Source organism: Paroedura picta, chromosome 3 (assembly GCF_049243985.1).
Source record: "Paroedura picta isolate Pp20150507F chromosome 3, Ppicta_v3.0, whole genome shotgun sequence".
In the NCBI taxonomy this organism is placed as follows: domain Eukaryota; kingdom Metazoa; phylum Chordata; class Lepidosauria; order Squamata; family Gekkonidae; genus Paroedura; species Paroedura picta.
The window spans coordinates 127,600,698-127,716,447 of record NC_135371.1 but is presented as its reverse complement, the minus strand read 5'-3'; the positions used below and the strand labels follow the sequence as shown (position 1 = coordinate 127,716,447).

Genomic DNA, 115,750 nt, shown 5'->3' with positions numbered 1-115,750 from the left:
ATCTGTAGGTTCTCATGCTTCATGTAGAAAGATATAATTGAAGATGTTCTGATTTGAAAGGCACAGCAGTCTGTTGTAGTATCCACATTTGGGTTCTTGCCCCCCAATAATCTAGACCAGTGATCCCCAACCTTTTTATCACTAGGGACCGGTCAACGCTTGACAATTTTACTGAGGCCCAGTGGGGGGGTAGTCTTTTGCCGAGGGACGTTGCCACTGCCGCCTGAGCCCCTGCTCCACTTGCTTTCCTGCCGGTGCCCCTGAATTCCCACCGCCCACTGGGAGGCACTGCCAGCAGCAGCTGCGCAGTGCCACGCCAAGGGGGAGCCCCAGCCATGGTGGCCGCTGAAGAGCACCAAAGGTGAGCTGGCGGTAGAGTGGCAGAGCAGCCCCCGAGGCCGCAGCTGGGGAGGAGGACGAGGAGGAGCTGCGGCCCGGTACTAACTGATCCATGGACCGGGACCGGTCTCTGGACCGGGGGTTGGGGACCACTGATCTAAACCACTGTTGATTCTTGGTTTAGAACCCAAGTTTGTAGCCCTGAAAGAAATGGCATTTTGTTAGCGTGTCCTGTTTGGGCATCACAATAAACTTTAACAAGACTAAAGCAGGAAGTCCAGTCTCAGCTTTGCACGCAAGGGAGGACAAGGAAGTATGTTTTTGAGCCTGAGAATTAATCCAGACTCATCGTCATCACAAACAAGCTGAAATTTCTTCATCAGTCTTGTAATACTTGGAAGTGTTCTGTTGAAATCAAGTGGTTTTATGAAAGAGCAGCAGAGAAGAATCTGGATGAACACTCTACCAGATCCATCTTGAATCTCCTCTTCTGTCTTTCATTTGAAAGTCATTTGATAAAATATAAAATGTAAGAAATGGCATAGAAACATAATACAATCATGAACAAAATGTCTGTCGATACTATCCAAATGTGTCAAAGAAACAAGTCTGTGGACATTTTCTAACTAGTGTTTGTAATATTAGGAAAAGCCTGTGCTTACTACAAGTCCCTTTTTTCACTACTCACATTTAGGGAATCTCATCTCCAATGGGGTCTATCTAGGAGCAAGGATTTGTGCCGCCATTTACTTGTTATATGAGAAATTTTTAATTCATGTCTGTTTAGTGAATAGGGATGCCATCTCCGAGTTGGGAAACACCTGAAGATTTTGGGGGTGGAGCCTGAGGGGGAGGGGTTTGAGGAGGGAAATGACTTCAATGGACTATAATGCCATACAGTCCGCCTTCCAAAGCAGCCATTTTGTCCAGGTGAACTGATCTCTATGGCCTTGGAGATCAGACATAATCTCAGGAGATCTACTGCATTTTAGAAAGGCATAAAAAACAAACAAACTCCAAACAAAGCATTCACCCTTAAATCTGTAAGACTGTCTTTGGAAGCATGGAGTCTCAAAGGCAGGGAGTAGGCATAAAGAATGCTTCATCAACACGGTGCCTTTTCTGGAGGAGATATCACCAAGAAGATGCTCTCAAATAATCTTTAAACCGCTCCTGCGGAGCAGTATAAATAAAAGAGTAAGGGCTAAAGGGGAGGAGAAAGGGCGGGCCCTGTCCATGATAAAAACTCAGAGGACCGAGTTTCGCGGCTCCTGATTGGACCCTCTGAGTGTCACCTCAGGGCCACGTGGCCAATAGGGAGCCGCGCTTTGCGCAGCTCCCCATTGGCCGGTTGGCCCGGCCTCACTCTAAGGAAGAAGCCTTCCCCGCTGGTAAGTCCTCTGGCTGGGTTCCCCTCACCCTCGGGAAAGGAGCAGGCACGCCATGTCAAAGATGCGGCATCCCTGCTCCTTTCACGCTCCTGGTCCCTTCCTGCTGGGGGAAAGGAGCAGGGACTCCACATCGAAGACGCGGCGGCCCTGTTCCTTTCCTGCCCCAGGTCCCTTCATGCTGGGGAAAGGAGCAGGGATGACATGTCGAAGACGTGGCGGCCCTGCTCCTTTCCCAATGGCCATGTGACTGCCTTGGCCGGGGGGGGGGGGCTGTGGTAAAGGAGCGGGCCCGCTGCACCAATGACGCGGAGGCCCTGCTCCTTTCCCATCCCACCCGGAGCCTCCAGCCGCGGGACCACCAGGCCCCGGGAAGCCTTCGCCCCATGAAGGCTTCCCCGGGGAGGGGGCCTAGCACCCATTTTATTTCTTAATAAAATGGGCTTTCCCCCTAGTTATATATATTTTGGGTGTGGGCAATCTATGACTTTCCAGATGTCCAGGGCTTTCCATCCCTATGCTGGCAGGGACTCATGGTAATTGTAGTTCATGGACATCTAGACAGCCACAGTTTGCCCCCCCCCACATATATATATATGTGTGTGTGTGTGTGTGTGTGTGTTTTCTGGAAAAGCTGTCTACTACCAGTGAAGAGAATAATGGTGCATTTAATTGGCCATATTCTCCTCTCCCTTGTCTTCTTTCAACATTATCTTTGTCCAATAATGCTTCACATTATTGTAAGGCACGTTATTGGTGACTATTGTGTGCACTTCATGATATAGCCACAAGGGGGCGAGCAAGCCTTTTCCTTACAGCCCCACCGCCCCACACTGGGATGCTGGCAGAAAGGACAACCTATTTACAGGAATAAGTCTTGCAAATCTTTCCAGCTGTCAGATTGGGGAAAGGAGCATGGAGCCTGTAAGACTGGGCCATCAGCCAGGAATTCCATCAGTCCCTGGAACAAAGAAAAAAATTAAAAGGCAAAGATCGGCAGCTGAAGCAGATTTGTTTTATTGAATTTAGGAAGTTCCACAAATAGTACACAAGGGACACTCATAGCTCATTCATAAAGCAGATGCTATTTACACACTTCCTTTTGGTGGGATGCCACTGCCTTCAGAGGCATCAGTGTGGAACATAACTTGGATCAATGTTATAGTAGCTAATCAGTGCAGGAGAAGATCTCCAGAGGTCAAATAAATATTGCCCACTTCATCAAATATCTATCCCCTTGGGGGGTGGGGGCAGGGGGAGTTCTGAATCACAGGGGCAAAGGTGATGAGTGATAATGGGGGGGGCTTGGAAGATCGGGCAGTAGAGAAGGAGTAAGAGGAAACCGGCGGCGGTGGTGAGTGGGGATGGGGGGTGCTTGGAAGATGGGAGGGCTTGGAAGATGGGGCTTTGAAAGGGGAGAAAGGGCAAGGGGAAGGGACGGAGGAGGGATTTCTCCCCACCCCGGCTTACCTGATCCAGGTATCCCGGGCTTCTTGAGTTGGTTTCTTCGGGAGCAGCTGCGCGTGCGGGTGGGCGGCACATTCCTTGGAGCTTCTGGCGGCCCCAGGGACAGCCCCACTGCCCGTGTAGCTTGCTCCGGGCTTCTGGCGGGCCAGTGGTCCCTGGGCCTGGCAGAAGCCCCCGGCCGCTGGCGCAGCCTGCTCCGGGCTTCTGGCGGGCCCAGCTGCCCTGACAGCGCTGCCCGGGCAGCTGTGAAGGGCTTTCTCCCCCTCCCCCCCCCCGGCTAAAGGTGTTCGCTCGTGCAGCTGGGAACGTCTCTCTCCCCCCTCCCCCCCTGCCCTCTCACCTCTCGGGCTGACAGGAGCAGGCTCCTGATTGGCCCCTGCGAGTTTTTATCCCGATTCGCCCCACCCCTTTCTCCTCCCACATTGCCTGTAGCCTTTTATTCTTACTGCTCCCACGGAGCGGTTTACAGATGTGGACTTTGTATCAACAACAATGTGTTCCTGGGAGCCTGAAGTGTTCTCCCAGCTAATGGGAGATGTAATTAAAAAGAGCTTTGGTGACAAATGATGGCACACATCACCCTGGAGGATGAAAAAGTGGACGAGCCTCTGGTAGTATAGGTATTGTTATTAGGCCCTGTTATTTATGTACTTATTTTCAAATATCCATGCTGCCATTCCCTAAGGGCTCAGAGTGACTTACAGCATACTATATAGTCAAACAGTGATTAAAACATTTTAAGCATTTAAACTACTCTGGTTTACATTTAAAATCAACTGGAGCCGATAAGGAGGGAGTAGCGGGGTGCTTGCTGTTAACTACTGAGGAAGTGTGCAAATGTTATCCTTTGTGTTTCACGGGGCCTATGGTTGAGCCAAACACCAGCTCACTGCTGGTGTTTGGCTCATCTGAAACAGCTCTGTCTTACAGGCCCTGAATAATATTTTAAATCCTCCAGGGCCCTGATCGCACCCGGGAGTGTGTTCCACTACTAGGGCCAAGAAAGCCCTGGGCCTAGGGATCCTGAGCAGGTTTTGTATGCTCAACTGTAGATTTCTTTGGAGGGCGGGGCAGGCGGTCCTGCAGGTACAAAAGTCCCAGACTGTTTAGGACCTTAAAGATAAGAACCAGAACTCTAAACCTGATTTGGTCTTCAATCTGGAGCCGGTGCAGCTGGGAGAGCACTGGTTAAATATGCAGTCTTCACCTAGTTCCTGTAAGGACCAGGGCCAGTTGCGTCCTGGACCACTTGAAGTTTCTGGGTAACTCTGTGCAGAGTGAATTGCAGTAATCTAATCTGGAAGTGACTGTTGCATGGATCACAGTGACCAGGTCAGGCACTGACAGTAAGATCTCCTGAGTGATTAAGAAGAACAGGTTTCCAGCTGTAGCTGGTGGGAGAATTTGGGGGGGGGGAGTTTGCAGGGCAATCTTTTTTGCAATGCACAGTCACTCCACGACACTCCTGATGCAAAACCAGAACAGGCATCATTATATCGGTATGGCACTCTAAGATTCACCCCAAACTCTACAGTTTAATGACACTTCCTGTTTTGGTAGTGACGTTGCCCATCAGCAGAATGTCGATGTACCCAACCTGGATAGCCCAGGTAAACCCGATCCTGTCAGATCTCAGAAGCTAAGCAGGGGTGGCCCTGGCTAGCACTTGGAAGGGTGACTTCCAGGGAATATCAGGGTTGTGCTGCAGGGACAGGCAATGACAGACTACCTCTCAACATCTCTTGCTTGGCAGCCAGGCAATCTTAGGATTTCCTGGCTAAATGATATGGTATCAAAGAACCCTCGTCATTTCCCCCTTGCTGGCCTGCCAAGCAATGGCAGGGAATGGGGGACCAGGATGGTCTAGAATGGGAGGCCTGCCCTTTCAATGTGGGTAGAGTCTGCTCCATGGGATTGTGTCTTTGTAAGGTGGCACATGCTGTTTTCCCCTCCCCCCAGTAATGTATGTATTTATGAAGGAGTCAATTGTAGTAAAGTGCTCTGAACTTTGAGAAGATACACTGTATTTTCCTGTTACCTCTGTTACAACTCTCTATTTCATTGCAACAATGTTTATGGCTACAGGTTTATAATACAGAGGAGTATTCTCATAAAGGTGTGGAAGTAAGCAGCCATTCAAAACCTGTTTGCTCCAGAGACTATTTGCTAGACAATGTGCAATGTAAAAACTTATGTCCCTGTTCTCAGTAGCTGGTGGTTGTGGAGAACTCTTCATATGGGGAGCGAGATTCAAGTCCAGGAGGACTTTAAAGACCAACAAGATTTTCAAATCTCCGTTTGTCAGAGATCTCCTCTACTGCAGACCAACAGGACTGCCCACCTGTAAGGTCTTCACATGTGGATACAGTTCAAACAACTGTCATAAGGACACTGCCATTTGCTACAGCAGGAAGATGACAATGCTTGCATGAATGGCTAACATCATTGGTCATCCTGAGCTGAAACTAGGATTTTAAGAATTGACCTCCTACACCAATACAGCTGCAAAATAGGCTGTCATGTAGACGCAGTTCTGAGCTTTGTTGCTGCGCCCACCCTTTTAAGTCACCTTGTCTGAGTTGGCATCCAACCACCCTCCCATAAAATGACATCCAGACTTTTGGTCCAGTGCCCCCTCCCCCTTTTCGCCGTCGGGGTGCGTGGAGAGGACAGCCGCGGAAGGCACTAATAGGGTTGCCACTTCTGGGTTGGGAAACACCTCGAGATTGGACGGCGAATTCTGGATAAGTGAGCAATGAATGAATGGGAAAGTAAAAACCGGATCTACATGGATCCTCCGTTTTTAAAAAGAGAACTCCACCAAATCCAGCCTCAAATCACAAGGGGAAGCCAGGACTACGGACGGGACACAAAAACCAATATCCAATACTTCGTGGTGCAGCAGCAGCACAACAACATGGATCCTCTTGGGTCTTCTGCGCCCACCTCATATGGGGGGGGGGGTTGCTCTAGCCGCAGAACCCCCCTCTATGGTCCTTTTGGCGTCGCAAGTTCCGTTTCCCCCTGCTTTGAAAGCTGCACGGAGGAAGTCGCTCCTGGAGTTTTCCGCCTTGCTGCGAAGGGCGCGTGCGCAATGGGATAAGGCTGCTTGTGGGGACGGGGCTGCGGCGCCTCCTCCTTGTCGCGGTAAGGTCTGTGGTCGTTCGTGTCGTTTCTTGAGCTTCAGGCTGGAAGGCACGCGCTAATGCAGGCGTGCGCTTCTGGAAGTAGGAGCGGCTGGGAGAAACTTCCGCCGGCTTCTGTGCTTCTCCCCCCGGCTAGGGATCCCCTCTGGCTTTCCCTCTTTCGGCCTCAGACCCCTGCTTGCCCCCAGGGAACGCTGTGCAGCAGTTGACTGCTGTGGAATGCCGACTCTGGCTAGCTGGAGGCCGTTAGAGCAAGGCCTTTTGGGTGTCTGGGGAACGGGGCATGGAATGGGATGTTGGAGAACAGCTCCTCTGTGGAAGTTCTTCAGCAGGAGTAGTCTACCTTGCCGTGAAGTTAGGTTTACTTAGCAGTAATTGCCTGTTTAGTTGGCTTACTTTGCTTTCGGTGTGCATAGGTTAGTGGCCTTAGGTGCTGGCTTGCTTAAAAGGTCCAGGAGTCTGGGGGGTAGGTGGGAAGCTGAAGCCAGATTTGGCTCTGTAGGGCAAATCTTCAGGAAAGAACTGTGAAAGGAATATAGGGTAGGCAGAAGAAAAGCATGTTGTGGTGGAAGTGGGTCTTTTTTAGGGTTGCCATCTCCTGTTTGGGAAATGGGATGGGACTTGGAGAGTGTAGGGCTTGGGGTGGGGGAGAAGAGGAGGGTGTGATGCCAGCCCACCCTCCAAAGCAGTTGTTTTCTCTAGGGGGACTGATCTTTGTAGTCTGGAGCTGAATTGTAATTCTGGAAAATTTCTAGCCCCCACCTGGAGGTTGGCAACCCTAAGTCGGAGAGAATTCATGGAAATTAAGTTGGGAGGAGTGAATGGGGCAAAACTGCTCTTTTGACCTGTTCTTTATCTTGCTCACTGAGGAAAGTTCTCTCTGACTCTGTGTAAAATGTTCTCAGGTTGCAAGAAGGTACATGGTTGGAAAGAATGGAAGCAGACCTAAGAGAAATGTCAGGTCATCTATATGTTTTTAAACTATATGGGAGTAACCATTTCACCTGTATTGAAGCATGTTCCTATGCATTGAGAGAATGCTTCATTGGTAAAGCAGAGAGATACTCTGGATGGAAAACACGTAACGGCAACAGTTTCCGTCCACAGGTTCATCTTGTAGCTCACATGGTGAAAAAGTGCTTGGAGAGTTGGGTGAGAAGGCCTTCAGTGAGGAAAAGGATTTAATTACAATGAGCTCTTTTTAGCATTGCAGCAGTCATACTAAGTGAAGCTTCTTCACTTAGCAGAGAAGTTCTCTACTTTAATGGTAGACATCGGTCCTCCAAAAGTGGCCCCAGAAACACTGCTTTTGTTGCTGTGTATAAAACCTGTGGGTTGAGAAGGGGTTGCTGAGTAGCTAACTCTCTTAGCAGGATTAGTCAAACTGCGGCAGGGGCATTTGCTGGCAGGGGCTCATGGGAATTGTAGCCCTTGGACATCTGGAGGGCCGCAGTTTGACTACCCCTGCTCTAGTGTAGTAGCAGCTAGCTGGACCTTTCCCTAGATTAGTAAACTTTATAGATAGATTAGTAAACTTCAGTAGACAGTGAACATTTCACCAGAGTTTAATGGTCATATATGACACTGCATACTGATCTGTTGTGGTTTATTAACCACAGAACTCCCTTGCTGTAATCTCCATTCTTGTCTGATATGATACTATCATTCCTGAGTTTCTAACTTTTGACCTACTGAAAAACATGACACTTTTATTTTGTAACTTCAGAAAATATAAGATTTTTGTCCTCGTTATTAATGATACAATATTAATATTTGTAGATCTCCATTCCCAGCCTGCCGTCTCATAGTGGCTATCAACAATAAAATATGCAATATTTTAAGATTATTCGTATTTGGTAAGGTCTGCCAGGGAGGTGCAGATCTCTGACTTCTCAGTTCTTTTTGCTCAGTTTAGCCCTTTGGAAACTCTTAGAATCATAGAGTTGGAAGGAACCTCCAGGGTCATCTCGGCCAACCCCCTGCACAACGTAGGATCTTCATACTGAAAATCAAAACTCTGCTTCAGACATATTTATTTTTAATGCAGTGACAGATGTTTGTAGCAATTGCTGGTGGTATGGTACAAAAAAGGATCAGAAAAGATATGATTTTTATTCCATTTCTCCCGAAAAGTGTTCCATATGCATACAGAGAACTTGTTGATTGGGTCATACTAAACTATGAACCTGACATGTCTATTGTTCAATAATCATGCAGATGAGAAATAAGTACAATTGAGTGCACTTGAACACTGCCTCATGATTTATAGATCCCTCTTAATTTTCTTGTTTTAACAAATGACAGCTAAGTTTAGCAAACTCATTAGCAACACAAGGAGATATTGTGAATATGATGTAGTTGTCTCCCAGTGCTTAATAGAGAAGAGCTAGAAGAATGCTTAGAGCACACCTCTAAGCAGAGTTACAGTCATCTAAGTTCAGTGACTTCACTGGGCTTGGAAGGATGTAACTCTGTTTTGGACGGCCTAGTTAGTCAAATACTAGGGTTGGGTCAATGTATAAAGATTATTTGATATTGCCAGCTTCTTGTAGGGCTCCGAACTTCTTTTTCCTTGTCAATGAAAACACTTGTCCTCTAAGAGAGATAAGGCTAACAAAAATCTTCACTGCCTCAGGCAGGAAAATTGGGGGGGGGGGAGTTGCCAGTGAAAGTGTGAATGACTTGATACCAATGTTTCAAATTTGAACATAGGAAAACAAGAACTAATATAAGCTGTTTGCAAGGGTTGTTTCAGTGCTGGGATGAGGAGCGCCCTAGAGGTAACCTGAGTCTTTGTCCCACAGGCTTAGATCTGCTTGAGCTGGGCACTCTTTGACTTCACAGGTAGCCTATCAGTTGTGGCTACCTTTGTTTATGGAGTGCTAAATTAATTGGCCACCTTGGCACAGGGAGCCCTTGTGTGCAGTCTTGGAACTCTTCTGTAAAGGTAGCCGACATCCATCTCTCAGCCATTCCTCCTTAACCAAAAGCATTGCCCAGCTTCTGCAGGAGATGCAGCACTTAGGATAATTGTGGCTCTAAGGTATTGTGTGAGGCTGAGTTCCCCAGTTAATCAGAAACAGCCTTGAGTGACTAGTTTTAAAGTATAGCAAAGGTTTTCTCAACCCCATGAAACCTGGGGTTTCTTCACAGCCCTGGAAGGGTTTCCCAAATGGGTGGGAGATAGATACAATTTGTTAACTGTTTATTGGATGATGTCAACCCCCCCCCCCCATAGCCAGTGATGGGCCTGGAGGGGGTGAGAAGGGGAGGAGCCCCAGGTAGACATGTTTACAGCTATGCTTCTCCATCATATTCTGCGTGATCACACTACTGCTGGGGTTTCCTAGAGCGGGGGTCATCAACTCCTGGTCCACAGCCCAGTACCGGGCCATGAGGGCCTCGGTACTGGGCCGCCAGCAGCCGCACCTTCCTCTCCCCCTCCCCCCGCTGCGAGAAGCTTGTCAGGCCCCGAGCGAAGCATCCCTCTTGGCTGAAGCTTTGCAGCCTTTCCATTTGGATGGTATTTCCCCCACCCCTGGGCACCCCTGCATTTGCAGTAAGGGAAAGATCTAATTCTATATGGTGCAGTCAGTCCTAATGCAGGCACCTGGTAAAGCTTCACACCCTCAGAGGAGGGCTGTCACAGAATGTGTGCATGATTTGTTGGTACAAGCTTTCTCCCACCCACTCAGAAGGTGATTTAATCTCGTTCGTGTATATTTCAGGTATTTTGGCTTTAGTGAAGGGCCTTTGAAATTTTAATTTAAAAAATGGGCCTCTTACTAGACTTAGGGAGTACTGGCTTTATATGTAGTGTGGTCTTCTGTTCATCACAGTGGCCGTTCTCATTTGTTACTTCACAGGTAAATGCAGGTGGAAGAGCAGTGCTTTATGTAGCCTTGTTGTACATCTGGTTTGCTTTAGATAGAAAATGTCAAGGCAATTGTAGCCTGTTTTTCCCAATGAGACTCTAGTAGTTGGTGCAGAATGCAGCAGCTCAGTTATTATCAAGAACTAGGCAGATCATGCATATTACTGCCCATCGGTTATTGAGTTCAGTTCAAAGAACAATGTTTCATTTCATGGCCTATGTCCATCCTATCTGGGTGTCAGGCTCTCTGCCTATGCTCCACCACACAGCTTCACTCATCTGAGCAGGGCCTTCTACAGGTGCCACCCTCCAAAATTGCCAGGTCAATATTATTATTATTATTATTATTATTATTATTATTATTATTATTATTATTATTATTATTATTATATTTATTTCCTGCCACTCCCGAGTTGGCTCGTGGTGGGTTACAATTCATAAACCCCCTGCTAACCCCCCCAGTTAAAACATAATCCCCAACATGGTGGAAAACCCCTCCCCACCTGCTATTAGAGGGGGGGAAGGAGGTAAGATGAATACTCATACCTGGAGGAGGAGCGTAGATCTACCTCGCCAATCCCAGCCTCAACCATAAATCTGGCAGAAGAATTGCTCATATGTGTGTTATGCCCCCTTCCTTCTGGAATGGTCTGCCTGATGAGACCAGGAAGGCTGCCACATTCCTAGCATTTAGCAAACAATGTGGGACTGAATTATTCAAGAGGGTATTTTTAGGAAGGTGATTAAAGAATACTTTAATAAAGGGAAGACGCCTGGGGGACTACTGCTGTGCATATTGTGCATTATCAGTTGCTGTATGCCTAATTTCTGTGTAATTTCTGCATTGTGTAATCTGGGTGTTAATGCTTGTCCATTGTATCAAATTGTTCCAGATTTTGGTTTGTTTTTAATTTTCACATCTTAATCCCATTACGTTGCTTATTGGATATCCCATCCTATTGACTACATTGGCTTACACTAATGCATCTTGACTATAAATAGCATAAGCAAATAAATGATCTGTTGGATGATGCAGTTAATAAACAATGTAATGTGACAAGAGCTCTAGTCTAAGGAAGAGCTGAGCTGAGGCTTTTCACTCCCCAGGGGAATCCTACAGTGGCTTGTTAACACCATTCTTTTCCTCGCCCCCCAATGGATACCCAGTGAGGTAGGTGGGACCGAGAGTTCTGAGAGAACTGTTATGTGAGAACTGCATGTAGAGGAGTGGCGAATCTCCAGATTAGAGTCCGCTGCTCTTAACCACTACACCACACAAAGCATAAGTATTGAACATGACATGTTAAACAACATAGAACATGGTGTTCCTGGACCAATCTGTTCCGATATAGTTCTACTTTTTAAAAATGCCCTGATGAACATTTTTTTACATAGTTTTCAGAATGCTTGGAGCCTTCCTGATTTCTTGGATCATTCCATAGGATGGGGGCCCCTACATGGTAGACACATGCAAGGGCAGTTGTTGATCTTGTCCTTTGATAGGGTGGCAACTGCAGAAAGCCCTGCTCAAAGTCATGGCAGGACATGGGTGAAGAGCCAGTCAAGCAGGTATGCAGACATGAAGAACTTTGTATGTGATAGCAAATCCCTTGATTTGAGTTTGGGAACTGATGGGCAGCCAGAGAAGTGCCAGCAGAATGGGTGTGATATGCATGCTCTGCTTAGTTACCAGTAACACTGATTTCTGCACCAGCTGGAGTTTCTTGAGATAATTTTGAAAGGAGACATATGTAGAGTACATCATGGTAGTCTAGTCTCAGCATCACCATGACATGAATCCAGATGGCTGGCTCAGCTGAGCCAAAGAAGTACGGCATCTTCCAAACTGCAGTGTGTTGGAAAAAAAGCTTTTTCTTTTTTGCAGCTGCATTAACTTGTTTCTGAAGCATTAATGCTGGGTGTGGTATAACTCCTTGGCTCTTAACCAGATCTACAAGAGTCAGCTGAACACCATCAAAAATGGGAAGCACAATGCTGTTTAAAATCTTATGTTCAGATCTACCTCCCCCCCCCACCCCGTGGTCCCATGTTGCAGCTCCATTCTTCCCATTCTAAGGCATGCCTGCAGTGATTCAGGCTATTTCAGCGGCTGCCCAGTGCCTCTGCAGCAGTCTCCTGAAGTCAGAGGCGGGTAGTCCTATCCTCTAGCTTTCTGGCAAGGCTGGAAAACAAGCCACTATCTGTGCAAAGATGAGGTACCCTGCCGGTTGGCTCATCAGTTGTTTCTAGTTTGGTTTTTAGTTAATGTCACTTACATCGTGTCCTGCAATGTCTGGGAGAAAGGCACATGTATGAATCTTTAAAATAATTTCTTGGCTATTCAAAATAAGCCGAGTGTGTTTGTCTGCTTGCTTGTTGCAGAAGAGCAATCAAGTGTTGTTGTCTTCATGATCCTTTCCTGAAACCAGTTTCATGTGAACTCATTTTCCAGCTACCATCACTGAGACTAAAGTGGAGTAGCAGCTGGACCCCTGTCTGTTATGCCTGCAAGGAGGTTCACCCCGGCAACTTCTCCTTCTGTCTTTCACTTCTACCGTTTTGCAATGTAAACTGCTTATGTAAATGTTTGCAGTGCAAAGTGGTATCTCAGTAAATATGGCCTTTCTTCTGTTCCACCAGGGGGGTGGAAGTATATCAAACGTTCTTGTCTGAGAAGGAGTGCTGTGACGGCATTCCAGGAATTCTTGATCATAATAAGTTACATAACGAAGCTAGCTGCACAACAAGACAGCCATCTGCAAAGAGGTGCAGTGCTTTGGAATCCAGCTTTCGAGAGGCTGAAAGAACATCTCTATAAAAAGATTCTAGCTGCATGTTCTGTAAAGTCCGTTGTGCACATCGAGCTGCTCCTGAATACAAACGTGGGATTTCTAAGGCTAAAGCGGTGGAGGCTGGGAATGGCTATAAAAGCTGTTTCACAGTTCTTGACAGGCTGCTGTACCTCAGCAGGGGAACTTTTAAGCAGAGTTTCTCAGGAATCAAGGCCCTGATATTAGACCTGAAATAAGAATACTGTATGTAACTCATCACTGTTAAAGCATTATTAAAGTTAAATCTGACTTGGAAGATCACAAATTTCAAGATGATGGTTTTGTAATCTGAACAGGAGTAGGATAGATGTTTTCCCATCCTTCCATCTGAAATATTCCCACTCCTGTTTTCATAAAATGTGTATATTGTTGCTAGTCGAATTGTGACTATGGAGCTATAGTTAGGTTTTTTTTAGAAGCCTTTTTAGTCCCATATCTAGTTATTTGTGAAAAAGTCTCAAGGGGTATGTGGGGGGGGGGGAGAAGAAAAGTGATTAGTTAATGCAATACGGTTAGGGAACAAAAACTGAAATACATTCACCCAGCTGCCTGCATGTCAAATGAAAACCAAAGCTAAAACTTCAGCAGCCAAAAACTTCAGCATTCAGATCAGCATCTCTATTCTTTTTTCTTTCTTTCTTTTTAATCTGCTCTTTTTGAGATGGCCATTATCTGACAGTGGAAAATGTGTGGGTGACATAACTGTAAATAAACCTCTGAAGGAAAAGTTTGTAAATAATGTGGGCAAATGTTCCAGAAAAGAGTTCCCAGGTAAAACTTTAATGTTTTAAGAGAACACTGAAATCACCTTGCATGAATTGTATTTTCCCTTATTTAATAGTGTAGTTCAATTACTCTTTTAGCTATTGGTAAAAAAAATTTGACTCAGAGAGCATGTCAGATTAGCGTAGTGTATTTACCTTTTGCCAGACCTGCTTGAATGAGATCCCAGTGGACTATTGTGATTCAAAATTTTCTGGGAAACTCACCTCAAAACCAGAAGAGTCCTACTAAAATGAAGGCTGTCTTGACCAGGAAGTGTGTGAGGTGCTTTTCCCCGCATTTATTTCATGGCTTGCCAGTTGTCCTTCAGTTGCCAGTCTGTGGCCATATTTAAACACTTGCTGAATGCCTGTGGAATGGAGCAGCTGTGATATAATTTGAGAATATGACAAGGATTGGAGAACAGTGTAAAACTAGACAGTTCTTTATAAACACTAGCACACTCATGTATCATTTTTTTTCTGCTCCAGAAAGGGCTAGGAACATGTTCTTGGTATGTTAAACTATATTCATGTTTCTCTGGAGGGGCTCACTTGCTTTAAGGTATCTGTGTGTCCCAAAACAGTGAAGCTCAGGCTTGTATACCTCTTGTTCTATTATGTCAGCCACATGGTTTGCCTGCAGAAAGTCTGACGGAGCTTGAGGGAGAAGAGGAGGAAGAAGAACTGGTTCTTATATGCCACTTTTCTCTACCCAAAGGAGTTTCAGAGTGGCTCTTACAGTTGGCTTCCCTTTCCTCTCCCTACAACAGACACCCTGTGAGGGAGGTGAGGCTGAGAGAGCCCTGATATTACTGTTCAATCAGAACAGCTTTATCAGTGCTGTGGTGGGCCCAAGGCTGCAGAGCCTTGGCTACTGAGATGAGTTTTTAAACCAAACAGCTGAGGTAGAAAGCAGTCTCTCTATGCATTTTGCATCGGCCATTCTGGTATATCTCCTGGGAATGGGTGTGGTTTTAATGAACTCACAGCATTTTTGCTTGTTGATAACAGTGTTGGATGTATATATGCATTTTTCAGAGTCATGCACAAAGAAAATCCTTTCTTGCAAGTGAGCTTTGTATGAGTTTCTTTATATTACCAAAGAATTGGGCATTTTTTGTAATATGTTAATTTGTGTTAACTACTAGTGGTGAGATATGTATACATTCTGGCTTTGGAGATTCACATTGTCTGGTGTTTTATTTCCCACTTGGGCATGGGAAGGGACTACATGGCCCCTGTTTTGTTTTGTTTTTTCCTTTAGAGAGCTGCCCATCTTCATAGATATGGCTGACTAGGGGCAAAGCCCGTTGTCTCCAAGAATACAACGGGCACTAGAGCTTGGCAGTGGGAAGAGGAAGGGGAAGAGTTGTCCAGTCTGTAAGGGCATGGGGTTGTCATGTGTGTTGTGTGGGAGGTTGTGGTGGCATGGTGGCAAATGAAGCCATGGGTGTGGAGATATGGGTGTCAAGAACCTGTGGTGTGGAATGTTTGTTGATTGTGGGAGAGGACTGACCTTTGGGAATTGTGGCATAGTGGTTACAGATGAGCTTTCTAGAGCCATGTCCTCAGATATGTGAAGGGAAAATCAGACTGGAGACTCTTCTTAGGGGAAGATTACATGGCAACCAATTCCCCCCCAGTTCTGCGTCATTTCCCTTCTTGTGTGAATTAGGCCACATTCACCGAAATGCCCCTCTGCCCTAATACACATAGGGTAGTCACAGTACATAGGTGTCCACCCTGTTCCTTCTGTCTCCCATATTTTCACTGTTGGTAAAATGTTATGTGCCCACATGCTTCTTTCATGGTTGCTCCTTAGAAGAACGGATTTTTGTACCCTATTGCTTACTACTCAAAGGAGTCTCAAAGCGGTTTACAAACACCTTTTCCATTTGTCTCTCCACAATAGTCAACCTGTGAGGTATGTAGGGTTGTGAGAGATCTGAGAGAACTGGGAATGGGCCGCAGTGACCCAGCAGGCCTCAGGTGTCTCAAAGCATTTTCCAATCGTCTTCCCCTTCTCTCCCCATAGCAGACTCCCCATGAGGGAGGTGGGGTAGCGAGCCTCACAGGGAAGCTGGCAACCCTAAGAGGAAGACTGTCTGTGCACAGCAGTCTTGACCTTAGTAAGGTTTTTAATACTGTTTTTTTAATTTGCCAGGCCAAGGTTATTTGCCAGTTACTATTTCAGTTACGATGTGTCTCCAGACATTTACTTGTTCTGTATTTAGTTTCAGGCTGTAAATATTTATTTAGATCTTCCTGCACTTTCCAGACTCACAGGACTGATGCTGGTCTGCCTGTCTGCACCCCAGAATACAAACAGTTGCTGATAAGGGCTGGCCATAACCCATAGGCCAGGAGGGACACTCCTGCACCACTCCCTACCAACTGCAGGCAAAAATGGCTCATTTAAAGGCTGGACTCTGAGGCATTGTACGATTTTGAAGTCCCACCTCCAAACCTCCAGGAATATTTCCAACCCAGGGGTAGCCAACCTACAGGTGTGGCCTGGAGAGCTCCTGGAATTACAGCTCACCTGCAGAGTATAAAGATCAGCTCCCCAGGCAGAAAGGGCTACTTTGGACAGGGTTGTGGTAGAGAAGAAACATTTAAGGCTTCCCACACAGGTTGTTGTTGAATTGAAAGACTTGAGGCCTACTGCACAGGGTTGTTGTGCAGATGAAACAGGAGACAAAAGAGCCAGCTTCCTCTGCAGAATAATGCTGTGCAGTGGCCTCAAATCTGCAGAGAGTTGCAAAGAAGAAAGACACATGGCTTGGCTGTGTCTAACATCCAGGCAGAGCAGTATTTTAAGTGAGAAGGGGCTTTTCTGTGGCCTCCCTGTCAGGCAACTGTTTGGCAGAAGGGGAAAGTCCCCCCCCCCTCAAAAGGAAGGCCCTCAGGCTCCCGTGCATTGCTCTTGGAAAGGCCTCCTCCCCTCAGTCAGGGCCTGTCACAGGCTCCTTTGCAGCAGGCCTGAGGGGGGGAGGGGGAGCACTCTGCAGCCTCCTGCCAGCTCTGTCAGGGTTCTGAGGCAATTTGCAGTTGGACATGGCAGTTAGGACAGCCTTGGGGCAAAAAGGGCTGGTGCAGCCTGTCCAAGCCTCTGTTCTCATCCCCCTCGGCAGCCTTAGTGACCTCCTCTCCCTTTGGTGGTCAGGAGCAGACTGGCAGCCAGACTGGGCTGAGTGAATGGAATTTTGGTCTGTCCTGGTGAGGGGCCAATAGGAAGGCACTTTGTGCGCCTCCCCATTGGCTGCATGGCCCTGGATGGACACTCGGAGGGCCCAATCAGGAGCCGCTTCGCGGCTCCTGATTGGGCCCTCTGAGTTTTTATCCTGGACAGGGCCCGCCCTAACTCCTCCCCAGGTGGCCTTACTCTTTTATTTAATAGGACCCAGTCCTATTTAAAGATGTAGGCCTATCCAGACTAAAGTCCTGACACCCAGCAATAAGATGTGCACAAATCCTGCAATCACAGTATTTCCATCTAGGGATGAATTCAATTCAACTGGATAGCCACAACCTGGTAATCACCGATGAAAGGCCCATGAGATTTGAGTTGCCATGCATGGAAGTATAGAAGATGGCTAATAGAATACAAACGAACTTTGGCAGTTGTTCAGGCCTAATGTTCAAATGGAGCAAAACACCAGGTTCTGAATGTGATTGTGGCGCAGCCTGCCAAAGTATTTTACATCTCACAGGAATGTGAGCATCAAGCTTTCCAGGGAGATGTGGCAGAGCTCTTTGTACTCTCCCCTGCTGCGATTGCATGGGTTGAAAACTTTGTTATTAGTATTTAGGGGGATTACCCAATGTGTCTGCATAACCGGTGTACTCACTTGGCTACATATATTATATGCTTCCTGTGTGTTACTCTGCCATATGATAAATAAATAAACCCTTTATGTACTTACAACTCTGGTAGTATGGGAAGTAGCTCTCGTGATGGGAAATCTAACTTGGCCCTAAAATAAGGTGACCAGATGTTAACATTGGTAAAGCGGGATACCATTGACCAGGGGGGGGGGGTTTCTTGATTTAAAATTTGGTCTTTATGGAGCAACAAAAAGTTTCATAGAATGCATAGAATGCAAAAATAGTATTATAATATATATATTTTTAATTTCAAGATAAGTACAATTTGCCAGGTGCCCCTAGATGTCCCTCCAAAAGTGGGACAATCTGGTCACTTTACCCTAAAATACAAAGGTACAAAAAGGTACTCCACAGGGTCTGAGCTGAGAGAGGGAAGCTAGCCTTGATTTAGTTGTTCCTGTATCTTTACCAGATGTGTCAGTCTTTTAAGCTATATGGAAACTTAAAAAAAAAAAGAAAACAAATGGTCACAGTTCGGGCCTGATTTAACATTTGTGCAGTGCATGCATTATGACTTTGTAACTTCATAGAAGCCCTGTGAGAAGCATCCTCTTCACTGTACTGTACTACCTTACCTTATTGTATCACTTTGAAGTACAACACCTTGCACATTGTCCACTAGAGGAATTAGAGTGTGATATGGAGATGTGATGCTGTTCTTATTACTTCTACTTTAAATTTGACTCTAATGTCTGTAGCAGGCTTTTGCAACCAGGGTTTCCTCACAGCCCTGGAACATACATACATACATACACACACACAGACATGATTTTTAATATATAGTTAAACATTTATCTGGTGATATGACCATATATGGCAGGGGTTCTCAACCTTCCTAATGCCGCAGCACTTTAATACAGTTCCTCATATTGTGGTAACCCCCAACCATAAAATTATGCAAGTGTTCTTACACAGGAATTAAACCGAAACTGACCATTGGCACGAAGATCCATGGTTCATGATTGTATATACATTTGTTTTTTTTCTGGAGTTTCTCAGTTCAGTTCTGCCTCTTGTCCCACCATGCTGACCTCGCTCTTTTCTGCTGCTCCAGACAGATGAACGCTCTATCTTGATCTACCCCACTAGGCTGTTGTGTGGATACCCCCGCCCCCCACAGCCAAGCTGCTTACGTGGCCGCGACCCCTGTGAAAGGGTTGTTCGACTCCCAAAGGGCTCCTGATCCGCAGGTTGAAAAACACTGATATATGGTGATATTGATCTGTCCTCCCAAAATGGCTAATGATGGGCCTGGAGGGGGTGGGAAGGGGAGGGGACCCAAGTGAGCATGTTCACAGCTCTGATTCCCAACCATATTCTGCATGATTACACCCCTTCTGGGGTTTCTTGAAGCCTGAAGAACATTTCAGGGGTTTGTCAATGGTTAAAAAGTTGAGAAAGGCTGGTCTATAGTAAAGTTGTGTGCCTATCTCAGTAACGCATTTTTTTTTATTGTCAGCTATGTCATTTTTAGTTAAGAGTTTCAGAATCTCTTTTGAGTCATAGCTTATATTTAATGCTGAGGTCAAAGGGAAATGTAGATTGATATCTGTCCTATATGTAGCTTTGGGAAGATGTGTTGCATAATCAAAATGTACGGAAAACAATGGCTAATGCAATATCTTAATGAGATTAATTTTCTGTGGCTTGATTCATGTGATTAGAGTACCAATTTTGTAAGCCACATAGTTGTGGCTAAGTGAACTGAGAGGAAAACAAAGAACTTTCATGGAGATAATATTTTGGATAGCCAGTCAGCCACATTAAAGTATTATTCCTGTAGGTGGATCAAAAAGTTCCATGGATACCCCACATGTTGTCTCTCTGCTCCAAGGTTTTTGCAATAGTACAACTGGCTACACGAGTGGACGGGTGCTCAAGACTCATTGCCTAACTTTCTTAATCTTAGACAATAAAATCAAAGTGCTTTGGTGAAGAAAGAATTCATTACTTACCTTTAAACTTTTATCTGTGCTCCTGCCTTTATTTTCTTTTTGTTAACCTTCAGCTGAAAATTCCTGAGCACTGTTAATGTGAGCAGGAAATTCTTGTCTACCCTGTTTCCTCAACTAGATTAACCACACTGATATACAAGAAGTTACAGCAATGGTTAGTAGTAATATCAAGAAAAGGACTCTAGGACCTGTTATGCACGGAGCAGGTAACCTGGGGTGGGGGCAGCAGGGCAGCCCCGATTGTTCATGATGCTGCCACCATCCCAGCCCGGACCCTGCACAGCGCCCCAGAAGGCCCGCGGTATGCAAATGTGGGAATTCCCACATTCCCCGCGATACCGTGGGCGCCATCTGTGTTCCTGCCAGGCCCAGCCCCCCCCCCCGGTCTACAATGTCCCTGTCAGCTTCACAGAGCTGCAGAGCTGAATGGGGCGTTCTCCCAACCCCAAGGTGATGGGAGAGCGGCATGCCTCTCTCCTGTCAGCGTGCGGTGGGGGCCCATGCCCCCCCTCCCACTGCCGCAGCGCAGCACACCAGTCTCTTCCAGCCCAGAGTAGTGTGCACTCAAGCGCTACACCAGGGCAAGTTCGCATATGCCAGAGGATTCCCTCCCCCATGTGTATGCAAGATGTGGTGGGGCATGCCACCCTGGCGTGGGATCCCCAACCCTTTGGCTCATGGGGGCTGGATTAGACTGCCCAGTACCTATAGAGGGCCACATCTTAAACCAAAATCTAACAAAGTTATTAATCTGTTTATTTAAACCAAAAATAAACATTCAAAGGTAAATGGAGAAATGTTAACTTTCATGCAATCCATTTTGGAACAGTATTTTAATGTGGAATGCTTTTATTTAGCTACACATGCTTACCTAGTCACTGGTTTTTGTGGCTGTTTTGTGATCCAGGGCATTGATGTCCAAGTCAAGATTTGTGACAGACACTCTTAAAATGTCATGTAAATATTCATCTGTAAGCCTTGTCCTACATTTATAGATTTCATAATTTTCATCTTGGAAAAGGTTTGTTCACAGATGTATGTCGTCTGCAAAAGCAGACCTGACATCTCCTAACCCATTTGCACAGCAACTTTACCTTCCTTATGCACGTAGCTTCAACATGGTAATTCATGGAGAGGGGGAGTTAAAAAGCTGAATGCTATGGCTGCCTGAGTTTTGCTGGCTAGCAAAGCACCTAGAATGGCCAAAATGCTATTATGGAGTATAAGAACAAGAGGGGGCTGACAGAAGGAACCATGGAAACCAAAACAATTTTGCTATTGTCTTTTTTGCAAGAAAGGGACAGGATGAACAGCAGGAGATGGTGCCTCTTGAGGCAGGAAGAACAGGATGGGTCTGGGGGGAAATGCCCTGAGGGTGATAGCAGTAAACAAGCTGGTTGAAGGGCCGCACATAATGAGGCCAGGGGCCACATGTGGCCAGCAGGCCTCAGGTTGGGGACTCCTGCTCTGGGGGGTTAACATTAAGGACTGGCTTTACTTTAACTTTCCTCTGCGGCTCTTCCATTTAAAAGCAAAATGTTCTGAGTCCTAGCAGCATGCCAGTGAACTGTTATTAAAAGGCCTCTTCCATTTCTGTATCCCGTTTGTTGCTGTGGTCACCTCATAGGAAAAGGAGCATTAATGATCCAGAGCTGAAAAATGGTCTCACTTCCAACCCCAACATCATTTTTGCTTTGGGGGAAATTATGTGTAGTGAAATGTGAACTTAATGCAAATAATTTAATGGGAAATTGTGTAATGCTTCAGATAATTGGCAGGCTATTTTATTTTTTCTTCCTGCTTGGGGCATTTTAGTAAGAAGCATCTTTTATACAGCAGGCAAGCTTCAAATTTTGCTTCTGTTTGAGTTTGGAATACACTTTGAACTTCCAGTTTCAGGTTCCCCTTTGTCGCTACAAACAGCTTGAAGTTCATCTTTGCATTGGTCTGTTTACTGTTACCTATTAAAACTGCAAGGTGTAGTTCATTCAGGGATAATGGGGGGGGGGAGAGAGAACATCATCATCAAACACAAATAATTGGCTTCTGCTGAATCAGACCATTGGTCCATTAAGGTCAGTCTTGTCTTTTCCAGGCAATTTCAACCAGGGCTTCATGGCACCCTGGGGTTTCTTGATGGCCCTGGAAGGGTTTCCTGAATGGGTGGAAGTCAATTAACTATTTTTTAGATTTGTTAAACATTTATTGGGGCATGGTTGTATCTTCTTGCCCCCCTCCCAAAATGGCCAATGATGGTCTTGGAGGGGGTGGGAAGGGGAGGGGCCCTAGGTGGGCATGTACACAGCTATACTTCCCAATCATATTCTGCACAATCACACCACTTCTGAGGTTTCTCAAAGCCTGAAGAATGTTTCAGTTGTGTCTCAACGGTAAAAAAAAAACTTGAGAAAGGCTGGTCTATTCAGACTGGCAGTAGCTCCAGGGTTTCAGACAGAGGTTTCTCAGATTAGCTACTGCTTAATCCCCTTAACTGGAGATGCCAGGGATTGAATCTGGGACCCTCTGCATGCCAAGCAGCCACCCTACCACTGAGTCATAGCCCTTCTCCACTGTGGCATAAAGGACTGAGCCTCCTCATGCTTCTCTTTAGCCGGCTTGGCTCTGCGGAATCTTCTTCCATCTTATCAGGGCTGCAATGGTTTTCATGCTGCGGAGCAAGAAGTTACCCCAGTGTTTTCCATAGAATGTTCGTGGTTTTTCTCCTTGTCAGTAAACTCTAGATCTGAATACAGCAGAGTCAAGACTTTGAGGAAATGCAATCATTACAACTGCTGTCCAGACAATAAAGATCATTCCTCTAGAGAAAAGTGGCTGCTTTGGAGAGTAGACTCCTGGCATTATACCATGCTGAGATCCCCCCCTTCACCCTAAAATCTCCCCAGTATTTCCCTACTCAGAGTGGGCAATTCTACTTTGTAGTTCAAGCAGGCATTGCAATGGGGATGTTTCTCTTTGTCTTCGAAGGCTGTTTATGTTGTTTTTTCTATTATCCTGCCGCTTCCAGCACAGCTGGTCCGTGGTGGCTTACAACAGCATAAAAATAAAAATTAGAATAAAATAAAAACCAATCAAAGCCTTAAAAATTCCCTTAAATCATCCCTAACCAACCGCCCTTATCCCAATACCAGCCAGCCACAACTGTCCTTTAAGTCCAGACAGATATAACAGGTAGGCCTCAATTTCAGGTGACAACAGTAGAGCTTGCCCTAAGGGTGCCAGAGGAGAAGCAAGATCTTCCGTTACTCAACCTCAACCAAACCCCTGGCAGAAGAGCTCCATCTTGCAGGTTCTGTGGAACTGTAAAAGCTCTGTCAGGGCCCTCAGCTCTTCCGGGAGTTCATTCCGCCAAGCAGGGGCCAAGGCCCTGACCCTGGTTGAGGCCAAGCAAATCCTACGAGGTCAGGGTCCTACAAGTTATTTGTACCCGCAGAGTGCAAGGCCCTGCAGGCAGCATAGGGGATTAAACAGTCCCTCTAATACATTGGGCCCAGACCGCAAATGGCCTTCAAGGTTAGAACCAGAACCTTGAATTTGATCTGGTATTCAACTGTGCCAGCTGGATATTGGGCCCTCTGGGTTTTTTGAGGACCCTAGCAGATGCATTTTGCACCAGCTGGAGTTTCTAGGGCAAGGGTAGGCCTGCATAGAGCGAATTACAGAAATCTAGTCTGGAGATGACGGTTGCATGGATCACAGTGGCAAGGTGGTCATGAGACGGGTAGGGTGCTAGTAGCCGTGCTTGGCACAGTTGGAAAAACAGTGGAAGAAAAAACACTGTGGCATAGCTGGGAAAACCAACCAAAAATTCAAAGGTGCATATACAAGTTGTCGTCTTTTTTATTCCAATATGTGACACGGTTCCAGCATTGAATACCTTGTTTCACATTTGCTTTTTCATGACATATTACATCTGAAAGGATATGAAATATAAAAAATGTACAGAAAATCCAAAGTCAGTTTAACATCTAGAACAGGGGTAGTCAAGCTGCAGCCCTCCAGATGTCCATGGACTACAATTCCCATGACCCCCTGCCAACAATTGGTGGCAGGGGCTGATGGGAATTGTAGTCCATGGACATCTGGAGGGCCACAGTTTGACTACCTCTGATCTAGAAGAACAACTCCCCATGCATTTAATACCTTCCAAATGCTTACCAGCACACACAAAAATTGTAGCTCTCAAGTGGTATGGTAACCGGCATTGCGGTTTATGCAGCCTAGACTTGGGTGAGTTGGGGTATGTATGTATATATAGCATGTCTTAGAATACTACTAGTGTACTTCGTACACTGGCAAGTGATTGGCCTGACTTGTAGTATCGACTCTGTCCTTGAGACTATATTATGTACTAACACCTGAACATTTCTATCTTTCTGTTACTAAAGTTTTTATCCATTGTGATTGTAAACAAGAGAGTGACTGGCCTAAATTATTCCAGTGAGCTTTATGGCAGACTGGGGATTTAAACCTGGGCGTCTCAGATCACATTAGAGCATGAAAACCACCAGGCTGGCTCTCAGTGATGGGTTTCTACTAGGGCTGAGTGCTTCAGATGCCAAAGCGCCCAACCCTAGTTTCTACATTGGCTATTTGCCCTAAGTGTGATGGCCATAGGAAGCCCACCGATCCCCGCCGGCTCCCGCACTCCATCATAGTACACTCATGTAGCTCCCAGGATTTCCCATTGTTTTGATGGCCTTTCTCAAACCTGCTTTGCTCTGAATTGAGAAAGATAGCTGCAGACCTGGGTGACTGTCATTTGGGTGGAAAATTTCAGATTTTCCTGTTCTTGCCCACGCACCAGCCGTTTGTGCCATGGTAACAATTTCTTCCCCCTACTGTGGATGGTTTTTCATCTGCAATTTAATAGCATTATATCAGCTTCCAGCTAAGTCCCCAGTCTCTTTCCTTGTGCATTGAAGGAGGGGTGGGGAAGCATATTTCTACAACAGGTGGACTAGAGGCTTTGTTTTCAAAAATGAAAGCTTCGGAATTCAGAGAACCTGATGAATGTTTGGATACCACAGTATAGTGATATAATGCTCTTAAACAGCCAATGGGGGAAAAACCCTACCAGTGAAACCTGCCTTGTGCTGATCCTGAAGTCGTTGGGCCTGTTCTTGTATGGAAAACAGCAGTCTGTCTCTGTGTGTGTCCACTATCTTCCACCTTTCTGTATATCATTCCCCACAATTCCAGTGGTGTTCTCTACCTCATTCCCTTTCAAATTCTTCAAACAGTAATGAAATGTGCAATTGGACTATGCTGCTTGTCAAGATCTTCTTTAAGTTAAGATCCCCCCCCCCGGATGAAATAAATGTCCTCTTGATTCAGAGCTTATAGAGTCATAAATGTGTCTGGTTTAGGTTTAACAATATCTGTGTGGCCTTACCGTAGCCAAACAATCTCGTAGCTCATTGCCTGAAGACAGCAGTGCCTCACCCACCCTATTTGGCCAAGTGGATATGTTTTCATTTGATTCCATAGATTGCTTCCTTAGATCTGCTATAGTCCTTTATATATGGCATTCATTTTTTCCTGTGTAATGTGCTCTGGATTATAAAGCTGTACTACACAAAATCATTTCCTTGTGTAAGAAAGCAGACTGTATTCAAAGTACTTCCCATGTATCTTAACCACTCATGCATGCATAGGGATGGGGGGGGGGGGGGGGAGTTAGATCTGAGGAACTCTATACTCTGCATATGCACAGAGAACCTCTACTAGTATCCAAACCTCTAGTTAAAAAGAAGCTGAATGCAATTTGATGGTGGCAGGAAACATAGGCACAAATTGGGGGAATGTCCTCTTAGAGAAAACCCCTGCTATAAAAGGACTGGATCCTGATGTTATACCTTAGGCATTTACATTGATTTATTATGTCTGTACGTTGGTGGAATCTTCGGTGTTCACAACTAGAAAAGTCATACAATTTAAGATTTGTTTAATTGCAGTAGCCTAAACCTAAGATCTCTTGGCAGTATGTAGGGATGGGCATGGACTAGTTCATAAGCCAAAATTTATTATGAATTTGACCTGGTTTGAAGCCCCAAACTGACTTTTGTCTGGTTTGACTGATTGGGGCCATTTTAACCTAACAGCAACCATGCTGTTAGGTTTAAATGGCTATGAGCCCTTAAATACATTGGTTCCCCCACCCACCCCCACCCCCTTGGAAGCAGAAGAAGTGAAATGGACGTGCAATACCCCTCCCTTTTCTCCTGGCTGTGGTGAGCTGTTGCTGAGAAAAGGGGGGAACCCAACTCACTGGAGTTTGGGTGGGGGCCTTTTGGCTAACTTTGGTTCATGACAGCCAAATTAGCTTTTTTTTTTTTTTTTTTTAAGGTTAGTGTCCATCCCTAGCTGTAGGGCTGTGTGACAAATTTATGGTAGGTTAGCTATGGCATTGCCAGATCACCCCTGGCCACCAGCAGGGCTGGGGGAGTAGGGTTGCCAGATCAAGGCTGGGAAACACCCGAAAATCAAGGGATAGAGCCTGGGGAGGACAAGAACCTCAGTAGGGTACAATGCCATAGAATCCCCCCTCCAAAGTAGCCATTGTCTCTGAAGAACTGAAATCTAAAGATTAGCTGTAATTCTGGGGGGACCTCCTGGTCCCACCTGGAAGCTAGCATCTGTAGTTAGTTATGCAAACATTTACACTTTTCATATAGGGAACTGCATGACTCAACTGCATTAGTTTGCTTGGCAATTAAGTCCAATAGGCCATGTTAATGTGAGTGGCCAGCAAGTGCTGTGATTTCATACTTCTTTGTTCCACTGAACTAGCTCTGGAAATATGGGGCATACAAAGGGGTTCTCTAGGGCTTCCATTATGAACCTCCTGTGGCACAGAAGGGTAAGGCAGCAGACATGCAGTCTGAAAGCTCTGCCCATGAGGCTGGGAGTTCAATCCCAGCAGCTGGCTTGAGGTTGACTCAGCCTTCCATCCTTCCGAGGTCAGTAAAATGAGCACCCAGCTTGCTGGGGGGTAAACGGTAATGACTGGGGAAGGCACTGGCAAACCACCCCATATTGAGTCTGCCATGAAAACGCTAGAAGGCATCACCCCAAGGGCCAGACATGATTGGTGCTTGCACAGGGGATACCTTTACCTTTAAGGGTTATTTATTTTGTTCCAGCTGCAATCAAACAATAGGTGTCCATGGTGTCCATTTTCTTATCAGGAAACAGGGAATGTTCTGTTTTGTTTACTGGTTGAAGTGTTTGGGAAACTCAGGTTCAAATATTCACTCTGCTAGGGAAGGTTGCTGCATGACCTTGGGCCACTCGCATGTTCTCCTCTCACCTACCTCACAGGGCTATTGTGAGCAGCTGTGAAAACACTGTCTTTGACAGGGCAAGAAGCTGTACAGCCTCCAGATGAATTTAAGACAGTTGAGGTAAAAAGAAATGTAGGCTGTCACAGACTGTGGACCTAAGAGCACAAATTAGGGACTGTGAATATATATATAGCTTTGTTTTGTGCTACTAGAGAGATTGATTCTGTATCCCCCACCCCCCACCCCATGGTCATTTGATTAATCACCCAGGCTATAGGGGATACAGCACAGAGTTCATTAATGCACATTTTCTATATATCTGAAGGGCAGATATTATACAGAGCCCATTAGGGCTTTCCTGCCTGGCTACTAGAGTGGAAAGAACGGTATTGCATCCACTCTCCCCCCCCCCCCCCCCGTCTCTGTGCAAGATTACATAATGAGCAGTTCATATTAATTCAGTACCCTTTGCTCCTCTGCAGTCTCTTACTGGCCAAATGCTTTCCTGTCCTGTGAACTTTGCCTGTGATCCTGGAAACACTGCGGAATAAAAAACATACATTAATGCCTTTTTCTCCATAGGATTTTATTGAGGCTGATTTCAGATGGAGATTTGTCTCTGTTTTAGCTTCCAAAATAAGAGTACTTGATGGGGGTGGGGGTGGGGGTAGTCATCCTCATTCCAAGTTTTGTTTTTGTTTTGTCTTGGTTCACTCTTTTTCATATCTGATTTACTTTGGTCTTGTTGGAAAGATTACATAGTTCAACTGCATTAGCATGTCATGTGGAAGGAACAGTACATATTTTCCTTCTGTAACACTGCCACCAAAAGTGAAGCCATTTTGCTCTTATTTCTTTAATAATATATTAGAATCATAGAGTTGGAAGGGGCCAATAATAAACAACAGACTGGGGCCCCAGTAAGTATGAAAACCTTGTATCTGTTCAATCACCAATCTGGAGCCAATACATAGAATCATAGAGTTGGAAGGGGCCATACAGGCCATCTAGTCCAACCCCCTGCTCAACGCAGGATTAGCCCTAATCATCCTAAAGCATCCAAGAAAAGTGTGGATCCAACTTTTGCTTGAAGACTGCCAGTGAGGGGGAGCTCACCACCTCCTTAGGCAGCTTATTCCAGTGCTGAACTACTCTGACTGTGAAAATTTTTTTCCTGATATCTAGCCTGTACTTGTAGTTTAAACCCAGCGGTCCCCAACCTTCTTGTAGTTGGGGACCGCCTCCGAGGGTGGGAGAGAGCTGGCGGCCCGGCCACAGCAGCTGCACGTAAATGTGCACGTGCAGTTGCCGCACATGCACGTCTTTGCCACTAGGTGGCGCTAACAGCCGCACATGCACGTTTTCGCCAGCAGGGGGCGCAAACACGCATGCACGGCGGCTCCGCGCGTGCGTGTTTGCGTCGCTGGCGTGCCAGCGGCCACGTCTGCCTCTTCCCCCCCCTCTCGCTGCAGGGGGAGGGGAAGGCAGGTGAGGCCGCTGGCGGCCCAGCCCGGTACCGGGCTGCGGACCGGGGGTTGGAGACCTCTGGTTTAAACCCATTACTACATGTCCTTTCCTCTGCAGCCAACAGAAACAGCATCCTGCCCTCCTCCAAGTGACAACCTTTCAAATACTTAAAGAGGGCTATCATGTCCCATCTCAACCTCCTTTTCTCCAGGCTGAACATTCCCAAGTCCCTCAACCTATCTTCATAGGGCTTAGTCCCTTGGCCCCAGATCATCTTTGTCGCTCTCCTCTGTACTCTTTCAATCCTATCTACGTCCTTGAAGTGAGGCCTCCAGAACTGCACACAGTACTCCAGGTGTGGTCTGACCAGTGCTGTATACAGTGGGACCATGACATCTTGTGATTTTGATGTAATACCCCTGTTGATGCAGCCCAAAATGGCATGTGCCTTTTTTACCGCTGCATCACACTGCCTGCTCATGTTTAGTTTACAATCCACAAGCACCCCAAGGTCACGTTCACACACAGTGTTACCTAGAAGCGTATCCCCCATCCAGTAGGCATGCTTTTCATTTTTATGACCCAGATGCAGAACTTTACACTTATCTTTATTAAATTGCATCTTGTTCTCATTTGCCCATTTTTTCCATTGTGTTCAGATCTCGTTGAACTCTGTTTCTATCTTCTGGAGTATTTGCCAGTCCTCCCAATTTGGTGTCACCTGCAAACTTGATGAGTAGTCCCTCCACCCCCTCATCTAGATCATTAATAAATATGTTAAGAAGTACCGGGCCGAGGACCGAGCCCTGAGGTACCCCGCTACTCACCTCTCTCCAGTCTGATGAAACACCATTGCCAACAACTCTTTGAGTGTGGTTCTCTAACCAATTCCCTATCCACCTAACTATCTGAAAATCCAGATTGCAGTCCTTCAATTTATCCATCAGACCATCATGGGAACCTTATCAAAAGCTTTACTAAAATCCAAGTAAATGACATCAACCAAATTTCCATGATCCAGCAAACCTGTTACTTGGTCAAAAAAGGAAACCAGGTTGGTCTGACAGGACCTGTTGGAGACAAATCCATGCTGACTTCCTTGAATCACCAAATAGTCCTCCAGAAGTTTGCAGATCGCTCCCTTTAATATCTGCTCCATTATCTTCCCCACGACAGAGGTCAAACTCACTGGTCTGTAATTTCCCGGGTCGTCCTTCCTCCCTTTTTTGAAGATCGGAATAACGTTTGCTCTCTTCCAGTCCTCTGGGACATCTCCAGTCCTTAAAGAGGTCCCGAAGATGATGGACAAGGGTTCTGCAAGTTCTCCGGAAAGTTCTTTGAACACTCTCAGGTGCATTTCATCCGGCCCAGGGGATTTGAACTCATCCAGTGCAGCTAAATGCTTCTTGACAACCTCTCTGTCCATGTCAACCTGCCACCCAGACCCTATCCCTTGGCTACTGCCATCTCTAGATGTGCCTAAACCCTTTGACCTGTGGGAAAAAACAGATGTAAAATAGGCGCTGAACCTTTCTGCTTTCTCTGCATCCTCCGTTAGAGTTTGTCCATCTGCATCCAAGAGTGGGCCTATTGCCTCCTTTACTGTACGTTTGCTCCTCACATAACTGAAAAATCTTTTCTTGTTACAGTGGGCTTCCCTGGCCAATCTTAGCTCACTTTCAGCTTTGGCCTTTCTGATGATTGATCTACAGTGCCTAGTAACCTGTAGGTACTCTTCTTTAGAGCTCTGTCCTTCCCTCCATTTCCTGAACATTTTCCTTTTCTTTCTTAGTTCCTCTTGAAGTTCTCTGTTCATCCAAATAGGCTTCTTAGAGCTCCTGCAGTGTTCTCGTCTTATCTATTTCCATTTTAATATTTGGTTCCCCTGAGTGTTTTACTTTTTGGGTTTTTTAAATTCATGATTCTAGCTCCTTTTTCTTGCAGATATATAAGGGGAAAAGTGTGAGCACTTTCTCTTCCAGTGGCATGGAAAAGAATGGGAAACTGAAGCTGCAGTATTGGTGGCAATGTGAGGGCTTCACAGGTTTCTGTCTTGGATCATGGAGGAGTGGCAAAGACTGGTTCAGCAGTGGCACTGCTGGCTGGCTGCTGATATTGGTCAATTTCCTTATGTATACACTTTTAAAAAGCTATAATCCTTTTCTCATCCTATTTATTTAACATAAAAAGACTGAACAGAGGCAACACTACTACAATATCATTCAGCATAATGACCAAAGAGAGACAGAGCTGGCCTTTTACATTGACCTGAGTGGAACAAGCAATCTTATTTATTTTGAGGTAGTGTGGTTAGAAGTGAGAAAAATTATTGGGAGACAGGAATCAATGGACACATATTTTTAGAAGAGGAAATTAAGTAGTAGAGCTCTAGAACTGGGGAATTAAGGGGTAAATAATTGAAGGTGGGATTATTTAGAAGTTGGAGAAGCTGGATGAATTTGTTTTAGTTGCTTGCCACACAGGGACAGGTTATGCAGTTCCCCCACTGCCTCTGTGGCTGGTGATACAGCACAGCTTCTACAAGCAAGGTTTCCTTCTAGTTTCCCTGCCTTAATCCCCTAGTGGTTATTCCCCTCCACCCATGTCACACTGTAGGGTTACTAAATTTAAGGTAGGATCTGGAGCTCTTCCAGAGTTACAACTGATCTTCGAACTAGACCCTTGGAGAAAATGGCAGCTTCTGTGAACAGCCTCTTATGGCATCACATCCGTGTTGACCTCCCTCACCAAACTCTGGCCTTCTCGGGAAACCCCCCCCCCCCAAAGAATTTCCTAAACTGGAGCTGGCTGCGTTAGCCACCAGGGCTTTTTCCAGTTTTGTTTTTAAAATTGGCAATTGATTTCATTACATTATTAACATTTTTTTGTGGGTCGGGTACTCTGACTTTTCAGGTTCTATTTTTAAACAACTTGATGTCTGCATGCTGGCATTGTACCAGCATTTGTTCCATCTGCCCCATTTCCTGCTGTTTGTACCTCACGCACCGGTGGGCAAAATGCAGGGATGCTAAAAGGTCTCCCACTACAGAGGCAGGCCTGGAATCCCTGCTATAATGATAGTCAGCTGCTGATTTCAAAAAAGTGCCTCGGTGGTAGATGGAAGAAATGGCCACTGTGGGGAAAATGGCCGCCACCCCGAAATAATCTCATATCACTTAACTCTAAACAAGTGTATTGTTTATGTATTTAGTTCTTATCTTACAAGTGATACGATACGATAACATTTATTGTATGTAGCCAAAGGCCACTACAAAACACAATTAAAACAATATGGCACAAATATAAATAAATAAAACAATATTTCTCCAATATTGTGAACCTAAAAATGTAAACATGGACAACTAAGTTACAATAAAAGGGATAAAATGGTGTATCAAGGTGGAGGCTCCTGTAAAAATGCATTAGCTCGAATCTTCCTGGCAGCCAGAGCAAAAAGTGCCACCCTATAGGAAATATAGGGGTCGACATCTGATAATAGATAGGTGACTTTGTCAAAATCAGAAATAGGGTATGAGCTTGGTAATAGCTTGGTAAGGAATTTGCCCCTGGGTTCGGAGTACAGGGGATAAGCCAAAACATAGTGGGGCAGGTCCTCCACAGATGGATTTCTACATATGCACAGGCGTTGGGCTGTGGGTATTCGGAGATATCGCCCAGAGAGCATGGCTGATGGCATCATTTCAAACCGCAAAGATGTTAGGGCCATTCTAAGATTACGTGTTATGTTTACTAAATATGATGCTCTAGAATGGTATTTTTAAATTGTTTTATACCATGGGGCTGCTTGTGATAGCTGAATTGAAGAGTGGTCAATCAGTGAGTCAGCTTTGAACACCCAATCACGTAAATCAGAAATATTGGCTGATGTATGCAGTAAGTCATCTGGTATGGTTAGCGTGAAAGAATAGAGCTAAAAAAATCAGACAGAGTCCTGTCTTTGCTCAATAAGAGCTTAAAACTTTGATGGCTTAAAGAATCTAATTTGGTTGTGATGTCTTTCTTCCAAGATTTCAGAATAGCTAAGTGGGCACGGGCTTTGAGTGAGGGAAAACCAAGTTCTGCCCTCATCAGGGCTGCAGGGGACCCTTTTGGAAGAGCCAGGATACGTCTGAAGAAAAAGTTCTGAATGGGCTCCAAGCTATTGATTATTTCTTCTTTCCAGCCCCAGATGTTAATGCCATATAGTAGGTGAGGAATGACCTTGGCTGCAAAGAGCTTTAGAGCTGGGTCAACTAGAAACCCTCCCCTGGTGTAATAAAATCTCAGAATGGCTCCAATGATTTTTAGTCCCGAGGCCTTTATAGTTGCAAAGTGGGCATTCCAGTTTAGGGTCTCACTGTAAGTGATTCCAAGATATTTAAATGTACTACACTGTTCTATAGGAATATTGTTTATACTCCAGATAAATTTTTTAGGTCTTTTCCTAAAAACCATAACTTTTGTTTTTGTGTAGTTGATGGAAAGGGACTCTTCCTTACAATAAGTACCCAAGTTGTTAAGTAGCTTTTTCAGACCAACTCTTGTAAGGGAAACCAGGACCATGTCATCTGCATAAAGCAGGATAGAGACCTTTTGCTGTCCAACCGAAGTGGGTACGAATTCTGGGCCCGATAGTCTTTGAACTATATCGTTGATGTAAATATTGAAAAGCAGAGGGGCTAGTACACACCCCTGCTTTACCCCTTTCCTTACTCCAATTTCTTTAGTTAGAGAGCCTGAAGCACCTACCCTAATTTTTGTATGGGTGCCTGAGTGCAGTTCATGCAGCAGAAACAGTAGGTGTTTATCAATGTTAGTTTCCCTCAGCTGTGACCAGAGTCTGTCTCTGTCAATGGAGTCAAAAGCTGTGGCTAAATCAATGAAAGCTGCGTATAGGGCTCTCGTAGGGCCTTCTATACTGGAGTAGGCTAAGTAATGGAGGGTTTGACATTGGTCAATGGTAGAATGGCCTCTTCTAAATCCTACTTGGTGTGGGTGTAAGATATGGTTGTCAGCAGCCCAGTCCTCTGGTTTATGTAAGAGGAATTTTCCATAGAGTTTAGATGCAATATTTAGTAAACTAATGGGGCGGTAGTTTTGTGGGTCGATCTTGTTGCCTTTTTTGTGGATAGGAACCACTATGCTCATCTTCCAGCCATTGGGGAAAATGCCTGATTCATTTATCTGGGTGAAGACCCTAGCTAAGACTGGGGCCCACCAGTTAGGGAACGCTTTAAATAAATCAGGTGGAATCAGATCTTCTCCAGGTGATTTATTGGAAGCTAAGGATGTAATAAGGCCTCTGACTTCAGCCTCTGTGACTGTGGGCCAAGCTGGTAAATTTAGAGAGTCAATGGAAATAGCCTGGGTATTTGGTTCTGTACATCGTGGGGGAGGTGGCCAGGCTCCAAAAGTTTTCGAAAAGTGTGTAAACCAAGTGTTTCCAGATATTTGGGCTTCAACCTGTTGGGGTGATTTTGCAAGCCTGAAAGAAACAAGGTTCCAGAATTGAGACTCATTTTTCTCCTTTACTGCCAGATTTAGTTTGTTCCACTTATGTTTAGCATAGTCAGCTTTCTTGCTTTTGAGGAGACTCTTATATTGGGATCTTAATCTGATGAGCTCTAACATTCTGTTATCCTCTCTACTGCGACGGCTCAGCCTCATACATTTGACTAGCTTTTTCCTGAAGTTTTTGCATTCTTGGTCAAACCAGCCATTATTGGGACAGGATAACAGCTTTAGAGGTTTATTGTTGATAAGCAGAGGTTTGATCAAGCTAATAATTTTGTCATAGTGTCCTATGGCGTCATGGCCAGGCTGTAAAAGGCTGAATGCAGGGATTTAAGGTCATCACTAGTCAGAGCTTGAGCTATGTTGTTTTGTACCTGCCCTGACCATTTCAGCCTCCTATAGCCAGGAAATGTACCTTCAGCGAGTTCAGGAATTGGAGGTAAAAGAATGTTGCTATTATATTTAAGTAAGAGCTGTAGAGGGCAGTGATCACTTAAAGGAGTGTTACCTAGTGGGAACCATCAAGGACTTGTAGAGCACATCATTTCCCCCTCCCTCACTATTTTCTTTTTCCCTTTCCCAAAAGCCTGTGGGATTTATTATTGATTGATGATAGATGATTGATGGATGGATGGATAATCTGGCATACATGTAACATCAGTTGAACAATCTTGATCACCAAACTTGTTTATTACCCTCTCTCACTAGAGAGAAGGAGACAGCATTTAGAATGATCGGATATTAAATTGGAATGTAAATTAGTTTAGAATTTTAATATTAATTATTATATATTATGTCATTTTCTTATATGATGGGGGTTGCCCACTCTGAAACTTTTGGGTAGTGCAGATTATTAATTAAAAATTTGTAATTATTTAGCTAGGAAATCTTAAGATTGTCTGGTTGCTGGGCAGGAGACGTTTGGAGGTGGCTTGCCATGTCACGACCCTGGCGTTCCTTGGAGGTCACCCGGGTGCTTGCCATGGTGGAACCTCCTTAGCTTCTGAGATCTGAGCCTGTTGGAAAGTCTCTGAAGCCTAATTTGAATGAATGAGAAAGCTCTGTGGTTTCAAGAGGGAGGTGGTTTGATGCTCTGTAATGTTTCATTTTTCTCCCTCTGGAATCAATCCCTTCCTTCTACTTCCCTGTTATTCATTGAGTTAACTGTCATTTTTCTTCTTCCTTGTCTCTCGTTATTACTGTTTGTTATACTGAAATGAAGATAATGAAGCCTCCTAAGCTTTTAGCCAGGATGTTGTTTAATTTGCTCTATAAATGGTTATTAAACATTATTTCTTGAAAATGTGTGCTCTATAGAAATGTCTCAAGGCTGGATTAATTCAAAGACTCTGTTATTTATCTCCAAGTAAGTGGAATATCCTGCACCTGGGGAGTGCTGAGGTATTACCATGACAGGAGGGTTTCTTGTTCCTCACTAACAAAGCCCTCATAACTTCGCTCCTTTTCCTGCTTTTTTTCTCCCACCCAGAAGCCTTTATCTCTTCCTTTGCAACTTTCCTTCTGTCCCCCTAATAGCCTCTATCAGGAGTTCTATGATACAGTTGTGCAGTGTTGGTTGCTAGGCCATGCCTACTTGCATAGTAGGGAACACTCAAAGACTTCTGGGGGGGAGGGGTTGACACATCACTATCTCCTGTACCCAGTTTGGCATAGTGGTTAGGAGTGCGGACTTCTAATTTGGTGAGCAGGGTTTGATTTTGCACTCCCCCACATGCAGCTAGCTGGGTGACCTTGGGTAAGATAATGGAGCAGATATTAAAGTGAGCAATCTGCAAACATCTGGAGGACAATTTGGTGATCCAAGGAAGTCAGCATGGATTTGTCTCCAACAGGTCCTGTCAGACCAACCTAGTTTCCTTTTTTGACCAAGTGACAGGTTTGCTGGATCGTGGAAATTCGGTTGATGTCATTTACTTGGATTTTAGTAAAGCTTTTGATAAGGTTCCCCATGATGGTCTGGTGGATAAATTGAAGGACTGCAATCTGGATTTTCAGATAGTTAGGTGGATAGGAAATTGGTTAGAGAACCGCACTCAAAGAGTTGTTGTCAATGGTGTTTCATCAGTCTGGAGGGAGGTGAGTAGCGGGGTACCTCAGGGCTCGGTGCCTGGTCCAGTACTTTTTAACATATTTATTAATGATCTAGATGAGGGGGTGGAAGGACTACTCATCAAGTTTGCAGGTGACACCAAATTAGGAGGACTGGCAAATATTCCAGATGATAGAGAGTTCAACGAGATCTGAACACAATGGAAAATTGGGCAAATGAGAACAAGATGCAGTTTAATAAAGATAAGTGTAAAGTTCTGCATCTGGGTCAGAAAAATGATAAGCATGCCTACTGGATGGGGGATACGCTTCTAGGTAACACTGTGTGTGAACGAGACCTTGGGGTACTTGTGGATTGTAAACTAAACATGAGCAGGCAGTGTGATGCAGCGGTAAAAAAGGCAAATGCCATTTTGTGCTGTATCAACAGGGGCATCACATCAAAATCACAAGATGTCATAGTCCCATTGTATATGGCACTGGTCAGACCACACCTGGAGTACTGTGTGCAGTTCCGGAGGCCTCACTTCAAGAAGGACATAGATAAAATTGAAAGGGTACAGAGGAGAGTGACGAGGATGATCTGGGTCCAAGGGACCAAGCCCTATGAAGATAGGTTGAGGGACTTGGGAATGTTCAGCCTGGAGAAAAGGAGGTTGAGAGGGGACATGATAGCCCTCTTTAAGTATTTGAAAGGTTGTCATTTGGAGGAGGGCAGGATGCTGTTCCCATTGGCTGCAGAGGAAAGGACACGCAGTAATGGGTATAAACTACAAGTACAATGATATAGGCTAGATATCAGGAAAAAAAATTTCACAGTCAGAGTAGTTCCGCAGTGGAATAGGCTGCCTAATGAGGTGGTGAGCTCCCCCTCACTGGCAGTCTTTAAGCAAAGGTTGGATACACACTTTTCTTGGATGCTTTAGGATGCTTAGGGCTGATCCTGCGTTGAGCAGGGGGTTGGACTAGATGGCCTGTATGGCCCCTTCCAACTCTATGATTCTATGATTCATATCTACTCCCCCTTCCCGGCCTCATTATTCTCATTCACCAACTTACCTTTTATCTGTCTCTTAGTTTTAGCTATAAAGCTAACGGTAAATTGAACCTGGGTCTCTCAACCCCTATTTTGAAACTCTAACCACTACACCACACTGGCTTTTGTGAGGTGGATGCTGTTGAGGAATACTTGCGTCCAGGCCTTTGTGTCATGCAAGTCAGTGGTATCAAGTCACCCAGCTGCTGTTGTCCAGCTTGGCCCCAGTGAGTCTCCCTTCAAAAATCAAACTGCCCCAGAAAGGATCATGCCCATCTCTCCCTATCATTTACTCGCAGAAACCAAGCCTAGAATGAAGGCTGTAATTTCTTAAAACTTCCAATATGTGTATGTTCCATTTCTGTTTTTTTCTGCAACTCTGTGATGCTTTTCAGCTTTGTTGAAATATCTGCCTTGCCCATTGACAGCTCCAGCCCCTGGATTTTCAGATCTGGCTGACTTCACTATTAAAATATACAAGCAGGGCCCCACAAAGATATGCAGGAGGCATCTCATTTGCCCTTCCCCACTATTTCCTCTTCTTCTTAAAACTCCCATGACCTTTCACCTGCTTCCTCCTCTTCCCTCCCAGTAGCCAATCAACATTTATCAGCCTCCTTGTCTTCAACTTTTCTTCTCTCCCCCCACAGCAGCCTTCCTCTACCTTGGACAAGTCTGGCCCAGTTGTGTGGTGCTGACTACTGGGCCAGGCCCACTTGCATGACAATGAACCCTCGGGGGGAGGCACATCACTTTCCCCTGTATCCCCTTCCCAAAATTATTTCATTTTAACTTCCCCCCCCTGGCAATTCCCATATCCTCTGCCCTTTCCCTGCTCCATTCTTTCCTTTGCATCTGGTCACCATTCCATCTCTTACCTGCCTTCTTGTCTTCAACTATATTGTTCTCATTTATACCACATTGTTCTCCACAGTGGGGCCAAGGCACTTTATGTCATTCTCTTCTAGGTATGCCAGTGCTGGATTGGAAAATAAGATGTTGAGGCGGAGGAAGGATGGGATTTGGAGAGGAAGGTGAGATTTAGTAGGATATGGTACCATAGAGCCCATCATCCAAAGTAGCCATTTTCTCCAGGGGTAATGATCTCTGCTGTCTGAGTATCAGTTGTAGTCCCAGGATATCTCCAGCTACCACCTGGAAATTTATCCTCCCATCAACCTTGTGAAAGTATATGCCTGGCCCTACAACATGGCAGATTTGAACCTAGGTCTCCCAGACCCTACTCTGAAGCCCTAAGTGCTACACTCCACTGGCTTTCATAGAGTGGTGGCTGCTGAACAGTAACAGGGGGCCCAGTGGTAGTTGCCAGGCCTGATTCAATGAGTCCTTCCTCAAAACAGCCCTGGAGAGGGCCCTGCCCCCCTCCCCTAACATTTACTGACAAAAACAGCCTAGAAGATTGTGGTTTCCTAGCAACTATCACAGAGTGCTTCTGGTTTTTTTTTAAGCTACATATGTTCTTTTGACCATTTGAGCTTTTTAAAGTATTATTTTTCAAGTTTCAGATTTTTCTGCAAACTTGGAACATTTTTCAGGTTTGTAGAAAAATCCGTCAGTTCACGGGTCCAATCACAATTAGAATCCTTTTAGATTAGGATGTGTAGATACAGCATTACTGAGCATAGGGTTGCCAGATATGGGCTGGCTATCTCCATTAGCTTTTGAGTGAGGGGCTTGGCATCACACAGTGTCACATGACCATTGCCATGACAACACTTTTTCCTGGAAAATTCTCCCACTGCATTCTAGCACCAGTGTGTGTGTGTGTGTGGGGGGGTCCTTCCACTTTTCCAGGAAACCTGGTTCCCCAACTGAGCAATGGCTGTACTTAATTTGTACACAGTGCAGTGGCAAGCCTGAATATGATCTCAAGCCTCTCTCTCCACTCTCTGTTCTTCCTCCTCCCTCCTGCTCTCTGGAACCACCTGCAGAAGAGTTCTGGCCCACAGTTCTGAAGCACTGCCTTAGCATATGAAAGAACTGGAAGTGACAAAGCTTGCCCTTCCTCCTTGGAAATAAATTGGCTGGTGTAACTGTCTTGCATAATGTCTCTTTTCTAGTGAACGATGCAGACCTGCCTGACCACATGTGAAAACTCAACATATGGGAAATGCCTGCCTACACGTATGCTTCACTTTGATCTTTTGTTTGCCATTACAGCAATGTTACAACAGGGGACTGGGGGTGGGTGGGAACATTACTTTCTTTGTCCTAAAACAATGTTAGAAAACATTAAAACGGAAAGGGGTTGGAGAAAGAATCACAGTCATGGAAATTTTTTTGAATGAACGTACTGGATTTTTTTTTAAGTGAGTAGACTTCCTTGGGCAGTGATTTCTTCAATATTTAAAGAGCTGCCTGGAATAAACGGAACATTTATCTAAGTAATGACCTAAATTCCACTTGCTGTAAATTTCATTAGATGGTGGTTTTGTTTGCCTGCCAGGAATTTGACCAAGGCCGTGTACCGCTTTTAGTAGTCCCTTCGTCAGCAGAATTCAAATAGTGAGTGTAGCTGGCAGAGCTGCATAGCCACTTCTGGACTGATCTTTCCTAAAACCCCTCCCTCTATAAATGTGCTTACCAATGCACCATGCAGAGTTGATGAAGATGCACTCTCTTTTCTTCTTACACTGAAGAAGACAGGGTAGATGTACATTATTATTCAGTGCAAAACGCAGAAGTTTTGGACAATGCCATCTATGGCAAATGCACACCTAACATATCTGAAAATAAGAACGTATGGTCTGAATGAAGTGTGCCTCTAGGTACACATTCAAGACATTAGCTCTGTTCCACCAATTCCCAGTCATTCCTAATGTTTTGTTTGCTTCCTGGCGGCACACATTGAGCTAATATTTGTGCTAAAATAGTCCAGTGTGACTTGAGGATCTCTTTTATGAATGCAAACTAATTAAAAAGCTTCTCTGTTGCTATGCTTAATTATGATAATTAAATTTTACAGTTTGCATCTTTTCACGTTGCAGTCATTGTTACTTACCGTTATTTTGTGGCTACCAACAAATGTTCTTTTGATACCAGTAGTATCAAAACTTTCTGCCTGTGCGACTGTGTTGAATACAAGAGGCATTTTCATGGTTAATATAAAGATGGGGGGGGGGGGGGGAGCTACAGCCTTGCCACTGCCAGAATTGTTAAAGAGAGAAAGAGAGCATTATTGTTACTCGGCTTCCACTTCTTGGCACAAAAGGAGCTACAGATGCTTCTATACATTCCCATCTCCCTTAAGCTCTCCAAGACCAGCTGCATATCAAAGGTGAGAGACAAGAAAATGAGAAAGGCAAGTTCTTCTACAGCAACAGTAGACAGGGGGTCTTCTCCTCCTGGCTCAGTGCCTTTCACTAGATGAGCACAAACTAGAGAGGGGTAGCTGAAGGGTAGCTGTGTTAGTCTGTTCCAGCAAAAACTATATAAATAAAATTCTCAAAATGTCGCCAGCCCCTCTTGGACTATTTCAAGAAATGTAAATTGGGGGTAGATGAGAAACTTGCTGAAAGCAAGGTGTTGAATGAGGAGAATTCAACCCGTATTAGGGATGTGCGCTTCAGCTAGGCCACCTTGGCAATCACCAAAGCCTGAGGCGGTGCTTAGGAGGCCAGCGCCACAGCCACCTACGCGCCACCCTCGGGCTTTGGTGATCACTGAGGTGGCTGAGCCGAGCCAATGCACACATCCCTAACCCATATTGTGAGGATAGCTAAGTTTCTGTTAGAAGTCTCTAGAGAAAATTTTTTGTATATGAATCAAGTAGTGATCAAATAATTTAGAGATGTAGTTTGCTGGGGGGTAAACGGTAATGACTGGGGAAGGCACTGGCAAACCACCCCGTATTGAGTCTGCCATGAAAACGCTAGAGGGCGTCACCCCAAGAGTCAGACATGACCCAGTGCTTGCACAGGGGATACTTTTACCTTTTACCTTACTTTGTATATATTATCTCTTTATGTATATTCCACTGTTTTACTACTGAATCTAGTAATTATGCTGATAAAGGTAATCTGATCTGATCTGACTTCTGTTTTGTTTGCTTGCTTTCCTGCCATCCATAGCATGCTCATTTACTTTCATAAGCCAAGGTAATGCCCAGATGTTTAAAATGTATTTATTATATATGTATTATATCCATTAGACAATTATTTGCATAAAGATGTATTTATTTACTTTGGGGCTGCAAGCACTTGGAACCATCACTTCAAACCATGCTTTTAGCTGGGGCTACACGTGTTTATGTAGACCGAGACCCAATACTAATTAGTACTGGCAATCCATAATTTAGTCTAATGTATTCATTTGTATAATTTTAATTTATAGTTAATTTAATGTTTTGCATAAATATTATGCATAACATTTAAAGAGTTATCATTTTATGATTTTTTTTAAAGAACCTATTTGGCCCTCTGCCAGTGAAGACAATGGCTCAGACTTTGTGAAACCTTAGTTTATTTAAATTAACTATAACTATGGTTATGGCTCGCTTCAACCATTACTTCAAACCATGCTTTTAGTTGGTGTAGTTGTTCAAATATAGACTATCCCATTAACTATGGTTTGTTAAGATTTGTCAGACATGGTTGGTTTATTAACTGCAGATTGATATTATGCAAAACTGGTTTATTTTAAATTATGGTTAGCAGGTAAAACTAGGATTCTGCTCACAATCACACAGATTGTAGTTTGCCATGACAATTTCTGAATTAGTTGTTTTTTTCTGTATCTTGACTGGGCATTGCTAAGGAACAACCCATGTTCAAACAAGGGATGAGCCAGGATTGTCTGTGTTTTGTATAGTATGCAAAGCCATAATTAAGACTAACTGTGCTTAATACTTGATACTTAAGTTGATACTTAAGTTCCTGATTTGACAGACTAGTTAACCACAGTGGAGTGGCCTACATTCTTACTGTAAACTGTGGTTTTGTGCCTTTGTCTTAACTATGTTTTTTTTTTATGACACATTAACACAAATAGTCTGGGTCATTCCCTGGTGTGCTCTCACTGTAATGTAGGCTACTATCTGATAGTCCAACTCATTACACAATTTTTTCTAAGTGTGCTATCATTCTAGTATCACCCTTCATGAACACTACCAGCTTTGACGTGAGTAGAAGCATTGAAAAGCAGTAACCCTGACTTCTGCCACATCCTGAGGATCTGATGGTTTATAGTTTTGTACTGATAAGAAAGATTGCTAGGGCATGAATTGGTCAGGTTATTAACATGCTCCTCAAAAATCTAGGGAAGGGGGAAGTCAGATTTCCACTTAAAATACATCACACATAGATTTTGAGTCTTTTGATACTCACTTGTAATATGCAAGCCCAGAAAGTATAAAGCATAAGATACTGGGTGCTTGAGTCTGAAAAACCTCACTTTTCCATTGTTAAAAAATATTAACTTTCTATTCCTCATATACTTAAAGGATATTCAGACTGTGCATGGGTAGCACATTATGAAATCATGGAAGCCTAGGTGTGTGAAACTGCTGAATTAAGATTTCCAGTGTTCAGGCATTCAGCCTTCAGTGCCCTTTAGTGCTTCTCCCTCTGAGGTCAGGACATCCTGGTGGGTGTTTCCCACCTCTCTTTGAGGGAGGCAGGACTAAAAACGAACTTCCTGTCTCCTGGTGGGAAGCACCCTCCTCCAATCTTCCTCCTGCTTCAGGAGAGAAAGCAGTGAGCCTAGGTATCTCTCTCTCTTTTCTCCTTATCTCTTATCTAAGAACCTATATTTCCTCTCTCTTTCCTCCCTCTTATTCTATGCCTTTGTCCTTGCCTGAGTCCCTCCCTTTTTTTCTCTTAGTTTGCTCTCTGATTGAGAGTGGTGGGGAAAAGATGTGTGATCTGTCTGTGCGCTTTTCTGCTTGCATTGCCATTTTAGATGCTTTGCTGCTGTGGCACAGTGGTGGAGGGAAGGCAGAAAGACAATGGATTCTCCTTGGAGGAGGGGCAGAGGATGTCTGTTGTCCTGGAAGGTCCAGTAGAGCCCTAGCAGGAGCAAAAGAAACTAGATAACTCCATTTTTACATGAGCTATATAAGTCATAGAATTTAGTGGCTCTTGCTTTTTTTGTTTTGTTTTTCAGGAAATGCCGGATAAACAGGTCCCTGCTAATAATTTAAGGGCAGTTAGGCTGAAAATTTAAGGGGAACATTACAATGGTTTTTCCTTGTGACGGTTCTGTTTTAGTCTATTTAAATTAGTTAGGATTTAGTTCTTTTGTTTTCTTTTTTGTTCATTAAACCTCCTGAATTTATGAAAAAATAGACATGGAAAACTTTGTATTAGTTTCTTGCATGCAACCCACTGCAGTGATCACATGACTCACGAGAGATTCTTTAGGAGAGCAGTGTGGAATAAGAGTGCTGGACTAAGATTAAGTCAAAGTGCCATTCATCTCTGGCTAAGGATGCTAGTCCCTAGATGGAACCTGGGAATCTCTGGAATTATAGCTCATATCCAGATTATAGACATCAGTTTCCCCAGATAAAATGAATGCTTTGGAGTGGATTCTATGGCATTGTACTCCAATGAGGTCCCTGTCCTCCCAAGGCCCCATCCCCAAATCTGCAGGAGTTCTAGCTCTGGCAAACCTATCCTCCCTTCTCCTGCTGGTGGATAAGGGGACTTGGCCAACTGTAGAGCAGGGGGGACCGAGCAACCCTATCCTTGGAGAAGGGTAATTCTTTACAAGTGGTGGCAGTCTTCAGTTGGAAAGAAAGAAGTTATGGGTGTTAAGAGAATCAGTTCATGGTAAAAAGATCAAAAGGTCCCTATATGACCATCTCCTTAATTAGGATCCTGTGTGGCAACTCCATTCTTCTCATCAGCTTCTTTGTGTTCTCTTCCACAAAGAGGCTGTATCTGTGGCATCCAGCTTCATAGTTTACACAGTGGTGCTCAGGAATAGACTTCCAGTGGAACAGAATGATTTTATTCCAAAGAGACTTCTGTTGTTATTATCACCATCAAGTGCAGTGGTTCTCAACCTTCCTAATGCCACGACCCTTTAATACAGTTCCTCATGTTGTGCAATTATGCAAGTGTTCTTTCACAGAAATTAAACCAAAACAGACCAATGGCGTGAAGATCCATTGTTCACGATTGTATATAAATTGGTTTGCCCCCCAGGATTTCTCAGTTCACTTCTGCCTCTTGTCCCACCATGACGATCTCGCTCTTTTCAGCTGCTCCAGACAGACGAATGCTATATCTCGATCTATCCTGTAAGGCTGTTGTGTGGATGGCACACACCCCTCCCCGACCAAGCTGCTTGCCCTTCCATGACCCCTGTGAAAGGGTTGTTCGATCCCCAAAGGGGTCCCAACCCCCAGGTTGAAAATCACTGATCTAGTGGATTTGGACTGAGGCTGTTTTATTAACAATGATGATGATGGGTTTTTTTTGTAATTGGCATTATAATACCATAGCTTTGTAAGCCATCTGTGCCCCACCAGATGGGGGAAAGCGGAAAACCAATAAATGGTTTAACAAAAGAAAAAAATCATGTAGATGAAATCTTCAGGTTCATGGTGGAAGATTATCCATTTCCTTACTGACATTAATTTATTATCATAGAACGTGTTCCAGTCATAAAAATACAGATGGGTTGGATCAGACCAATAGTTCATCCAGTCCAGCCTCCTACATCATGCAGCGGACAATCAGATGCCCCAGAAGGCCTACCACCAGCCCATGGATGTTACCTGAAATGGATCCCTCAAAGGTGTCGGGAACCCGCTTGCTAACTGAAAAAACAGGGTGCCCCTTTGAAGAAAACGTCACGCCAGGCCTGGTGAACGATACAACAGGAACAAGCTTTATTTCAGCAACGTGGAGTCCGCTGGTGTGGAGTAAGAGCTTCCACCGAACTCCAGGTGGAAGCTCCCTTTTATACAAAACCCACCTCCTTAGGCTGTATTGCCCCACCCAGTACTTGCGGAGGGAACATGCTGATACAATCATGACTCATGCACATATGCGAGGTTTTCCGGGGTTCCTGATGGCCCATTTTCCTGGAACAAAGGGCCATCTCCGGGCCCTTGTCAAAAGGTGGAGGGGGACATTGAGGTTCTTTAGCGGCCATTGCCACCTCAACGATCGGGTGGGGCGCCCAGCTGCCGGCTTGCCTATGATCACCATGCCCTACCTCCGTGATCGCGGGCGCCTCTGATGGCGGGGTTCGGTCCCGTTCCCAAGCCACCAAGGACCGAACCACGACATTCTGCCCCCCCAAAGGTCCATTCTCCAACCCCCCGGGACGGCCAGGATACCGCTTGTGGAAACGTTCAGTGAGTCGGGGCGCAAGGACGTCCGCTGCCCAGACCCATTCCCGGTCCCCCAAAGCGAAGTCCTTCCATTCCACGAGGTACTGCAACTTCCCCCTGTGGAGTCTAGAGTCCAGGATATCCGCCACCTCGTGGTGCTCCCCCCCCGGCAGGACCTCGGGCGCTGGCGGGGAAAACACGGGGTGCCAAACGTCACCGTCCGGAGTTTTTTTTAGAAGGCTCACGTGAAAGACGGGATGGATGTGCCGGAGGTTCTTGGGGAGCTTGAGCTTGACCGAAACTTCGTTGATCGGGGCCAAGACCTCGAAAGGCCCCAAAAACCGAGGGCCTAGCTTCTTGCTGGGCAAATTCAACCGTAGGTTCCGGGTGGAAAGGTAAACTCGATCCCCCGGTCGGATCTCCTCAGCTGGTCGTCTCTTCCGGTCGGCGTCCTCTTTCTGCGCTGCCTTGACTTTGTGGAGCTGCTCCTGCAGCGACTTCCAGCAGCTCCCGGCACGCTTCCCCCACTCGCGAAGGTCGGCCGATTCCCGGGCGGGGACCTCTCCAAGCTCCGGGAAGTGTCTCAGGTCTGTCCCGTAGACGATGGCAAAAGGCGACATCTCCGTGCTGCTGTGGTCTGCGTTGTTGTACGCGAACTCGGCCAGGGGGAGCAGGGGCACCCAGGTGTCTTGATGATAGGAACCGAAACACCGCAAGTACTGCTCCAGTACTTGATTAACCCGCTCGGTCTGCCCGTCCGTCTGGGGGTGGTAAGCGGAGCTCAGCCCTTGCTCGATGTCTAACAGGCGCAGGAAAGCTTGCCAAAACCGGGACACGAATTGTGAGCCCCGATCGGAAATCACCTTGTCCGGCAGCCCGTGCAGTCGGAACACGTGATCCAGGAACATCCGAGCCAACTGTGAAGCACTGGGGACACTGGCGCAAGGAATGAAATGGGCCTGTTTGGAAAATAGATCTACCACCACCCAGATCACCGTTTTCCCCTTGCTGGGAGGCAAGTCTGTTATAAAGTCCATGGAGATCACTGACCACGGCCGGGTCGGGACCTCGAGCGGGTGCAGCAGACCTTTCGGCTTGCCAACCCCCGGCTTGCAGGTCAGGCAGACAGGACAACCACTGACGTAAGCTTTTGTGTCCCGCCGCAGACTGGGCCACCAAAACCGCCGCCGGGCCAACTTCCAGGATTTTACGAAACCGAAGTGCCCGGCGGTCTTAGCATCGTGGCAGAGGCTGAGGGCTTCCCGTCGTAGCCCTTCCGGGACGTAGACAGCCTCCCCCCTCCGCCAGAGACCGGAGTCCAAAATCAAAGAGTCCCGGAGCTCAGCCAGCTCCTCGTCTGTCCCGTAGGCTGCCACTAGGCGGTCTCGGAGCGGGGCGGTCGCCGGGTCGGGCTCCCATTCCTCCCTGGCCCGACGCCTAGTGACGACCCCCCGTCCCAGCTGCTCCTCACCAAACACGGACCTGGTGCAGGGAGCGTACCCCTCCCCATAATGCGGCAGACGGGAGAGGGCGTCCGCGAGGAAATTCTCTTTGCCGGGGATGTGACCAAGCTTGAAATTGTACCGCGAAAAGAACTCCGCCCACCTCATCTGCTTGGCGTTCAGGGATCGCGGTTGCCGGAGCGCCTCCAGATTCTTGTGATCTGTCCAGACCTCGAACGGCTCCTCTGTTTCCTCCAGCCAATGCCGCCATTCGGTGAGGGCGAACTTAATCGCAAACGCCTCCTTCTCCCAGGTAGACCAGTTCCGCTCCGTTTCGGCGAATTTTCGTGAGAGGTAGGCCGCCGGCCTCAGCTGTCCCGCCTTGTCTCGCTGCAGGAGAACCGCCCCGGCTGCTGCGTCGCTGGCGTCGACTTGCACCACCATCGGCTGGGTTGGGTCGACGTGCAGTAGCGTGGGCTCAGACGCGAAAGCTTGCTTGAGGGCCAGGAACGCTGCCTCCGATTTCTCATTCCAGCCGAGCGCTGCGCTGGGCCGCGTGGCGCGAGGACCTCTCCCCTTGGTACCTAGCAAGTCCGTGAGGGGAGCCACTACGGAGGAGTATCTGGGGATGAAGCCTCTAAAAAAGTTAGCAAACCCCAGGAAGCTTTGTAGCTGTTTCCGGGTGCGGGGCCTTTCCCAGGCCAGCACCGCCTGCACCTTCTCGGGGTCCATAGCTATGCCCTGGGCTGAGATGCGGTAGCCCAAATAGTCCAGGGAGGGACGGTGGAATTCGCACTTAGCCAGCTTCACGTATAGGTGGTTTGCCAGCAGGCGCTTTAACACCTCCCTCACCAGGGTCACGTGCTCTTGGGGATCTTGGCTGTAGATCAGGACGTCATCCAAATAAACCACCACCCCCTGAAACAGAAGGTCCTGCAACACCTCATTAATTAGACTCATGAAAACCCCAGGTGCCCCGCTTAAACCGAACGGCATCACTTTAAATTCGAATTGTCCCAATTGACAGTTAAACGCTGTTTTCCACTCATCCCCCTCCCGGATGCGTACCCGGTAGTACGCCTCCCTTAGGTCCAGCTTAGTGAACAGAGTCCCTTTGCCCAGCCGGGCCAGCAAATCCGGGATCAGCGGGAGGGGGTAAGCGTTCCCCGCTGCGATGGCGTTGAGGCCCCGGTAGTCCTGGCACAGCCGTCGGGACCCATCCTTTTTCCGGACGAACAAGACTGGAGCTCCCATGGGACTGGAAGCGGGCCGGATGAAACCTCGGGCCAGATTTTTACCCAAAAACTCCCGGAGGTCCTTGAGCTCACCCTCACTCATCTTGTAGATGCGCCCTTTGGGTAGTACCGCCCCCTCTGGGATGTTGATAGCGCAGTCCGTGCGGCGGTGTGGGGGTAGCTCGTCCGCTTCCCGCTCGCTGAAAACGGCTGCGAGGTCTCGGTACTCTGGCGGGACCTCGGGCTCTGGTTTCTCCTGCTGCGCCGCCGCCGCTCCCCTGGGACGCGCCGCCGTCCTCTTGTGGCTGGAATTCTCGTGGGGGACCCGATGCCGTGCACCCACCGTCAAGTCGAACTTCAGGGTCCCCGCCCGCCAGTCCACCACGGGGTTGTGTTCCTTCAGCCAATCCAGGCCCAACACCGCCCGATATCCCGCTACGGGGACCTGGATCAGCCACCGCAGCTCTTGGTGGTCCCCTATGTGGATGGCGATAGGACCCACCTCCTCCCCGAAAGGTCCCCCCTGAATCGGGCTGCCGTCCATCTGGACGAAAACCAGGGGAACCTTCCGAATGCGCTTCGGTAGCCCCAAAGCCCGGGCTATCTGGGGGTGGACCATGCTGTGGTCGCATCCAGAGTCCAAAAGAGCCTCCCCCACCCAACTTAGTCCGTTCTCCGGGTTCCGGAGCTCTAAAATTACCACGTTCGGAGGTCGCGCCTCATGCTGCAGGGGTTTTCCCTCGCACCGCGGGACCTGCTGCCCGGCGCCGTCTACAGCAGGTCCTGGCCGTTTCCCGTCGCCTGGGCGCTTCCCGGTTCGTTGCGGAGGTCCTCCGCCCGGCGTGCCTGCTGGGGGCGTGTCGCACCTCCCCCCTGGGAGAGCCCGCGGTCCTCCCCCCTTGCCGTTGGCACGCTGCTGCGAAATGTCCTGACCCCCCGCATTTCAGGCACAGACCTTCCCGGCGTCTCCTTTCCCGCTCGGGGTTCGGGGGTCGTTTGGGGCGAGAGTTGTCGGGGCCCGGTCTCGGCGCCTCGGCTGACCCGCCTTTGGCCTCCCGGGGGGGTGCGGCGGCCCAACCCAGGCTGGCTTCCAGCTTGGCGACCACAAAACACCACCCCTCCAGTGTAGACAGATCTTCTTCCGTCCCCTTGATCACGGCCCATTCCCTGAGCTTCGGGTTAAGGCCCTCCCGGAAGTACTCGATTTGGGTCTCCTCGTTCCAGGAGAACACCTTGCCTGCTTCCCTCCGGAAAATGTCTATATAGTCCATAACCCCCCTAGTACCCTGTCGAAGTCCCTTGATCCGACTCTTTGCCTTGTCCTCAGCCTGGGGGTCCTGGAATCGTCGGCGGAGCGCGACCACGAAGTCCTGCAGGTCCCGAGTTGCCGGGTCGCCGCGCTCGGCCAACCCTAGGTACCACTGACCCGCCTTGCCCTGGAGACACGAGGCCACCCCCCAGACCAAGTCCTCGGAGTCCTCATACCGGTCTCCATACCTCCGGGCATGCGTCAGCGCGTGGAGGAGGAACTGCGGGAGGTCGTCCGGCGTCCCGTCGAAACGCGCCTTAAGCTCTGGGGGGGAACGTTTTGGAGAGTAGTCCGACCCCCTCCGGATCCGGGATTCTCGGCGTCCGCCGTCTCGTCCTGCTCCGCTCCACCGGCTACCAACTTGCCCAACGACGCCGTGCCGCTCCCTGCCTTGCACGTCGCTCCTGCGTTGGTCCGGCTCTCGCCGCCCCGTCGGCTCACCCGCTCCCCCGAGATCCTCTGCTATCTCGCCTCTCCGCTGGCCGTCTCGCCTACTCGGGACTGAAAACTGCTCCGGGTCGGGGTCCGGGGCCCGCTCACCAGTACCGGGCTCGTCCTCGTCGCTGGAGACGTCCTCACTCGACGCGATCCCCTCCGCCGTTGTATTACCAGTCCCCCCGGGCCCGGCCCGAGCTTGCTCACGGGCTTCAGCTGCCTGCAAGCGCCTGGCCAAGTCCGCCATGGCCCGCCGCAGGTCCTCTAGGGATTCCTCAGGTCCTACCGGGCGAAGCGCCTGCCTCAGCTGGGTGTCCCAGGTTGGGGCCAACCCCCCAGACCTCGGCGCGCTCCCCGCCGTGCTTGGGAAACCCATGGCCCGGCGCCTTCCCTTGGCCGCCGCTGCCGAGGGTCTCGGGGTCCCGGACAGCTGCTCCTGGCCCCCCGATTTTCGGAGGAAATCTCCCGGGGACATTAAACTCATGTTCCCGGGGTTCGTGGGGGTCGAGACCGCCCCGTTGCTTGAAAACGCCATCTCTGGATCCGTCCCGATAAGCGCTCGGATGCGATGCCGACCCTGGAGTTCGGTGGGAAGCTCTTACGATGTCGGGAACCCGCTTGCTAACTGAAAAAACAGGGTGCCCCTTTGAAGAAAACGTCACGCCAGGCCTGGTGAACGATACAACAGGAACAAGCTTTATTTCAGCAACGTGGAGTCCGCTGGTGTGGAGTAAGAGCTTCCACCGAACTCCAGGTGGAAGCTCCCTTTTATACAAAACCCACCTCCTTAGGCTGTATTGCCCCACCCAGTACTTGCGGAGGGAACATGCTGATACAATCATGACTCATGCACATATGCGAGGTTTTCCGGGGTTCCTGATGGCCCATTTTCCTGGAACAAAGGGCCATCTCCGGGCCCTTGTCAAAAGGTGGAGGGGGACATTGAGGTTCTTTAGCGGCCATTGCCACCTCAACGATCGGGTGGGGCGCCCAGCTGCCGGCTTGCCTATGATCACCATGCCCTACCTCCGTGATCGCGGGCGCCTCTGATGGCGGGGTTCGGTCCCGTTCCCAAGCCACCAAGGACCGAACCACGACAAAAGGGAATGATGGGGAATGATGAATATTGCAAGAGGCTGGGTAACATCGCGTGCTACATATCTGCCTATTCATTTTAATTCTTCCTATCTGCCTAGACTCTCAGAATTGTACCCATAATACTCTCCTCTTTTTTTTGTACAACAGTCCTGTGAGGTACATGTTGGATAACTGACTTGCCCAAGACCGCTCAGTTGGTGGGGAATCTGAACTCAGGCATCATTAATCCTAGTCGAACACACTAACCACCACATAATATGACAACAAAACCATGGCATGTACAATGAAAATGTAGTCATGAGATCTGGGGTGAGGGAATAAGCTTGCTAGTGAGGATACTGCAGAACTGTAACATTTTTAGAAATGCTGTCTGTTCCACCTACATGGACAAAAAGGCAGGCAGAACAGCAAGGTCTCAAACTCTCAATGCCTGGATGATGCAGTGATACTAGGAGTGGTGGTTTAGATGCGTAAGACAGTGGGTAACGCTTTGGGATGCAACAAACTTGTACATTAGCGAGAGTTGTAACAGAAAAGTGATTTTGAGCAAGTAATATCAATAATCTTTTAAACTGATTTCTGGGAGAAAGCTGTCAGGTTCTGAAAAGCGTCTCATCTGAGAAAGCTCCTACCATTCCTTAGATGGTGTAGATATCTCAGGACCTTCATGCAGGTTATACAATAATTATGACAACAATAATACAAAAAGAAATAACCTTTTAAAGAGTTTGCTCTTGCCTCTGTTTCACAGGGGGTGGCCCTCCTCCACTGGTACAAGTACATTTCCTTAAGAACAGAGGACAACATGAGATAGATTTGGCTGTGACTCTGAAGCCAGTTGGATGTCGGCCGCCTGACCATGAGCAAGATTACAGCTCTCCATTTAAACACATCTTGACTTCCTCCTACACTACTGCTGAACAAGTTCACTCTATATCTCTGTCCTGCTGGGACTGAATGGTGTTGAAGCCTGATACAAACTCTGTAGATGTGCCCTCCTACTTAATACCTGTATTAGAAGAAAATTATCCAGCTTCAAATTTAGCATTCCCCCTCACTCCCAAAAACAATCAGTGAGGCATAGTTGGACCAGATTCACCTTTCTGCTCAGGCATGAAGCTCACTTCTCTGATGTCATCTGCTGCTTCCCTTGTTCCTATGACATATGGATGAGAGTCCTGGAATGGAATGCTTTAGAAGCTGTGCAGGGTTGGGGGGAGGTATAGAATGAGTGCGCCAAACTTGCTGCACTCACATGCTCACCCTGAGTCATTATTTCCATGAGTCAGGATTGGATCTCAGGCTTGTGCCGGTGCTGATCGATGTCTCTATCAGGCAATGGCACAGTGACATTGGAAGCTGAAGTCTGCATGCTGGTGACTGAATTCATTTGGCTGTGTTTTTAACTTTTCACTGCAAATTGAGAAAAAAATGGAAAGAGTAAAGAGAATGACAAAGCAATCCTGGGCCCTCTCCTTAGACTTCTTTCCCAATGCTAAAATAAATGCCCCTTAGGGATCAAGGGGGCATGCTTTGGACTGTTTTCAGTTAAGACTTATGCACAAAATTGAAAGGCTAGTGTAGTTTGGGATCTGCCTTGTGGAACTCCACCTTGCCCTCCATGTTATTCATTTACTATATGAAACCTTTAAGATAACTCATTTGTAGTTTCAGAATAGGTTGTCATCAGTATGCAGATGGCCCTTGGCCCAATGCAGCATAATAAATCTTGCATTGTTATAAAACAAATGTTCAAGAGAAATATTTTCCATCAGTTCCACTTCAGCTGGCTCTTAAGCGAAATAGCTGCAAGGTAAATTGTAGGGAGCAATGAGGCTTTATGAAAAAGGGTTGACTCTTATATTTTATGATTGTATCATTAAGAGATTTGATTGGCAATTAAAGTCATAGGAAACAGAAACAATGGAGATTGTCTAATACTAGTTTGTACCTGCTGTGGCTGTATAAAATGTGTTTCAGTGAAGAACTGGTATCTAAGGAAATGATGAATGAAGTCATATCCAATTGTCGCTATAACTAGCCAAAGAATGTTTATTAATATCATTCTTAAAATTACTATGCTTATCTAGAAGGTTCTTTAATTAATATACCGATTACTGTATGGAGAATATTATTCTGAGGAATATTTTATACTTTTAAAAATATTTTATATTAATACATAAAGCCAGTTTTGCATAAGAAGTCATATTATTTAAATTTTACTGATTGGTGAATGTATAAATCTTTTGTTTGACCCAGTTATGTTATGGCTAAGTGGGCACAGCACTCCTGAGCCATGCCTGCTGCTCACCACACAGGTACGCTGCCACCTCCAGTTGCCTCCCTTAGGGAATAGTTATGTGGCAGCCAAGGGGGGAGGAGGGCAAGGTGTCCTAACAGTATTGTCAGGTGCTGCCTCAGCATCCTGGCCTGATGTTGCTCCATGGTGGGGGTGTCTTGATGAAGCGGACAGGACCAATGGGAGCCATGGGTCAATGATGGAGAGCCAAACATCTGTCTCTGCTAGGAGGCAGAGTGAGAAGGCCTGGAGAAGCCACTCTCTTCCCCTTCCAGACCCCCCTTAAAGATACCTGCTCCTCTTCCAAGCCCCTGCCGTCTGGCAGTGTGGAGAGGGGGTCATACCTAGTCAGCACTGCTGATACCTCTCGGTAACATGACTGTAACACTGCACAAGAATGTGCATGTATTGATGTCCCTTTCTCTCCACTGTGGTCAGACACATTTGACTGTTAGCGTTTGGATATGCTTTTAAGCGGAGCTACAGAAATCATTCCAGTGCTTCAGAGTGAACATTTCCATCAGGGTAGTATGCCCCAGGGATGACTCACATTGTGTAGCTATCTGCTACAAGGCACGATGGCAGATGGTGCCAGAGCTGCTCCTTGCAGTGGCAAGAGCAACACTCACATGCTCCGTCACCAAGTCATAGAGCAGAACCTTCTCAAACTTGATCCAGTTTGGATGCCAATGATTGTTCCCGTTACCAGATGTTCCAGCGACCATGCCACCCTCACAAAATGGGTGCAAAAGCAGCTTTCCCACAGTGCTGGATCAGGTGCATACAGGATGGTGCTCCCTCCTGCCCTTAGGGTTGATGTTTGAAGTGCACCACATCCACCAGCATTCTATGTGTGAGTGGCTGGGTGGCACAGCAGTGAAGGAGATGCCATGGCCAGTGGTACTGGGAGCACATTAGGGCCCTCTATCTTTTGAACAGCATCAGCCTTGATTGGTTTTGCCTGGACAAAGCAGCCTTCCAGGCCATACTCACTGCCCATGCCATTCCTTGCAAAAAATATTGTCTTGTAGAAAATACTGTGCTGAGGTTCCTCACCACTAGATACTTTCAGGGGGTTGTCACAGAGATACCTGAGGTGTCAAAGTCCTCTGCTAGCTAATGCCTGCATGACTTTCTGGATGTCATGCTGGCACAACTGTAGAAGCATGTACACTTCCCCACCAAGGAAGGCAGCCTTGTGACCATCAGGAGAGGGCTTTCATCATTCCGGGGCTTCCCCAGTGTGGTGGGGGCCATGGATAGCTCTTACAGTCCCCGGGGAGGAGTCACTGGTCTACCGTAATCGTTGCCACTTCTTCAGCCTGAGTGTTCAGGCATTCTGTGACCACCAAGGCATCTTCATGGACCTCATGGTCAAATTCTTGGGCAGCATGCATGACATCCAGACCTTTGTAGTATCCAGCCTCAATTATCTCTTGGCCACCATGCAGGAGCGCAAGGATGGCTCCTGAGTTAGTAGGGTTGACATAGCTGGGAGGCCATATAGCGGGTAGGCATACAGCAGAGAACAGGACTCGGATGGCTCATATGCCATTCCATCCATGTGACTGAGGGTATACCCTGGTTCCATTTTGCTAACATCACACCCTTAAGATCCCTGCTGCCATATTTGCTAACACTGTATCCTCCCTATCCCAGTGCTCACCTAGTGTGCCAGGTTCCCTTTCTGTGTTGTTCCTGTCCTTGAGTCATGTGTGCGTTTGCTCTTAAGTCCCTTTGGCAGGGAGCTGCCCTGTGCCACATGACCTATGCCTGAAGTCGTGGAGTGACCTCCCAGAACCATTTGTAGGACAGGGTGGTATGTCATTGGGTTCCAGGGATGGGCAGAGACGGTGTGGGGTGTGTGCCAACTGGGTGTCCACTTGGTCAATATCCTGGGCTGCTTGGCTTCCCCAAGGGCATGGCTGCAGCTAAGTAGGGAGGAGTGAACAGAGATTTGTCACACCAATGTGCTATGCCACCTTTTTTGCTAGTGCAATATTATACCTGTTCTTGGGGGGGAGGGGTTACCACACTAAAGTGCTTAGGGAGCTGACTTACCGCCTATATCATGCAGCCATAGGGCAGCTGTGCCACTGTGAGCATGCTGTTTGTGCCCTCTGCCATTATAAATGCCCCTTACACCTGCGTATCTCTGAGTTATGCCAACATAGAGGTCATTTGGCTCCGCCCTCCTCAGGGTTGTTGTGTGATTGTAACATCTGTGAAGGTGGTGTAGTAGTTGGAATGTTACACGAGCAATCTGAAGACCCAGGTTCAAATCCTCACTCTATCATGGAAACCTGCTGGTTGACCTTGGGCTAGTCACACATACTCAGTTTTATCTACCTCACAAAATTCTTGTAAAGATAAAATGGGGGAGAGAATGATACAAGCTGCTTTGTGTTCCCATATGGGAGAAAGGCAGATGAAGTAAATGAATAAAATAAATTAACCAGAGAACGCAGCAGAGTCTAAAAGGGATACATCTACCAGTGTTCTTCAGGCATTCCATGTTCCCATATAATTAAAGAACACCTCTCTGTTATTTCAAATGTCCTATTTGAAATTCAAATTATTTCATGAAAATGCAGTCATGTTAAGCAGCTTGCAACATGGTATTAACAAAGATTCTCATTAGCTACTCATTTCATTTAAGCGAGAGGCAGCTTCTGAAAACTGTCATTTTCCAAATCAGCAGTTTTTACACTGGTGTCATAAATAGCACTCTACTGCATCATACTGCAGAATATACATCTGTCTATACAGCAAATTGTGTGGGTTCTTGTTCGATGGGTGCCTTAGGGCTGACAATCCTATCCTCTTTCAGTGTCTTCCTCAGGGCAAATGTTTATCTTTGAAAAGGATCTGCTTTGGATTCTTGAAATTATTACCATATTTGCCGGGATATAAGACGACTGGGCGTATAAGACGACCCCCCAACATTTCCACTCAAAATATAGAGTTTGTTACATTACATTACAGTACTATGGGCCACTATGGGCAGCTATGTCTATCCCAACTGAAGTGCACTCGGCGTATAGGACGACCCCCCCACTTGGAGGCATGTTTTTCAGGGGGGGAAAGTAGTCTTATACGCCAGCAAATACTGTATATATAATACATATGATGAAATTCAAGGTGGGATTCAATTAGCTATTATGGCAGGCAGGGGAATTTGCCACTTGGTCATTTATTCCTTTATTTAATTTAAATATTTTTATTCCATTCTTCTAGCTAACAATGGAGACTAGAGGAACATAATACTGAAAACAAACATGAAACAGCTAGGGAGGCCAACTCCAGTTAGGAGAGGAAATGGTGCTCAGGTTTTGATGCCACTCTAGGTCTTCTCTTTCTCCTAGTTTCTATGATATTGCCCTCTGAAGCAGCCACTTCCTTCAAAGGCATTATCTCTGTAGCGTAGAGCAGTGGTCCCCAACCTTTTTATCACTGGGGACCGGTCAATGCTTGACAATTTTACTGAGGCCCGGGAGGGTAGTCTTTTGCCGAGGGACGTCACTGCTCCCGTCTGAGCCCCTGCTCCACTTGCTTTCTGACCGGTGCCCCTGACATCCCACCACCCTCTGGGGGGCGCTGCCAGCAGCAGCTGCGCAGTGCCATGCAGAGGGGGAGCCCCAGCCTTGGCGGCCGCTGGAGAACACCAAAGGTGAGCTGGCAGCAGAGTGGCAGGGCAGCCCCCAAGGCAGCAGCCAGGGAGGAGGAGCTGCGGCCCAGTACTGACTGATCTACGGACCGGTACCGGTCCCCGGACCGGGGGTTGGGGACCACTGGTGTAGAGATCAGTTGTAATTCTAGAATTTGAGGTCCCACCTTGAACAGCTACATTGAAAGTCAACTGAAAACTGCATCCCTGTCTGTCAAAGAAAGATCATAGCTGGCTGACATTCCAGTTACCACCTGGGTATCTATGAACACTGGACAACCATCTCAAAACTAAACCCCAATTCTAGTAGGGTTCCTATCTACTGTACCTTTAACAACACCTTGATCTGCAGACATTAGAAGATGATAATACTTAGCACACATCCATATCACAAGAGGGTTAATCTGCTGATCAATCTGCTACTAAGGATACAGGAACAAACTTCCCCCCTTCCAGGTCAGTTGGCAAGCCTACTTTTTTGTATCTGTTACCTATTATACCAATCTTGCTGGAGAAGAACTTATACTATAGTGAAACCTAAATGAAGCTACTTTGCCTATAATGAATGCCACAACTTGTGTCTGAAGAATATTGACTATGCCATTTGAAAAGTGTATAAACCAACCTTTGATTTCCTGTTTTGAAAGTAAAGCAGTGGCAAACAGCTCAAGTTTTGTTCATTTGGTTATCTGCTTATAAAACTTCACATAAAAGCACAGGGACATTTTGCATTGTTTTCTCATGAGTATCTAAGCATGTATAGAGTTTTCAAACACCATTCCTTGGGACTCTGGAATTCATCAAAAGCCTACCAGGAGGTCTTGAATTGTAAGTTTGGTTAACCAGACATCCCAGGTGAAAGACAGCTTGTTTATCATGCTGGACCTTACCCTGCAATACAGCTGCTGGGGTGTTTGGGGTATTTTGTGGTTCTCTCTCTCAAGTGACATGCAATAGTGAAGGTTTCATAAGTCCGGCCATTGTTGTTTGCAGACTTAGTACATCCCAGAGCAGAGATTCCACGGCAGATCATTAGAAGCCTAAAATCCCAAATATAGACATGTGCCACTAAGGGTGCAGAAAGTGCAAAGAAATTCTATGTTCTCTAGAATAACCATTGCATACTGACCAAAACAAGGTCAAGCAGCTCGTGTATGAAATGAGCTCAGGCATATTCCCTCTGATGACATTTAAATAAATCCACATCAGGAAGTGTTGCCCCTCTAGGCTGCTTAATCCCCATAAGACATTATAGAGGAAGTGAGTTGTTAAACAAGCAAGTGACATTTGGATAAGTATCTGGAATGAGCAATCCTACCAGATGTTTTCTTACCTGACTGGAAGATGTATGCTTTTGCCACTGCAATGACTGGTGAATTCATGAAGAGTTTGAGTGAAGATGTCACAGCATTCCAGCGCTGGAAGAAACAATTGACCCATGCCAGCTGAAATGCAATGCTTATCTTCTAACATGAGATGTGGACAAGATGCAGGAAGATGCCAACCATCCATCTCTATCATGGTAGCTTGCACTCAGCCTTTTCATCCCCCATAACAGCAGTAGGGGGGGGGGGTGGAAAGAGGAAGCAGACCTCTCTGCAACTCACCTACTGGGGCTAGGGATACCTCCCCAGCATTGCAGCTAGCTGAGGTTCTGGGGGAGCAGCTGAGCTGTTTAGTGCCCTCCATGACTGGCTATCACAGGAAATGCTTATGCACAGGCTACTGTCAATCTCACCCATTTCCTGGGTGGCACCTTGAGAATGTTTTGCTCAAGTGAGCTAATCTGTCACAGCAGAAAATGCTGGAGAGAAAGTTGTCAGCTTTGTGCTGGGAAATGTATGGAGATCTGAGGGCAGAGCCTGGGGAGGACAGGGAGCTTAGCAGTGTATAATACTATAAAGTCCATCCTTGATAATAGCCATTTTCTCCATAGAAAATTACCCTTGCAGCATGGAAATTTGTTGTTGCACCAGGAGATTTCCAGGCCTCACTTGGAGGCTGGGAAGCCCAAGCCCAACACATATGACTTGCAAGGCCGTGATGTGATGGGATGTGTACATGATAACCAGAACCTTAAACTGAAAGCATGTGGAGTGTGTTTAGCAAGATCCACTGAGTCAAAATAGGGAATCATCTTCTAGGCTACACGGGGAGGGAAGGAAACAGTCTTGCCGCTGCACTGACTGGCTTCTCCAGCAATAATGCTGAGTCCAGCATAACTCTTAGGCTCTTAACCAAGTCAGCAAGATCAGCTGGACCAGAATCTGCACAAGTCTGTAATTATCAGTTTTTGTGCCTCGTTTTTTATACAACACGACAACTACTAGTTTATATAAGTTAATAAATAAATATTTCCCAGTTCAATGCAAAGCAGAATTTAAGGAACTCTGGCAATGTTAATTGGTTTTACAGAGAGTTTATAGCTGTATAATCAGGATCACCTCCAAAATGCAAAAGCATTTGGTCTCCGTTTATTTATAAATTTAACATTCTGTATATTTATTTATAAGAATCCTGTGCTTTTCAGAATGGAGATGGTTTGCTCTGAACTAATGTACTGCGTAGCATCTGCCGTTCGTGACGCTGTGCTAGAAAGCTCACTAATTCAGGCCCCTATATTGCTGGGCTTCCAAGTCTGTGGAGGCGGAAATGGCAGGAGGCAAGAAACATATCCAAGAGACCTCCTAGTGACATTTGTACCTCTACAGCTAGACAAAAGGACCAGAAACAGTGCATTGCATAACGTCTATTTTTAAGCTCTTGCTTTATTTGATTCGGGGGGGGGGGGGGGGGGTCGAACAAGAACATGCAGTTCCAAAACAGGCTTAATCTTTAGAAAGCAATTTAATTTGGTGATGTGGTGGGAGGCGGAGATACCGAAGTTTGCCATTCAGAGTAGGACTCCTTGGGAGCAATAGGAAAAAAAACTAGATAGCTGTGGCTACTACCCTGAAAAATCTCAGCGCGCCGAAGCCTATCATGGAAAAGGACACTACCCAATGATAAATTTTCCTAGCACCGCCAGGTTGAACGGGCAACTTGCCTCAGCGAATGCCGACTGATTCAAAGTCGTCATTTCTTAATAAGCATCCACCACATCGATTTTCTGGAGTTCCCCAAATGTGTCTGTTTTCTACCGTGATGTTTTAGGAGTAGTAAAAGTTTATGGCATTAGTTATGGGCTACCACAATCATAAAAAAATCCATCCACGTAAATATTAAAAAAGAAAAACAGACATATAATGTCGTGCGAAGTTGAGAACCTAATAACTGCTGTTTCCCATGGCCTTATTTCTTCGGCACTTCCTTGTGAAAGAAGAATTCCAACGGGGCGGGGGTGGGATTTCATCTCACGGCCGCCCGTGTGCTTCTATCCATTGTTCTGTCCTCTCGCCTCGTCGCCAACGCAACAGCACGCGACGACGCCAGGTTTTTGGTTTTTAAAGAAGAACGTATAACCGCATTCCAGAAAGCCAATATCATCATCATAACGGATGAGAAGGTTTTAAAAAGCACGCACACCCCCGGCCTCCAGCTGGCGCAGGCACCCAAACGCCGAGCGAACCGATCGGAACCGAGCATGCGCAGAGCCGCCAAGGCACCCACCTTCCTCCCGAGCGAAGGGGCGGGCGGGAGGAATTGGCCGTTCTCTTAGTGCGCAGGCGCGCTAGTTGGCCGGCGGCCAGGCGCCTCCTCTGGCCCGTCAAGCTTCACAGCGGGCCGGCTGCTGCCGCTACTGGCATTGCGCTGCTCCCCGGAACCGGGAGGGGCAGCAGCAGCAGCTGCAACATCAGCACCGCCACCAAAAGCGGCAGGAGGGCTGACCGGGGAGCCGAAATGAGGTTAGCTCTCGGTCGGCCTCAACCATAGAAGGTAAGTGAACGGCGCCCCCTCCCCGTCTCCGCAGCCGCCTCTTCGGCTCCTCCAGCTGCCGGCTCGGGCGCTTTTCGTTCCTCGGGGTCCCCCCCCCCCCGGTGCTGCCTCCCTTGGACGGGTCTCCTGCCTCCTTCCTGCCGCTTTCTCTTCGCTGCGCTCGCGATGATGTGCCTCCGCTTCCTTCGGGTTTTCCACAATTGAAATGGGGGGGGGGGGGGGGGAGGATGTTGGCCGTGCCTGCGGTTTCATGGCTTTTGCCTCGGACTCCCGAGGTTCCCCCCCCCCTCTTTTCTTCTCCCCCCCCCCCCCCCGGTCTAGTTTTGCTACGTTTCCTCCAGTGCGCCTAATACTTTGTGGCCCTGACCGGGTTCCTCGCTTTCCTCTAAATTCTTTAGGCTTTGTCCAGGGTTTCATGTCGGATAGGAAGTCCAGGTGTGTGCCTTGTTCTCCCGTTCTGTGTTTGCATGTTGCGCCACTGCTGCCTCATAGAGGTGAGCATTTCCCCGTCCCGTGTCCTAAGCCTGTTTTGTTTATGCCCCCTTCCCTATCTCCACCTTCTGTTGTGGCACCTTCCCCCAGACTGTTATGAGTCTTTCAACGCATCCCCTCTTGCTCTGAATCAGTACATGCTTCCCCCTCTGACTTCCAGTCTTCATCCCCCCCTCCCCATTTAATCATTCCATATTCTGCCATAGACCCCTTTGGTCATTTTCTACTGCTTTCCTGAATTGCCCACCTCTTTTTTCTTTCCACTGAGTTTATGATCAGATCCTCCGGCTTTAAAAAATTGCCTTTAATTTTGCTTCCCCCTTTTGTTTTCCTGTCTACATCCCCACCATCCATTTTTTTCCTGATCTGCTGTCTAAAAGTGATGAACATGACATCTTCAACATATCACATCATTTGTGAATGGTTCTGCCTGTCATGTCTGCTTTTGGGGCCGTATCTTGCTGGGAAATTCTTGCAAAAGCACTTGCAATTAGGCAGCAGCTATGTCTACAGCATGTGAATACTTGTGAGCCAGTATGTAAAATAAGTATATCCTATATCATTGTTAATACACTATTTCTACTGGCTCTGATTTGTAAAAAATTGCAAAGTCCCTTTAAAAATTCGTTTTGCATGCATGAATTGGGGTAGGAAAAGAGAACAGCTGCTCATTGAAGTGCTTGCTTGATCTTAATTTGAGTTTGTCCTGCTTGGCTGCCTCAAAAAGCCTCTTTCCAGCCACTTAAGCATAATCATTTGGTGACTTGCTTGCAGATTGTTGTGTTTTTGTCATAGAGGGCTTTGTTTTTTCTCTCAGCATTGCTTGCCTTTAGAAACTCAGAACTAAAACAGACCTGGGAAGAGAATGTTAACTTTCATTAGCATTCCTAGGCTAATTGGAGAAACAGTTCACTTGTTTGGTATGAAGAAAGAACTCTCTTTCCTGCCCCCTCTCCCACCCCAAATTTGGTCCTCATCATCTGTCCTGTGAGTAGGTGTTACTAAACATTTCTGTGTTAGTTATATATACAAGGCCAGTGCAGGTGGGTACTAAAAATAAGTTTTCAGTATCTCTTTTGGGAGTCACATTTAGTGAATATTTAAACCCCATAAGGGTGTTCCTACTAAGTGTCTGTGAGACAGTCATTATCTCAGGGAAATTAAGCTTTTCATCCATCTTTCCACATTTCTGTACTGACTTAAGAAAATTAAACATAAAACAAAACAACCTAGAACCATTCACTATATTTCTTAGCACTTCTGCTGTGCTTACAGAGCTGAGAACTATTGTAAGTGATTTTAAAAGGTGCCTATATTTTTTCACTGATTGCTACTAGCTTTCAAATCTCAGAGGTGGAGGGAGTTAAAAGGTAAAGGTATCCCCTGTGCAAGCACCGAGTCATGTCTGACCCTTGGGGTGACGCCCTCTAGCGTTTTCATGGCAGACTCAATACGGGGTGGTTTGCCAGTGCCTTCCCCAGTCATGACCGTTTACCCCCCAGCAAGCTGGGTACTCATTTTACCGACCTCGGAAGGATGGAAGGCTGAGTCAACCTTGAGCCGGCTGCTGGGATTGAACTCCCAGCCTTATGGGCAAAGCTTTCAGACAGCTGCCTTACCACTCTGCGCCACAAGAGGCTCTTGTGTGGAGGGAGTTAGAAAGTAACAATTAGTTCATTTTGCATTCAGGTAACTAAATAGACGACTTTCTTCAGGGACTTGGTAAGAGGCCACTTTAGGTGTCTATGGCTAAGCCAGAATTTTTATATTTAATTCTGCTTTTGAACTCTGGCACTGAAAGTAGCTAGAATAATATAGAATATATCCTGTACTGGATAAACTGATATATTTTATTAATTTTTAAACTAAATTAATTTATATACCGTCCTCCCCGAAGGCTCAGGGCGATTTACATGAAACTGAAACAATACAGTTAACTCAATTTGTAGTAATGTGGTAACAACTGTAGCAATAACAACATATAATGCTGATAATAAACATTGTATAACCAGTAGAATACTAAAACATTGATTAACTCGTACTGAGGCCCAGTGGTTTGGTCAGATTTCTAATGATTGTCGGAGGGAGGCTTGGAGGGCCAGTGGGAAGTGGTGGTTCAGATTGACCTCAACCAAATGCCTGGTAGAGGAGCTCCCTTTTGCAGGCCCCGCAGAACTGTTCAAGTTAAGTCAGGGCCCTGACCTCCGCTGGGAGCTCATTCTACCAAGTGGGGGCCAGAATGGAGAAAGCTCTGGCCTTGGTTGAGATCAAGCGGGCTTCCTTTTAATAAGCTTTAAATTTCTAACTGATCTCTCTTGATCTCAGTTCAGGAATTGCCTGCTGTGTTTTCCTGTTAAGGTTAAAGAGTCTGTAGATATGGTGTGGATGTCATATGTAAATATTGGTCTTGGTTGGAAATACAACTTTAACCATGAATATAGTAGTATTAAAATCTAAGACTTGGAAACTAAAAATTCTCCCAGCAGTACCTGTTCAGCACTTTTCAAATGCCTAAATGGTCATTGTTTTTTATAAGAAGAAAAATTAATGCTCCTTATTAGAATTATTATGTTGGCTGCATTACATTGTCCTGGACAGTGGTTATAAGAAATTGTTTATTTTATTTTATTGAAATGTATCGCCAAGTAACTGTTGTGTTGAATAGGTTTTGTTGACTGAAATGATTCAGCCTACCAAATAAATGACATGTCATAAGTGAATTCTCCTGCATGTAGCATTTGTATGCCTATTAATCAGTTGTCTGAAAGAAACTGAAATAAAACAAAGAAACTTCACTTTCAGAAGATGAGATCTAAGCTTTTAATACTAATGCATATTATTTGGGGGATTACAGGCTCCATATTACTGAGCCTTTCTAATAAATCAGTATGTGTATTCAATCGTATTTATATAACCATGAGGACTAGTCTTAAAAACCAATTATTGTAATGTAGTCCTATGTGCAGCACAAATATTACCTTGGCAACTTCATGCTGGTGATGCTGATTTTGCCGACAGTCGTGTAGTCCAGTGTGCTGCTATTCATTCACTTTCTAAGTGAATGGTTATAAACTGAACCAGTAGATTGTGTAGAAATACTACTCATGTTAGGGTATTATAGTAAATGTAAATATAATTGATCAAATTTAGTCATACTGAATGTAGCTATGGCATATTTTAAATATACAATGCTGGAGAAAGATGAAGAAAAAATATTCTGATTGTGGCACTGGTTTTATAAATTATTGATTAAAATCTGTGAAATCAGTTTGTTAGATGTTTTTAACACGTGGGATTTTAGTGATGGTATTGGTAAATGGCACGCAAAATCTCCATAGTTAATATTCATTGTGCATGACTTGATTCTGTCCCTTTTTCAGATCTGTGAAGCCCTAATATTTGCAACCATGGTGCAGAAATACCAGTCTCCTGTGAGGGTGTATAAGCACCCCTTTGAGTTAATTATGGCTGTAAGTATCAGTTTTCTAATCTCATATTTATTGTATTAATTGTTTGGACAATTTCAAGGGTACCATCTTCCATATTGTCCGGCCACTTAAGATCTATCATTCTGTGGCTCTATCTTCAGAGGTGAGGTGGGTGGCAACCAGAGTTTAGTTTCTTGTTTACCAGTACACCATAGGCACACAGGCAGTTTCTCAACATCAGAGTTTGTAATGCAGTTCCAGGGTCAGGCATCAAAATACATTTCCAAGGCTCAGGCACAGGTTAGACAGCACTAACAGCTTAAGACCACAGAGAAATTCAAGAACAATATTATAATGATACAGTTCAAGGTCAGAAACAAAGAAGCCATCCCAGAGTTCCAACAGCAAGGCCAATAGAGCAGAGAAGTTGTTTCTGCAAAGTCACTCCCTTCTCTTCTGCTGAGGGGCCAGTGTGCTAGGTCCTGGCTGAGGATCTATGTCTGACCCATGAAGACCACCTCGTTTTCCAGCATCTGTGCCATTAGTTGTGGGTTCTGATGGCTACCTCTTTCCCAGAAGAGTCTTCTGCTGGACTTGGCTGACCCACAACAACAGGGTTCTCTCAGTAGAGGCATCTTGCTTATGGAATGCTCTTCCCCAACAGGCTCACCTGATGGCCTGTGTAGGTTTTTTCTAGGTGCCAGGTTGAAGTGTTTCCAATCACTGAGGCTTTCAATAAAGAAATTGATTATTTAATATTGTTTTAGTTTGGAAAGTTATTTCAAGTCATCAGTGATCTATTTTTATGCTGTGCTGAATTTTAATGCTGTATTTTAATCACTTTTAGTTTGTAAATTGTTTCTTTTTACTTGTAAAAGTGACTGTCATGCACTATATCTACTTTGTTGTGGTCCTATAACTGTTTCAGTTCTCTTTAACTAATGTCTGTAGGCAATCAGAGTAACAGGATCTGTGTCAAATAATGTGTGTTTTTTCACAAGATTTTTGAAAGCCAAGCTGATCTAGAACAGCATATTCTTGCTGTCTGTCTTTACAAAGCAGTAAGGAAGTTCACTTCAGAAGCTCTACTGTAGTTCTGTGTAGTTAACAAGCCATGTTTTGTTACTGGTCTGCAAACTGTGTTTGGCATAAAGCTTGAACATATTTCTGATGTGCCACCTCTGGAAGCCACTGTATCTGGAATGCTATGCTGATGAAAATGAAACCAGACAAGCATCTATAATCCATGGTTTGTCTGTGGTTTGGAGCCTGAAACTATGGTTTTGTTTCTAAACTATGGCTAGCATACATAATTGTTTGGCATGATATCAAAATTAAGCCACTGTAGAGACCTGATCTGGGGACATTGCCATGCTGGCCTCATTTTCTGTATCTATAGTGTAAGATAAGCAGCATGGAAAGAAAGTGAGGATAATGTATATTTTCACACAAATGATTTTGTTACTAAACTTAAGCAATAACACTGACAGATTTGTTGAAGGAGGCACAGCAAGCCTGAAGGTGTTGACACTTGTAAAGATTATAAAGATCTGCTATACAAATCAGTTTCCATTGACGAAGGTAGAGTTTTATTAGGCCAGAAAGTTTTAATATATTAAAGTACATAGTTTGAATCACATCTTTCTCCATTCAGTGATAAGATGAATGTAATCACCACTTAATTTTATGTGACAAATCTGATTTTTTAGCTTTGTTATATAGGCATCTTTACTGGAGATGAGTTGTATTTTATCACTGTGCTAAGCTGAGGCTGGTACATTCCAAAGCCCCTGCTTAGCTGAGCCGAGTGGTAAATACAACCCATTGTCTGATAGCACATGGATTGGATTGAACAAGAGACAGAAAAATTGGGTTTTGGATCAGGGAAAAAGAAGGAACTCAGCGGCATGAGGCAAATGGCACGTAAAGAAGATTATAGTAATTTTCTTTTGTACTGGTGGGAAGTTACTTGTGGATGTTAAGCAGAAGCCAGCAAGAGTATCTCCACTCTCCCCCAGTTCCAAGTTACACAATACAGTTTTGTTGGCGCCGCTTCTTGAGAAATCTGAGCAAGCTTATTAAGGACAAATTGTGCTGATGAGTGTATGAGGGATAGAAATATACTCCAATGAATTCTCTATTATTAAAAAAGCAAGTTTCAGGCTGTGTAAATGTCATCATTTACTAGTGTGTGGGTGACAATATCATTAGAAGAAAAACAGCTGGTTATTTGTACCCCACTTTTCATTACCTGATGGAGTCTCAAAACACGATTAGCTTCCCTTCCTCTCTCCACAACAGACACTCTGAGGTACATGGGGCTGAGAGAGTTTTGAGAGAACTGTGACTGGCCCAGGGCATCCAGCTGGCTGCATGTGGAGGAGGAGTGGAGAACCAAACCTGGTCCTCCAGGTTAGAGGCTGGCGCTCTTAATCACTACACCAAGCTGGCTCAGGCACAGGTTAGACAGCGCTCACCGTTTCAAGTCCACAGGGAAATCTAACAACAAGAAGTTGTAGAATCAATTATGCACGCTGAAAGAATAGTGCAGCCAGCTGAGGAAACTCAGCCCATGGTTGTCTCTAAGGCTAGGCACCAGGAAAGAAAAGCTTGGCTGTTTACTCTGCAGAGTTGGCCTGTGGATTCCTGGAGAATTTTGACTGCCTGCCATCTTAAGTTTAACTAAAAGCACATGAAATGTATGTCCTTGCTTACCTGTATACACAATTATTTTTCAAAGTAGTTCATATCCTGCAAGGTGAACAAAAAACCTCCTCCTAAATTTAAAGGGCATATTTCCTTAAAATGGTAGTGCTGCTTTGCCAGGGAAGATGCAGAAAGTGTTTAAGCACTGCTAGTATACAACATTATCTAGGGATGATCTAGGGGTAAACTACAGTTTCAAGGGCTATTATATTAGGGGCATCTAAGGGGGGAAAGTTGATTGCTTTCAGACTAAACTGGTCTTTTGCCAGTTGCTTTTATTTATATTTCAGTGTTGCTTCCTTAAATTCAGAGAGATACATGGAAAGAGCAACAGTAAAATGATGGCAGAATCTACAGAACTTAAGTCACTTTAGTCATATTGGGGTAAGGAACAGTTAGCTATAAAGACAGTACTTTCCCCCATTGGATAATGAGAAGATCTAGTTCCACCCTCACTTAACTGTAATATTCTTTTCCCTACATTTCTGCTTTGCTGGTCCCACAAGGAGCTCAGGGCATCATGCATGACTCTCCCTTCCCCATTTTATTCTCACAACCACCCTGTTAGTTAGGCCGATTGTGTGTAATTGGTCTGAGGTCCTCCACTAAGTTTCCATGGAAGTGTGAAGATGTGAACCAGAATCTGCTCTAGGACTTTGTCATCAGTATGCCCCACTTGTACAAAGTTATATGTAACATTTGACATTTATCTGAGCATGTTATAGCTCCTTATTTTGAGGTATTAACGGTCAGCATTGTCATTCAAATAATCTTATGATATGAAATACACAGAAGATTTGTACTTTTTAGAAAAAACTATTGTTTTTCTGAGTCTTCTCTATGTATTCTGGGCTCTCTTCCTTCCTTAACTGATCCGACTATCAGATTTGAAGGGTTATCTCAGGATAAGTGATTGCATAAAAATAATAACCCTAGGAAAGCTTGGCGAACACAGGAGTTTCTGTTTTTCTATTAATAGACAAAGAAATAGGGAAAGAGTGTTATGCACAGTATGCTAGGAATTATGGGAGAGGCTGATGAATGCAGTGTTGGATTAAGGATTATGTGGGTTTGAAACATATTGCAAAAGTTTCTGCAGCTGGATAATGTGAATAAAATTTGTGCTCACATGTAGCACTAATATTTCAGGATATCATTCCATTTCCTCATTTCAGACAATCAAAGAAGAGCTAAAAATGAATGCTCGAAGAACAATAAAAAATCTTGGGTAGCTGAAGTAGGAACAAGACTCCACGTGTATTCTAATTTATGTAACAGTTCTCAAGCTTCCTTAATGTAAAAGGTTTTTTGGAATGCAGCTTGTGACTTAATTAGTAGCAGGCAGAGATGTTATCATGCATGTACCTGACATACACCTTACATAACTACAAAGAGTAACTTTATTTACTTTGTGGCCACTTGCACTCCACAAAATTGTGAAACCTACAGAAACATGAAATTTGTTTGGACCACAATAGAAGAATAAGCAATGGATTTCCAGTTGGAATTTTTCCCTCATGAAGTAATGTATTCTCCATTTGTTAAAAAAATTTAAATGACATATTTTGGGTTCAGTTCAAGAACCTTGGTTGCTCTGCCAACCTTCCCCCCTTATGCTTTTGAATCTGCATATAACATGTGTTGTTAATTTTGAGAAGCTTGTTTTTTGTTGTTCAACTTGTCTAGTATTGAACTGAATTTGGCATTGACAGACTTAATCTGTGAGCATTTGTGATAGTGTTTCAAAGTCTGTAGTCTGCAGGCTCTACTTCTTAATGTATCAGATTTTCTGCCAGCTATTGATGGAGTTCAGCAGACCCTTGCAGTCTCAGTTGAAAGCCACATTGGATCCAGCATTATTACTGGAGAAGCAAACTAATGCAACTCCAAAATAAGGGTTTCTACCAACTCAGCCCAGCCCAAAAGAAGAAGAGTTGGTTCTTATATGCCGCTTTTCTCTACCTGAAGGAGGCTCAAAGAGGCTTAGAGTCTCCTTCCTTTTCCTCTCCCCACAACAGACACCCTGTGAGGTGGGTGAGGCTGAGAGAGCCCTGATATCACTGCTCGGTCAGAACAGTTTTATCAGTGCCATGGTCAGCCCAAGGTCACCCAGCTGGGGGAGTGCAGAATTGAACCCGGCATGCCAGATTAGAAGTCTGCACTCCTAACTGCTACACCAAAGATAGACCTATTACTATTATTATTAGATTTATTTATTACTTTTGCACTCTCCTCCTTCACCCGCATCAACAGGCTCTTTAATTCTTCTTCTGCAGGTGCTAACCTGCAAATGTGCAATATCAACAACTGCCCTTACATGTGTTTCCTCTGTTGTGGCTCCCACCTTGTGGAGTGGTCTCCCTAAGGAGGTCAAAAAAGCTCCCACTCCTCTGGCTTCCCATAAACTGCAAAACTGAACTATTCCAGAGGCCTTTTCTATGCAGTCAATAGGGTTGGGTGGTACAAAATGGTATTATGAACTTGTTTGCATAAATTATTACCAACTGTGATCTATATTGCTACGTATAGCTTATCATAAGTAGGACTCTATTTATAAAATTTCTGTACCTCTTAATGCGTCATCTGAATATTTAAGTTACACTTCAGTTCTCTCTGGTGGTTCTAGACTTTGGTTATTGAAAGTCCCATTCTGTTGATTGTTCTGACTCACTATGTGTAATCTGCCTGGCATCCCTGGGACACAGGTGGGCTATCAACAATATCAATGAAGTAGGAGTTTAAGCAAGGTTTAAAAAGAGCAAGGCAGGGTGGAGTCATGAGAGAGGATACTAATATTTACACTGCAATGTCCATACATTTCTTTAGTAGAAAGATTTTGACTCTCAGCAGCCCACACAATGTGCCATGCATTAGGTTAGGTGTGTGCAGCACCTTAAGTGGGCTTATTTTTGTAACCGACACTCAATCATTTTCTTCTACGCTACTAGTATGTAGCCACTGGAACCTCCTGTAGGTTTAGGGCCCCACAGGGTAAAGGTTGTGTTTCACAGACACAAGTCCTTTTCTATTCAGGAGGGATTTTTAACCTTAGCCATGAAAAACTAAATGTTTTCAGTTGTGGGCACATACTAAAAGTGAGTAGGCTAGGAACAAGCATATGCTTAACCGGGACCTTACATCCAAATTTTGTTTCTACTTTTACTGCTTGTAAAAAGCAGAATGCAGCCACTTGGGTCCTTACCAGGACCCACTAGAGAGCAAAGGTGACTAGGATATCCTTGAAGGAACTCTGGTCTCTCACCAGGCTCCCCTTGGTCATTGTTTGGATTGTGACTCCAAGACCTGAAACTGCATTAGGCCATTCTGATCTGCATTGCGATGGAAACAGTCAATGATTGTACTAATGTGATGCATGCTGGGAAGGTAGCCGTAGAGTTTGTTCTCCCAGATGTATTGTCTCCAGATTAGTGATTGAACAGATACAAGGTTTTCACACTTACTGGGGCCCCAGACCTTTGTTTATTATTTATTTATTTATTATATTTCTATACTGCTCTCCCAGTGAAGCCAGCTCAGGGCGGTGTACAACATTTAAATATAAAAAAACAGTAGAATTTAAACGGATTAATTAGATTAAAATTAAACTAATTGAGCACTGGGTATACCATACACCTGTCACTGTCTCCTGGCCCGGTGCAACCTCCAATGAGCAAGGCAAGGCCTGAGTTGTTGCAGGTACCACTAGAGAGTTTCAGGAGGAGGGATGTGTCTGGTCAAGTACAGCCCTCCTCTCTTTCCCTTATCACTGGCATATTGATTTTTGTCATGTTTCTCTCCCCTCTTCCCAGAATCTGGAGATCAATAATCAGTGTAGCCCAGCTTTTGACCATTCAAGGGAGGGGAGGTGTGTATGTGTGCAGATTCCTTGCAGCTACGTTGCCTTTGTTTAAATCTTAAGCCAGTGTTGCCGCCATTGGATGATGCATAGTTGGAAGTTCCTGATCTTGCCCACCTATGCAATATTTAAGTCTTTGCTTTAAGGCAAAAAACCCAAAATGGGATAACTAAAGCAGGCTAATTGCTTAAACTTTTCTGTGAAAGAGGTGACAATACCCAGTGATGCCATAAGCAAATAAAGTATCCTTATTTACTTGGTATTGAAATTGCATATAAATCTGCTTGATAGCTAGCTAATGGCAATTGCATTTTGTTATCCTGGCAGCCTGGAAGAAGCCGCTGAAACAAAAGCATGCAAAAAGTATTTTATATAGTTGTTTTGCATATTTTTATGCTGACTCTCCATATAAACTGCCTGAGGCAGCTTAAAAAACATAATAAAAACAAAACAAGGGATTATTTTTTTAAAGGCATTAAAATCCAGTTCTTGACTGGTACTGGGCAGCTCGTCATCGGATGTGTCCAGCTGGCCCCAATCCTCAGTCAGATCCTTGGTGGTCATATCTTTACCCTCTTATAGCCCTGAGGTTGACACATCAGGCCTAAGTCCACCTTCCACAGGTGACATGAGTCATAGCATGCCCTCTGCTGGCATGTCTTGACATGCAGGTATGACAGTTTAGCCATAAATCTGAATTTAAATCAGGTGCACTTTTTCTTGCTATATGTTCACATTTAAGTTGGATGTTGGTTAAGATCCACTCTTCTGAAACACATTGAATTCTTTCATGAAAAGATGAGACCCAAGGTAGTGGGAAGAACAGAGTATGTTCATGGTAGATTTTGCTTTTGAGGCTGAAGGGTACCCTACCGTATGTAAAATCCCCAGTGGAAAACAAGATCTTGAGTTTTTATTTCTCATTAAACTGTAAATGTGCTATGCTAATGAAACATAGTGAGAGTTAAATCACACCCTGTGACTTTTCCTCGGGGGAAGGAGAGGTGAATTCCAGAAACTGGAGGAGCTTGCATTGAATTGCATCATGACAGTTCAAGGAATACTAACTTTCTATAACACCTTGCATTCTGTCAAGAAGAGGGATACAATTGGGATGCTGCAGAAGGCTTGAAATTTGGTTTTCCATTTTTATGAGAACTAGACCCAATCTAATTGTGTCTGGGAAATCATGCTTTTGTGTGGTTGCTACTTTGACAATTGGGTCCCTGCCATGACCTTCCTAGCGACATTCATTTAAAGAATTGGCTGCTTTATGGGGAACGGCTTCTGCTCCCCCCCCCCCAGTATCTTAGACTGTGTCCTTTGGGATAAAGATCAGTCTGTTAGATAGATCTGATACTTTACTGATTTGGACACTAGACAAGTTGTAAGTCTACCACAAGACAACTGCTGTGTTTTTCCTAACCTCTAGGTCTTGTCTCATACCCATAAGAAAAGTATTCCATTGTGACTAGTAGAGAACAAAACATTGGTGCTGTAGCATCCAATAGGGGCTACTGACAAACGTAGCCAAGTACACATGTATGAGAGAGACCTCTGCACTCTTACAGAGGAAGATAGTTATTGGATAATGTGAGCATCCCAGAGCTTTTGATAGTGTGTGTATCCCAGAACTGTTTTTCTTGCTATATATGGCCTTGGGGGTGGAATATATAAAATGCCTTGTCTGGAATTGTCTTGTGAATGCTGGCATCTTATGTTTCTATTTTTCTACTCTATAGTATCTTACTTTGTTAAACTGAAAGATTCACTGCAATAGTCTGCTTTTTGAAATTGGAGCTATTGGTGGGTTAGCAACATAATAAAGTGTTATGATTTTAGACACAAGTACAGGCTGGTAAATGGCACACTGGAGTCGACAAAAGAGCTAAGTAATTGTGCTTGGGGACAGCCATTAGCATAAGGAATAAGCTTTGGATGCTTTTATTAGGCTCAGGGGAAGGTACTTGGCAAACACTTGCGTAGCTCTCTGATGGAATGATAATTAGTCTTGCTCTTAAAATCTTCCATTGTCAATAGTTCTGTTGATAGACAATTGAGATGCAAAAACCAGCATTTTTTAATGGCACAGGTTTTATTTTAACAGATTTATGATTGGAACAAACAACTAGATGTTAATACAATCAGTTTAACTTAAGCATGTGAAAATGCTATCTGGAGAGCCTGTTAATGAAACTTTAAAGTATATTTTTCATATTTTTTCTTTGCAGGCTTATGAAAGAAGGTTTCCCACATGTCCCCTCATTCCGATGTTTGTAGCTAGTGATACTGTCAATGAGTTCAGGAGTGACGATGGAGCCGTACACGTGATTGAAAGACGCTGTAAATTGGACATCGATGCACCACGACTGCTGAAAAAGGTGAGTTAAAGGCCTAAATGTTGAGCTAAAGGCCTAAATGTTTATTTGCAAAGAGGCTGCTGATTGAACCCAATCTGTGTTTTTTCTCAGATTGCAGGGGTGGATTATGTTTACTTTATCCAGAAAAACTCCTTGAACAGAAGAGAACGCACTTTACACATAGAGGCCTACAATGAAACCTTCTCGAACAGAGTTGTGATTAACGAACACTGCAGTTACACAGTGAGTAAGGCGGAAGAATTCAACTGTTGAAAGTGTTGAGACAGAATTGTATTTAGATTTTAATATCCTAATCAGAGGTCTAATTTTGGGGTATTCCTAGATTAACTGTACAATTGCACTTCTGGGTATCTGACGCTCTTCAGCTGCTTAACAAACAGTGTTGCTTGGGACATAATCCCACAGAGTATCAAATCATCTGTTGCATATAGCAATCCATGTTCAGGCAGTTCCAGTATATTGGCTAAAGTCTGTTTGAACAATACTTGTGGCGCAGAGTGGTAAGGCAGCCGTCTGAAAGCTTTGCCCATAAGGCTGGGAGTTCAATCCCAGCAGCCGGCTCAAGGTTGACTCAGCCTTCCATCCTTCCGAGGTCGGTAAAATGAGTACCCAGCTTGATGGGGGGTAAACGGTCATGACTGGGGAAGGCACTGGCAAACCACCCCGTATTGAGTCTGCCATGAAAACGCTAGAGGGCGTCACCCCAAGGGTCAGACATGACTCGGTGCTTGCACAGGGGATACCTTTACCTTTACCTTTAATTTTATTTTTTTCTGTGGACTAAGGCATCACATATATTACATTATTACAGTCCCTACTGTATAGAACATTAGTAGCAAGACTATGGAAGAAGAAGAGTTGGTTCTTCCGCTTTTTTCTACTCGAAGGGGTCTCAAAGTGGCTTACCGTTGCCTTCCCTTTCATCTCCCCACAACAGACATCCTGTGAGGTGGGTGAGGCTGAGAGAGCCCAGATATCACTGCTTGGTCAGAACAGTTTTGTTAGTGCTGTGGTGAGCCCAAGGTCACCCAGCTTGGCTGCATGTGGGAGAGTGCAGAATCGAACCCGGCTCACCAGATTAGAAGTCCGCAGTACTAACCACTACTCCAAACTGACTCTCTTCTCTCTGGAAGTGAAGAGTCAATAAATTCTTGTGCCAGTGCCTGCTAAATCTGCAGGCATTTGCTGTTTCTTGATTTCTTCTTTAAGAAAAGTTTGAAGACTAAAAAAAAAACCCTAAACTGTTTTGTAATGTATGAAAACTTTCACCTATTGAAGCTGATCCTGGGAAAATTAAATATGTCAAAGATGTGTCAATTACCTTGTTGGTTTCTTATATCTGCCCAGTAAACCTTGGGATTTGTTGTTGAACTTGAAGAAATATCATAGCAATATTCTGTTGAGACTGATATGGCCATTGGTCCAATAAAAAACTCCCATTCCTTCTTGGCTGCTTTGCCTCAAGGTGATCTTTCTTAACGAGTTATATATCAGTGTTTAATTGGTTCAATCTATAAGGAGCCCTTTATTTGTAAAGATGGCATTTAGTGGGTTGGGGAAAAAGGTCATATGATTGTCTTTGAGGTATTGACGAAAAGTGAAGTTGCTTTATGGTGGCAACTGCGTAGGGAGCCATATCTAGGATGTCATATCCTTAAATGAGAGATTACCAGGGAACCAGATTTTTAAAAACCTGTTCTTTTTATTTATTTGGATCTTTCTTTTCCTTTTGTGACATGTAAAATTTCCAGAAATTTTGAAGGCATGGAAAAAAACTTATTTTTAAAGGAAAAAATGGAAATGTTGAGGAAAAATTGACATATGCAATATGGTCCTATCAAACCTAAACTTATTAAGCAGCTTTAACAACATAAAATTCATTATTTATAATGTACAAGATATAAAATGGTAATATTTAATATATTTGTAGAATTTAAAAGTTGTAAATGTCTTGATTTTCCTCAAGGAAAATTGCAAATATGTCCAGTACTAGGGAGAAAACTCTTACACCCTATACTACCTTACCAAGCAGTACATCATAAGCAGTGTGAAAGATGGAACAGCTGCAACCACCAGACTAGTGGGGAGTGTGAAAGGGGTTGACCAGGGTCCTGGAAATTAAGGGAAAGCCCTCTCAGATGAGGAGAACAGCCATCAGGAACCAAAGCAAGCATTGAGAAACCCCTGAAACATTTTTCAAGCTTTGAGAAGCCCCAGAAGTAGTATGATTGTACAAAATATGGTTGGGAAGCATAGCTGTGTACACATCCACCCATGGCGTCTTCTCCTTCCCATCCCTTCCAGGCCCATTATTGTCCATTTAAGGGGGCCGACGTGGCATATATGGTCATATCACCCAATAAATATTTAATTTTTTAAAAAATGTATTAAAATTAATTAATTTCCATTCTTTATAAATAAATTCAGGAAACTCCTCTAGAGCCATCAAGAAACCCTGGTTGAGAAAGCCTGTCCTAAGATACCTGAAGCAAGTTCCTCTCACACCAAACAAAGGGAATACTCCCAACTAGACTGCCCTTTTAACTGGGCAGGGATCTTTCTTCTCTCCCTGGAAAATGTTTCCCCTTTCCTTTGGCCTGATGTGGAAGTTTCAAACCACTACCCAAATCCCTACCAAATATCTTTCCCAGTTCTCCCAACAGTGTAGAACTGCTTTCAGCTTATGCTGTATCCAGACAGATTAATTAAGACTGTTTTCTCTGACTGAAATCTCTGCAAAGTTGTTGTTTTATAGCTAAGGATCAGAAAGATTTCAGGTTTCTGTCAGAATACTCTATCCTCAGCATAGGTCTCATATCACTTTTCTCACAGATGTTGCTGGCCAATCAGAACTTAGAGCAGCCTATCACTCAAGCTCTCTACTTCAGTGAAGAATTATTCCTTTACTTCTCGTATTCTAGAACTTCAAAGCTTGCCGTTAAAGTGCTGTCTGTGACAGACTTCTTTGGAGCCTAGACTCTATGGAAGAGGTGACAAATTCATTTGGTACAAGGTCCAGATCTGACATAAATGTCACTTTGTTGGGCTGGACCACGTGTAGCATAAAATGTAATGCCAGGCTATCAGAGGTAAACTTTATAAAGATGATGCTTTGGGATGCCAAATAGCAATTGCAGGCTTGATTGGCTTGTGTGATATATGGAGGAAGAATAAGCATGACGATATCAGCACTGTTAATGAGACTGAAAATCTAGATCTCAGTTCAGTCCAGAAAGATGCAAAGAATAAATGGACGTAAATCAGATTTTAGAAACTACAGCATTAAAACTACCGTGGGGGAACATTTAACCTTCCTAAGAAAGAGTAGCTGTTATCTTACAAAGGAATTTCAAAGAGAGATTAAAAAGAGAGACTGCTTAATCGTAACTTAAAATGAAGCTCAAGACAATGCATTCTCCCAGACTGAATTGAGATCTATGTTTCCTGTCTCATTACCAATATAAGGTATTGTCATTTTGCATCTGAAATCTCCAAGATATAAAGACAGATGGACTCACGTCTTGCTTTATTTGAAGAAATGAACAACAACGCACAAAAGTTCATGCCCTGCTACAAATGTTGGGGGTTCATGGGATGAAGGCAGACAATTAGGTAGGGAGGGGAGAGGGAAATATGTTAAATTGGAACATAAATACGTAGCCATCTATTTTGAGCCATTAAACAATGGAATCCAGAGCAAGTGTTTTACTATCTAATCAGGATCTCCTGAGCTAGGCACATAAAAATCAAATCTAAAAAAAAAAATTCAGAATAAGTCAAAATATCTTCTGTTTAATTCCCCTTGTCCCAAGACATATCTTTTCTGTGCTCCCTTCCTTTCTTTTGACATCTCTGTTTGTATGGGATCATGTCTCAAAGTAAACAGCAGAGCAAGGCAATCCTTCCTCTCCCCCCCCCCCCAAGACGTGTATATACACACAAAAGCTTATGTCTTTGTTCTTAAAGTTGACACTGGACCCTCTTTCCCTCCCCCTTCCTTCCCATCTCAGTCAGGAAGTGATGGAAGGAGACCTCAGCCAGTGGAGGGAAGGAGGTTTGGCTTCGTATCTCTCCACACACAGGGAAATGGGGAAGGAAGCAGGAGATCATGGTAAAACCTTGGTACATTGAGAGTAGCTATTGTTGTGCTGCAAGGAATGCCAAGTCACTTATGCTTGGCTAAAAGGCAAGAGAACTGTACACTGATAAATGGGTGCTCTGTAAAACATGCCTTTGAAGCTCTTGAAATTATAGTGAGACACTTATTCTTGAACAGTCCACACCAAATGCCTTGGGTAGCCACTGAGGTTTGTTTTTCATGTTGTTGCTCTTAAGACTTGCTGGCTTACTGTGAAAGGGAAGCCTTTTCCACGCTGTAGTTTGATAAGAGCACTAAGGGAGATGTTTCCTCCTCCAGCTGACATTGTATGCTGTACTTTTAGCTGTTGTTATTTATCAGTTTTTTATGTCATGTGCTTGCCTTCTTTTTGCTTCTCCCCAACTCCCCAGGTGCACCCAGACAACGACGACTGGACCTGTTTTGAGCAATCTGCAAGCCTAGATATCAAATCTTTCTTTGGCTTTGAAAGCACAGTGGAAAAGATTGCAATGAAGCAATACACCAGCAATATTAAAAAGGTGGGCTTATACATTTTGGGTTCTTAAATTGTATGTCTCTGACTTGCTAGTTCAGTTCTTAGCAAGTCACTGTTGTTACTTCTGGGTGGTATTTTGTAATTGCTCTTATTCTCTGTTAGTGGCATACATTTGTCTAGACAATAAGGGTTGTTGGAACAGAAATGCCTCAGAGTGCACAATTCAACATTAAACATTAACTGATGTGTTTGCCAGGGCCAGTAATAGGTCACAGGGTATAAGACTCATGTTTGAGTGCAAGTGAAGGTGGTCCAGTTATGCTTGCTCTTGGGCACATCTTGGTGGTGGGATTGCCACTTAAGTCTCCCCCAGGATAATGAATGTCCAATGGGAGGTATGATCTGACCAGCAACATAGGGATTACATACAGGCACCATGTCATCTGCTTGAGTCAAGCTGTACCGAAATGAATACCAAATAAAGTCAGGGAGGAGATTCTGCTTCTTTGTGGAGGAGAGGGGCTTGCAGCGTGCCTTCTCAGAATCAGGGGGCTACATTGATTGTTCCCTACATTAGTGGCCATTCAGTGCTGGGGAAGAGAAAAATAAGGGCTGGTAATCCACTATGGCATTCTTCTAAGAGTCGTCCTGGTTTTCTAGAATTACAAGCTAATAGTACAATTTCCTAGAACTGCTTATACATTGACTAAATAACTGCCTTGTTTTTAAAGGGCAAAGAAATAATAGAGTACTACTTGAAGCAGCTAAATGAAGAAGGAATAAAGTTTATTCCTCGTTGGACTCCAACTGTCAAATTTATGTCTGAGCATGGTGTACCTCATGTAGGAAGGCCACTGTCTTCTCCAGTCAGCATACCTGATGCTAAGGAGGGGCTCATCACAAAGGATATTGGTGCTTGCAACAGTGCATCAGATCTGACAGCAGGAACACCGGATGGTGCGTGGTTTGATCTTTCTGTTGTTGTTTTTTTCCTTTTGTTGGATTGGAAAACGAAGTGGAAAGGGTTAAACACAATCTTCCTAGGACTTTAAATCAGGGGTAGTCAACCTGTGGTCCTCCAGATGTCCATGTACTACAATCCCCATGAGCCCCTGCCGGCAAACGCTGGCAGGGGCTCATGGGAATTGTAGTACATGGACATCTGGAGGACCACAGGTTGACTACCCTTGCTTTAAATCACATAATTGCCACCCCCTGCTGCATTAAAGAGGAAAAAAGAACCCTATTAGGAGGCGAGAGATTTCCCATGTTTCATCCTCTGTCTTCTAAAGACGCAAGCAGGAAGTCTCTCTGCATAGCAATAAACTGGTGTTTGTGGAACCACCCACCTTATTTTAAGTAGCATAAGCTAAAGTATATAGGGCAATGTTGATCTTTATTATCAGTTTGAAAAAAACAGAACATTGGTAACTCTTGAATCTCTTATTGATTGAGGACTTGAGTGATTAAAGGGAGGAATAGCTGGCATTGTTGGTATCATATGGAGGTCCCAAATATTAGAACTGATAGAAGTAAAAGGATCAGTAAAGCTGTCTTCATAAAAATCAGATACACCAAGGGGCCCAGCTATACATTTCCACAGGACCATTCAGTTGGACGGACACCTGGGATTTTGTGCTTGGGACTCATTTCTCAAGCATGCACAGACCTGATTAAGATCAGTGTCATGATACTTGACCCCGGCATTTCATATTTCTACGAGTTTACCATAGCACAAGTCCTTTACACTGGAGGTTTGTTAACCACCTCACTACGCACACCCTCCACTTTAGGAATGTGAGGCAAAGTGGATTTATCCCCCCTGGTTTTTGTTTGTTTGTTTGTTTTGTTTTATTTTTACACCAGAGATCACAGCAGATTCCCTGGATCCTATAAAGTTCGCTGTGGATTGTATGTGTTGATGAGAACGCAGGAGCCAAGTGTAAAAAATACAGATTTATTAGCCTTGTGGGAAGGCATTAAATGTCACACTAATTCAGCATTTTATTCAGCTTTCAAATGTGCTTGGTGCAAGCTGCATGGTGAAGAAAAGAAGGTAGAGTCTTCTATCACAGCAAAATAGTGCTGCCCCCCCAGCCCTGTGTTTGTGACCCTGAACTGCCCTGGAGGAAACCAAAAAGTACAGTATCAGTACACATGGACCTCTCAGTAGGGTTTACAGAACACCTGGTGCCATTTCAGACTTGGAAAGCAACATGAGATAGGTTTGAAGCCCTTTTCATAAACCGCTATTCTTATCTGCATCTGAATTGAGTTCTCAGTGGTGAACTCATGAGCATATGTCAATTGTGCATGTGAATTGTGGAATCCTGGAGGAAAACAATGTGTAACTAGACCTGAAGTCTTGAAAAGGGCATTTGTCTTTGCAAATTTATTTATTATGTTTATATATACCGCCCTCCCTTGGGCTCAGGACAGTTTGTGGGAACTTTCATGAACAGTACGTATAACAGATATCTTAATTGAATGTATAGCATTCTTAACAATAGGAACCTGAGTCAAAAAGATAGAACAGTTACATTATAACAATTCAGTAAATAAAACAATTTGAGACTGTTTTACTGCTCAGTTCTGTTCTTTTCCGTGGATGCAGTTGATGATGGGAAGGACCTCTAGGCTCTGGTAGGTGGATTTGTTCACTTGTCTCAATCCAAAGCCTAGAGGAAGAGCTCAGGTTTGCAGGCCCTGCAGAATTGTTTTAGCTCCGGCAAGGCCGTGATGTCGTCCAGGAGCTCGTTTCACCAGGTGGGGGACAGGACTGAGAAAGCCCTGGCTCTGGTCAACAAGCTTCTCTGGGACCGGGATCACCCATTTGTTGATGTTTCCAGAGCGTAGTGCTCTCTGGGGGGCATGGGCAGAGAGGCGGTTTCTCAGATCCTCAGGGCCCAGACCGCTTATGGCCTTGAAGGTGGTTACCAGAACCTTAAGCCTGATCTGATAGTCAACTGGTAGCCAGTGTAGCTGTTGGAATGCAGGCCAGATGTGGGGCCTCCCGTAAGAACCCTGGCAAATGACAAGTACTCCAAGTTCAAGTACCTGCACAGAAACCTCTTTGTCCGTTGACCTTGCAATCAGTGCCTCTAACAGCCTTGTGTAAATACCATTGCAGACAAGCTAGATGCTGATTACATCAAGAGGTATCTAGGCGATCTGACACCGCTTCAGGAAAGCTGCCTCATCAGGCTTCGACAGTGGCTCCAGGAAACGCACAAAGGCAAAGTAAGAATTCACTCTTCTGCTTGGCTTCCTGTCTATCAGGAAAGTGCACAGAATTCAAGATGATCTGGCAGAATTTCAGGAATCCATCCTGAGGGACAACAATTTCTACATAAATTAGCCTTGAACTAGTTTGAACCCAATACCTTTAGTTTTTGTGTACTAAGAGTACTTAATCTTTCAGTCTAGTTTCCAATGTGCGTAGACTGCATGTTTTCAGACTTAAATAAAACAAAGCTTTGACTTGGCAGCCAAGAGATGCTTTGGTATGCTTAAGGTTATAGTTCTTATTATACCCCATTCTTAGTATGTCCCCTTAGGGGATTTACTATGTGTCACCAAGACTTTTTACAAATGAGGCCTTGGCCATGACCATTATTTTAGGATTTGTCTCACTGTGCAGGGTCTCTGACATGATGGTAGAACACATATTTGGACAGGTGACTGATAATTTATAAAATGCTGGTGCAGACTGATATGATTAGTTTAAAAGCCATCAGAAGCCATACAAATATGCTGTATATGTAGCTTTTTCACAGATACAAAGGTTTTCTCCCTATTTACTGTAACACGTTGCTTATAAAGCATAAAATGTCTGTGGACTTAAGATTCTTCCCCTTCGTTCTGTGTCTGCAAAGGATTGGCCTTTCTGAATGCCTTTGTTTCTTGATGCATTTCTGTAAGGCAGGTCACCTTTTTTCATTTAGATCAGAGAGCTTCAGTCTGACTTAAGTACAACTTTAGATGGTCATGTAAAAAGTTTTTTGGGAACACGTATGGCGTACAGGTACATAGCAAGGAGAAGACCGGTTTCCAAAGTCTAATGGTTACTGTTGAGCTGCTTTGGCTGAAACGGAATCTATAACTTTAAAAGTTGGAATATTCTGTTTTCAGAGTATTTTGGATCATGTTACCTGAAAATGAGCAATTCAGTGAATGCTGGCAAGTTTTACACCACAAAATCACTCTTTTCTCCTGTTGAAACTCTTAGATATTACTGTTCTTGAATTGTGTCCTTTCTCTTTCTAGTCTGATACCTTTCTGTCATTCAGTTGTAAGCCTTTTGACTTTCTACTGCCCCATACTTTAGAAAAGTCCCATGTCTTATTTTTATTGATGACATTGTTCAGATCAAGAACAGTAATGGGAAAACCTATAGATAATAATCATGATCAAAGATATTGTGGAAATGATCTTTGCTACCTTTTCCTTCTTCCTGCAGCTCACCCAAAAGCTTATATTCAAACAGTATGGGATACACCAGGGGGAGGGGGATGAAGGGGGAGTTTGGTAGAAATTGCCCTTTGTTGTTGCATGTGCTCCTGTTCTGTTCATTCAAAGGTCTGTTTCTCTTTGAGCTCTTTTGTGGGTAATCTTATTTAGCTGATTACCAGCATAGCCCACTTGTTATACCACTAAAGGAAATTTTAAAAATGATAAAAATATCTAAGGTAATTTTTGGGCACAGGGGAGTCATACCAGCTAATCAGTATTTTCCAGAACTCCTCCAAAGTATTCTCTAATATGGCTGCATTGTTTAGTTGATCGATTAGCTAAGATTAATTGTTTAAATAGTACTTGATTTTTAAAATGCCCCCCCATGAACTGATTTTGATGCAAGCAGGTGCAACAACTGTGATTTGCAAGGACCTTCTTAAAAGAGGCATTTTCAGATTTGGGGGAGTGCTCTCTGCAGTAGATGGGTATAAGTCAAAGGAAAAGATAATTCTTTGTGTTAGAATGTTCTGTATAAAAATTATGCAGAACTGTTAATCAATTAATTGTTTAGGCAGTTACCCCAAAAGCCTAGTTTTGTTACACAGTGCAAAGTGAAAGTGAATTGCAAATACTGTCCCACGGCTAGAACCTGACTGTCCATTATTTTTATAGATTCCCAAGGATGAACACATTTTAAGGTTCTTGCGTGCTAGAGACTTCAACATTGACAAAGCCAGAGAAATTCTATGCCAGTCTTTAACATGGCGCAAACAGCATCAGGTGGACTATATTCTAGACACTTGGAACCCTCCTCAAGTGCTGGAAGATTATTATGCAGGAGGCTGGCACCACCATGACAAAGGTATGGTAACAGATTTCTCGAGTGACTTTTATCGGGAATTTGGAAACTTTACAGATGAGAGGATGTATTGTCGGCTCAAATATAATAGGTCACTGTGGCATATAGAGTAGAGCTGAAAAATGCTAAAGTCATAGGAAACTGATTTAACCTTGCTGGGCATGGACATTAACAAAAATGTAAGATACCAGTATATATTGCAAGGCACCACATTTGGGTGTTCAACAAATAGAAGAGTTCTTTTTTATACCTCAATTTTCAGTTCTCAGAGTGACTTATAAATCTCAAAGTGACTTAACAAACACCTTCCTTTCCTCTCCCCACTACAGACACCCTATAAGGTAGGTGGGGCTGAGAGAGCTCTGGAAGAACTGCTCAATGGGAACAGCTCTGACAGAACTGACTAGCCCAAGGTCACCCAGCTGGCTGCATGTGGAAGGGTAGGGAATCAAACCTGGTTCTACAGATTAGAGGCTACTGCTTATAGCCACTATACCAAACTGGCAGGAGAATGGTCATGTGCCTCAAGAGAATGTCCTCTTGACTCCAGGTTCAGACCCAAGGGCATCATTTATGGGACTATGTAAAGTCCATAGTCTTAACATGGTGGATAATGTTTCATTTCTTAACTGTTTATAGGAAGTTATATTCTGGTGTCTTTTCCTTAAAAATTCACAAAAGTGGTTGTAGGAAGCATAGTGCATGAGATCCTATGAGACATTTGATATGTTCCTCACCATATATGGAAATGTAACTTCCATTCTGCCTCTTCTGAGAAGAAGAGCTTTTTCCGTTGAAGGTTTAACATATCAGTGCTGACTGAGACCATTGCATCATAGGTGGGGCTTCCAAAGGACAGGGGAGTTGCTGCAGTCAGACCAACATTTGCATCTTTCAAAACCTTCCTATTTCCCCTTATTTATTTGGAAATGGAGATTTTAAAAGAGAAATGCAATACCAGCTACTTGGAGGCCATGTTTATGCAACCAGTTAATATATATATGTTATATGACAGTATCCCAGCCTTAGTCTCTCAATCTATCCTAGTGTGTCTGAAAAATACTGCAATAGCCAACTGAGTACTATGAAAAAAATTAATGCTATGAATTCATATCCTATAGCAAGAGGAGTCAAGGTTCTAGGAGTTTGCAGATTTATTATTTCTGAGCCTAGGCTCAGTGTGATCAATTTTTACTTTGTTTAAATAAGTACACGTGCATCTCCTAGAAGAATGCTGTTTAAGAACATGATTGCATATGTACAAAAAGCTTTTAATGTTTACTCGTAAGAAATCATGGATGGTATTTGAAAATGTCAGGAGTGTAGGCTTAGATGTTTAAAATGATACTGAACTGAATCGAAGGACGTTGAAAATCCAAGCTGTCTCCTTGGGGGCCCAGTTTTAGACTTGTTATACAAGTAATTTTACTGAGGCCCGGGGGGGGGGTAGGCTTTGGCTGAGGGACGTTACCGACGCCTGAGCCCCTGCTCCACTTGCTTTCCCACCGGCTGTTGAGGAGGCGCTGCCAGCAGCAGCTGCGCAGTGCCACACCGAGGGGTAGCCCCAGTCATGGCAGCCGCTGGAGAGCTCCAAAGCTGAGCTGGCGGTAGAGTGGCAGGGCAGCCGCCGAGGCAGCAGCTGGGGAGGAAGGCGAGGAGGAGCTGCTTTTATTAAGTTGCTACTGCTTTTGTCATTCAGATGGGCGTCCACTGTATGTTCTAAGACTTGGCCAGATGGATACCAAAGGTTTGGTGCGAGCTCTTGGAGAGGAAGCCTTGCTTCGTTACGTAAGTGCTTTAGGTGTAGTTTCTGTATGTTGGTCAGCGCATGTGATGTCCCCAGTTAATTCACTGCCACACTAGAACTGTGTCAATTCTCAGCAGTCTGAGTTAATTCTGAGCATATGTCCACGGTGATTCTTCATGGGTACTCTTGAAAGAATATTTCAGCCATCAACAAGCAAGTAATTCAGTATACAAAATCCTTCTGGGTTATACTGTTCTTCCAGAAAGCGAATCACTTGCATTGAGTACCACTTCCAGGTATTGGTATTTTTTGATGCCATCAGCATAATGGTGAAAGTGCATGTGACATGCTTTGCTGGCACCGTAGAGTAGGATTAGAAAATACTGTCAAAATTCTATCATTGACTTTTGACAGTGTAACGCCGTGCAGGAAAAGGACTCCAGCTATATTTGTAGCAATTGTGTGAACATTGTTCAAAGGTCTTGTGGCCATCAAAGCTAGCTTCTTGAGACATCACTGGAGTATGCCGCTGTACTCAAATGTCATATGTAATGACAGGAATAACAGGAGAAAAATAAATGCAGGGACATGCTAAACACACTTATGTAAAACATTAAGAATTCCTTGAGTACTGCCTTTTGAGTTTAAAAGTAGAGCTGGAAAACCTGTCTGTAATCTGAAGCATTTTCCATATCAGGGATATTGAAGGTTCTTAGACAAGCAGTGATGGTGAAGGCATTGTGGTTAAAGTGTTTCAAAATCAGAGCATGGACTAGATGTGAATTAGAAATTGTCAACCATTTAGAGCTGAATTGCAGATTATGGAAGTTGCTGCATTTCCCATATCTTAGCCTTGGCCATTCCATGGCAGCCTGGCCTGAACAACCTCTTTTTAAATGCAGGTCCTGTCTATAAATGAAGAAGGATTGAGGAGGTGTGAAGAAAATACAAAAGTATTTGGAAGGCCTATAAGGTAAAGGAGAACAGTTATTTCTTGGAATGGAATGAGTGGTAATGTGCAAAAGATGATGACATTCCATATTGATCATGGTGGCCTTTCTGGCCGATGTTACATTAACAGGATGCATTAGTCATAACATGTTGTCCAGTGCTCATCTTGTTATGACTCATAAGGCTCTGGCAGATTTCCTTTGGAATCCTTGAAAATGAAAACTGTCAAGAGATGGTTCTTTTGTCAGATACCTCAGGAGGACAGGCTGGCAGGGCTCTGGAGGGATGGTAGTCAAGGGAAGGCCAAAGAAACTGAAATCTACATTTCAGCCATTCTTGTGGGGGGGGGGGGAAGTAGGCAGAATGAAGAGACTTTCACCAACTTACTTGTTCTGTTGCATTCTGCACAAGTGATCAGTTTATTAGAACAAACTTGAAAGGGTTGAATGAAAGATCTGAAGGGCATGAGAACACATTGATTTAGAAGATTTATAGATCCTCTCCTTGATATTTGAGTCAAGATACTAAATGAAATGAGCCTTGACTTTCTGAGGTTAGTTTTGTGTGCCTTGTGAATAAACTTGGATGGCAGCATTGTCTTTGACCACCCTGTCCAGTCTGAATTCAAAGTGACAACTTTGAGCCTGACCTCAGTGCAAAGCGTTCGCACTGGATTGGCTGAAAATCTCTTCCTCAGCCTCCACGAACAAGAAAGAGTTTGGATCTCACTGGCCATTTCCTGCCCATCCCATAGTAAACTTCAACTCTTCCCTCATGCTTCACTGGGGGGTCCTCTGTCCATCAGGAACAGAACTTGTGGGGGCACTTTGGGTTGCAGCAGGAGTGGGTTGCAGCAGGAGTGGGGATGCAGAAGTTGGCACTCTGCTGATAAAAATTCTCCTTTCTGCTGTAATTTTTAGCAGGATTCAAGCCACAGAATTAAGACTGTTTCTGAACTAACTTCTTTCCCTTTCTTTATGATGCTGTCCTCATTTGATGAAGAACCAGGGTCAAGTGTTCATCATTGTACTGTTAAATTACAAAGAAATGTTCTGTAGCTTCAGGGCAATGGAGTAGTGAACTCTGAAATAAAGAGTAATGCAATAACTCTGTACATATTTGAACAGATGGCTATACATTTTTGTCATGTTGTTCCCACTATTTCTTGGTTTTGTTTTTCTTTTGTTGTGGTATCTGCTTGCTGATTGAGCCTTGAGAATAAACCTACAGTGTTCAGTGGCACAAATTCAACTTGGGCATGAAATTGGGGTCACTGGGTGGGCAGATAGTTTTGAGTTCCTGCATTGCCCAGGGGGTTGGACTAGATAACCCCGGAGATCCCTTCCAACTCTATGATTCTGCAAAATGCTTCAGCATATTTGATTTCAGGAAGGAAATTTGACACATAACTTCCATTACTTACCATCCCTTTCTTTTGGGGAAAATAGCTCTTGGACCTGTTTAGTAGACCTGGAGGGCTTGAATATGCGGCATTTATGGAGACCTGGTGTTAAGGCCTTGCTAAGGATCATTGAAGTGGTTGAAGCTAATTATCCGGAAACACTGGGGCGGCTTCTCATTCTGCGTGCTCCCAGGGTCTTTCCAGTCCTTTGGACACTGGTACGTTCAGTTCTGCTTCCTTGGGATCTGTACTTTGTGCGGGGGGGGGGGGCAGTTGCCTATGCTTAGAAATAGAACATTTCTACTTGATAGCTTTTCTTTCTATAGAGTCTTTTGTTTTTGTAATCAAAACAAGAAGTCTAAATAGGAAACCAATATTTGTGTCATTTGGAAGAACAGCAAATATATGGAAGCAGGTTGAGAAGTTGGCCTTTGTAGTAACTCCATTTTTATCTACAGGTTAGTCCATTCATTGATGAAAACACTCGAAAAAAATTCCTAATTTATGCAGGCAATGATTATCAGGGTCCTGGTGGCCTGCTGGATTATATCGACAAAGAAATCATTCCAGATTTCCTTGGTGGAGAATGCATGGTAGGTACACAGTTTGTCTAACAAAATTATGTCTGCTATTAGATATTAAGCCCGCTGTGGCCAAAATACAGCGGGCCCTAGCATGGTGGGTGGGTGGAGGGATGGGGCGAAGGAAGGAGGAAAAGGGAAAGACAGAGAGAAAGACAGAAAGAAAGGGAGGAAGATAGAGACAGAAGAAGAGGGAGAGAAACAGGTAGCCAGAAAGAGGCAGATGAAAGAGAGGGAGGAAGGAAGGAAGGAAGGAAGGGAAAAACAAAGGGAATGCTGGGAGGAAGGGAAGGATAAAGGGAATGCTGGGAGGAAGGGAAGGATAAAGGGAATGCTGGGAGGAAGGGAGGAACAGAGTAAGGTAGGTGGCCTGAAAAGGGGACTTTGTGGCCTTCTGCCAGGCCCAGGGACAGGCTCTGCTGCCCCAGGGCCCGGCAGAAGGCTCCGGACGGGGGCGGCGGGCTCTGCGGCCTAGTGCCAGGCCCAGGGGCAGGCTCAGCTGCCCCAGAGCCCGGCAGAAGGCTCGGGAAGGCGGCGGCAGGCTTTGCGGCCTACTGCCGGGCCCAGGGGCTGGCGAGGCTGCCCCAGGCCCCGGCAGAAGGCTCAGGATGGCGAGCCTGCCCCAGGGCCCAGCAGAAGACTCCCTGGGCGAGGGGAAGCCGGCCGGAGGACTTACTGCTGGGGAAGGTTTCTTCCTCTGAGCGGCGACTTCCCAGCTGGCCCAAGCAAGGCTCCCCATTGGTTGCTTGGCCCTCAAGTGACACTTGGAGGGCCCAATCGGGAGCCGCTCCGAGTTTTTATCCCGGACATAGCCCGCTCTATCTCCTCCCCTTTAGCCCTTACTCCTTTATATAATCCTCTCCGCAGGAGCGGTTAAAGATAAGCGCCTAAACTACATTTGAGCTTTCATGTTCAGGCTTACTTTAATCCAGACAGTATCTGTAGTAGAACACAGATAAATTCCTGGGGTGTTTCTTAAGAATGGATATGTCCTTGAACAATATAAACAGATACAGCATATTTACCTGAGTGCAATTACATCTACAGCAGTTGATTGACTTGCCAAGAGTTGCTTACTTGTATTGCATTTAAATACTAGAAAGTTTGTACAATGGCTGTAATTTATTTATTTATTTATTTATTTATTTATCATACTTTTATACCGCCCTCCCCGGAGGCTGAGAAGACTCTTTCCTTTAAATCTCACTTTAGCTCAATAAATAGTCTTTGGCAAGATCTTGTGTCCTAATCCCTTCTTTCTGCAATAAGGGAATGATGGCGACTTACCTTACAGGGTTGTCTGAAAAGTTATATAAATGCATAGTGTCCAGATGCTCTTGAGAATCTCAGCAGTCCCTAGCACTCATGCTTTATTTTATTATATGTATTTATAATTATATTTGTATACAGCTGCTCACAAAAATCTCGCAGCAGTTTACAGGAGTCAATAAAACATAATAAAATGTCCAACAATACCCAACAATACCTTTAAAAATATAACAATATAACATCAACACAAAAACAAGGTGAACAATAGAACATCAACCTTCCCTTTCTGTTTACCTCCCTCATTTCACATTGAGTGCTTACTGATAGTAATGTTGTTGCCGCTGTTGTTGTTGTTGACTATATAATTGCTGTGTGCCTCCCCGCACCATTGCATAGATTCATTCCATCTCTGATACCTTTTAGCTTGATAACATGGACTAATACCTTCTAGAAAATTCCTGGTGGGTTTGTGTATGCAGGATATAGCTGTTTAAATAGACTTTCAGATGGGAATTGTTCTCTGTATAAACAACTACAAAATCATTTTTCCACAAGAACATAAATTTCCTCACTTTTATCTGAAGTGGTGACATATTTTTTTTCCTGTTCTTACAAGTGAGTGTGTGCTCCTCAGCAATAAATTAAGCCTTACTTCCATTCAGGGAAGAGTGTCTTTAGTATAACTTTTCCAGCTCATTCTACCGGAGGTGTTTCTGTCAGTTGTTGTACTGACTCATTTTTTCCTCAATTACATTTTAAAGTGTGAAGTTCCAGAGGGTGGGCTGGTTCCCAAATCTCTTTACCGGACAGCAGAAGAACTAGAAAATGAAGATCTAAAGCTGTGGACAGAAACCATTTATCAGTCTGCAAGCGTCTTCAAAGGAGCTCCCCATGAGGTAGGTTTTCTTGTTGTTCCTTCTTAGCAGTAGCTATCGGAAGAGGAAGGACTTGACATAGGCTGGTTTAGTCTAGATTTTATATCTGGATCTCTCAAAGCCAGTGCAGATCAGAGGGGGCTCATTCTTGGAATATACCTGTTTAAGAAACTACATGTGAGGGAAGGATGTTTGCAAGTTCATAGCTCTTACCTCAATGATCAGAAAGTTTTGTGAATTTCTGGCTCATAGCGAAGGAGGCAGAAAGGTAAAATCCTACACAATTCCCAGGTTTACTTCTTAATAAGATAGGCCTTGGAGTCAGCTGCTCATACCCTTGTAAGGGGTCAACTTACCTGAGCCATGAACTTAGTTTCTTAATGTAGAAACAGTCCCTTTTGACAGTTTTGACTCACGGGATTCCTTTTCCGGCTTCTTAGTCTATATAACGGAGAACAACAAGCTGATGACAGCAGACCCGTCAAATGAATTTATTTCAGAACTTGAACCAGAGCCAAAATGAGCCCCAGGATGTACAACTCATTTTTGACTACAAATATCTTCATCAGTGATTCTTGAGTTAAACTGTTAACAAAACACCAAACTTGTGTTGCTCTCCATTCCATGTTTCTAACAATATCACATTGACCACATTGGTTCATCGCTGATTGGCTCATCATCAGCTTGTCGTTCTTCTCCTTTGGTTCTTCAGCTAATGGGTCTTTTAGTGCTTGGATTTTCTGTAGTCCATGCATCATTTGTCTGCAGTTAAAGTTTCTAAAAGTGAAAAGCTCTGACCTGCCTGGCCATGTGAGCTTGATCTTGCCAGATCTTGGGAGCTCAGCAGAGTGGCCCTGGTTAATACTTACATGGGAGACCACTGAGGAAGGTCTACACAGAGGCAGGCAATGACAAACCTACTTTCTCATCTTTTGCATTGAAAATTCCCTTGAGGGAGACACCGTAAGTCATCTGCAGCTTAACAGTCCTGTCTGCCACAAAAAGTGAAAAGTGATATGATATGCACGATAAATATGATGTATGAGAATTGTTTTGTGTTTTAGGGCTAACTTGACTGTATGTATTACTTAAATAATGTGATGCCTTTCATAAAACTGATGAAGTTGGATGCAGAAATAATTAACTTGCTGTTGCATTAGTTTATGAGCCACTACTGTAGTGAATAAAGACAATGATGGAGGAGTCCTTAAAAGTGAAATCTGACAGTGCACTGCAGTAGTGGTGCTCCTCTACTAATGAATTTCTGCCTCAGCTAAGTGTCTATTGTTATCTGTTTCTCCCTAGATTTTCATTCAGATTGTGGAAGCTTCCTCTGTGATCACCTGGGATTTTGATGTCTGTAAAGGTGACATTGTCTTTAACATTTATCACTCCAAGAGAGCACCGCAGCCTCCTAAAAAGGAGTCCCTGGGGGCCCACAGCATTACCTCTCCTGGTGGCAACAATGTTCAGCTGATAGACAAAGCCTGGCACCTAGGGCGGGACTACAGTATGGTGGAGTCTCCACTTACCTGTAAGGAGGGGGAGAGCGTCCAGGTGAGTGAGACTCTCTGCACCTAGTCCATGGTTCACCTAGTCCGGTCACCCTCTGAAAGGAGGACATGCCAGACAGTACAGATCCCTCTCTCAGGTAGTACACTATTCTCAAACTGACTTTCTGTGATCCTTTCCTATATTCAAATGTATATGTCGCCCTTCCCCATAGGCTCAAGGTGGCTCACCAGTTCAAAGGAAACTGGTAAATTTTATGGAATCTGGGGTGGTAATCTGTTTCATGAGCTTCCTAATCTAACATGTGCCATTTCAGTGCCTCTGGCAGGAAGGCTCTGTTAGGGCAGTGTTTCTTGCCATTTAAGCCCCCCCCAACACTTATCTGCTGCTCCTCTTATGTTGCCTTCTCTCCATTCCCCAGTGCAATTCTAACCGTCTGCTCCAAAGTAAGTGCTCAGTCTGCTGTTGCATATGATAATCTGTCACAGGGAGGTGTAATTTGATTTTCTTGTTGGGAAAGGAATAGAACAGGGCATCTGACATTTTCCTGAAAGCCTAATTTGAGGGCCTATCATATGTAGTTCTTACTGGTTTAATCCTTGTCACTCAAGCTAGTGTGCTACGGGAAAACCCCCAATATCATACTCATGGCAGGGGTGTCTGTAGGGCAAGTAATCAGAGACCAGATTTTCAGGAAAGGAAGGCAGACCTGAGGGTCACCAGCCAGTCTCTTTTGGAGGTATATGGATATCTGTCCATGTGGGGAGCTATTACTCCAGTCCCACAGCAGCCAAGTTGAATCTTTTTAATAGTTTCTCCCCTTTTGTTAGTGTTGCCACGTTAGACACTTTTGGAGGTGATTGCCTCTCTATTCTGTGCCACAGAAAGGAGCCTTCAGCAAGTTCTCTTTCTGCCGTTGCTTGCAGGGGTCTCATGTGACGAGGTGGCCTGGCTTCTACATTCTCCAGTGGAAGTTCCACAGCATGCCCGCCTGTGCTACAACCAGCTTGCCACGTGTGGATGATGTTCTGGCATCTCTCCAAGTCTCATCTCATAAGTGCAAAGTTATGTACTACACAGAAGTAATCGGGTCAGAAGATTTCAGGTAACATTATCTGTGGTCCCTTAGTATCTGAACAGGGCAAAGTTTTGTAAAAGGAAGCCATTCCCCCCCCCCTTTTTTTTTTTTTGTTAAAAAGCAAAGCCATGAAGGCCTTGCCTATAGCAGTAAAGAATCCAGATGGAGTCTGTCACTTTAACTACTGGCGGATTTCCTTAGGGTCTGTAGTTGGGGGAAAAAAACCTGACTCTTCAGTGTTTGAAGCATATGGCTATAATTGTTACTCTAGATAGCACCTTTCTGTTGCAGATCTGTTTGGTGTCAGTAACACATTTGTTCCACACACGGGTAATGCACTATCATTATGCTTTTGCAGCTGGATTTTCCCATGCAAAACAGGATAATCTTCTAAAGTGCAGTGAGAGTGGATTATTCAATGTGTGTGGAATATATGTGTCACATCCCTGCATCCTGCTTCCCTTCATCTTCACTGTAAAAGCCTTTCACGTTGCTTGCCATTGCTCCATCCCACCCACAAAATACCTTTATTTCACAAGGATTCTGATTTGTTTCCGGAATTGTAAATAGAAAAGCATAGTCTTGGATCCTTACTTTGAATTCCACATTGAGCACATGTTCATCGTATAGAACTTATAGAAAGATTTTCATGCAGAATTGTATGTTTTGCCTACGTAAGACCGGGTGCATGGTTAGGAGACCTCTGAATTAAAAAAAAAATCCCAACTTTGTAGGTTCAGTAAGCAGTTAACTTGGCAAAAAAATGGGGTACCTGAAAATAACAGCTAAATAGGGATCATAGTAATTGGTATTATGGAACCAGGGTTTGAGAAAGAGAAGTAATCGTGAAAGAAGGACTGGGAGCTAAGTGGGCTATGGAGAAGCCCTGTTCATTCAAAACTAGATTAGTCCTGCTTTTAATTTTTTGATCAGCTGTGAATTATGCTTTTTCTTTCTTTCTTTTTTTTTTTTTGCTATCATAAAAGCTAGAATAGTGTTTCAGAGGCTCCAGATTGTCAGGAACTGGGGCTGTATCATGTATGCCTGTATACTTGGAATGGTCGTTGTACAGAATACCCCATTCCAGACTATATAAGAAGCTGGTTGTTAGTACCCTTGCCCTCTTGACTTGAGGAAAAGAGAACATTTAGGCCAGGGGTAGTCAAACTGCGGCCCTCCAGATGTCCATGGACTACAATTCCCAGGAGCCCCCCTGCCAGCATTCGCACATGAATCATGAATTTAGGCACATGAATCATGCAGGTACCTTGCTCTTGCCTCAGAATATTGCACTGAAGCCTCTGTTTCCTCCAGCCTCTTGCCAAAAGACTTGTATGCACCTCAGCTGCTCTGGAGGTTCCCCTTCAGCACTGCAGTCAAGCTCATCAGTGTGTTTTGGAGAAGTCAGTTGGTTTAATCAGATTCAGTCTTGGACCATAAATGGCAGTGTCATTTATGAAAATGTCTTGCTGTAGAGAATCAGAAAGCAGATGTGCTCAGCCTGAGAATTCGTTAACATTGTAAATGATCTCTTGAATCTAGGGGTGAGCCGGAGATTTGAGGTGAGGGAAATAATCACTTTTCCCAACTGTGGGTATCTGGCCATGTAAAGGGTATCTTGGTCAGGGTACCAAGCACTGAGAAGGTCAGTAGCCCTGCCAGGAATTTGCATGGCATTTCGCCTTCGCATCAGGTATCGGTAAAGTGAGAAAGAAGACCTCCTTCACTGAGTGCTCTGTGGGGTGGGAGACAAGAGAGTAGCCTTGTGCTTGCATGAAATAAGAGACGTTTCACGTTCAGTTCACTACATAAAGAATTTGGGGAAGAGGACATCTTTTTGTGCTGGGCATCAAGGGAAGGAGCTGACAGATGGTTGTTGTTCACTGTAATGTGTGAGCCCTCAGAGAGAAGCTAAAACAAGTAGCATGCTAAAGGTGCACAAAATTGCTCTCATCCTTAACATGTCTCCATGTGTGTGTGTCTGTCTGTGTCTCTCTTTTGCTGCAGAGGGTCCATGAGCAGCCTTGAATCAAGCCACAGTGGATTTTCTCAGCTTAGTGCTGCTACAACCTCTTCCAGCCAGTCCCACTCCAGCTCCATGATTTCCAGGTAGTGCCACAGCCAGCAAAAGGTCGGAGCATGAGATGGCTGGACCCGCGTCTGTGGAGGCCAACCACAATGCAGCATAATCATCATTGACAAATTGCAAAAAAAAAAAACCCAAAACAAAACAAAAAAGTACACGCGTGGAAGGCCTTTTTATAAATAGTAAAGTAGCTGTTTGCATTTAAATGTAATGATTTTGTTTGAACTAGACCTGAAAAGCCAGTGTGTCTAAACTTAACCCTGTAGCCATAATACTTTCTAAACATTCTTGCACAAACTTAAAATGCAAGGGGTTTTTTGGAATGAGAGAAACAAATAATCAATGTATTGGTGGTTGAGAATTTAATTTTAAAAACTAACACCCTCCAAAAAATCCTGTAGTGTTTTAGAAACCCTAACCTTAACGGTAAGGCTACTGCTCGTGATCTTGCGGCGTTTCCAAAAAAGCGTTTTCTCCTTTCCTCCTGCTGCGAGTTCCCCTCCTGTATTAACTGCCTGCTGCTAAGGCCTGGAGGCAAGAGTGGCAGGATGCTTGACATTTCAGAAAGGGCCAGCTGGTGACTGGCTGAACTTTTTACCTAGCTTTGTTCCATGCGCATACTGCCCTCTGCTGAGGAAGAGGAGCAGGTTCACGCAAGAAGCCATTTTGACACTGTTACTTTTCACTTGATCACAACATTAAGGGCATAATCCAGCTTTGGGCATTGAAAGATTTTTTTCCCCAGCCATGAATTTACATTTCTGAGCATTGATGACGGGGTAGAAGAGGACAGAGCAGGCTCTCCTCAAATCAGCATAAAGGCTGGCCCTACATTGGGTTCTCAGGTTCATTTTTTGCTCTTGCTCGTTCTCTCTTGGAGACGAACATCACCACACCACACTAGAATCCTTTTTCACCCTCAGCATGCGTTCAGCTGAGGATCTCCTTTCTGCCAGGACTTGGTTTAGAGTAGTGTGTGGCTGCAACAGTTCTTCTTTTCCTACTCTGTCTAACGTCCCAACGCTGAGCAAAAATAGGCACCAGCATCTTAGCACAGCCTTTCTTTTTTAGCTTGCAATGATCGTTCCACTCCCTTCTCCCACCCTGCCCCCACTCCCTGTAGTGGAAGCTTAAATTCCCGAGCTCAGTGCTCTTTAAGCCCCAGCAGGTAAGGCCATTAATATTTTATGTGAAACTTCAGCTTGAAAGTTGGCCCGTGTTCAAAAGAGCTCAAGAGCCAAGCTGCTCAGTGGGTTGAAATGCAAAGGAGTTCCCAAAATGTGCAATAACTGCTGCAATGGTTCCACCCTGCCCCCACCCTCACCCCAGGGCAATCAGATCTGCTTCAAGTGAAGGACCATTCTGGCTGGGCCCAGAAACTCTGCTTGGGCAGCTTGTAAAAAATAATGGTTTATTTTCCTTTTCTAAAAAAGTAAGGGAACAGTGAAATGCAACTCGTAAATCTCTTACTGAGAGGGTTAAGAGGATTTGAATAGGAACAGAGTATTAAAAGGCCAATACTGGTTTTAAAAATCTCTTCCTTTTGAAACAGGCAAGTAACAATTGACTTTTCCTAAGTATGCAGCCAAGGTGAGACTTACAATACAGCAAACTGTAGGTGGGGGGTGGGGGGGTGGGATCTAGATAATTCTTATAGCCATGCACATACGATGTTGTTTCTCCTACTGTTGTTTAGGTAGTTAGATCACAGCTACCTCCAGTAACACTTTTGATCTTTGGTATGCAGGCACGAACGTGGTTCTTGCCTCAAAGAAACGTAGGGTCATGGGCAGCTGCCTTGTTGTTAAGTATCATTGGTGCCCCACTGCAAAATGGCACATCTTCTTTCCTCTTGTAAGGGCTCTGTCTTGAAAGATGGTCCCTTCTTTCTTTCTCTCTTTCTCTCAGATGGCGATTTTGCTGACAGCTGTAAAGAAACTGCTTCATTCAACGGTCCACATCTGCCCAGAGATGTCTGGCTTTGTAGAACTTTTTTTTCTCTTTGAGTTGCAGCCAGTTCTCCTGTCTGAAGATCCCTTTAAGCTTGCTCAGAAGTGTCCTTCGGGGCTACTGTTCCTCTAGAAGTCTCATGCATCTTTCAGAGCTCAAAGCACAAACACTTGAGGGGCTCCATACATCACAAAAGCAAGACTTGACTTTTTCTTTTCATTTTAGCAACGTGCCATGGCAATTATGACCTGACTAACCCTCTGCTCTTCTCCTTAGTCTTTTTTAGTTCCCACTGTGCTTTCCCTTTCCCGCCAGAACTGACAGTTCTGCTGGCCCTTCTCTCCTTGAACTTAATTTAGCAAGTTTGTCCCTGCCAAACTTTCTCTGTATTCATGAACTTCATATCAGTTTCTGTAAATGTTTTGTAAACATATTACCTCAATCTTGGTAATAAGATAACAGTCTTTAAAAGATTTTTTTATTTGTATCAATAATAAATGTGAACTGTTTTTTGGGGGGGAAGTCTGAATGCTTACTTCTCAACTTGCTTTGGAAGAGACGGCTTTTCCCAGGGTGCAGAAAGAAGGATGGCATTGTAGACTTGAAAGCCAGCAATGGGAGAGCTCCAAGTATGGCACCTTGCAGGCATGGGGCAGGCAAGAACTCCAGTCTTCAGAGGACTTTACATCTAAAAATGCTTTCAGATGGAGAATTGGGGGGGGGGGCCTGGGTGTACTTCATTGTGCCACTTTATCACTTCAGGCTATATTGATCCTTTATTTGATGATCCCTTTTTGTTCAGAGGAAAATGTGGTTCGACAAAATGTCATAATCCAAGGTCTCTTAGACAGCCTCTTCCTTCCCTTCCATACCTCTTTTCTGAATGTCTCTTCCCCTGTTTTTGATTTAGCACTCATGGCTGTACTGCCAACTAGTTTCTCTGCCTGCCAAGAGGCAGAATTATTTATTTAAATATTAATGTAGGTGAATGACAGTGCCATCCTAAGCAGCTGCATCCTTTTAAGATTTAAGATGTAGTTCTGCCTAAGATTGCACTCAGTAGGCATTTGAGTAGGCACAAAAGCTGCTTACTTTATTTCTCATCCAAAGTCACTTCTCCCTTTAGTCTGGTTCCAAACCCCTTAAGATGGATTTGTTTATGTATTAGCCAAAGTTAGTGCTTCAAGACTACAAGGGGAATGGGTTGTATTTTGCTTGGCTTGCTGCATCCTTCCTTTAGTGCCCTCCCTTTTACCAGCTCCATTTCTGTTTGAAGAATTAAAACTGTGTAGAAGTGGCATATCCATGGTGCTTACGAGGGCCATCCTGATTCTAGGACTTCTGATTACCTCAGAGCAAATGCGCCAATGGGTTGTGACAGGATTTCACATGGGTTAAGGCAAATGTATGTGGCAGTGCTTATGCTAGTTTGTCATCTTCATGTTCTTTAAAATACATGCAGGGAAGCAGACAGGTAACTTTTTCTTTAGCAAGAGGAAGCTCCCCCCCTCCCCATTTAGTCTCACTCTTTCTGAATGAAGCATATTTTTGCAACCATCAAGTGCAAAATGCCATGAGTAACCATGTTCAGCTAAGGATGCTTGGCTGGGAATTAAGTTTATATAACATTGGGAGAATATTCCAAGAATATATCTTTGAACACATTTTTCACCAGAGTGCATGTTCTAGGAAGCAGAGGATAAGAATCATCATTATTAAAAAATGTGCAGCAATGATGCATTATATAGAAAGTGGAACAATGACTTTTGAATAGAGCTTTGGAAGTGATATGGGAAAGGAAATTAAGTAGCCAAGATGAACCATAGATTGGGAGGTGGAAACATGGCTGGTGCAAGAACATCCATGTTAATCTTTGTTTCTTTCCAGTGTCCTCTACGACTCAACATTTTTAAAAAATTCGGCACTGCACTTCCTGGCATATACCTCTGTATATCCTTTTGTTTCATCCCTTTGTTTATGCCTTCTTAGAATTTTGGCTCGTGTAGTCAAAGGAGGCTCAAAACTCTTCTACTGAGAGAAAGCAGCAAACATTTCTATGACTTTTTCCCTTTGAGAATCCTAAAGCACTGTGAACTGTTCTAATTTGCACAAAAAGTAAAATTTGCTGTGAAGGGTATTGGTCTCTGTTTTAATGCATTAAATAGCAACTTACTATTTCATTTCATTCATTGCTAATGAAATAGTCTGCTACAATGGGCTGTTTCCCTTTTTGTCATCCCTTTTGTAAATTGAAAAAAAAATAATAATCTGCTGATGCCACCTGGAAGTAGATCCATCTCAGCTATTTACAGGTGCTGTTAGTTGCTTCAGATATACTGTACGATAAATAAATAAAAATGCTTCAAGTATTCAGTTTTTAATTTTAAAAGAAATCCCATTCTCGTTTTACGTAGTATGATAAAGTACGCTAAAATACTGGGCCAAGCTCACTCACTAGTAAGCTTAATGGCTAAATAGAGGTTTGAACCCCGATGTCCATCTGTAGTTGCACAAAGCAACTGCTTATACAACATCCATGTAAGAAAACAGCATGTAATGAAGCTCTGATTGGTGCCAACTCTAGTTGCAGCCACAGGTAGTAAATGACCTGAATATTTGTCACATCTGGAAGTGGTATCCTGATAGGAAATAAGGTTGTGAAAATGGCTTAAATGATGCAGTTCCGAACTTTAATCAACATGATCCTACAAAACAATGATCAAGGGCTGTTCTGCAATTGTGAAATTATTTTTCCCTGTTCATTTGCCAAAGGTTATATATGTGCATCTCCCAAAAGCAATGCAAGTGTGTTAGTCTAGGTTGAATTTAAATTGGAGCATATTGGTAAAGAAACTTATTATGTTTTGAGTTCTTTAAAATGTATTGCTCTAAGGTCAAGGTGGGATTTAAATTCAAATTATTTGCAAAAGCCGGCTTTGTATCTTGGCTCATCGTGGTTTTCTGCGGAGGCACACGTGAGGGACTATGTCATCGCAGGCCAGCCATGGGAAAGTTAACTAGCTTCAGAAGATCTTTCTGGAGCCAAACGTTATATGATAGGGGTGGGACAAACTTTCCCCACAATTCTCTTTCTGCCACTGTGAGGAGACAACGAGCGTATACCTTGTATATTTTCACAGTATTCAGCTTTATGTTGTTTCTCATTGCATTATTTTAAAAATCTGAGGTGGTCCAGAACTTCAGCCATAAATCCTGTCTGCTTTGTCTCGGCAAGGAACACAATACTGCGTCCACCCTGTTGTCACCTCACACCTAAGGCAAGAGAATATAGAGCAGCCAGGCTAAAGGCTGCCCTATGGAAGAAGGTTTTTGGTGCCCAGGACTCCAGTGTAGAAAAATGGGCTCTACATTTTAAAAGTTCGAGGGCTGCTTCAGTAGCAACCACGCTGACCTCTTCAACTTTAATTCCATCTACCATGCCAGCACTTACCCACTCAGCATTGGAACCACCGTTGAAGGTCAAGCATAGAGACGATCAGTCATTGCCTTTATGGCACCAGCATTCAAGATTACATCAATGTTGGGAATCTGTCTTCTCCCACAATCTCCCCCTCATTGGGGCAGCAGCAAAGTCACTGTGCAGAGACTTGGTCTCACGCTCAGTTCAAAGCCGACCTTTGAATGTTTCTGCCTTGCCATCGCCTTGATACTATGTTTCAACAATTTGTTTGATCTGTCTTTCATGGATTCTGAGACGTCCATTGCCATCTCTCCAGCCACATCAATCCCCACTCCCATCTGATGACAAAGTTTATGAAGTTCCACCAACAGACTTCCAACGCTGACAAACAAGTCCCAAAACAGTCTTCTCAGCATCCATCTTGGTTTCCATTCCTGGTGATGGTACCTCCACAGTAGTCTTTGTGGAATGATCAAAATCAGTGTGTCCCATTTCTATGGGCCACTTTCAAACCAGCTGCCCAACAGGTAACTTAAACCCAGAGATGCACCTAGCTATGTCTCCATGGGGGGCTCAAGTCTCTCTCATGTCTGAAATTGAGGAAGCAATGGAACCAGACCCCTTTCCAGAGACAAAACACATCCCTACCATTTCCTCATGACATTGTCTGGGATCTATCAGCACCATCCCCTATGGGTTACTGTAAATTATATTGAAAGCAGTTGATTTATACAGCCAAGTCTTTTGGACTTGAGTACACCTTGACTGGACCACAGTCACCAGATCCTATTAGGAAAGTCTTATTTAGCGCTGATTCAGGACCAGTGGCATTAACACTGTTACACTGTTTCCAGGATATTGTCATGGGAATCTAGTCTAAACCTCCTCTGGCATTTGCTCCTACCAAGAAATTAATAGAATTTGTACGAGATACAAGAAGATGGAGCCATCATTCTCTTCCAACATTCAGAGATGCTCCCATTGAAGAATAGAGCAGGAGATGCATTCTGCTGTCCTACATAGAGAAGATCAAAGACTGGACTACCTTGATTGAAAAATACATTCTTCTGAGGCCATGGTTTCTCCATGTTGCCAATTTTACTGTTGTGATGGGCTGTTGTGGAATTGTATGGGTCAATTCATGGATTCCCTTTGCTGCTAGATGGGCAGAAGTTAGGGAAACAGCAGTTAAATGCAGCACAGCGTGCAGTTGACAGTCACAGCAGAGCTAGGGATTCAGGAATTTCTTACATAGGCACACATAGTTAGGATCCTTAAATCTGCTGGTGGACAGTAGTGCCACGGTTGAAAGTCAAGAGTTATTTAATGCCAGAACTGATGACATTCTACATCACGTTCATAAGAACAAACGTATTGCAGAATTATTAAGGATAGTATCTTCTACAGCTCAGCCTTACAGGCAAAGATATTCTTAAAGATATGCCCCATAGTTTCGGCCTCATTGATCGTTCAAGTTCCCTGATTATAGATTCCAGCCCCCCCCCCCAACAGCTAGCAGTTATATAGGCTATCCTGTACCAGGATTCTCGGGGCACAAAGCCTTTAAAAACAAGAGGTGAACATCTGAACCAACCCTCTTGGGAGCAGCCACCAAGGGGCTCAGGCCCAGTATGACTAGTATGTAAAGCTTTCTTTTTTGGACCAGTTGGCCTATTTTTTGCAGGTTTGGTGCTCAATAACTGATGATACTTGGGTGCCTACTATAATAAACAAGTTGCTTTATTGAGTTGAGTCTATTCTGGAAGTGTTACTTCAACACCTTGTTGAGCCTTCCTTTCCCATGAGGTTCTATCTATCGTGTCAAAGGGAGCTATTACTCGTCCACCTCCCATCCAGGGGCAGAGGGTTTTTACTCCAGATCCTTTGCTATTGGCAAGAATGGGGGAAATGACTCATTTTGGACCTTAGAGCACTGAACAATACATGCTTCTAAATTCCATATGCTTTCATTGTATTTATTTATATTGACTTTTCTTAACTGCCATTCCCAGACCCTGCCGGCTCATGGCAGTTTACAGTAACCTCCATAAAAAATAAAATTACAACAGTGATGATGGTATAATCCAATTCTATAACCTCCCCCCACCCCTTCCATGCCCTGTAATAGCAACACACCACCGCCCTCAGGAGGGGTAGTCCCTGCCCAGATATCGGGCATATAGGCCTTCTGCAAGGAGAGACCCAATCTTCCTTAGCCTGGCCTCAACCTGATACCTGGTGGAAGAGTTCTGTCTTACAGGCCCTGCAGAACTATGTCAGCTACATCAGGGCCCTCAGATCTTCTGGGACCTCATTCCACCAGGTTGAGGCTAGGGCCAAAAAGGCTTTGGCCCTGGTTGAGGCCAGGCATATTTCCTGGGGACAGCGAGCAGATTAAAACCCGCAGAGAGAAGAGCCCTTTAGGGGGCATAAGGAGATAAGCAGTCCCTGAGAGACCCGGGACCTAGGCCACAAATATCCTTGAAGGTAAGAACCAAAACCTTGAACCTGATCTGGAAGCTTTTTGGAACCAACTGCCTCAGCTCAGGCTGAATATGGGCTTTCCAAGATGACCTCGAGAGGACACTAGCAGCTGCATTTTGCACAAACTGCCTTTTCTGGGTCAGACACAAGGGAAGGCTCATGTAGAGTCAGTTACAGAAGTCTAGTATGGAAGTCACAGCTGCATGGATCACCATAGCCAAATGTTCTGGGGACAGGTAGAGTGCTGGTAGCCTAGTTTGGCACAGATGGGAAAATGCCACTTGGGCTACCTTCATGAACTGTGTCTCCATAGATGAGGAGGCATCAAAGGTGACCCCCAAATTCCTGGCAGTGGGTACAGCCATCTTGGAGGGGTTGATTTTGAGTCGACTGCCTTAGACATCCAGACACTGCTTCCAAATATCTGGCAAATGTTTCCAGGGGGGAGTCCAGCTGACTTGCCATCAGGAGACAGAGCTGGGTGTCATCTGCATACTAGTGACAGCCCAGCCCAAAACTCTACCAGCTGTGCCAGGGGGCATATATAGATGTTAGTGTGGGAGACAGAATCGACCCCTGCAGCACCCCACAGAGGAGCGCAAAAGGGCGAAGCATCTCTTCCTTCATTGCTACCCTCTTTGTCTAGTTCTGGAGGAAGGCGATCAGCCGTCCCCCTAACCCTTGTTCCAGAGAGATGATGGGCTAGCAACTCATGGTCAACTATGTCAAATGCAGCTGACAGATCTAAGTACATGAGGATAGCCAAACTGCCCCCATCCAGCTGGCACTGGAAATCATCAAGGCAACCAACTCCAGGCCAATCTATTTCCGGCTTAGTTAACAAATTTGCCAATAATTGATTTCAATCTTCAAAGACTTCTTGGCTACCATGGCTGTGGAGCAATTCACTAGATTGCACAAAAGCTCCTTAAAATTTTGGTTACTATGCTGTTTTAACCCAAAATCACATCCCCAATGAAAGAAGTTATCCTCCCCACTACTGGTTATTTGGAGACTACTTTGGTGATCTAATTCCACCACGTTGTTATTGGGAACTTCCTTTGACATTCAACCTTGCAATTGCCATGTTTTTACAGATGCATCCCTAGTGGTTTGGGGGGCTCATGATGATCATACAGTACATGGTTTATGATCTGAATCACAATTTAATCTTCACATTAATTTATTAGAACTGATATTATTTTCATCATTATTATATATCCTGTTACATGCCTCATCAGATGTTAGCTATGAATAACATGTCAGAGTTCATTAAAATAAGAAAATCCATTAGATGTTTCATATTAAAGAGATAAGTTAAAAATCAAATATTATTCAAATTTCCATTCCTCATACATTTATATTCAAATTTTATTCTCCTTCTGCTTTAACAAAATACTACATTTACTGTATAATTATATATTGTTGTACATTTTAAATTGTTTCTCATTCTATTTCTCCTGCTCTTATAGTAAATTTTACATTCCTCTGCAGACTTCGAAAGTGATCAGTTCTTCAAGTATGATGTTCTCATTTATTTGTAATATATAGTTCCAAGCCAGCTAAAAAACCTGCACAACTTTTAAAATTATAATCTAATAAAATGCTTAACAGCAAATAAATACATGAATCAAATGTTTAAAACCGAATTAAGCTAAAATCATATAAAGATTAGTAGTGTACGTAAGGCATGACAGATGTCCAATAACATGCTTTTGGTATAATTTACATGTTATAGTACAATATTTGGCTACCTATTTGGAAACTGCAATGTTTCCTCTGGAAAGGAGGCGCTTAATTTTTCCTTCTTCAGAGTCACTGGGAATCTGGAGCAAGAGGGGATCAAGTATGATGTTAGTTTTGCCATTACTGCATATACAATCAGTTATTTATTCCATTCTTCAAAACTTGGACAGACATCAGATTGCCATTTTGCTGTGTAAATAATTGTAGCCACTGTCACCATATATTCAAATATGTCTTCTAAAACATTTGGTTGTTTATTAGACAGTATTCCTAATATCATAGTATTGGCTTCCAGAGGGAATTTAACTTTCAATGTATTCTACATATTCCCATATATATATACTTCCAATGTTTTGGGCCACTTATGCCTTTGAGTTCATAGGACCTTCGTGGCAAATACTGTTTTTTATTTACCAGGCCAAGCTTGGAAAAAGTCTCTTCAGTTCCCATGTCTCTCCAGCCATTTACTGGCTATTTACTATTTATAGTTTCAGGCTGTAAATATTCTTTATTTAGATATTCCTGCACTTTCCAGACTCGCAGGACCAATGTTGGTCTGTCTGTGCCCCAAAATACAAACAGTTGCTGGTATGGGCTGGCCAAAGCTCATCACCCAGGAAGGACACACTTGCATCACTGCCCCCCAGCTGCAGTCTGCAAGCCTTTACCATTGTATCTAGATCACTGCTCATCTCTAGATTATAATGATCAGCTCTGCAGGCAAAAATGGCTACTTTGGAACAGTATTTTAAGTGAGAAGGGGCTTTTCTGTGGCCTCCCCCTCCCACAGACTCCCATGCGTTGCTCTAGGAAACACCTCTCTCCTCTCAGTCAGGGGCTGTTAGAGGCTCTTTCAAAGCAGACCTGAAAAGGAGGGGGGGGGGAAGTTAGCTGCCTTCTCTCTCCCTCTCACACATACAAACACAACCATACCCATACCCACTGTTAGGCAGGCAGGCAGGGAAGGCACAGGAGCCTCGAGGCAGGCAGCAGGTGTGTGTTTGTGTGTGTGCTGCCTTCTTTTTCTCTCAAACAAATACACACACGCTGCCTGCCTTGAGGCTCCTTCACACACACACACACACACACAAGATCTTAAGGCCTGCACCAGCCTGGCCAAGCCTCTGAGGCTTGACCAGGCTGGGGCAGGCGGGTGCCTCTGCCTTCTGCCCCTGGCAGGCTCTTAGAAGCCCACTTCCATCCCCGGTGACGTCCAACAGCCAAATAAGGTAAGTGATGTCACTGGGTTTGTGGGGGGTGGACCTGAGTGGGGCTGGCCAATCAGAGGGCACACAGCAAGCTGTGCACCTTCTGACTGGCCTCCGGGGACAGGAAGTAAAGTCTGGACAGGCCCCAGACAGTCTCCACCCAGGTGGCTGTTTCTCAAATATAAGATAAGCAAGGTGTTAAGGATAGTTCTATCTATTTTTAGACATTTTCCAACAATTTTCCTTTATAATTTTAATCTATTTTTTCAGTGTCCTTTGAAATAATTTACAATCTAAAAAACATTTTATACCAATTTTCTCATGGCATATGGCTGGCTGTGAATTTGATTTCTTTTTCCTATAATCATTCACATTGGTTCATCAGTCATTGTTCACTAAAATTCAGCATTCATTAAATCATACATTGTCCCACTATGTCTGTTTCAAACTGAAGCAATAACTTGTATAAAAGAGCCAGTTTGATGTAGTAGTTAGGAGTGGAGAACCAGGTTTCATTCCCTCCCCATTGCAGCCAGCTGGGTAACCTTGGACTGCACATAGTTCTCTTAAGAGCTGTTCTTACAGAGCAATTTTTGTAGAGCTCTCCTAGCCTCTCCTACCTCGCAAGTGATCTGTTGTGGGGGGAGGGAAGGAAGTGTTTTGTAAGCCATTTTTGTCTCTTCTATATCCACCGTGCTAAATTATCTTTCCAAATTCCATATTATCTCTTTGAACTCTTTAATTGTTTTCTTTAATTTTAGTGCTGATTGGTAATATATTAGCCATTGAACATTAATTACTTCAGCTTTTTTATCTTGCCAGAATTTAAACTTCTTCTGAGCATTTAACATTGTCATAAATGTTAAATGTCTTTCCCCCTATATTTTTATCATGGTATGCTTCTGTTGAGGACATAAGCAGACAGTATGCGGAGCTCAATAAATTCCAATGTGAAAAACATACTGTCAGTAATCTAATTATATGGCTTTTTTTCTTGCTTTGTAATCAATTTGATTTCTTTATCCATAAGACAAGGCCCGCTGATTCAAATTTTATTATTCTTTGTTTGGGATTGTTTAATTCAGTTCACAATCAGATGAAACCTTTTCCTTGATTATACAATTTTATCTTTGAAACTGCTAAGTCACCTCTTTTTTTCTCATCTTCAAGTATTTTAGAACTAAGACCTAGTATTGATTTCTTACTAGGGTTGGGCGCTTTGGTGTCTGAAGCTGCTGTTCTCACCCAAAGCAGCCAGCGCTGTAGGGGGGGGGAGGTGCGGGTGCTGCCTGCATCTGTGCGCCCACCGGCACGCCTCCCCTCCTCCCCCGTGCCAAGGTGCTGGCTGCTTCGGGCACAAACGGCCACTTTGGACGCTGAAGTGCCCAACCCTATTTCCTCTTCAAGGTAATGTTACCTTCCCCTATGTCCACTGTGTCTTTCCCTCCCCTATGTCCACTGTGGAACAAACTCTGCACATTCTGGATGTCGGGAGAGCAACCTTTAAATTTGGTTAAGCAAACGTGCCTTGTCTAATTGCTGTCAGAGCACATTCCATCAACTCAAGAGTCTTCTGCAAGCCTTCCTGTCTCATCTGGCTTGGTGGGGGGGGGGAGTGAATGTCATCTAATTGTGCCATCATCTTTCTTTTGGCTGTACTCCATGGATGTGGGCACCTGGAAGGAGGCATCATTTGAAAGAGCAGTCCTGAAGTAAATTTTCTGCTAACCAGCTCACACACCTCCTGTGTAGGTAAACTTGCTATTCTCACTCTACCCTCAAAGGCATCCTTTTCCCTAGGCACTTAACCTCAGTTCTGTTTAATATTTCAGATCCCAATGGATTGTTCTGCATAGCTGTTTATCCCTCTCCCCCAGCAATGCAAATATATATTTTTATTTCTGTTCAGTAAACCCCTCAGATGGAACACTTGCACCCCAACTCATTCATTGACACTACTCTGGCAAGAGAGAGGTGGGGTTCTTCAATATTGTACAGACATCAAACGTTGTATGGCATCCTTAAACTGTAGGGAAGATCTCCAGTAGTCAAAAGGCAGGTCATTGGTTTTTGTTTACATAGATGTTTAATCAGAAATTATATAAAAGAATCTGCAAGGACATAGGGAGGTCATTTTTCTTGAATCCTTTTCCCACACTTTTTCTCCTTCTTGCAGCCCCCACAGATTCTTTCCTGTTTTCTCCTCACCATCCTATTCACAAACCAACTTTCCTTTGATCTGCCCCCACCATATTTTTTTTTTACTTCATTCTCCCAAATAGGAACCTAAAACTGCTTACATCATTCTCCTCCCCTCCACATTATCCTCACAACACCACAGTGGGGTAGATTAGGTTGAGAGAAGGCTTCCATGACAGCATAAGGAATAGAATCTGGCTCTCTCAAACAATGACTACACCATACTGGCTGTCAGTTTTCCATCTTTCTCCTGCCTTACTCTCCCTGGGAAAACTCTGGCCAAACTGCAAAAGTTGCTGCAACTTGCTCCCATGAGTAGTGTGATGATTTCTGCCAGGCCTGGCCAGGTCTTGCAAAATGTGCAGTTGTTGCCATTCCATGTTGATGACTATAGTGGAGTGAGCCCTGACATGGATGGCCCAGGTTAGCCTGATCTCGGAAGCTAAGCCAGGTGAACCCTGTTTAGTACTTGGATAGGAAGCAACCAAGGAAATCTGGGGTTGCTACACAGAGGCAGGCAACAGCAAACCACCTCTGAATGTCTCTTACATCCTGAAAAGCCTACAGGATCACCATATGTTAACTATGGCAGTTTATCCACAAAGTGAATACACTGATACTAGCTAACGATCTAGATATGTTACTAGCGCAGAGGTAGCAATGGCCACTAGATGATGCTAGAAATCTACTTAAATTTGTGGCAGTTCTTGCCTCCAGATGGTGTAGTTGTAATTTTAGAAGAGGAGTTTTAATGTAAGACTTCAAATAATATTCTGAATAAATTTCAGCAAAACATCAGGCCCACTAACTAGATCCTCAGAATTTGATCATAATTTTTCAGTTGCTTCAAAATGTATCTTCTTTATCAGCTGGATTTTGTAATTTGAATTCCCATAGCTTTCAAAGCATATTTGCCTTTGTGGATTCTGCAAGGGGTTGGACTAGATGACCCTGGATGTAGCTACCAACTCTATGATTCTATGATATGTGGGTAGATAAAACCAGAGACTGGAAGAGCTAAAGCAGATTTTTCTACAAGCTTGAGAAAAGCCCCATGTTTGCATAAAAAATCTTCAATCTAAAAAAAGGGGGGGATTGTTTGTGTTCTAAGGGTGTAGCAGCAATACCTAAGACACAAGTGACCTCAGTGACTGTTTCTGCTCCACCACAACATATCTTCACCCTTCAAGCCTTGCGTTCCCACTCACATAAAAGGGGAGAAGGCAAACACGGCTCTCTTCAACTTTTTACCTTTCAGAAGTCATACCTGATAGCAACTACCAAGCAACCTGCTACCATGGGACTTGGATAGCACAGCGATTGCTGGCAGGGGCTCATGGGAATTGTAGTACATGGACATCTGGAGAACCATAGGTTGACTACCCCTGTTCATAAATATATGGACAATATGGGAATATTTTGAACATTTGCCTAGTTTTGCTTAATTGCCTCTCTCATAGAGAGTCTTATAAAACCGCAAACATACAGAAAAGAGTAACTACAGTGATTAAGAAAGCAAAGTCAGAGTTTGGAACTTTTCAGCATTTAGGCAATGCTTACATTTTCTTCGACTCTGTGCTTTCTGACTCCTCAGTTCCCTGTACACCTTTTCCTAAGAACACTGTGATTTAGTAACTAAGGATGCTTAAATTTGATTTGGAATTCCTCCTGTTTCTTATAATCTTAATACAATAGTGCATAGGGCACTATCCAGCCCTCCATCTGGGAAAACGATGGTCCACTTGTGCATTAGCAGCAGTTGTGTGACATGTACCCAGCTGCACTGTGGGGAACCCACACAGTCTTGCAAGGAATACTTCACATTTCCCCTGTAGTCACCTCTCTACATGCCTTCTTTCTTTCCTACTTACTTTCCCCCTGCTTCTTTTTCTCACCACCAACCACCCAACCTTCTTTGTATCTGACCCCTATCTAGGCTACACTATTGATCCATCTTTCACCAAAATGGGGAACCAAAGCCAGCTTACAACTTTATCCTCACCTCCATGTCATGATCACAAGAGCCCTTAGCCTGAAAACGTGTGACTGCCCAAATTCACCCAGTGAGGTGAATATAGCCAGTGATGATTCAAACTTGGATCTCTGAGGTTTTAAACAGTACACAACATTGGCTTTTGTGGGGTGGTGAATGTTCAGTATTAGCAAGTAGCAGGCTGCTTGGTAGTTGCTATCAGGTATGACTTCTTTTCAAAAGAAATATATGTCTTGCTGGTTTACTCTTTAAGGAAAATGCTCTTTTTAAAGCTACCAGAATTAGCAAGAGCTAGATGGTTCTGCTGCCTCACAGAAATGTCCCCCCCCCACACACACACACACACATTTCTACCTCAGGGTTGACCTTAGTCCTATTGGGATTTGGTATTGCCATAGTGGCACTGGTTCTGCTGTTGTCCTTGCAAAAATGCCCCTCCCCCCCCCGCACACACAAGCGCACTTGACTTTCTACTGCAGATCTCTGGGACATTCTGTTGAGTTTGAATTGTCTTGCTGTTCCCCCTCCCTTTGGAAACAATGGAGGATGGGGGCACCTTCTTTGAGTGCCCATAGAATTGGAACCCCTGGTCCAATCTTTTTGAAACTTGGGAGTTCTTTTGAGGAGAGGCTCCATCAGCTATGTTGCAAAGGTCACTGAATATACCTCATGATATATTTGCCATGGACTTTAATGGTCCTGAAAAAAATTGGGATTACAGAATATTACCAAATCTGGATACTGTACTAGTATTGAGATTTGGGAATATTGGGAAATACTAACATTTTTCAGGACCAATACACCCAAATCGGAAAAAAAAAATTCTTACACACCCCTAGTAGTAGCTGGGTTAGTCTCGATAGTAATAGAAAAGAGCAAGACTCCAATGGTACCTTGAAGACTAACAAAATTTGTAGCAGAGTATGCACTTTTGTGAGTTCATGCTCACTTTAGATGCCTAGTATTGGATGGACCAAAGTTTACCAGTTGGAAAAGAAAGTGATCATTAATGATACTTTAAATTCTTTAACAAAGCAGATAATGATTCATGATGGCTCACCTGTCAATTCAACTCAGTTCAGCCAGTGTTGTCCCCTCCCACTGCCTAATTAGAGCAAGGGAGTCTCCACTTTGTTCTCTTGTGCCTGAGGCTCCCCTGGCAAACATAAAAAACAAAGAGCAAGGCAATGACAGCTTCTTTGTGCTGCATTGCTGAGCTGCTCTACTTGGGTTTCCTAGTTTTCTATCCACTCTGCTTAGGCTGCAATATAAATGCTGAAATGAAAACTACTGCAATATACTACTTACAAATACAAATCATACAATCATGGAAAAGACCTCCAGGATCATCTAGAAGCAAATCCCTGCACAATGCAGGAATTCACAACTACCTTCCTACCTACAGATGCTATCTACCTTGCCTTCTATGGACAAGAGTTTATATATGTAAGTACAGCAATTAACACCTCTGAGGCAGAAGATACCTTGGCTGACATGGACCTTTTTGTCATTTCTACACCTAGAAAATGACATGGACCTTTTTGACATTTCTACACCTAGAAAATGACATGGACCTTTTTGTCATTTCTACACCTAGAAAGTGAAAGTGAACTTCCTCCTTTGACTGAGGCCAGATTCTTCTTTGTCCATATATTTCCATCCTCAACCAGGGAGCCCTGTATTCTCATCCAGGGGTGTGCCCTTCAAAAAATTATGTTTAATTTCTTCTCAAAATTTTGTGAAGTGTGAGAATTTCATCCAGAACGTTCAGGAGTGTTGCTGTCATTCTTGAAATCCACATGGTTTCAGGCACAGGATCTTGACACCTGAAAACCATACCCTGTGATGGACATGGTAGGTTCCTCCTCTCCCATAGAGCAGCCAATGGGAGCTGATGGAAAACTAATGAGAGGCTGACTGTTGAAAACCATTAGTTCAAAGGGAATCAACCTAGCTGAATGAATGAACTATAAGCTCCAAACCAGTGTGCAGCAGACTCTGACTGAAAGGAAGTCAGCTTGTAACAAAGAATCCGGAATACCTGAAGAGGCCAGTAGTTCAGACGTTCAACTGTAAAGATACTCTGTAATCCCTACTTGATTCACTCCACTGTTGCATTCAACCCATGAATGAAAATGGGCTCCTTGTTTGCTTGACCCTGTGGGCCGGATGTGTGTGGACTCAGGGACAGAAGCACACACTCAAAGATCTTGGTCTTTTTATATTAGGATAGATTAGGATAGATGAATAGATGGTGGCAGTGTCTTACTGAAGCTGCAACTGAGTCCCAATACCCATCCTTTGACCACACTGCAAACCAAGCAAATACTTTAATAGTTCCAAATTAGGGTGCAAACAGTCCCCAGCCAAACACTGTTGCTTAATAGTGTTGGGCACTATGATGCCTTTTACAGTAGATTTTGTCCTCCTCTGTGGGATCCAGTTTTGGTTTATTTGGCCCCTTCCATTCAAGTACATTAGGTAAGACTAGAAGAGCCAACAGCTCAAGCATGGATCAATATGCCCACACACGAGGTAGCATTTTAGAGCCCTTATAGTTTCCAGGAAAGGCAAGAGAATGACAATATTTAAACAAGATAGTAGTTGCAAAAGGAAAGGATTAGGATAATGGCATTCCCCATACACACAAAATAAAATGTTGCTACCATGTGCTCTGGTAGTGGTTTGTGTTCGGCCCTGAGACACAATTTAATTTGCAACTTAGTGAGCAGCTTACAGAAACCTCTCCCTTTCTCCCACTTAGTCCTTTCCCCATCTCTTTTCAAGTTCCTGTACTGTTACCTGAAACAGACTTGCCTCTTGAATTTATGATGGGGGAACTAGCAGTTCTAGGAGACTAAGCTTTGCAAGAGGCTGTAATGAGTGGAAAGCTCCACCTATTGATATGGGGAGACAATGTTGCTTGAGATCTCAGGCAGAGGCAAACTAGAAATTAACATGCATTCATTCTATTTAAACTAGACAAGGACACAGAAGAAAATAAAGGGCTGAGATGGTGCTAAAGAGGATTACGCTTTTGGGTCAGCAAAGGTTTGAATAGCTACCATCTGATGTTCAGAAGTCCAATGGGGTCTGTGTAGAGAAGCACCAAAGAACAAGAACTGAGTGAAAGTTAGGTCCAAAGCACCACACTGGATTGAGCCAAGCAGGTTATTTTTGCATCCAGAAATATACTCCAGGGCCAGATTTGGATTATTAAATCCTAAAACAATTTGTCTCCATTTGAGACAAAGAACTGGAGATTATTTTAATTGGGTGAGCTGGTCTTTGACAAAGAAGCTTTAATTGGCTCATTGGGGAAACCTCCAATGTTGACCTAAGGAAAAGGAAATTCCTCAGGTGTTAGCCTTATTTGTATTTTGGCTTGAAAGGCCGCCTTGAGTATGATCGACCCACCCCAATGGGAGATTGATGTTCTAGCAATTAAGGATTGGGGAAAATGGCCAGAAGGATGACTTCATTGAGAAAAGACATTAAACAGCCCTGAGCCTTAGGGGAGGGCGGTATACAAATGTAATAAATACATAAACAAATAAAATATTTTCAGACACTTAATTCGTTTGTCCTCATTTTTCCAGGGTGAGGAAAAGGAACTGATGACTTAGCCCTGTGTGTCATTAATTGCATTACTCTGTGATAACCAGATTCCTTTGGAGAAGACATGGATACACACCAGCTCAGGCTTGGCTTATTTATGATGCTTGAAACATGCCTGAGCAAGCTCCCTGCCCTAGCCATATTTTGCTAATATTAATACAAGGAGGTTTGTTAACAAAGTGCTCCTTGCAAACAGGGAGGGGGCCCAGAGCCCTAACAGTATGAAACAAAATGTGAGACCAGGCATTTGTGATTATACATTTTGTTAGATACTTTTAAAAACAAAACACCCGAAAACATTAATACACCGGCATCAGTAAAATGTGATGTTTGCAGGAGATCATTGCCTGAAAGGTTCTGTGTAAGGAAAAATATCAAGATTATTATTAATAAATCAATAAGACCCAGCAGTCTAGCCATAAAAGGGGGTTTGGCAGTAGAACAGTTTGAGAATTAGTTTAGAAGTCTTCTCTGGGGGAGGATGATGCAGCAGAGAAAAAACTAGACCAAAACAGGCGTGGGGGACAAAACACAACCATCCAGTATAGGTTTTGACATAGCTGGAGTACAATTTATCCAGTGAAATGATTGACCTGACATAAAATATCAGAGAGGAAATGGCGGCAAGATTTTTCTGTCTCTCTCATTTTTATCCTGAAGGCCAAACATTAACAATACTGCACACACACAAATCATATTTGCCTCTGAATCTCTGAAGTTAAGAATAAGGATGAGGACTAAGCAAGCAGCTTATTTTGCAGGAAGATCACCATATGAGGGTGTTTGAGCCTCAAGACCAAGGTCCAGCACCAAATGGACCTTCAGAATATTGTGTTCCAGAGCAGCCATGCTCTCTACCTTTATCTTTCAGCCATTCTTTGGCAAGATGGAAAGGAGATGTAGATTTGATCCATAAACCTGTAGTTACTGGTCCTTTTTAGTAGTTTCTGGCCTACAACCAGTGTCGAATGCAAAGGAAATCATTGCTGGAATTTCCTTCTGCAAATGAACTGTGATTTTAAGGTTTGTTGTTGGAAACTGCCTGGAATATGAGAAAAGGCCAGGTATAAATTTTAAAAAGAAACAAATAGGCAAGTAAAAAAGTACCTTTGTAGTACTTTGGTTTAAAGATCCAATGCGAAGGTTCTAGCTAGCTCAGACCAATTCTCAGTTTACTTTTTAGGCTTTGTATGTAGAGTTAGGGTTTTCTTTCCTTATAGTTTGGTGTGGCCAATTTCCAGTTGGTAGTTGGAGAGCTCTCACTATTACAGCTGATCTCCCAGTGACAGAGATCAATTCACCTGGGAAAAATGGCCATTTTGGAAGGTGGACTACATAACATTATCCATAATATTATCCATAACATTATTAAAGTCCCTCCCTCCCCAAATCCTGCTCTCCTCAGGCTCCACACCCGTCCAATATAAACTGCCCCTCAATGAGGGGAGGGGTCTGCCAGCTAACAGTCCAAGGAAGGTATTTGAAGATGGATAATGAAGTTGGCTAACCAAAATACTCTTTTTTTTTTACTCCAGCAGAGGGCATTTCGCCACAGTGAGGCTGCTCCCACTTAGCTGGGAGTAATCCTCCAATGAACTGCATGCTGTGCCATCTTCATACACAAACACCCCTTTGCCTAGAGTGGCTGCTTTACTCAGATAACCTGCTTGACTCCTTTCATCTGTTTCTAGCTCTACACTGATATGCCAGATCTATCCCATTGTCAACTGTTTTGAAGAACTCTGTGACCTACAGAGATGCCTACTGATGATCTTCAGAGATTAAAGACAGCTCCTCGGTTGCTGAGTTATTAAAAATGCCTAATTGTGCTTCCAGAATAATACAAATCAGGTGTTTACCATTCATCAGTTATAATGGTGTGTCTTATAACAAAAGAGTGACATGGTGGGTGGCACTTTTTCAACTTCTGCTTCTTTATGTAATGTATGACAGCTGTTCCTTTCATAGTCTTGCCTGGGGACACTATATTGTAGATAAAAATGCACATGCCATAGGCTTGGGTTTGGCTATGCAGCTGAAAGTGGTTCAGATTTTTATGGGAATAAAAGGATGCGTTGCAAGTGATGCCTTGCAGGATTGGCCTTCGATCCATACCAGTCTGGCTTCCATCTTGGTCATGGGATACAGA

At 44.3% G+C, this 115,750-nt stretch overlaps 1 protein-coding gene and 2 long non-coding RNA genes across 5 annotated transcripts; 2 read left to right on the top strand and 1 right to left on the bottom strand.

The window, feature by feature from the left end:
* Window positions 1–6,209: 6,209 nt before the first annotated feature.
* On the top strand, window positions 6,210–97,448 carry SEC14L1 (SEC14 like lipid binding 1). 3 transcript variants are annotated; one of them, XM_077327650.1, is made up of 18 exons: window positions 6,265–6,341; window positions 39,125–39,188; window positions 64,582–64,671; window positions 73,423–73,572; window positions 73,663–73,794; window positions 78,082–78,210; window positions 78,899–79,124; window positions 81,298–81,407; window positions 83,295–83,484; window positions 85,181–85,269; window positions 86,131–86,201; window positions 87,628–87,799; window positions 88,040–88,174; window positions 90,193–90,327; window positions 91,612–91,863; window positions 92,745–92,923; window positions 94,904–95,005; window positions 96,891–97,448. In XM_077327650.1, exons 2-18 carry the CDS (start codon window positions 39,168–39,170, stop codon window positions 96,904–96,906), a joined length of 2,199 nt encoding a protein of 732 aa, XP_077183765.1. In that variant the 5' UTR covers window positions 6,265–6,341; window positions 39,125–39,167; the 3' UTR covers window positions 96,907–97,448. The 3 variants fall into 3 exon arrangements, with proteins under 3 accessions (XP_077183767.1, XP_077183765.1, XP_077183766.1); XM_077327652.1 differs by lacking the exon at window positions 39,125–39,188 and having other exon boundaries at window positions 6,210–6,341; XM_077327651.1 differs by lacking the exons at window positions 6,265–6,341; window positions 39,125–39,188 and adding an exon at window positions 60,485–60,709.
* LOC143832770 (uncharacterized) lies at window positions 23,548–38,371 on the bottom strand. The gene is made up of 3 exons (XR_013229394.1): window positions 37,922–38,371; window positions 27,422–27,496; window positions 23,548–23,583 (listed from the first exon to the last, which is right to left on the bottom strand). It is a non-coding gene; the product is annotated as an uncharacterized LOC143832770 (long non-coding RNA).
* On the top strand, window positions 40,199–52,793 carry LOC143832771 (uncharacterized). Its single transcript, XR_013229395.1, has 2 exons — window positions 40,199–40,341; window positions 51,619–52,793. It is a non-coding gene; the product is annotated as an uncharacterized LOC143832771 (long non-coding RNA).
* Window positions 97,449–115,750: the final 18,302 nt, after the last annotated feature.

Bases quoted from the DNA above. Each gene is read 5' to 3' on its own strand.
- SEC14L1 (XM_077327650.1), top strand. From the start codon at position 39,168: ATGGGAAATGCCTGCCTACAC. The intron at 64,672-73,422 runs GTAAGTATCAGT...TTTTCTTTGCAG, and splicing joins CCTTTGAGTTAATTATGGCT to GCTTATGAAAGAAGGTTTCC. The intron at 91,864-92,744 runs GTGAGTGAGACT...CGTTGCTTGCAG, and splicing joins AGGAGGGGGAGAGCGTCCAG to GGGTCTCATGTGACGAGGTG.